Below are 140,200 nucleotides of genomic sequence, written 5' to 3'. Positions count from 1 at the left end.
CTCTCCAACACTGACTGGAGAAGATATGCGGTGCTTTTATGGGGAATCATTCATCTCGCAAACCCTCGATGCCTCCAGCTCTATTTTTCCTAGATTTCTACTGGTATTTATCAATAAAACACTCCATCCTGGTGACGTACACGGGAACAAAATCACTCGGACACTTACAGGCTGTCAGGTGTTTCTGTTTCAAACAGCCGTTACTGACCTCGACTTGAACTACTGTATAGTTTAGCACAACTGCATGTTGCTCCACTTCCCTCGTCTTTTTGTTGCATGCAAAGGTTTCCTCTGGCAATGGGCAAATCAAGGAAGGCACAATATTGACACTTGAAAATAGCACCTGGCCCGCTGCCGTTGAGATTGCAGTGAGACGCGGAGAAAATGTGAAGTGGTGCTCTTCGCAATAGAACATCTTTGATGGGACGTGTCGCGTCTCGGCCAATCAGCGTTCAGATGTCGACATCGTTTGGGGGTTCAGGTTAGCTTGAATGTCAGCCCGCTACATCTGCTGCTGTCACGCTGCACGGTGCAGCGATACTAACAAAGTACACGTACGTTAAACACGATGTGATTTAGCATATTTTTAGTATCGATACTTCATTAAGAGAGCGATCAGAGCTCACGCGCTGCTCCGTGTCGAGCTGTCTGCGCACACTGCACTGCGCAGGGCTCACAGCGAGAGAAGTGGCGCAGCTGTAGAGACTTCGGCTTAAAAAATAAAAAGATGCCAGAACTGAAATGTTTCAGTGTGTAAAGTTCTACTAACTCTACAGCTGCTCATCCTGATGAACTCTATCATCTGGTCAGAGACTAACTGCCTCATAGTGTATAATCAATGCTATGATGGAACCATGTAGTTTCATTAATATCTTGCTGTATTAATACTAATATTACTGCCATGTGTTGAAAAAGTTGGTAAAAAGTGATCCATACAGATGTTTTATTTATTTCTATTATAGAAAAATATACCAGTCTCGTATTTATGGTATTGTGTATCATGATATTTCTGGCAGGTATGGTATAGAAGTTATAATGTTAGTATCGTGACAAACAGGTAGAGACAGAACAGACTCAAGGAAAAGTCCATGAGGACTGTTCAGGCCAAAAAAAAGGAATTTGGTTCATGAATGACTTTAACCATATTATATATAATGACAATGTATATTTGTTATTACTATCATTATAGGGCTTAGTCAGAGCGGAGGACCTTTTATTCTTAAACTGCTCATTATTTAGATTTGTGGTCAGAACAATAAAATGACTAGTTGTGGTTCTAAAAGCTGTGAGGCTCCTGCCTCTCAATGCGTGGCCCCACCAGCTCAGGAGACTCAAACTGACTCCTGCTCTATGGAGGACTCAAAATGACTTAAGTATAAATAAATAAATATAGGAATAAATAAATGCTTAAATAAATATAGGAATTAATAAATATAAGTTATAAATCAACAGGACATCATTAAATAAATATATCTCTACATTTCTGTATTTCTTCATTTATTTATTTCTCTATTTATGTGTCCACACGTATTTCTTCATTTATTCATGTGTGACATTTACGTGTCCGTATATTCAAATGAGCTGGGCGGTCCGAACCTCTGTCTGAAGCATGATTGGTCACAGGAGTGTGATGCACCTGGTGTGTTGTGCTCTACTACTTCTGCCTGGCACATGAAGCTGAAGTTGGCTCGCTCAGCTAACCGTTAGCAGAAGTTAGCCTAGACAGCTTTTTGACTTCAGCCGTTTATCATTTCCAAGTACACTGAGTACAGCCTCGTGTTTTCTTGGAGTCTGGTCTTGGGAGTCTGGTCTTGGGAGTCCGGACTCTCGAGGACACAGGACGGTCTTTCTGGTCTTGTGACGTCACCACATCAACTGTTCTTGCTCATGAATTTACTCCAATTATTCACTGTAAAATACTTTACAGTGGAGTAGAATGTGTTGCGGTGATCACTGTTTGGCGTAGGCTACGAATAAACGGTAATAACTATACAACGTCTCGTAGCTTTCCTGACCCAGGGTCGCTACAATATGAAGCTATGAATCTTAACCCTCAGTCAAATTGAAGTAACGTTATCTTTTAATAAATAATAAACTCTTTGTGCTCTTTAGATCCTCCAAAACCTAATTATATCTCATGTTTAGCCGCTACGGAGACGTCAGAGCCAGCGGAGCATTTCAAAAAGTCCTGCCGAGATCAGGCTGCTCTCGGCGGCCACACAGCGCGCTGAGCGCCCGGCGCCCGGAGTTCAGAGGTCCCGCGAGCAGGACCTGAAATCTCCATCGCATATCCTTATTAGGCTGAATCTCGATAAACCGACCACAGATTTGATGCTTAACTAACTTCTCGGCTGAAAACATGCTTAAACTAGAACGGGCACTCGGTAGAGCGCATACCTTCGCATATCACAAGATTGGGCATTGAATTATGAACATTTTGGCATTAGTTGCATGCCAATTGGACAAAAATATCGTGCTATGGTAAAAAAAAGATTTTGACCTTTCCATGACCTTGACCTTTGACCCGATTGATCCCAAAATCTAATCAAATGGTCCCCGGATAATAACCAATCATCCCACCAAATTCCATGTGATTCAAGAAGATTTGACCTGTTCATGACCTTTGACCCGATCAATCCCAAAATCTAATCAACTGGTCCCCGGATAATAAACAATCATCCCACCAAATTTCATGCGATTCGGTTCAATACTTTTTGAGTTCTGCGAAAGATTTTGACCTGTTCATGACCTTTGACCTTGATCTTTGACCCGATCGATCCCAAAATCTAATCAACTGGTCCCCGGATAATAAACAATCATCCCACCAAATTTCATGCGATTCGGTTAAATACTTCTTGAGTTTTGCGAATAACACGCATACAAATAAATAAATAAACTAGAATGGGCACTTGGTAGAGCGCATACCTTCGCATATCACAAGATTGGGCATTGAATTATGAACATTTTGGCATTAGTTGCATGCCAATTGGACAAAAATGTATCGTGCTATGGTAAAAAAAGAGTTTGACCTTTCCATGACCTTGACCTTTGACCCGATTGATCCCAAAATCTAATCAGATGGTCCCCGGATAATAACCAATCATCCCACCAAATTTCATGCGATTCAAGAACATTTTGACCTGTTCATGACCTTTGACCTTGGACCCGATCGATCCCAAAATCTAATCAACTGGTCCCCGGATAATAAACAATCATCCCACCAAATTTCATGCGATTTGGTTCAATACTTTTTGAGTTCTGCGAAAGATTTAGACCTGTTCATGACCTTTGACCTTTGACCTTTGACCCGATCGATCCCAAAATCTCATCAACTGGTCCCCGGATAATAAACAATCATCCCACCAAATTTCATGCGATTCGGTTCAATACTTTTTGAGTTTTGCGAATAACACGCATACAAATAAATAAATACACGGCGATCAAAACATAACCTTCCGGCATTTTCAATGCGAAGGTAATAAATAAATAAATACACGGCGATCAAAACATAACCTTCCGGCATTTTCAATGCGAAGGTAATTACATTCCGTGACTCAACAACAGTAGTATATAGAATGTACAGACAAGAATGCATAATAAACGCTGTTCGTCTACAGATCCAAGTGCTAGGGATCGATTGCTTCTGTCTTGCTCTCCGACTTGACCAATCATGTTCAACAATGAGGTTCGGACCGCCCAGCTCATTTGAATATACGGACACGCAAATGTCACACATAAATAAATGAAGAAATACGTGTGGACACATAAAGAGAGATAAATAAATGAAGAAATACAGAAATGTAGAAATACAATTATTTAATGATGTCCTGTTGAGTTATAACTTATATTTATTAATTTCTGTATTAATTTCTGTATTTATACATTTATTCTTGTATTTATTTATACATTTATTTAAGCATTTATTTATTTATTCCTGTATTTATTTATTTATGTATACATTTATTTAAGCATTTATTTATTTATTCTTGTATTTATTCATGCATTTATTTATTTATACTTAAGTCATTTTAAGTCCTCCATACAATGGTGCTAAAACACTAGCTCGCGATTAGCATCCGCTAGCTGAACGGCGCTATCCTTAATTAACTGTCTTCTCTTTAACTACTACACACTTAATAACTATCAAAATGTATCACCGCCGAAGCGAGCGAACATAACTTTAATATATATATGGCGCTTGTGAATGTTTCTCACCTGTAAACACCAGGGCTCTCAAGTTTTGAAGACAGGCAAGAGTGACATTTCCATCAGCCCTTAAAATGTCCAGGGTGCCACATATGTATATATGTACTTATGTGTGTGCATATATATGTATGTATGAATTTGTATATATATATATGAATGAATATATAAATATATATCCTTATGTGTGTGTATATATGTATCAGGGCTCGCATTGAGCGTGAGACTCACGCATTTCGGTCTTAACTCACGCACTCCCGCCACACATCGTATTTCTCACGCTGAAAAAAACTCTCGGCTCTTTAATGTTTTAATGCAGGGGTGCTCAATACGTCGATCGCGGTCGCCGCAGAGTTCCAATTTCCGTCCCGGGGGGGGGGGGGGGGGGGGGAATGTCACGCTTGCCTGTCTTCAAAACTTGAGAGCCCTGATGTATGTATGTATATATATATCAATGTATATATAAATATATATACTTATATGTATGTGTGTATATATATGTATGTACATGTATACAGGACTGTCTCAGAAAATTAGAATATTGTGATAAAGTTCTTTATTTTCTGTAATGCAATTAAAAAAACAAAAATGTCATGCATTCTGGATTCATTACAAATCAACTGAAATATTGCAAGCCTTTTATTCTTTTAATATTGCTGATTATGGCTTACAGCTTAAGAAAACTCTAAAATCCTATCTCATAAAATTTTAATATTTCCTCAGACCAAGTAAAAAAAAAGATTTATAACAGCTGAGTGTTTGTCAAGGCTCAGGAAACCCTTGCAGGTGTTTCGAGTTAATTAGACAATTCAAGTGATTTGTTTAATACCCTACTAGTATACTTTTTCATGATATTCTAATATTTAGAGATAGGATATTTGAGTTTTCTTAAGCTGTAAGCCATAATCAGCAATAAATCAGAATAAAAGGCTTGCAATATTTCAGTTGATTTGTAATGAATCCAGAATGCATGACATTTTTGTTTTTTTAATTGCATTACAGAAAATAAAGAACTTCATCACAATATTCTAATTTTCTGAGACAGTCCTGTATATGTAGTTGTGTGTGTGCATATACATGTATGTGGGTATATATATATATACGTGTGTGTGTATTTATGTAAGTACATGTGTGTATATATATAAATATATATATATATACAGGACTGTCTCAGAAAATTAGAATATTGTGATAAAGTTCTTTATTTTCTGTAATGCAATTAAAAAAACAAAAATGTCATGCATTCTGGATTCATTACAAATCAACTGAAATATTGCAAGCCTTTTATTCTTTAATATTGCTGATTATGGCTTACAGCTTAAGAAAACTCAAATATCCTATCTCTAAATATTAGAATATCATGAAAAAGTATACTAGTAGGGTATTAAACAAATCACTTAAATCGTCTAATTAACTCGAAACACCTGGAAACACATTTTCAAATGTTTGATTTTGTTTTGCTGTTATAAATCTTTTTTTTTACTTGGTCTGAGGAAATATTAAAATTTTATGAGATAGGATTTTAGAGTTTTCTTAAGCTGTAAGCCATAATCAGCAATATTAAAAGAATAAAAGGCTTGCAATATTTCAGTTGATTTGTAATGAATCCAGAATGCATGGCATTTTTGTTTTTTTAATTGCATTACAGTAAATAAAGAACTTTATCACAATATTCTAATTTTCTGAGACAGTCCTGTATATACGATCCATAGACCTCAGTTTGGTCTGAAGTGGTTAGGACAAGGACTATTTATGAACTCATGTCAGCTCTTAACTCGTTACTGCCAGATTTTGTATTAATACTATTAGACTGAAATTACCATGTGAGTATCAGTAACATCTTAAATTGAGTAGACCGTGTTAGTTGAAATTCAACTGATAAAATGCAGATTCCACTCAAGTGAAGCTCCTACCTTGTGACAGATTATTTTACCACAGGATGACATTTAACAGGCAATACCTTATTGAAAATGTTCAAACCAACTTTCCTCTTATCCATTAAACTCTTGACCTCATTTGTGAAACAATGAACAGTTAGTAAAATGTAAAAAAAAAGTGGTGTATTTGAGATTTCCCCATTGAATTGCATGGAAACCCTATTATGAAGACTTAAGCATAGAACCGAGAATCATGACTATAAAACATTTTAATTAAGAGCAAAGAAAACATGTGAACCTAATCGTAAGAAACTAATCAAACCATTACAGGGCGTGTCTCATGCCTCTGTACCTCTTACACATTCTGTAATTTGATATTGCCGTGACATTTGTGAAATGTCACCGAGCACCACAGTACATTAAATATTAGACAGATTGTGTTTCACATTTATGATGGATGCCTTGCTCAAGTCTGTGAATTGAATAAATATTAATGTAGTAAAATTAAGGCTAGTCATTGAACCACATTTGGCTAATTAGTCCCATTTCAGTAGAACTGAGAGCTCGAGTTCTGCATTTTATTCACTCAAAAACTGAAACCAAACTTCTGTAGAAATGCACATTAAAACCAAGAGTCTTGGTGGGAAGTCCACTTCACTGACAGTCTTCCTTAGTGACACTTGAGAAAATTAGAAATGCAAATTCGACTTATTAATGTAGAATCTTTATTAATTTTAACATGGAAAAAAACAGACAGGTTTAAAATTCAAAGGGTCCCTGAACATCAGCGGTTTGAAAGACAAATGCATCATCTGTACCGTCCACCTTGACTCCCACAACTTCACCCTAGGGGGAAGCAAAGCACAACGACTTTACATTGGTGCCATTTTACATGGGCTCTCTTGCCATCAGATATGGAACAAGCATAATGCAGTCTTCCATGAATTTCCCCAAATTTAATTAGTTGTAATAATGAATGATGAAAACAAAATATGCTTAATTTGTAAAATCTTAAAAATATAAATGTAGCCAATTTGTCACGATCTGCTACTTACATCACCAAAGTACTTCTCTATTAGGGCATGAGCAGCCTGGTACACCATATCGTTGTCATGGTTCTGCAGCATCTCAATGCGGTCCAGGCCTCCCAGCTCTTCTACCAAAAGGCTCAGTTTCTCCGTCTCGCCAAGCTTCTCTGCTGCCTGAAACGACAGTTACTGAAACCAGCTCTCATCTCCCAATTTCAAGTTCCAAGTCAAACTGAAGCAAGTTTCAAAAAATAAAAATGTTTGAGTCTCCTCACCATGAAAATGTTATTGATTGCTTCCAGTATGACCAGAATTACTTTAGCATCTTTGACCTGCAACAGGTTAATGATCGCCTCCAGAGCGCCACTCTGCACAAGATTGACCACTTGCTCCACAGTGCCCCCACTGGTGAAATTTGTCACTGCCCACACTGCCTCCCTTTGAGTTTTGAAGTCTCCCTGAAAAAAAAGGAAGTAATTGTTCAACTTCACAACATTTTTTTTTTATATAGAGAAAGACATTAAAGCACTCACAATATAATTAAAACAACGTTGTAAGTACCGCTACAGTAACATAAGCAAAACCAGAAGCTCATTTTACTTAGCTCACATTTCTGAGCTGTTCCACCAGAGGGGGGAGCAGGCCACAGGTGATGAGCTGTTGGATTTGTCTACACGGCCCAGCAGCGATGTTGGACAACGCCCACGCCGCCTCCTTTTGCACACTTTGCTTGGGGTTCCTCATCAGTTGAGGCAGGACTTTCAAAACTCCAGCGTCAACTGCTGCCTGGGTCTGCATGTCTGAGCCACTCACTATGTTCCCGATTGAGCGGAGCGCTGGGGTCTGGAGGTCAGACATGTAATAGATTACTATTAGTTAGTGACTGGGCAGTTCTTAAGAGTCTGGCCCATCACCAAGCTGAGGAAAACTTGCAGCACTAAGGCAATAACAATCTGGTAGAGTCACATTCAGATGGAAAAGCAGTGTTTGAAGTTTGTTATATAGCACGTCAAAGGACATAGAGGGTTGAATGAGCAAAGTACCATGACGCTGAGCTCCTCGTGGCCCATTAGCTCCACCAGCCGAGAGACAATGCCAGTTTTGACGACAATATCAATACGGTCATTGTCACCATCCGAGAGGTAGGAGAATGCCCAGCATGCGTCAGACAAGATGTCTTTATCACTGAGATGGAGCAACTGGATCAGAGAAGGTAGCACCTGAAGGAACAGTTACAGCACATTAGTCCTCCTGCTGGTATTGAGGACACCTTTCTGGTCTGGGAATGAATCGTCTGTGCCACTGGATGCAAAGCTGAACTACTTATGTAATGCACCGTCTGCGATTTCACTTACATGCTGGACTGCTGACAAGGGTGGAAACGGGTTCTTATTTCGACATAGGTTGGACAACGTCCATGTCAAGTTACGCAGGTAGCCAATCTGTGATAAAAGCATTATGAACAGGACAAATACAACATTTAGACTTTGATGTGAACGCAAAGTCAAAGTCTGTAGCGAGGTCCTCATCTCAGTTTAAGGCAGCGCAACAGCCAACATCCTGATACAGCAAATAAAAAAAACGTGTGGTTTAGTATGTGCCAGTTTATGAGCTTCTGTTCTCCTGAATCCATTTATAAATGTACAGTGCTTGTCGGCTGAATGTCATTTCATCTTTTCAAAGTTTGGAGTTAATTTAGTGCATGAAGTGTCAAGTTTAAGTACACTTTAGTTTGTCAAGCGGTTAAACTTAAATACTTTTTCCCCTGACCCTTGATGAAGTTGTCGCTCAAGTAAAATGGAAAAAACCATAGCGCAAAGTTTTGACTTACTGGTGTGTCCGGACAGATGCGGGCTAGCAAGGCTGGGATAACATTGCACTCAATCAGGATGTCTCGATAAGCTGCCCCATCACCTGTAATAGGATACATTTTATAATGCTAGTACAGCAAGCCAGTTATGGAAGTAGATTCTTTGCACCAGTTTGATTTTTCTAATTTTATGTTTTTAGCTACAGTGAGAGACAGCCCGCCATCAACATTTCAAAGACAAAGGCCTGCGTTAAAGCATAGCTCAATACAGCAGGAGTTAATGCTCCATGAAGTGAGCAACATTTTTAAGTTGTCATTTTGGAGACAATTTTCCTATAAAAACAACATTTAAATTACAAATCAGCTGCAATAATGAATCATTAAATCCAAACATGATTTAAGCTATTAAGCATTTCACCTGCTATGTTTCCAAGAGCCCAGACAGCCTGTTCACTGATGTGCAACATCGGTGAGGCGAGCAAGGCGATGAACGCTGGAACAGCCCCATGTTCCACCACCTGACACAAATACATTGTTCTGTTGGACCGTCAAGCCATTAAGAATACCTGAAAGCCTTCAAAACTGAAGTCCATCTAATTAGTCAGTGTTAATGTTAAGATGATCAAACTACCCGTTTCACTCCGATTACTTGACACACTAATTAGGCTAGCCATGCTTACGTTTCAGAGGTTCAACACGGTGTTCTCACCTGTTTAGTGTGCCAAGATGTTCCAGATGCAATGTTGGTCAGGGCCCAAGCCGCTTCAAACTGCAGAGTCGGCTCATCATCCATAGCCAGGAAGGACACGAAGCGGGACAGCAGGCCTGCATCTATGATCTCCTTCAGAGGAGGGTTACGCTCCTGAGACAGCAGCTTCCTGAGGGGGAGAGTTGAGGAAATGTACAAGTGACTTTAGTTTCAATGAGTGTACCCTTGAAGTTATTCAAGTAGCCATTTGGTTGTATTGTACAATTCATCAAAAATTCCCTAGTGACATAAAGTAAACATTGTTATTTTAAAGTTCAAAAGTTCATTAGGACATACAATTCAGTCCTCGGCGTTGACTACGATGGAGACATGTTGCCATTGTTGCTTGTATCAATCTTACACCATTACATGATTATCAAAACAATAGTTACAAACTAAGAAATAATTGTGTACTAAAGGAACTAGAGCAATGACATACAAACGCGAATGGCTCACCTGGCTGCCTGACAGCCTCGGGTTCGGGAGTCCATGCAGCCAGAGTTCACGTCTTTGATGATATCCTCAATGGGTAAAAAGACCACCTGAACGACAGACACGGTTAGAGGCTCCGCCGGCGAGAACGAACTTGTAAGCGGTTCCTGAACTCACCATCTCGTTGAAGACGTAACCAGGAGAGAGCGCCTCCTCGTCGGGGAGAGACGACAGCGTTATGTTTCTTCTCTTCAGGAAACTTTCATCCTTGTGAGCTTTGCGAAGCTCCACGCACACAATGATGCGTTTCTCTCGGAGTTTCTGCAAGGTCAAAAATAAGTACACATACATATATATATATATATATTCAAATAAGATTCAACCTCAACCTACTGCTGGATCTTTCCCCTTGTTTTTGAATTTGGAGATCCGCTGGTCATCAACGTTCTTGGTAGGCATGGTGGACTCACGCTCTCTGCTTGATTGAGACGGGTGAGAACGCGGAAAGAAACCTTCCGCATGGAGGTTATGAGGCCTCAGCTGGATCTAATTAGCCGTGCTTGATGACGTACACCTGTGCGCGTTTCAATCAAGCAACCAATCACCTTTCCTCCAGCGTCAATTAGGTTTGGCAAAGGTTCCGCGTGGACTCTTTCCTTTGCGATACATGTGTAAGAAGAAGGATATTTGTATTACTTTCTGTATTAGTTATTACCTGTTTAATGCTGTGCAATTTGAAGGGGTAAATATAATATTTTGTGTACGGTCTTTGTTTTTTACGTTTCTAATGTGTCATATGGCTAAACCTGAACATGTACGATGATGAATTGCTTGTAGATGTTAATAAAGTTGTAAGGAAAAAACTTTGTTTGCACGTTTGATCAGTTTGTGTCATACAGGAGATAAAAGAACAAGATAAACATAACTTCAGTTGCTTTTGGTACTTACATACATGTTTCGCATTGGAGTCATAATAATAACATCCAGTTAGCTTAAATAGAATGTACAGAATTACCAGACATTGTAAAATAAGTCCCAATAAGCCTTGTAATTACAGAGTGTATTGTGTGTGGTACTAATCAGTCATTACCATTCTCAGACAGTAGAGGGTAGCATAAAACCATTTCATCCCGCCTCCGATGCAGTGTGTAAATGTGATTTAAAGGAAATCCAATGTATTGCTAAATCATTATAAACCAATTGTATTTTAACTTCATCTTTGCTGGAAAAATAGTAAAAGAAAGACTTAAATATATCTAATAAGTGAAAGAGGAGAAAGTGAGGCAGAGAAAGAGTGTGACAGTGATGGAGTCTCGCCATTCTCTGTAACAACCAGGAAGGGCTGAACAATAGCAGCTGAAGTGGAGGTTTCCCCCTGACCGAGTTATAATGACTTCCTCTTGATAACACATGTACACACACACACACACACACACACACATGCACACAAGGGTCATATGGCTGTGAGCGCTCAGAATAATTTATAAACACTATTTCTTTCTACAACCTCACCAGCACCTTGAGTGTATAGGTCACAGCTCTCGTCATGGTCGTTTCCTCTTATGCACCTTCAACCTTCTGTCTGACACCCTGCTGTCTCACACACAAGCACATGTCCACATTAGTGACGATACGGAGTGTTCTCGACCTACAAAAGTTCACTTGCACTGTGGAAAAAACCAGAAATGTATATTAATATTAAATCATAGTGTTGCATGTACAAAAGAGAGCCTCTGATAAACTCACACATAATTAATTATTTAAGTGTGCAGATCTGCTTTTTAGTTCAGATGCCACAGGCATTGAGAGACTGATTAATGTTAAATGTTGGTGAACTATTAGCATAACAGCCATATTAAATGGTGATATGATGATGTTAGCAATGCGTCTGTCAGATTGTTAAACACGTTTCATGGAGATCTCCAAATGCATGAAAACAAGTGGGATTGGTTAAAAATAGTTCTTGAATCTCAACTGCTCAAGTCTAGTGCCAAGTGTATTTGGTTCAGGGTTGAGCGTGTGTCAAGTCTGAATTTGGCTGCCAACCCAGGATCATTTAAAGGGCATGAGTTACCTCTCAGGGTGACGATGAAATGATTACAGAAAAAGACAAAAAAGGTTATTCCCCTTGTCCGACAGCACCCCTGACATTTCCTCAACCTCTGCTCTGTTTTCTTTCCCCTGCTTCTCTGTTCGTGATTTCCTTCGGTCAGGCGTGGTGGGAACACAGACAGAATAAACAGAGATGGATGATTTCATTTGTTCTCATGCTCTCTGGCTACATTCATATTATCATTAGCGTAAAGGTCAGAATGTACTTCAGAGGACAACTGTGAGTTTTTGCCATGATGGATTAATAATACATGTGGCATTATTACCTGTTGATGTGAAGTTTTCTGCTGTGTGTGTATGTGTGTGTGAGAGAGAGAGAGAGAGAGAGACCTGTTCTCATTGCCTGTGCGATCATCCTGCTGGCCTTTTGACCTTGAAGTGCTTATGGTTCCTCAGAGACGCCCTGCAGGGTGTGGAGTGTTCCCGCGCTGTTGTCTTTGACTCCTTGTTAGTCTGAACAATGTGAGGAGGATGGAGGAAATTCCACTGTGCAGATTCAATGCCTCGCAAACACCCTCACACATACACAACACACACACACACACACACACACACACACACACACACACACACACACACACACACACACACACACACACACAGGCAAACTGTACACAGAAACATTTTCTATTACATGATCCCCTATTCAAAGACATGCATAGACGCCTCATCAGTAAAAGTGGATTATTATTACCAAACCTACATAGAAAACTACAGCTCCAAGTCATAGCTTGGTGCTTTCTAATATGGGTATCAATGGTTATAATAACGATAAATACATATTTTTCTTTTTCTTTTCTTTTCAGTTGCAACTCAAGCATCAGGGCCACAATCCATTTATCACAAATTATTTATTATATTTACCACAGAATTATGATTTATTAACATTTACAATAGCCGATGAATTACTAACTTATTGATAAAGTGAGAAACTCATTAGCATGTTATTATTGACGTGGTTATTAATGAATCACCACTTCAGATTGTTAGCAACCTGGCGGCCCAGAAGTTGCTCTTATGAATGACTTATAACTGCAATAAGTGATCAACAAAATGTAACCTGAAAAAGACAAAAGTGAGCATATCATTCAGTTGTGAATTGTGTATTTACATCACTGGTGTTTTATCTTTCCATACTCTCTTTCCATCCCTTTGCTCCCTGTGTCCTTTGTTCCTTTTTCTTTTCCTTCCATCTCTTCAATCGCTTCTTTGGACTTTTCTCCCTCTCCTCTCATTCTCCCTGGTTCCCAGATCAACTAGAGGTGTCTATGGAAAATCATTAGTATAGAGTGTTCTGCAGTGCTGCGTCAATACACACACATACACACAAACACACACACACTTGTGCATAATATGCCTCCCTGCATTTCATTGTGAAGGGATGTTTCAACCTCCTTTTCTGTTTAACAGTGTGATACCGAGGACACATCATTGGCAAAGGATTACTGTTGTGTTACTATCATCATGGTAGCAAAATCTCGGACGCGGTAACACACACACACACACACACACACACGCATGCACAAGAGATTGCGAATAATGATGGAAAACATTCATGCGGTGTTGTAAAGACAAAGGTGTGCTTTGTCTGTCCATGTAAGTCAACGGTTCTTAGATATCAAAGCAGAGGAGAGAAAAAGAACCACAACAGGATGTGGGTTGTGGCCGAGAGCGAGAGGGAGAGGGACATTTAAGTGTGTGTTTGTGCACATGAAATCAAAGATGGAGGGAATTTCCATTGAGAAAAGAAAGAATTTCACTCTAATATCATTTTGAATTCTCAGACACACGTGAGCGCTTGCTTGCTTTTCTAATACTACTCATCAGTCTTCAGGCTGTCATGCCTCAGGTATGACTACTGTCATTGGATTATTTCAATCATCTCTCTCTCCCTTTCTCTCTGCCCTTCTCTCTCTCCTTCACATTCTTAGACAAACTGGGGTTCAGCTCCACTCTATTAATATTTCATGCCGCCACTCCAATACCTGCCTATCAATAACTGGGATAAGACACACCTCAGGTACAATCCATCATACTGACAAAGGACCAGGCTGCAACATTGTGTGTGTGTGTGTGTGTGTGTGTGTATGTGTGTGTGTGTGTGTGTTGATAGATCATTTGTTTCTGCTGACAAAGCCCTGGTCGTTGGTTCGTATAAACAGGCTGAGGTTGAGATCGAAATAAGTCATTTATCATTTCCCACAGACACAGGCATTCACAAACACACACACACAGATGTTTATTGGCAGGCAGGGTTAAAGGATCAATAAAAAATTTCTCTGATGATCGGTCCAAAAATTGAAAAGTTTACAGGACGTATAGACCCAGGAAACACAGTTAAATAAAATGAAATTAACTTTTCACTGTTAATATTCTATTCCGTACAAATATGTGTGTGATTTAGTCTATTCCAATGAATTATACACAGTAATGCATCACAATTGTCAGTCCAAGAGTTTATGGTGTTGTATCTGTGGTGTTGGAAACTTTGTTTATGTGTTCTTGCTTGATAAAAGTTCAGACTTGATCTATTTGATGTCATTAAACGATTGTAATATACCAATGTGACTATTATAAAATATTAGCATTGGATATTGCCACTAGTGGATTTAAAATATGCAGGTTTCACTCCAACAAAACTTCAGACAACTAGCTCCAGAAGAGGCTCAAGCAAACATGGAGGAGAAATCTTTAAAGTAAACATAAATGGAAATTTGAACATCCACAATTTCATGACAACTGGAACAACTATATGTAATTATAATAAGGTTATCCCAAAAAATAAACATTGTGGAGATGCAATACAAGTGATAGTTAAGACTGTTTGTGAACGCAGTACAAAGCAATGAAAGGTGTCACTGTATTGTCCTTAAGCAAGCCCAGTCAAACTATCATCAGCATGTACATGCGAGGCTTCCTTTAATCCACCTGAGCGACTGTGCTATTTTAGCACATTGGTGACATGCAGTAAAAAGTGAGGGCAGTAGAGAGTTTGTGTAGAAAGCACACCAGTGATCCAGTGCAAACAAAATACTGGGACAGGTTTCAAACCATATACCCACCTACCGTATGCAAGCGTTTTTAGACACTCATCCCACATGTTTACCCTTATTTGTTCCTTTATCTACATACTCACATACGTAAATGCACAAATACACAAAAACAGATCGCAAAAGATGAAAATTCTCTATTTTATCTCCGTATGTATGCTGATTTTCTCAGAGACGTGTAGCCTGGAAGAGACTGAGTGGCATTATCTGTGGATCGGCCAACTCCCTGAAACAAGAAAGGGAATCAAAGCAGGAGAGATGGGGAGGGGCGGAGGGGGGCGAGGAGATGCATGGTGGAGAACTTCAAAGGTGAACACAGAGTTCATACAGATATGAGGCTCAGACAACAGGGCAGAGCCCTCACAGACTTAAACAAGAACTGAGAACATACACATAACATACTCTTGGTGGGGGGCAAAGCTGCCAATACTGTCCACAATAACATCCTTCATTCTCGGTGTGTGTCTGTGAGTGAAGAAGCCAGCTGGCAGGCAGACACGAGGAGGAGGAGCTGGGGGCTTTAGGGTTCCAGTGCGGACTTTAGAGGGTTGGGTGGGTGTTGTTGTGGGGATGTGAGCCAGGTATCAGGTGTATCTGGCCCCTCGCATGGGCATCCTATTCACCTGCTGCCCGGGCCTGGACAAAGGCTGGAGCTCTGGGGCTCCGCTGGGCCACAGACAGACCAGGTAACACTAGAAGGTCTTAATGGCTCCAAGGTGAAGGGAAGATGGTTAGAAGAAGATTACGTGGGAAAATGTTGGGTTAAAAATTGAGCTTTTTTGATGATCTGAGGCTCCACCATCAACAGCCACCTTTCCCACATGTAGCCAGGGTTTAAATGCAACGCTCCACAGAAACTACATGGCATTGTTGAACCAGACTGTTCTGTATTCATTTATTTAACAAACAAGGTGGAAATCAGAGTGAATGAATCAGCAATGCTAAACAAAACACAAGTATAGTGTTGAAATGTCCAACAAAGTCCTTTTTGAAAGAGTAAACATAAAAGTGCACCAATTTCATCCGTGTGTGTGCTCATCATGAAAGATTGTGTATTAGTGATTGTGTAACTGATCCCTTTAGTAGGACCAGTGTGTTCCCGTGCAACAACTGTAGTGACATTTATGAAAAAAAGGGGTGTTGATTTCTACATTGTTCTGTACATTTTTTACTGCAGACACATACCTACTGGAGAGGCCTGAATCCAAACAGTAATTACCATACCTGACTGGCATACAGACAGACAGACAGATGTGTGTGTGTGTGTGTGTGTGTACAAATAGTTATTCTTGTTTGCTGTAAAACATAAAGAGTTTTTTAGATTTGTAAAATGTATTTTGGATTCAGGTCATTTGGCTTTATTTGTGAACATTTTTATTTCACCAGCAAATATAAATTCTGACAGACAAAAGCTTTCAAAACACTCCTAGAAACAAAAATACTACTTAATACGACTTAGGGAGGGGGGTGGGGGGTTTGTCTGCATTTTTTTAACAGCTATGCTTTCCAAAAAGGCTTCTGTGGAAGAAGCGGGCTCTTAATGGATCCCTTAGTCTCTCAAAGAACCCTTGAAACCCTTTCTTCAAAAAGGATTCTTCAGAAGCAAATGGTTCCTCTTTGGAGCCCTTATTTATAAAAGTGATAATTTCACTGTTCCCAGTGACACTTCCATTGTTTTTAAATGTTTGTCATGTTGCATAATACTTTAGCCAGATAGTCCGAACACAGTTCACATTGTTGGACACTTAAGTTAAATTATATTAGTTCCCATGTGGCATGTTTTAACATTCAATAATAGACTTAATGACTTGTTGTGATAGGGGTGTTTTGGAAGGGTTACTTTAATAGAATAGTCTTCCACATTAATTGGGACATTATTTAGATGTCAGACCTTTGTGATTTAATTCTCTGTCTGAGCAGGACTTTAAGGTTAACATTATTTTAGTTTTTAAAGTGCGTGTGCACTTGTGTGTGTGTGTGTGTGAGAGAGAGAGAGATGCACTGTGGGTAGGATGGAAAAGGTAGAGACATCAAAGAGCAATGGAAGAGAGAAACAGCTGGTCAGTGTGTGTGTGTGTGTGTGTGTGTATGTGTACTGCATGTGTGAACACACCTTCAAAGAGGACCCTAGATGTGCCAGCCCACCTGACTTCAAGCATCGGTATAGGGACACATACACACTTATGCATACACTCTTGCAAACTCACAAACACACACACACACACACTCTGGAATAAACATACACTGACACAAAGTGCACACAGGGACTGAACGCTACTTTCTCACATACAAACCTTACCTGTCACTGTGTCGGTGCATGTACCTTCATGTGTGTGCGTGTGTGTGTGTAACGTGTGGTTCTTGTCAACGATTAAAGCACACTAAAGTCCCACACATAAATCAACAGTTCTGTGGATGTTCAGGGGTGTGCACGTCCTGACAAGTCCAGACTCAACGCTCCACAGCTGGGCAGGATCGGCCTGCCTTCAGCCTCTCTGGAGGAGAGAACCAGACTGGAGCAAGATGGTGAAAAGAGGAGCGAACCGATGAGGCCGATGCTGTGCACAGGTTCTGCATTGTAGCTAGAAGAGCTGCACTTTATATGTCAGTTTTAACACATTTCCAACATTTAAGTCCCAGTTTCATTCATTCAATTCAGAAAGGCTTTATCTGCTGGGCAAGGATGTGCAAGCCAACTAATAAAATAAATATTAAATATCGTGTGCAAGGATTTCACTCTTTAAAAACGCAAGTCTTTCAGTCTCAGGTGTTGGGAGTTTCACGCAACTCTCAAGTCCTTGTTGCCGTGACTTGAGTCTAAGAGGTCAAGTCCATTTTATTCATGCCGCTTAAAATCACATTTCTTTTCATCTTAGCTCAAATCTTTGAAGAATTGTGTTTGTAAGACTTTGTTCACGACGCATTTAATACACTGAATAAATATGAGCTTAGCACCTTTGTACTATAATTATTTGTCATCGGTCGTGCACCAGGTTTCTTCCCAATAACACTGTTGGCTTAAGTGGGACTCGCTTTTCCGCGGCTGCCGGGCGGTCAGAGACTTCGGCCTCATAAATCGTAGTTGTATTTTTTGAAGCATGGGATCTACGGTGTCATTTACAGCTTTGTATTGTGATACGACAAGTGACAGAATTACTGAAAGGGGCTCTTGATGAGCGAACACACTGCTTTCTTTCACTTCCAAGGTTCGTCGTCAAAGAGCAAAACATTTGATACACTGCTTCTCTGGAGAGAAAGAGAGCGAGTGTGTGAGTGCATGTGCTTACCTGCGCTCATGAGTGTGTGTATCTAAGAACAACCTGAGGTGATGAGGTTGTTTATCTCCTGGCAGGTCAAAGCCGCTTGGAAGTGGTGAGGAGTACACACACGCACAAACGCACTCACACACACACACACACACACACACACACACACACACACACACACACACACACACACACACACACACACACACACACACACACACACACACACAGGAAAGGAAACTCCCCGGCTTAGAAAGCCAGTGATCACTCATATCCTGATCTTCTGATAACAAGATGTGTATGGTTGTGTGTGCGTGTGTGTGTATGTGTGTGTGTGTGTATGTGCATTTGCCGCTTTCTTACAGTGCTCTTAAGTCTCTTTTGCCATAGTTACAGTCTGTATTGATTCATGAGGTAGCCTAAAGTATACGTACGTATAAGATAAGCATTCTATTTCTCTGCTGACATTTATTCTGCAGTCAAGGGTAGACTACCACCACTCAGTCTCTTTTGGTACACACACACATACACACACACGGACGGATGCATTTCCAAATATTGTTCGTCACCTCCATATGTCGTAATAACTCAGGTATGGCTACTGTCATCACGGCACCCCTATCTCTCTCTCTGTCTCTCTCTCTCTCTCCCTCTATTTCTTTGTTGAGGTCTCACCATTTAAATATAAATCATCTGTGACACAACCACAAAATAAGACATGATCTGATACCTTCTACGTGTGAGCGTGTTTGTGTCTGTGTTGCATAGCAGCTGTGAATGGTAAGAACAAGCCCACTGAGGGATATCATCGTAGTATCATGATATCATATAGTTCACATCATGCGTCCATGATTTCATTGCACACACTTGTATTAGGGCTTAACTGACGTGTAAGTTATTTTACTTACGTGAAGGTGAATAAATTACTCATTAGATCCTGATGCATCTTGTCTCATGAAATATAGTCTGAATACTCTCAGAAGTAAAGGTGCGGACGATAACCATTTATCTATTGATAACCCATTTCTATTTTCAAACATATCCAACCCAGGGCGTTCGACCAAGATCCACTTTATGTTCCAAGGACTTCCAAAATGATGATAAGAGAGTTTTAATCTTTGATGATGTTCGTGGAAATGCTCTCTACTTCCTCCATTATACAAATCTCAAATGTCTTGAGATGATCCCTTTAACTATTGTACTCGAGGACCTTCACCAAGTCAATTGTTTGACCTCTATCTTTTAGCCATGACATTTTTGCATCAGCATATGATATAATGTAATCTCTTAGAGGCTTAATACAGAAATATTCAGACATCCAGACCAGCTGAGCCTTGTCTGTGTGTGTGTGTGTGTGTGTAAGGATTAGTCCTTCGTGTTACCGACAGCTCCGTCTTTCATAAAAGAGCAACAGATAAAAGCATCGAAGACGGCTGTGTTGTTATGAAGCCATGTTTTGTTCTGAATAAATGGCAACTCTTCAGCCTGACTGTTGTCTTCACCTCTCCTTGCTGAGAACACAGTGCCACACACATAGACACAATCTTGCACGCACACAATCATACACTTCTTGCTTTGAGAAAAGGGTGTAATAAAACTTCCCTGTCAGTCTTTCATGTGTGAGGCTTAAGAGCTGTCACACTAACAGGAGGAAACCACCATGCTTTGATAGGCCGTCCATATGGAACGGAAATCTGCACACAGCATGCATGGACGTGTGTGTGTGTGTGTGTGTGTGTGTGTGTGTGTGTGTGTGTGGTGAGGCTAAACAGCACCGACTGATTGTATGAACTCTGAAGGACACGATGTGTCATTGTATTAAATTACATAGTTGCTCTTAAAAATGTACATCTGGTATAAACACTGTGTTACTTAACACTAATTTCATTGAGCGGGTTCCTGTTTTGTTGTGCTCTACGGACACGTAAGAATTCAGGTGACCTGAAAGCAAATGTACAGGTCACTTACAATCAATTCCACTGATACCAATAAGAAATGTACAAATGCACCAGCAAAAGGATGCAGGCTGAGGTAAACATGGGCCTCATTTATCAAAGCATGCGTAGAACAAGCTCTAAATATGTGTTATTTATCATTTGCAGAGGATTATAAAAAAAAATCATTTTTATTTATTAAAATGATATTCCATTTCTGCCGATATGTATGTACACATACTGGACCTTTAATACTGAGTTACTTGTTAACAAAAGTAGCAACAACAACAAAAAGCATTTAAAAAACTGCATTAAATGAATCAAAATGAAAAATATAATACAAGTAGTTGGAGGTTGTCCACCTGTAATTTAGGAATTGGTTTGCTTAGAATTCTATCTGTTAAATACAGAGTTTGATGATGTGCCTGGATGAATCATGTTTTATAGAAATAAGTCAATGCACGGTTTAAGCACAACACTGACTGTGCACACTAAAATGAGGCCGTAGGTTTCAAATATTTTTGTAAATAGGGTTAGGCAACTAAATAGAATCCCAGAAGAAACTCGGGAAACTTTATGGCAAATGCAAACTTTGATTGTAAATAAGGTTTGTCATGTTGTTCAGACTCATTTTCTGAGTGATGCATCGTTCCATAGAAACCTTCATTCTGTCACTGCATTTAATTCATATATAGCTGACTTCGATTTATTTAACCAACACTTTTGGTTTGCTTGTTTCATTTAGTTATTTACCTTTGAATTGAATAAATTAATCAAATTAAAACTCTCACCATAAAGGGATTTATGAATATAACTCATATCAGATCATATAAAACACATCACGAGCATCAGAAAGAGAGAGAGAGGGATGGTGAAAGCGAGCAAATGGAACAAATGGAAGACGAAATGGTTAAGAGGAGGCGCAGCTCGGACACACAGTGGAAGGACTGAGCCACTGGATGCAAACCTACTTCGGATTGATTACAAATAGGAGATAATCAATTCAACTCCAATTGTATTCACATCAAGCAGAGAGGAAAGGCATTTCAGAGCAGCAGAGGCATTCTTCTCCCCGCTACCATTGACATGTGACACACATTTGTCATGTCAAGACCTTGTGGAGAATTCCTACCGATTTTGTTGTTGTCGTTTCTCATCTGCTGCCCCCGCCCCCATGATCGACACACAAGCGCTGTTCCATTGATCCGCTAATCTAGTGGGGTGGGGAAGTGCAAGACTCTCATTTAGTTCAAATCATTACCCCTCCCACAAGATAGATAGAGATGGGATTTAGAGATAAGGGAGAAAACAGTGAGTTGGGAAAAGAGGAGAGGGCAGATGAGGTGACAGGAAAATATGAGAAAAAGAGAGAAGGGGAGAGGGGGAGGAGGGATGAAGAGCCCGTTATGCTATGTTGGAATAGCATAACGGGCAGTCCTAAATTTAGCTTTTGCCAATCATGCTGCACAGAGCATCACTTTGTGTCTCTAACTAAATACTGATGTCCTCTCTGTCCCTTTCTCTCATTCAGCTCACATCACACACAAACACACACACACACACACACACACACACACACTCATGCACACACTGCAAAGAGATGTGTTCAAGAGGGAAGTCTTTGCAGCGGTCGATAGCACTTGGCGAGTGATCTATCGACGAAGCGGGAGCGTGAGTGAGATGAGTTCAATATAGTTCAATTTAGCTCCACTTGCTTTAATTACTTCCACCCTGTGTGTGTGTGTGTGTGTGTGTGTACCCCTAGAGGCTGAGTGGTGGTAGACTATCTGTGACGGCTGATAATAAAAATACAGCTTTAAGCCATTATTGAATTCAGGCTCTGCTGAGTATTTAGGAGCGTCCTGGGGTTTGTGACCCCTTAAGGTGTGAATTTATTTAAAGAATATGGTAATTTGTTATCGTACATGTCCATTTCATGCCGTTTGTGCGAGCTTTCTTTTTTGTCCGCTACATTTCCTCCAGTGATCAAGAACATGGAGTAGGTTCAGGCTGGCCTGCCTAAAGACATTCAAGCTTTCGCGATGTTGATGAGTCCTTGAGGAAACATGAAATGATGGGTTGGCCATGTTGTGAAGGTGTTGTGCCGATACATTGGGCAAAGGCAGGGTTCACCCTGGACAGGTCACCAGTTTATCACATATAGAGACACCATTCACACTCACATTCACATCTCCAATTGCCTTTGTGGGAGGAAGCCGGAGAACCTGGTGGGAACCCACGCTGCCATGGGGAGAACAAGCAAACTCCACAGAAGGACTGCCCGAGATCGGGAATCGAACCCCGGACCCTTTTTCTGTAAGCTGACAATGCTAGCGACTACACCGCCATGAAGCCTTGTTTATCGTTCCAGTTGGGTGTTAAACTGTTGCGGCCAAGCTTTGTGTCTCAGAGACAAAGGCAGAAGTAATGTGAAGTTTTTACACTGCCCCAAAACCTTTTGACAGAACGTCGCTGAAGCAGTTGGCAGGGCGGGTCAACCATCTCTGAAAAAGTTCCAAATTGCATCTCACAGCCCCTCTTTCAGATAAGCAACCATGCAGATAATATATATATATATATATACACGTAACTCCCTATAAAATCATCGACAAGTATGTTGTCTACATTTTTGTTTCCGTAGAGTTAAATGAATAATGTATATTGTGGTATTTATGGAACTCTCGAGGCCGGAGGAGTCAGGCTAGCGATTCAGCTCTAGTCCAACCACCATACTTAGCATAAAGAGTGGTATTGATCTTCCGATCTATTTGTCTGAGAGAAAGTGTGGTTCATACACAAAGTTTAAAAAGGCAAATGCATTTAATTTGTATACATTTAATTTGTTATAATCTGTGTTGCTATCATTGTTTCAAAGGTCATAACTTATTTACTATAGAAACAAATCAAGGTATGCTCTAAGTAGGAGTGTTGATCACATTAAATACATGTATAGCATATATTACACCATATATATATATATTTATATATTATAATAATAATTTAGACTTCTATAGCGCTTTTCTAGGTACACAAAGACGCTTAAATAATAATATATATATGTATATTCTTCCCGATTATATCTCTCTGTATCTTTGAAACTCTTGTAGATTTTACCTCTCCCTGATCTCCCTTTCCTTCCCTGTCCCCCGCCTCATCTGTCATGTTTACCTTCGCATTGAAAATGCGGAAGGTTATGTTTTTATCGCCGTGTATTTATTTATTTGTATGCGTGTTATTCGCATAACACAAAAAGTATTAAACCGAATCGCATGAAATATGGTGGGATGATTGGTTATTATCCGGGGACCATTTGATTAGATTTTGGGATCAATTGGGTCAAAGGTCAAGGTCATGAAAAGGTCAACATCTTCTTTTTACCATAGTACGGTCAATTTTTATCCAATTGGCATGCAACTAATGCCAACATGTTCATAATTCAATGCCCAATCTTGTGAAATGCGAAGGTATGCGCTCTACCGAGTGCCCATTCTAGTTATGGATGTTTCTGCTCCTATTAAGAATTTAAGAGTGAATTTGTCCTTGAATCCATAGCATTTAGTGAACATGTCCGCTGTGAAGCAGCACAGATTATTTTCCGCTGCAAGGGTGGTGAACCACAGGGGAATATGGGTCTGCTGTCATATCTCTAAGCCCTCTTCTTGGCTCCCATCCGTTCCCAGTACCTCTCTCTCTCTCTCTCTCACTCTCTCTCTCTCTCTGCACTTCCTCATTCTCAAGTTGCCATTTCACTTCCAGTGATCTTGTATAAATTTCAGGAAGTTTGAAAATAAAAATCATCAAAACAGTTCAATGCAGAAATGTTGCCAATAGACATCAAATTATCTTTTATATTATATATTTTATATTAGCATGTTGTGACAATCCACCAAAAATAATGAATATGGTGGACACTTTACCTGCTAAACAAGAGCATGTGGACATTGTGACCGTGAGCATAACATGTTGATGATAGCACATATTTAATTCACTGCAGTGCCAAGTGGAGCCTCAGAAAGCTGCAATGGGTGTCTGTAGATGTGTAGTATTGTTTTGATATGAACAGGTCGAATCAATTATAATTAATTAAAGTATAATATTAAATATTGTATCCAAAAAATGTTGTTGCCTTACTTGACATCTTTTCTTTCCTCACTCATTTGACATTCAGGAATGAGAAGCCAGAGATTTCACACAGGACAACTAAATAGAGGAAATTAACTTAAAGCCGCTCTCCACCTAGACTATGGGATGTGCTGCTCCGCCAGCTTAAGCGATTATTCTGCTTGAGTTCAACAGAATATGCATTTCCTGAACCTTTTTTGGTTGTTATTTTTAAACAAATTGAACACCTGCAGGTTCAATTGAGTTTTCTGTCGCACCCAGAAGCATAATTCAGTCAGCTAAATTAATTAAAGTTATTATTTTCATGTAAAACCCTTGCACCAGCAATTATGGCCTGTTTACATGACTTAAAAGGGAATTAATCTTTTTTGTGCCGGCAATGTTTTGTGACCGTAGGGCCAATGAACATCTTAATTGCAACACACATGGTAAATTGACTTTATTTGATCTAGAAAACACACTTAGTTGTTTTTTGAAAGAAAAATACAAAATTATCCAAAGAACTAGCTTTCGTTCTCTGCGCAATTTTATTCCATGTTGTTTGTAATTTGTGGTTAGAGGATATGAGCTGAAGACAGTGGTTAGATGGGTACTTGACATGGAATCCGCACGGTGCCTTCTGCTCGACAACATGCTGTACGTTGGCTTCTGAACTGTCAATGATAACAGGGTTGGAAATATGTGCACCGGTGTGAATCTTTCATCTGCAATATGTCAGGTAACACTCTTTCATTGAAACAGAACGAGAGAAAATAGCAAGTGGGTTTGGAGTTGCACTCGGTTTACTTTATCCCGTGATGTGTCTTTTGGGATCATTTAACACTATGTTTTGGTCAACTTCTTAACACCTTTAGGGCTGTATTTTTGTATTATTCTAAATGCGTTCCCTTTCCTTTAAACAATCTATTCAGAGGAATAGTCTGCAACATTTTTCTCAAGCGCAGCTAAAACAGAACTTCTATCCGGCTTTCGTGAATATCTTAAACCTGCATCGGCTAATTTCTTTGGCCACTTGGGGGCAGTGGAACAGGTTGAAAACACAACATTAACTCAGTACCACCTCATTATAAATAAAGGATGATCTTATTTTATCTTATCTTAATATGCAGCATATGTTGATGAACAGTTGCTTGTTAACACACCCAGCAGACATGGAGCAACATTAAAAAAAATGTTGTCGTCATCTTAGTGTCTCTTATTTTTTAGTTTTTGCTCTCTTTTGCTATTTACCAACACCTGAGGGAATAATCTGTTTTTTAAACTACATTCAAAAGGTTTACCAAGTAGTTTTTAAATTTGTCTGCATGCCATTGAGGGCTGAGCTGGTAGCAGACAGTGGATTTTTACTTTGTTTGTGCTAAAAGAAGCTGCAGCTAAGGTTGATGAGAGGGCTGCGAGTGAGCAACCCATTCTCATTCCAACCCGTCACAGACTGGCGCTTTGTTCGACCCCTCGGCGTCAAGTGAACACGCGGTTAAAATTGGGAATTCAAACAAAACACTTGTGTACGTTTAGGCAACAAACTGAGCGAAGTTCAGGAAAAACATAATGGTTCCACTACAAATGTAACCAATATGTGAACTATTAAAACATAAGTATACAGGAAACATAGTGCTCTATGGTACATCCCCACATCAGGATATTTCACGCCACACATTAGCGGTTTAGAAATAATCTGTCAACATATTTTCAGCAGAAAAATGTGGAAGTACAATCGTACAATGCGGCATAACATGTGTGTGTGAACGAGGTGGATGGTTTGGCTTAAAGCATGTGACTTAAGAAGAGACGGTGGTTCATGTGGTGCCAACACTTCACCGTGGTTTAAAAAAAAAGTGATGCTTCCCTTCAAGTTCAAGTGCACTCATGACCCTTGAGCTTTCTTAAAACAAAACACACACGGATTATCTTCAAAGGCACTGGGTGCGTACTGTGGAGATGTTTTGATCAACACATTTGAACTCTGTGTATCGATATTGTCATTTGCAATTTTGACATCTTGGAAGTTGGAGTTTTGTGTGTTCGAATAACGTCTCGCTGCATAATGCACATTTGATTTTCAGATGAAGCTACTGGTGGAGGTTTAAGAGGTTATGTCATAAGTTGGACGAGTTCATAGCTGTCGAATACGTCTAAGAATTTGGAAAGGACACATAGTTTGGTTTTCTTCTTCTTTTTGTCTGAATTCACCACAGCTGAGTCATTCACACAGCACCATTAATCTCACGCACAGAGTGGCGATGACAGACTGTGCGTGCATGTCTTAAGTGTGTGTGCATGTGTGTGTGTGTGTGTGTTGACAACTGCAGGAAGAACACCTGTGTGGACGTAGATGGGTACCAGCAGAGATCACTAACTTCTACACCTGCCTGTTGAGAAAAACACACACACAATTTATGGCACATACAAGGGACAGTGGCTAAAAATTGTTGAAATAGATCAATCAAATTAATGAATTTAAAATGGCATTCACTGTTGCTTGTAGACAGTAACCGTTTCGGCTTTGAACACGAGATAATGTTCTTGCTTCTTGGGAGATAAACACTAGAAGACATTCATACTTTTTATGGATCTTTTATTGGACCTCAAATAAACAGGAAATATGCAACGAAGAGCTAAAATGATTAAAAGAGAAGACAATTTGTTTCCTTCTTCTTTTGCTCTGGTTATCTCTGCATGGACTCTTAGCTGCGGGATCCAGAAGTGGAGATCTAACCAGTCGATGGAAAACCCCAAAGAGGACAGACAGAGAGTGATGAGAGGGGGTGGATGGTAGAGATACAGCTACACACTCACACTCACACACACACACACACACACACACATACACATACGAGCCTTCACACATCAGTCAGACAGCCCTCTAGTCAGGAGAACCCCTGGCTCACCTTCACACAGATTCACAGATCACACACACACACACAGTCGCGCGCGCACACACGCACACACAGAAGTTGTACTGACATGAATCTACGCAGTCACTTTGACTCACATAAACATGCCTCCCCCTCCCTGCAAACACACACATACACGCACTTCAAAGGAAGATTGTAACCTGACAGGCTGGTAACACCAAGAACCCACATGCAGCTTTTTTTTCTTCTAATTCTTCCTCTCAGAAACCCACCTGTTTCTTACAAACTTTCAAGTCATACCTCGCTCCCTCTCTTGCCTGGTTTTAAGATGTGTGAGTGTGTGTGTGTGTGTGTGACATACACTCAGTCAGTGTATGCATGCTGGTACTCAAGGGCTGTCTGTCTGATGTTCTCTCCGGCTCATCCTACACTGTATGCCCTTATCACAGGATTACACACATGCTGACCCATGTCTTAACTAGACACAATGTAGCCATGCTCCTGCCTGCACAACTGGGCATCTGTGAACCGCAGCACCCTGTCATCTTATCTGAAGCATGTTGCCAAGCCGATGAGCCCATATGCTGGCAATGTCTCCTTGATGTGAAATGCAGCTGGAGACATGAAACAATTTCAGACAAATCTGACAGAGCTGGTGTTTCCCCAGTGTCAGGCAAACCATAGGCCAGATGTTGACGGGTACATGATGACAGGTAACACAGAGATCTGCTTCAGTACTCTGCGAGGTCAGTCTTTCTTTTTAGCTCCGGTCCCCAGTACGCAGGGGTTCTTTGGGTGTCACAGTAGGGGGTACAAGCTTTGTACTTCACTCACATAACCCCATGAAGCCTGGTAGAGCACTTATCCTGTGTAAAGTAGAACAAAGGTAACTTCACATTTCGCGGGGGTAAATTCCTACATCACACGTGGTCCCCAGGTAATTCTAGTGCTTTTGGTGCGCCAAGGTAATTCAAAAGATTGACAAGTTACTGAGCTTTGGTACCTAAATTCTGCTTACTCCGGTTTCACTCCGCTTCACCTTGATCTGATTACACTTGAATTATTAGAATACCTACAAACGAACACAGAGATCGACAAAACAAGCCCCATTTCGTATTTCTGCAACTTTTGATCATACCACAATATTATCATCAGCAGATAGGGAGTTCACAGTTGCCACAGAATTATATTTTCCATGTAGTCACAGTTGCAACGGCTGTCAAGCTTTCAGTTCTGGCACCGCACATAAAGAGTTTAGAATGACACTTGAGACAGGTATCCCTCTGAATTCATTTTTAAACGATGGGTTGTTAATTTCCCACATTAGGAGTGGCAGCATGGTTTATGTACTACACAGGGCTTGATGGCCCATACACTGAGTATCTGACATAGCTTTGTTTGGATGCTAAATTTACAAAAGTAAAGTTTCACTTTCAGCATTGCAAAAGAAACGGCTTTGAGAATGAGAACAACTGCATGTTTGGCAGACTAAGTAGTAGTATTTGAGTCGGGGCGACTGAACTGGGGCTCCTGAGTGATAACCTAGCTAAACTAGAACAGAGCCACAAACATGGCAGATACCAGGTCCCAGGCAGCGATTAAATAATACACAGTTCCAACTCCCAATCCTGAACGGGGCTTTTATAATGCAACTTGTAAACCCCAAAAAATCATGTACTTAACTAATATTCTTCTTCTTTGGTTTTGGAAGTAACTCAACATATCGCTATTGCTCTTACAACAGCACCATGCATACTGAAATCCAAAGCTGAACAGATAGTTACGTTTGCTAAACTGTGATTGGAAAATCCCTGTAAGGGGGAAAAGGTTTAGTTAATTATGGATAGTTCTCCCCATTTTATCTGTGGTAACCTCAACCTGAGTAAGAATTTGAGCAAATCCGAGTGTGCAATCTAGACATGACTGGATTATTATGAAATTCTCATCAAATGATCAAAAGCTGCTAACTGGACCTTGAGGTAAGATTGTTTAAAACTGCTGTTTCTACTTCACACAGAACCTTCAGCGAGCTGCAAAACAATTCTCCCTGTGTTTCTCATAGTGGGGTTTCTTTGTCGGCCATAATCATCTCCTAACTCTAGCGCCCCTCTTTCTGTCTCCGTAGATGTCTTTCTCTAGAGTGGCATCTGATAAATTCAGTCTCAGGTCTCATAAGAAGAAGGGATGACTAACCCAGGACAGGCACGTGAGGAGAGAGATTAAGGGATGGTGAAGGGGAGGATGAAAGAGTGGAGTGCACTCGGTCTGCCAGTCACTTGTCTAATTGCAGTGTCTGTCATGCTGTTTCTTTACATTGATGACTTCATGTTATTTTTCTCCACCTTTCCCATTACAGCCGTCATATCTCTTTCAGTTGAGGCATACCTTTAACTATTTGTCACCTCTCCCTCAATCTTTATTTTCCAAAGTCTATCTTTCTCTTCCCTGTGTTTGAGTGAGACGTTCTTACAGTGCGTCAGTTAAAATACAAATCTAAAGATGCCCACAAGAACATTTTTTAAATACTCAAATGAATTAAATCTTCTTAAAAGAATTATGTAAGACCAGGATTTTATTGGTAACACAATGTTTGTCTCTCACTAAAATTATTTAAAGGACATTCAAAGTTTCAGATCATGGAAGCATTTGTAGGTTAAGTTTGAGTTGTTTAGTTTTTTTCATTCAATATAGTGGTTTGTAAACAAACTTCACTAAGGGTGGGATCCCAGTAGCAAAATGATGGTATTTTAGGTATTGGATCTATTCTAGGGGGAGAAAATGAAACGCTTGCTAGCCCTCTATCCGTATACACTACCGTTCAAAAGTTTGGGGTCACTGAGAAATGTCTTTATTTTTCAAAGAAAAGCACTGTTTTTTCAATAAAGATAACATGAATCAAAAATACACACTATACATTGTTAATGTGGTAAATGACTATTCTAGGTGGAAACGTCTGGTTTCTAATGAAATATCTCCATAGGTGTATAGAGGCCCATTTCCATCAACTATCACTCCAGTGTTCTAATGGTACATTGTGTTTGCTAATCGCCTTAGAAGACTAATATCTGATTAGAAAACCCTTGTGCAATTATGTTAGCACAGCTGAAAACAGTTATGCTGGTGATATAAGCTATACAACTGGCCTTCCTTTGAGCTTGAAGTTTGAAGAACAAAATTAATACTTCAAATATTAATCATTATTTCTAACCTTGTCAATGTCTTGACTATATTTTCTATTCAATTTTCAATTCATTTGATAAATAAAAGTGAGTTTTCATGGAAGACACGAAATTGTATGGATGACCCCAAACTTTTGAACGGTAGTGTATATATATTGATTATTATTACAGGAGCCCCGAGTTATAATGCCGTCGCGGCTCTGCAGGAGCAGGAGGAGCCTTGTCAAGTCTGAGAAAGTTACCCAAATCACTTGAATACTTGAGTTTGGGTTGAGAGACTACAGATATTAAACACAAGCTGGGGTTGCGGAGTTTTCCAGACAAGGAGGGGCTACAATAAGAGTGGCATATGGACATTTTTAGGATACAATGTCTTTGACGCTTGACTAGTAAGAATATCTCCACCTCTACTGCATGGAGTTGGACCATTTTCTTCATTTTTAAATTATTTTGGACAACGGTTGAAAGGTTATGGACTTGTTGGTCCAACAACAGCTCCAGATAAGCAGACAGGCAGATGTAATAATCATCCCAGATATCCACATTATAAATGAACATATTGCAATAGTGTCCTGTTTGGACTGTAAAGAGATTGCTTCATAACTGTCCCATATGACTTACAGTATTTCTACACTGTGAAAACAATGTCTGAAAACTGAATATACCTCTTCAATACTACTGTGAGAATTGAAAAAAGCAGTATACACTGTGAAGACACAACAAAGAAGAAACATATCATGGATAGTTCTGGATATCTTTTTTTATTTGATCTCATACCTGTAAAAATATATTCTCAAAAATAAATAAATATATGAAATAAATATATGTATGTCCTAGGAAACACAAACTTATATATAAGAATATAATCCGTCAACAGGTTTGTAAAGGTGTCCGGTGCTCGTTTGACAGTGGAAGAACAACCGAAATCCTTCACTGGGCTCTTGAATGCACCTCTAGAGTTCCAACAGAACACGCAGTATTCCGCCACAGGACACCACCGAAGAAGTCCTTATAAAACTCCATTAGATCCACTTTTTTGTTTGCTTGTTCCTCACACGCTTTGTAGAAAAGTCATATGTTCTGAAAAGCATCTCTCTTTGGAGCAGTTTTAAAGGAGAATCCTTCCGAGCCGTCCCCCAGCTCTCAGATTCGTTTCCCACAACAGACGTGGCTGATTTCCAGTGCATGAAACTACCTTTTAGTGTAAACCAGCCAGTGGATTAAGCATTTTTTTATAAATCATTTACTTAGCAGCTACAGTGGTGTTTTTAATAAAAATTAACTGAAAACAGTGGAATTGACAAAAACTTATCAGCCACAGCAATGTACTAGCAGCCACTTGTTAATCTCACTTATTAATTCCCACACTTTTGTCCTCTTGAACATGCATTTTTGGACTTGCAGGGAAACTTAAACAAATCCAGTCATCTGTTTTTCCTCTGCATAGCCAATAAAGGGGCGATATTAAGGGCCCGGATGTCTGTGTCTGTCAAGGGACCTTCACATCTTCCACAGAAGATCCCTGGCGCTGTTAAATCAAACTCCCCGGCTAGTGTGGTTCATAGAGGGTCTCTTTCCTTCCTCCATGCCATTGATAGGGAGTGTTGATTTGGCACACTTTTTATGATCCCCAAATCAACAGCATCTTCCATCTTCCTCAAGAAGGGGTTTAGGAGTAGGTGCACTTGGGTTGCTTTTCAGCTCAGACTGGCTCTGACAGTCATGGTAACGCCCCATCAGTCTCAGCTCTGGCCCAGTATGTCCCTGTATAGCTCCGGGACTCTATCCGGGTCGACGGGCCTTGGTAGGAAGTGTGTGAACCTCTGATGTCGCCTCGACCTCGTTCCATCCCGAGACGTCCCATCTTTGTTCAACGCCACAAAGTAAAATGCACCCTTTTCTCCATGCCGGTAGATGTTGGATGAGTAGGTGTTGTACCAGTTTTCTTCAAATTGCTCCTTAAAAACAGATTCTGCAGACAGCTTCTCCTACAGGAAGAAAGACAAGAGGAAAATCTGAGTATAGTGAAGCAAAATATGTCACCTGTTTGCAACGGATTACAAATCAGGTATGTTGAGAATTGCTACAGTGCAGTCAAATGGTGCTGAGTGTGTAATCAATAGCGTACTCACCGATCCATACAGTTCTCCTTTGCTGTTCATGGCGAGGTAGAGGCTACTGTCCACCCCTTTGATGCTAACCATTCCCACAGCTAGACTGATGAACTCCAAAATACCTGCACACACACAATACTTGACATTACATTAACTTGTCAGAACATTATTACAATAAGCATAACATGAGGTTTGTTCCACCTGAGGCTTGTGCAATACCATGTATGTGTGAGATAATTATAGTGAGAGGCATGAGCCAAATTTAACATATCTGAGGCTTGGATTCATCTGTGCTAAATACAAAAAAAAGTACAGTAAATAGCTCTATTTATAGACACACATGCTGACTCTGACAAGCAAGGCTGGGTGTCTGGAATGGCCTCTGAAGTTCAACCAAGTTTAATGGAATAAATCAAGTGTCAGAAGCGCTACAGTCTGCTGCACTAAAAGAAATCTCTCAGAGGTATACTTTCGATTTGTAAGCAGAAGACGTGTATCTTGATGACTAAAGATGAACTGTTAAAAGCAAAGAATCATTTGCAATCTAATCTCAAGGAGGAAACGTGGTAAAAAATGTTCTGCAAACATTAAATATTTAAAGCAATGTCCCATCTGGAAAGCTTATCTTGCATTCCACTTTTATGTTCAGGGTTATGGCAGCATGCAGCTGTATCACAGTGTGCTATTTGATTATAATAACCTGTATGGCTTTTTTATATAGCTCTCCCACTGTGTGTGCGCGCGTGTGTGTGTGTGTGTGTGTGTTTTTTTTCCAGTGTCACTACCTGTCAGTCTGCTGCATCTTACAAAAGAATAGCAGAAATTCTACAATAGACGACACTAAAATAATAATGAATCATAGGTTTATTTGTGAAAGGCTGCGTACCGAATCTGCTGTGGTCCTTCCTCGTGCCCTGCACGGTGCCGTCGGGACGGATCTCCAGGTGGAAGCCGGTCCTGCAGTAGAGCTGCCGCCGCCTCAGAATCCCCTTCAGATGGCTGAGGTCCGCCAGGCTGCGGGACAGCCGTTCTGCTGACACCAGGTCCTCCTGCTGCTGCGCATGTCCCCCAATCATCAGTCCGGTCACCGAGTTGTAGTCCATCGCTCCGGCTGGCGTGAGAACGAAATGAGAGCCAACCGCAGCCCGTGCGGCGCCTGCGGGGCCAAAGCTTTCCACAAATGCGTTGACGAAGCTCCCAAGCTCCGCCGCTGCCCCCATCACAGATGAGACAGACGAACCGGTTCACAGCACGAGAGATTTCCAAGTCGAGATCCAAGTGATGAGCAGAGAGGAGAGCCTCAGTACGAACCAGCGAGCGAGCGAACGAGGGACAGCCGGTGATGAGAAGAAAAAGAAAAGTTGGACGTGCTGGCAGAGAAAATAACCAATAAGTGCGCGTTTTGGCGCAGTCAGCAGAACCGTTAATTAGTCATCTAATTGAGATTTAAGTCCCGCGCTATATCTTGATGCAGATATATCCCCGGTTGCAGCAGCCAGTGTCCCCTCTTCTCCCCTCTTCTGCTATTTATCCCTCTCCCCCTCCTCTGTCCGCTCCCTCTCTTTCCTCCTCACCTTGGGATACTCCCCTTTGCTCTGGAGCACTTCAGGGTTTCCTCTCTCTCTCTCTCTCTCTCTCTCTCTCTCTCTCTCTCTCTCTCTCTCTCTCCACTCTCTCTCTCCACTCTTCAGCCCTTTATTCCTGCATATACCCTGTGCTCTCTCCTCCAGTGGCAGCATGTTGCGCAGTGAGACCAGCACGCTGCACTTAACATTTATCACGCAGTTCTCCCTTGAGAAATTCACCCCGAGTTGCCTTTTTATGCAAATGTACCCCGATCGCCTCCCTTTAGGGCTCATGTGTTCCCGTGCCCCATCAAGGCTCTGCTCATCGTTCTCCTGTCTCACCTTCAATGTTCAGTTTCAGTGCAGAGAGCGCAGGGACTTGGAGATGAAATAAAAAACTACCTACACTCAAAGAAACGACTCATTTGTATTAAATACATCTAAAATAAAATAACGATATACATTAAATTAAATTAATTTGTGTTTGTCCAACTCAAAATATAAACTAAGTAACTAAAACTCCACACAGAAGGAACGCCCGGACTGGGAATTGAACCCACACTCAAAGAAACGACTCATTTGTATTAAATACATCTAAAATAAAATAACGATATTCATTAAATTAAATTAATTTGTGTTTGTCCAACTCAAAATATAAACTAAGTAACTAAAACTCCACACAGAAGGAACGCCCGGACTGGGAATTGAACCCACAGACCTTTGGCTTTGAGGCGACGGTGCTAGCCACTACACCACCATACAGCCCTGAAAGTGTCTTCACCTTGTAAACAACTGATTTTCAGCTGGCGCATGCGCAAAGGTTAGTCCTCAATGAAACACATTTATTTTGAGTTGATATGCACACCATCTAACCTAAATAAATCTAATAAATGAAAGAATTCATACATTTTGTGTTCCACCCATTAAATATAAATATCTATTTTTGTAATTGATTTATTTAAATGTATCAAACAATATTTAAAGCTGTCACCTCGAAGAAGGGCTTGAATCGTTTTTTTGAGTGTAAACAAATTAGCATCGGAGGATGCCCCCCCCCCCACACACACACACACACACTCGCTTCAAGCTTGCAGCAGCACAACGACTTCACTGACGCTCATTTAGACGCTCAATGCCAAATTGCTCATGGGCCCTTCAGCAGTGGCTAGTTAGAGAGTGCGCCTTTCAGCAACAACGTGTGTGTGAAATGGACAGAGGAAGAGAGTGCATGTGTATGTGTGCGTGTGTGTTTGTGTGTGTGTGTGTGTGTGTGTGTGTGTGTGTGTGTGTGTGTGTGCCAAACAGCATGAAAGTGGTATTCCCATTACCCTAAACGCTTTACAGCCCCACGCCTCCTTAACGAAATGACTCAGGTGCAGCTATAGAGAGAGGAAAGCCCCCATTTGCGTAATGTTCGCACTCGGCTGTTGATTTATTGCCCCCCTCGTTTTATGTAAGTCAGCCGCACGTTAACAGCGCCCGCACAGACACAAACATACACACGCACCCACACGCACCTGTGCAAACGACATCACTTGACTGTCAATCCCTTCATTGATCTTTCCACATGGGCTTTGAACAGCGCAGGAGCCCACATATCCTTAATTGTGGTCTTAAAAGACGAATCAAAGACACACGGGGCTTCAAAGTGTAGGGATCTTGTAAGGGGATCACGCAATAACAACCAGAAGAGGGGAATATACTCTGTTTGAACTGCATGTGAGCTTAGATAATGCCCGACACTTGACATTTGAAGGGCTTCAGAAGCTGTTAATTATTTATGTAAATTAACGTAGGCCTATATTTTGTAATGCACATCTTTATATTGATCATAACGTTGAACATATTTCATTAGCCATATAAAAACTGGCATAATGCCGGTCACCTGGAACTCATTGCAGACAAAACATTACAGGTTTGCGGGAAACTAACATTGCCCAAAATAATGAACTGTTGGCACTTTAAATCAAACGAATGTCAAAATTGAAGATACATTGATATCAAATGAGGGATTTGGCTCGGGGTCAAACCGCAGTATATACTGTTTGAGTTGGACTATAGCAGTGGTGCATTTATGGGCCCATGTTCCAGCCCATTGATTTTGGCAGCGCTCGTGTACACTAAACACACGCGCGCACACAGCTGCCCCCTCCGTGGGGAATTGCGTTGATAAATGAGTTGAAGGTGCAGAGGTGTTTTGTGTGCGCGCCATACGCCGGTCATTTTGTATACTGTGTCGATTTCCACTGACAGGGATTGCGACACCTTGTTTTTTTTCTTTTACTGTTGTAGCCTACTCATCTCTCTCACTATATATATATATATATATATATATATATATATATATAATGTCGTATATATGTGGTTGTGTGCGTGACAGATTGATAAACTGAGTGGGCATCTATGTGTGACGTGCTTTTTGTCCTCCCACTTTCCCTTTCCCCCCTCGCTTCATAATTATTTATGATCAGTAGAAAAAGGGAACTTTTTTTCAAAGGGGACAAAATCGATCGGAATTGCTGCAGGCTGATCAGCTCCTGATGCATTTGGATATCGACCTGCATAGCCACGATGAAGGTGTCAGATATAATGCCAAATTTCCACTATACTTACAAGGTGCATGCAGTTCAGGGTATACGGTTTTCTTTGAAACATATGTTATGTTGGTTTGCAGTTCTGTTGGTTGGTGACAGAGTGAAGCCAACCATGTAGCCCATAGCAGCCTTAAAAGGAAGAGGAGGAGGCCCCCAGGGTTATCCCCCCACACCCACGCACACTTACACACAAATAAATTACAACCTAATCGAATGCCTGGATAATGGAATAACTGAATATAGCCTTGAGGTTATTAATGCAAGTGGTCCAAACATGGGGAAACTCCAGGGGTCCTTGAGAGACAAATTCAGAAATCCCCAGAATGTAGACTCTTTATTTAATCTATATGCCACTTAGAAAATGCATGAGCATGAGATCTCACCACTTTTATGTCCCCAGATAGGCCTGGGGTTCAAAAATAAACCACAACAAAGCCTTTCCCCCTTGAGTATGCAAACAAATGAGGGCATGCATGAGCTAATGTGTTTCTGCTTCGAGCTCTGTTGTATACTTGAGATTGACAGATTTGATGCAACAGTCAATATTTAATACAATTTTACAGGTCAGTTGTAATTTTGCATTAATTATTAAACATTTCTACCAGTCAACCAATTAGGGAGCCTATTAGTCACCACATAGGGTAATCCTGCTTGGATTTTGACCAAAGGAACACATTCAGGGCTTAATATTCAACACTTTAAAGGGTGTATTTGTATAAGAGGTTTTGATAGTCATTGTTTGATCTCTTTTTAACTTTTGGCTAAACTGTGCTCATATCTAGGTGAGAGCGATCTGCATGCTTCATGTGTGAGCAGGTGACAGGATCAAGTGTTTGACTTCTTTCCTTTATTCTCTCGGCATCAAAGTCATAAGAAAATCCCCATCAGGTTAACATTAGTCTTACATGTAAAGACTTAAATGAAGAGTTCATCTTTGATATTCGTTTGATATCTGCTCTTCATTGGCTTCTTTGATGCTGAATTTCCCGCTGGAAATCGAATATCAACATAACCCTCAATAAAAAGTGAAGACTGACACATGTTAATATCGTTGGTCACTTTATAGTTTCCTCAGTGTAAACCAAGATGTCTTTCAAGTTCATTCTAAAACACTTGCTGTGAGGTATTTCAGCTGAAAGACTACAATGTGCTCCTCTGCCTGCTTTTGAATGTGATTTGAATAAGTTTATATTGCGTATTAGCCTTGCCTGTGGTGTAAAGTGCATTTACACAAATGTTGAGTTGGTTCTTGAGTATTACTAAGGTATTATACTTGTAGGCTACTTTTAATCCATTAAATTGTTCTGTCAGCCATACTGGTTATTCTGCTATATTTTCAGAACACCTGAACATTCAATGCATGAGTTTTATAGGCCACTTATAAAATAGTAAAAGTCGATTCCTATTTTTTAATAAAGCAAATGTTTGATTACTATTACTCACACCACTGCAGTGGATAATAGCATGGTCCAATATAATCTCCAGTCGACGAATTACACTTCTTCACTGTTCATCTTCGTCTAATTATAGTTTATAATTGACCACGCAGCAAATTAACTTTCACTCTCAGTCTCACTCATCACATCCCCTCCACTCTGTGTGTGATTCTGCACAGCAAATCTACGGTGCCCGCACATCTCGCGATGAAAGGGAGACAACGCGATACTTTTTGTTGTTGTTGCTGCCTGCAAAGTTATAGTCCTCCAGCAGCACAGCGGCAGCAACAACAGCAGCAATGGCCGCTTTCCGCAGAGTGGCAGCGCTGGCCGGTAAGATAAACATCTGGTCGGCGGCGAGACACGAGCTCGTCGGTGGTCAGGCGGCCAGAGGAGGAAGGACACGAAGGGGTCTGGCGGTCGGGATGTGTCTAGCGACGGGAGGCGCCGTGGCGCTTTACTTCTACAACGACATGACGAGCTGCAGAGGCAGGAAGGGGATGGGGAGCCGCAGCATCAACGGACTGCTCCCAGCCATCCCGACCGTGGAAGCCAAGGAGAAGGTAGGACGTTGCGCCGAGACCTGTGAGGCTGACGAAGAGGCTCTGGGTTAGCAGGATGTGTGTGTTGTCCCCGGTGTTGACATGGAGGCGTCGGTGTGCAGAACTGTGGAGAAAAAACAACAAACCACTGAGACAAAAACGAAAGAGCGCTTCGTGTTTTCACCACTCGAACTAGACCCACGTCGGTCCAGTTAGTCCGGTCTCTTTGTGTTTTGGAGCCACGGTGTGCGGCTGCCAGCTTATATGTTTCCTCTCGGTTGATATCCTGTGTCATTCATTCCCAACACGCCCAGTGGAAACAGTTTACTCACTGTTTGGCTACAGGACGATGTGCGCGCGCAGATGCAGGAATGGCGCTCTCCGTTAGAGCTGGTGCTGAAGTGACAGAAGGTTGAACGTTTTCCTGTGAGCCAGGCAGAGCAGAGGTGTTAATGGAATAACACTTGCAAATAAGGTACACTATATCCCTGCAGGTACTAGTTCCTTGTTCTAATTAATGTAGTAGTTTCAGCTTCATGTTAAATGCTTCACAAGTTACTTGAACAGACAGCGATGAAGAAAATCCACCAGTTTCCAGTGGTGGACAAAAAGTACTTTGATCCTTTAAGTATCAAAACCACAGACTGAAAAGACACCATTAGAACCCTATTTACTATTTCTAGCAGCAAAACAAATCCAAAGTAAAAAAACAAATATTAAAATGACAAGTTATGCTGAAGGGAGCACTTCAGAAGTTGATATTATTATAAGTGTGATAATAATTATACATTAACTAATGACATTAACATGAAAACATGTTTCTAATAAATATGAGACTCTATGACATTAAATAGTGAAAGTGCAGTCAATATATAGTGATAAAATATAACACATATAACATATAGAATAAAATGCCATACATCTAGGGTGGACAGGTTGTGAGAAAGGTAAGATACATCTTCGGCCTGTATTTTGGAACACTTCTTATCTTCTATTTTTTGGCTTAGAAAACACTTTTTGTCATTAGTTGTTTCAATTTAAAGTTTATATAATTGTGACATATTACAATAATTATAGTTAAAGTGGTGCATCATATTTAACTGGTAGGGAATCCTCTAGTAGATTGTAACTAAAACAACACAATAATAATTGTATTCAGAGCAGATTAACATCAATAATCAAGTATAAATGTCAAAAAGACATTAATTTAAGAGTGACACCAGATGCTGAAATACCACTGAAATAAACAGACACCAGTAGTTTATCAGAGGGTAGTAAATCAATCCTACGTATGGTAAATTAAATCAATAATGTAATGTATAGGTTATACGGTTAGTTCTTCTGGACCGCCACGGGTAACATAGTTGCCTGTAAGGAAACTGGGATGGAGGAGGGGTAGCTAGTTTAGAAGCAGGAGAAACTATAAGAAGACAGGCAGGATACCCGACTGTAGAATATGGTGTCTTGCTAGCCACCCAACGTGGGAACCGAATAGCTCCATTGGGAAAAGGGAAACACAGCCTTCTGTTACTCAGTAAGTAAAGGTTTTCTGAAGGATAAGGTTTGAAGAAATTGTGAGAACTCACTTGCAGAGAAGGAGAACAAAGCTGCAGGGAAACACAAGTTCTTACAAGCTTGAAAACAAGGCTGAGATTCTGAAAGGAAACAAGAAAACCATCTGCCAGAAAACAAGAGTGGGTCAGTTGAGTCTCCAGAGACCTGTAATTTGGGGACTTATTAGCAAAATATGCTTCCTCTGGGGAACAGAAGCCTGAGATGGACAAGACCAAACGTAGCTTATGTTTGACAAGTCCTAAAAAAGATTCATGCCTGGATTCTGAATCTTTGGCAGACTTGTGGCTAGTTGTGTGATTGGCTGTCTGGACTCTAGAGAATCGTATGAGGAAAATGGCTCCACCCAGGGAAGAAAATATCATCTGTCACCTGCAGGATAACTGTTGGCTGTGGCAGGTAAAAGTTCAGGCCAGGTTTTTCCTTATATTAAGAAATATAATTTTTTCAAATCATTTTCTAAATGTACATGACAACTAGTGATTGAGACCATAAAGTCATGTTTACTCAGGTAATAAATCGAGTGAGAAGTATTGTTCATTTTCTTCTCTCTATCTTCAATTTTTACAAAAAACATCCAGTAATTCATTTTTTGTGTGTGTGCATAGTGTTTATTAATTTACCTAGGTTGTTTTTTGTAATTTTCTCATGTGTTTGTCATACTGTATTGCATCTGTGCTGTTTGTGTCACTTGTGTGGACTGTGCTACTGCCTCTTGTTCAGGTCATCATTGTAAATGAGAATTGGTCCTCAATTGATCGTACCTGGTTAAATAAAGGTCATATTTAGATTTCTCTACAATCAGCTTCTTCTTTTTTTGCAACCAAAGAACTCGCTTGGCTTCACTTTTCAGACCCGGATGCTGCTGCCTGGTATAGATGGTCCTGTTGGCAATCTCAACATATAGAAAAACCACGTGGCTTGGATAAGATTAGTCTCGGAGGCACAGAGTGAAGCAGGAAGCAGGAGTTGAAGAAACAGCAACACACTTTTGGCATTGAGCATTGATCTACATTTGCCACTTAAGAGGCACGATCAGACTGTATCACAAAAGAGAGAACTGATACTTGCTATTTGTGATTGTATAATACCTAACGATTAGAAAACATAGCTGACCGAAGGATTTCTGATAAGTCAGACTCAAAAAGGTACCTTAGCTGGCTCGATTTGACTTTCATATGACTGACATTAAATCAAGAAACAAGGAGAAAACACAGGAGGGTTTGAATATAGCTCTGAGAAAACTGAGAACATTTATTAAAAGTTGTGGCTGTGAATGGAGAACACTGAGTTGCCTGAGGGGGAATCACCAAGACTAGGTGACACACTCAAAGAAATGACTCATTGGATGAACTCAATTAAATTGTTGGCAGGTTTTCCATCCAATAATTATATGCAACTCCAACTCAAATTTAGCACATCAGTGCAATAAAATGTATTTAAGTTAGTCCAACTCATTTGTATCAAATACGTCTAAAATAAAATAACGATATTCATTAAATTAATTTGTGTTTGTCCAACTCAAAATATAAATTGGAAATTAAATATTGTATTCCATACCGCTTATCCTCATTAGGGTCACGGGGCGCTGGAGCCGACCCCAGCTGACATTGGGCGAAGGCAGGGTCACCTGGACAGGCCGCTAGTCCATCCAGGGCACACATAGAGACAGACAACTATTCACTCTCACATTCACACCTATGGGCAATTTAGGCATCAATTAACCTGACTGCATGTCTTTGGACTGTGGGAGGATTAGAACCCGGAGACTTTAGAACCCGGAGGGAACCCACGCTGCCACGGGGAGAACACGCACGGCCCTCTTGCTGTGAGGCGACAGTGCTAGCCACTACACCAGCCCTGAAAGCATGTTCACCTCATGCAACGCATGCACAAAGGGTAGTCCCCAATTAAACACATTTATTTTGAGTTGATATGCACACCATCTAACCTAAATAAATCTAATAAATGAAAGTATTCCTACATTTTGTGTTACACACATTAAATATAAATATCTATTTTTGTAATTGATTTATTTAAATGTATCAAACAATATTTAAATGTGTCCCCTCTAAGAAGGCCTTGCATCGTTTTTTTGAGTGCAGGAACATATTTAGGTGTGGCTACATGACATTATAAATACACAAGAACACAGTGTACTTGACTGTCATTTCAAATTACTGCCACTTAATAATTTTTTTAATTACCCACCCCATTATTAGTATTTTTGCATTACTTTTAACATCATGTTGTGCAGCATGGCATATGAATCTTGCTGCCTTTCTAAAACATTCTCAACTTCATTCATTAGTGAGAGCCAAGGCCATGGGCGCCCGTGCTCATGCACTTGATTACAGTGCATTCCTATGAAGCCGAGCGCTCATCTATGCATGCCTCCAAAAGCCCCCTCGGAGACGGGAGCGGCAAAGCTTTATGAATGAATCCGTGCGCTCATTAGCATGTTAGATGAGCTGAGCAGGAACCTGGGTGTGCTGGGCCCTGCGGCCAAACAGGTTTAATTTTGGAAACCTCTCTGCTAATTACACAGCTTCATGCAGCACAATCTGTTGGCGTAGCGGCTCTCCTACGCGGCAGCTAATCAAGTTGAAGCCCTGGCTCTTGAGAGAGAGAGAGAGAGAGAGAGAGAGATGCTAATTAAGTAGTAGTGACAACGTATTTGTGTGTGTTTGTTTGTGTGTGTGTGTGTGTGTGTGTGTATGGGTGGGTGTGTGTGAGACTTTCTTGCGCCAGAGGTGCTGACTGTTTATCATCTCAGAGAGCAAAATGGAGAGAGTCGATGCCAAGAATAGATGGATCTCCTCATTACGGAGGTTCAAAAGCAGTGAGGAGGCACACACAGTTTATATTCTGTGTGACTTTTCTCTTCACAGATGGGAAGTCGCATTAAAACTACAATTATTGGGGCACATTTGCACCCCTCACTCTGTGGATTATTTAAATATGCTGGTAAATAGTAAAAATATGGTATATTTCCAGTAATGTTGTGCACTTTTTCTCTTTTGATAAAAAAATATATAATAAAAATAATAAAACTGATAAAAAAAGAGGGCAACATAGTCATATTTTGTGATGCCTGTTGTTTTTGTGTCTGCAGGAACGTCCGTTTGACTTTGATGAGGGAGACGTGTACATGTCGTCCCATGAGCATCGCTTCCGCATTTTCAGCTCGGTGGAGTATGACGGGCAGCTCTACATGACTCCACAGAACTTCATCGAGTCGGTCACCATGAGCGAACCCAGAAGTATGTTTGATGTTCCTATATTGTGTAGAGCCTTTACGAGCTACTGTACCAAAGTATGTTCAAACGTCAGTCAGAAAACATTTCAAGAATGTTACTTTGAGAGAAATTACATTCTCTGATTTCATCCAAGTCATTTCCCTTTGATGTAATAACACAGTTATTTTTATGACCGTGGTCCCATTTTCACCTGCACCTTCATGTGGCTTGTTTCAAGACTTTGATGAATTACATTTACATGCTTAAAATGTTCCATTACCTAAAAGTACAGACTTAAATCACCATCTTAAAATCATCAGTTTTACTGAGTATTTCCATTGGTTGAATCCAAATATAAAAATGTTGTTATATTTTATAATTTGTAGCTTTATTTATTTGTAAATTGATAAACTACATTGTGCTTGTTTTTAGTTTGTAGATAGCCATCTCTGATCCACAAGTTATGTCCTGATGTGGATGTCCCAATATGGATCTCAGTGTCCTATCTATTTTTGTTTTATTGAATCCAAGTTTTAAAACACTTTACTGAGTTTTAAACACGTCTTTTCTGTTTCTGTCAGCCTGCTGCCAGTCGTAACAGATTAGTCCCGGCCAGTCAGCCTCAAAGCAGATGGCTTTACAGCTATTGTTTAGTCTGTGGTTAATGTTAGTCAGACGCGGGCGCACACACACACACACACACACACACGCACATGCACGCACGGATACAGACACAGACACAGACACACTCGACTTCTCCACATTCCAGTTGCTCATATTCACCTGTATCTTAACCAGTAGATATCTAAACCAGACACTTAACTTGTTTTTTACTTTGTGACAACTGGTTTCGAAATGCCCCTACAAGTTGAGTATACCACAAACACCGAAACAGCAATTCCGTTCCTCAGCTAGTAGCGTGCAGACTGTGCACCTGTATGTGTGTGTTTACATCAGCCCTTGCTCACTGACATACGATACAGCCTCACATACCCTCTCAGCAGCCGACATCCTCTAATGCCCCCTTTGAAGTTGAATTAGATGAACTTTGTTGTATAAAACAGAACAAAAGTAGTATGTGCTTTTACGGGGACATTCCACAAACTACAAAGACAAGCACGGGGCACTTTAGACGGTACAAATGGGCCTGTGATGATGACAGTGTATATACAGTGAGTGTGTCTGTGTGTGTGTTTTGTGACTGTACTCGGCACATTAAGACCCATTTCTAGATCATACAGATGCTATCTGATCAAGCCCACCCAAACTCTCTTCTCCTCTTTCCCTTCTTCTTCTCTCCTCTTTTGTCTGGTTCCCTTGCAGACAAGAGGCCCTGGAGGTCCCTGGCCAAACAGGTGGGAGACACACTCTTGATACTTCTTTCTTCTGCTGTTTCAGGCAGCTGTTGCATGTTAAATCTGTTGCAGACCCTGCAAAGTTTTAATCTCAATTTTGCTAGAATTGTGTTTTTTATGTAAATGTGGAAGGTTATCCATGTACAGTGGCATTCATGCATCATTTTGAGTTGTATTGTCACTATATGTCAAGAAAAAGATTTGAGTGGCCTCCACACTGAAATTCACTTCACCCTTGTGTTGCCTTAGGGTCATTTTGACCCGAATCAATATTACACCCTCCCCCGCCTTTGGGTCATTTTGACCCGATTCAATGTTTCACCCTCCTGTTACCTTTATATTTACTAACATATTTTACCCTTTGGGTTCAATTTGACGCCAGCAATTAAAACCTCCAGAAAATTATTAGAATTAATATTGTTTTCCAAGTTTAAGTGTGAGGCACTTTATGTTTGTTTGTTGACTACCGAAAGAACACCGACATTAAACATTGAATGGGGTCAAATTAATCCTAAGGCGGGGGGAGGGTGTAATATTGATTCGGGTCAAATTGACCCTAAGGCAACACAAGGGTTAAGACAGTATGTCTAATAGAGAGCCGTTCAGGTGTTCACAGTGTGATGTACAGTGTCTCCAGAGCTCGCAGATCTCTTTCTGAACACTATTCGTAAGAATTTTGAAATTACAACCACTGAACCACTCATTTGGCACAAATCAGGTGCTTTTATTTTATAATAACACAAATTTGTCACTAGTGCTGACTGTAGTCAAATGTATGAATAAGGTGATGCCATTGGCTGTAGAAATACAGGAACAAATTAACTCTATTTATCAGTGTTGAATCTTAATACAATCTTAAAGGTACCCTGTGGAGTTTTCTTGTTAACAGTTATGTTTCCATTCAGTGATTTTTCTTTTTACCAAAGGAATCCTGTTTATCACACGACGAGTTGCTCCAAACGTGTTCCATGCATTTCCTTTATCAGAAAATATTGTTCCATATTTTAAATCCTGCAGGCTTTTACATCCATGTTTACAATCAACATGCAATATTCTTATTCCCCACCTTCTCCCGGCGTTACCTCCACCATTAGTTTATCAGCCGGAAGTGTTTTCATGCATGCGGTAAACATTTGCATTACTGCTCTCTGGAGTGCGACAGAGGTTACCAATTTACAAGCAATGGAAGTGCACAGCTCATGTTGTGTTAAAAAAATAAGTAATAAAATGGCACTCCACATATAACTTCATATATTTGCAATACACTTTTCACTTGATTGAAAGAAAATATCTTGTCATCTACGAATGTCAAGACGAATAGTTGTGAATCCTTTCCCTCTTTTCCATGGCATGATACCTTCACTCTCTGTTTCTGTGTTTGTGCGTCTCATGAACGGGGTGGTCTGTGGTTGTATGATGTACGTCAGGCTACTCACTTTTAGATTGTGTGTTTTTGTGCCAGGAGCTGGAGAAGAATTTGACAGAAACTCCCCCAGTGTGGAGAGGATCCTCCAAACTGTTTCGCAACCTGAGAGAACGAGGTCGGAGAGAACACACATGCAACCACGCCAAGCGAGCGCAAAGGCACCTTGAGTACATTTACACCCCCCCCCCCCACACACACACACACCTAAATAACACTGATGTGAGTCTTATAAGAGTAGTCGGATACTAACAGTGTCAGTGGATTTTTAATATTACAGTTTTATCATATTTAATATACTTATTTCACTATAACTTAGGGAAAGTTAAAAGTTTCTTTTGACATGAGGAGTAAAAGAGGACCAGTTCTATACATTGTACATAATTCTTGCAGTTTTTAAATGCACGGATACCAGGTTTTACCTACCGATGTGTGACTAAATAGTGCTTGTGAGCTTGTGAGCTTGTGTGTGTGTGTCACTGTAGGTGCCTCTAATCCGGGGTTGGAGCCATGCTGTCCTTTCTTACAGCCAAACAACCTGCTGAAAAAACTAAAAATAAACCTCCTCTCCTCTCCTCCTGGTTGCATATTGGAAAATAGCAAATAATACAGAACCAAAGACAGAGAGATCAGGAGAGAAGCTCCACATAATTAATGTGTTTGCATCAGCGGGTAACAGAGGATCCACGCAGTCTGTGAGTGAATCCCCCCGGAAACAATATTACACTGGGAGATGCTAAATATAACATTCACTCTCTTCCTCTAGCATGATAATGTGTTACGCCTTCCAACAGTCTTTAACATCTACACTTCAGGGTGCATTGCCCTTGTGCTAATGCTTTAAAACACAGGGACCAATAACTGATAGGACATGTAATAAAGAGATGGAGAGAAGAGTAGAAAAAAGGACGAGGAAGAAAAAGAGACAAGAGAAGCGAGGGAGTGAAAATTAGACATGTAAAAGTGAAGGTTGGAGACAGAGAGAAATTGAGGAAGTCGTACAAAGTAGAGAGATGAATAAAAGAGCCGGAAAAGAGAAAAAGTCTGTAAACCTATCTCACATTGCAAGAGGAAGACAGTTATATACAGTGCATGTCTATTCAAATTGCTAGTGGCAGATTGCCAAGACCACACACACACACACACACACACACACACACACACACACACACACACACACACACACACACGTCAGCATTCAACGATTACTTTCTATACATATTTTTTTGTATTACCACTAAACAACTTCTTTGTACATTCACACATTTATTTTATTCAACTTACGTACAATGCCATCCCTCGTATAGACTTTGTATAAGTGTGTGTTTGTATGGTATATTTGTGTGAGTGTGTGTGTGTACGTGTGATGTCAGGACATGCTCTCCTCTTCATGCCATGATGAGCGAGGACAGTTGAAATCCTTGGGATGGCTGTGGTTTTCTGAGAATGACAGCGCTATGTGTCAGACAGAGGAATGCTATTGTTTGTGTGTGCGTGCTGGAGAATATGTCAGTGTCGGTTGGCCTCTTCGATTTAGAAACAGTCCAATGTATTCAAGGATGTGGTGAGTTCCCGGTTAGGTGATTATTAATGTACAGTGGCATGCTGGGTATTTACATGACACATTACAGCTCAGAGTAAATGTAACCCACTGTTATCAACTGTCATTCATTTCAGTACTTGTATGAACATACTTTACTCAGTATAATGAGTTTATCTGTGGTTAAAGCATATGTTATAACTACAACCATCCCAATTTATCTTCTTAAGGCCTTTTATCTTAGTCAGTAACAGTGATTGATATTGTCCGTGAGGGCCATTGAGATATTATATTGGATATTGACTTATATTACACAAATATACCTGACTTTTCTATCATCTTATCAAGTTGTAGCTCATGTGTTCACAAAATGCAAGTCCGAAATGTATTTGCCTTTCAGCTCTTCTTTGGTCTCAAATATCTGTCAGCGGTTTTTTAAAAACTTGCCCTCTTCACTAGCGATTGTTTCAATGTTGTGGCATTTCATATTCGGCAGGCAGTTCATTGTGAACTTTGGGAAGTCTGCTGTATGTGCGTTATGGTTTACACTTGATGTAAATTGATCTTTAAGCATTTTTAAGCCCTCAGACCAGTTGAAACACATAGCAAAGATAACCTCAGGTACCTGCGGAGTGGCAGTGACTAATTTTATTTCAGTGATCGTAAATCAATGCTCCTGTTCTACCATAACATTTTAAAATGTACAACTCATAAACACTCGCACATAAAAAGATACATATGCAAATAGCATACATAGTAGTACCAAGCCATATTTACTTATATTTAGATTGATCATTGACCTTGAATGATAATTACTATACCTGTTATCCCATTTTTTAGTTCAGCAGCATGTCACCAAAAGTATGTGAGAATAAACACGCCGAATGCTTTTGAGAAACCTGAGTAGTTTCCGAGTGTATCTCTTGCTCTCAGGCTACACAGGGAAAAGAGAATTCAGTTCCAAACCAGCTGCTCTACACAAAGCAGCCGAGCATCAGGAAAACACAAGGCTCACACTGGTGGTTTAACTGGTGTCATGTTCACCTACATGCATACACAAACACACACACACACACACACACATACATACATGGGAAAGCAGTCTCCCGTAACACTCAAGTGAGTCACCCTGAACTATCTGAACGATCAGACAGAAAGCGAAAAAAGAGGGAGAGAGAGAGAGAGAGATGAGATGAGATGGAGCTACAAAGATTCCTAAATGGGCCTGAGGCAAGAAAGGATCACCTCCTAACACATTTTTCACTTGCTTATCCAAACACAGACACATACACATGCACACACCCAACCTGTGTGTTACTTTGGACACTCGGGGTGTGGAAAAAGAAATGGTGTGTGGCCAAATGGCAGCTGAGCTCCAGAAGACACATTTTAAGATGCTATCTTCATAAAAGGGAAGATAATGTGCGTTAGTGTGTGTGTGTGTGTGTGTGTCAGGAGGTCTATGTTCTTTGAATATCTGTAAACATTGTGTGTGTGTGTGTGTTAACTCCCTCATTACTAGGCATCATCTCATACACAGAGTACCTGTTCCTGCTCTGCATCTTGACAAGTGAGTCAATTTAGTCTCTCTACGCACCCTCCTTCAATTCATCTCATCTCCTACTTCCTTGTTGTATCTTTCCTCCCACGTTATTGTCGCAGTATGCTTTGGGAACTTAGCTTTTTTTTTTTGGTATGGTATATGATATGAACTACACTGAAGCCCACCCAGGACTTAATGAGAGGCCATTATGACAGACATCCCGTGGATTTCCCCTTCCCCTTGGGGTAGGCAAGACATTGAGAGAGAGAGAAGAGGTAACAGATCAATATAACCTTTCCAAACTTGAATAGACAGGCATATTTAAAAATATATAAATAAAAGTGCTACACTCAGTACACCTACATACATTTTCTGCACTAAATACTGATACTCTATTGCATTGCATAAGATATGGCTCCATTACACACAATAGTTCTAGTTCAACCAGGGATTTGTGTTATTGCTGTTTGAATTCATCAATGTTAATTTGACATTTTATAGGGAAGATAACAACAAATATTGGTTTATTTTCTCACAAGTAATTATAATAACTGTTATTGATTCAAACCAGTCATGTGTGCTTTGTACCTGCTTTAGTATCAAGAACGAAATCAAATCAAAATACATGGTATCTTAGACTTTCTTGCTTAGGTTGAAGGACCAGCAAGTAGAAATCAGTACATCAGCAAAAATGCATTGTTGTATTTAGAGTATAAATACATTAATTGATCCAACCTTTATTTTGCTAGCTATACCTGATCTATAAAAAAAAACAGGTTGGGTGGTATATAAAAATGCAAGCGTAGCTCATTGTCCATATAGATTCAACCACCCGCCTCATCTCCCTGCTGTCTAGCCTATATGCCATTCTTCCCATGCCATTTCTGGGTTTAGAATTGCATTACACACACATGCACACACTCACCCTCTGTGCTCTCCTCTCTTTTTCTCCAGAACCCCATGCTGGCTTCAAGATTGCTTTCAATATGTTTGATGCAGACGGCAACCAGATGGTGGACAAGAGGGAGTTCTTGGTGGTGAGTCTCTGACAGAGAGAAAATCCATCCCATCACTGAATTGATTTGTTATTATTAACATCACGTTTCGCTCCCATGGCAAAAAGACAAGCTTAGGATATTAAAAATATCGAGAATAAGTGTGAAGTGAATGTCAGTGCAACAGGGATTTGTGTTTGAATGTACCTTCGATCCCACCTGACTTCATCTGAAGCTGCCTTCTGTTACATGTAAAGCATTTAAAAGCTGATTTTCAGTTCCCTTTGTCTGAGATACTGTATACATTTTTTTGAGTCGCCTAACTGTAATAGCATTTCTTTAGATTAAAATATATGAGGGCTACATGTGTCTTACTTTCCGCTGTGGGATGGGACCAACAGATTTTCTAATAAAAACACTGCTGCAGGCAGGAAGTGATCAGAACCCCTGTGGGGACCGGTGGGAGTGGGATGGTATATAAGCAGGAGTGGGAGGTCATGGTTGATGATCCTGACAGAGTGGGCAGGTGCCGGACCGGAAAACATATTTGCCAGATTGAGGGTTTGGCAAAGCTAAGACTTTGAATTTAGTCAAATAAAGGGTATATTAATTTAAATAAACCTCAAATGAACAACGTCAGGCACTTTTGCAATCACACCTCTTTCCTGGAGATATGCATTTATAAATCATACTGCAGTGTTTGGTTTAGTGCTGTAGGTAACAACTGTCATTATTTATTCAAATTAATAATACAATTAAATGAAAATAGACTTTTACAACTGCAAACGATATGCTTTCCTGGGCCAGTACATTGAAAGCGAAATACAAAAAAAACACCACTTTCTCTCCAAATTAAGAACATCTAGTAATACTTACAGCTGCAGTTTTCAGCTAGATGTGATTCAGCATTGAGCTACATTCTTACCAACACTCTCTTAATCATGTTGTCTTAAGACCAATGCTTGAGTGACATCTTAGACACATGCTGCAGAGGTGGACTACTTTGTGAACTCACTAAATGTTTGTGCACATTTGAGCTTCATACAGGACTTTGAATCTGTCTTTGAATCGTCAAGAAGACCCTCATTCTCTCTGACATTACAGCTTCAGGAGATCTTCCGGAAGAAGAATGAGAAGAGAGGGAGGAAAGGAGATGTTGAGAAGTCGGCACAGTTGGTAAGAACGTTGTAAACTCAGGAGGACAGTGTATCTGGACTTCAGTAATGCTGCTATCATCAGTGGGGTGAACTTGAAACAAAAAGATCCAACATGTCCTGGAGGTTATAACAACAATAAAAAGTAAACTTCTCTTTAAAGTTACTTCCCTTTTAAAATGTCATTTCAATACATCCAACAGCACTGAAGATGCAACATGAACGCTATGTCAAACTTTCCATTTGGATGTATTGAAAATGACACTGACCCCATCATCCCAAGTTAATTGTCATCTGTATTTATACAGGTATTACAGTTAGCTACACCCTTCATGTTTGAATGCATGCTGCCTGAAATAAATAGTGTTTGACAACGTGGTATCTCTTCTGTTTTTATTGTCTATATGTTTGATTGGATACAAAAATAATCATAAAAGTGAACAAAATAATAGTTTCACTTTTGGGACTTAAATCTTGGATCAACACAGGTCACGTTGCTTTACTACACTGAATTATGCTTTTTATGTTTATATCTGCCGGCGTATTGGTTAACTGTGAAGTATGTTTAAAAGCCTGCTGGAATAAATCCCGAAAGAAGAATTGGTGAATAATATCTTTTTACATACTGCCATATGACTCAGTTAATATCAAGACATGTCAGTGCCAAAGATTTGTTTGTGGTAATTTACAAACAGCGATGCCATCACAGGTGGCTGATTGGTCACAATCTTGGTTAAACAAATGTCAGGGAGTTTAGTTTTGTGTTATCTGTTAATATAAATTATGAATATGGGTATATATATATATATAATTGTTTTACTTTGTATTTTTAAAAGCCATTATGGGCTGTGTTTTTTGGAATTCTCAGTTATTAATTAGCCATTTAAGAATAGTGTGTCTTCTAGATCTGCCGTGGTTAAGCTTTGAGCTCACAAGAAGTCATACCAATAACATTTATCAAGTACATTTCAAATAAAGGGAAGATAAATCTGCAAGAAGAAGAATGAGACACTTTCCCTCACACACATACAGTTTCACAAGCCACCTGAGGGAAGTGCAGGGCACAGTGTTGTAAAGCAAAGTGAGTGTTGTTGTAAAACGTGATCACAGATGTGTTGAAATGGACTTGTCCCTCTGCAGAGTGTATCCACGGCCTCTCTGCATGTACTAACATGTCTTTTACCTTCTCTCTTCCTCCCTCCTCCTCTGTGACTGCATGCTCTGTCCTCCTCTTCCACGTGTGTCTCTCTCTCTGTGTGTTAGAGTATGCAGCTCTATGGATATCAGGTTGCCCCCATGAACAGCGTATGTATCCAAAACCGCAAACCCGTTGTCTTCTTTCTGCTCATCTTTAGATGGTTAAACAATTTGATGGACGGAGGAACAGAGGAATAGAGAGCTAGCTGTTTCAGTCAGAATACATGCTAAATGGTTTCCTTTCTAAAAAAGAAAGCAGTTTAGTTGACAATTTTGTAAGTTTATAATAAAACCACAATGGGAACTTAAGCACAATGGTGAAAAAAGGCTGAGAATTTATACTAGACAGATATTTTATGAACAATATTGTAGAATATTTAGAACCGTCTCTAATCTCTGGAGTCGATTGACCTGTCATCATTGTTGTTGTTTTTTCAAAAGTCGTATGGTATATAAATTGATACAGCGATGTATGGGGGAATTATTAGACGTTCATGTCACTGACAGATTCCCCAAATTAATCACTCAATCCAACATCAGTTTCAATAGCTGCTGGGTATCTGGATAATCATCTATTATGATTTAGCGTTTTTGGAAATATTTTCCTCATTGCGATGTAAATGTCAATTATATTAGGATACTTAGGGTTCTGTTTAATGCCTCTGTCAGCTACTATTGTGTCCTGACCTGGGCTTTGAAAAAGCCTTAACCCTGACCCAGTCCACATGATCCTTTGTCGTGCGTAAAACATACACTGAAGACTCTTTTAGAGGATGCATAGATAGAAAGAATAAGCGGAATAGAAAGAGAGACTTCCTTGAAGACAGGTTGTCCATCTGTCAGGTCAGCTGGGTGATTGATCGATGGAGGACGGCAGAGGGTGGGATGAATGGAGAGAAGGATGGCAGCAGAGGAGTAATAGATTTAAGGGGTCAGGAGAGATGAACTCATACTAAAAGAGAGTGATGTGATTTAGAATGACTTGAGGCACTCTAAAGCTCTAAACACAATCAAACATTCTCCATTTGTTTGGCAGTGTGTGTGTGTGTTCCTGTTGGGGTTTTTGTTAATGCACAGAGAGAGAGCAGAATATTTGTATTTAGCGGGAGGTCTTGTCTACAGACAGAATGTTCCTCGTATTGTCCGTGCACATTCTCGCATACATAAAGAAAGCAAACTGGTAACATTTGTATGGCATCCAGAGTCTTAACATTTGTATTCAAGGTGTGCCATATTTGGCGCCATCTAGCGGCGAGGTGGCAGATTACAACCAACTGAAACTTCTCCCATGTGCCAAACAAAGGAGAATGGCCCTATTTTGAGCGTGTTTGGATTGGCTATTCTCGGCTACTGTAGAAACATGGCAATCAAGCTGGAAACCAAGATCAATTCAATGATAATAGTGGAATTTGGACACTGAAATACGCAAATGTATTATATTTCTATGTAGTAGGTTTCCCGACCTAAGTGGTCATGCATATTTACTAATGTAGAGGGAATACTATGCAGCAAAAAACTTCAGGGTGATGTTTACTGTGCAATGTCTGCAGGCTCCCATCCAACAGTCTCTATAAGGACTATGAGCGTTCTTTCTTTCTCTATATATCACACACACACACACACACACACTCCTCATCCTGTCAGTGTTGTGATGGATAGCTTCATTGTCACTGTGATGTTAGGAGCGGTGCAGGGTCCTTTTAAAATGGCTGCTGCTGCGTCTCCCTGGAGAGACAGGCGAGGTGGGTGGTCAGGAGCCCAGCAGCGTGGGTGTCTTTCATAAAGGCCGGACACTTTCTGAACAGAAGCAGCGTGACAGCGATATGTTCAGCCGGTTCACTTTCATTAATATATATAATATATTATGTTATATCGGAAAACTTAGTTGGCTTATGTTTTTTTGATTCAACACAAAGGCAAAGTAACGAATAGTAGTTTAAGTCATTTAGATTTAATGGTCTAACAGCAGACCGCTCCTAAATAACTGAGGGTGTTAGTCTAAATCTGACCCTTCATTCAAGCTTCATTTGACACTAATGTTTTAAATAGTTGGATCAAACATTATAAATAGATTTTAGTACAGTAAATTGAAACGATGGCAGAACATTAATTCTAAACATTTAGATTGTCTTTCTTCCTCCCCTGTTGTACTAGCCATTTTATAATACACATTTAATCAATGTAGCGTTACGAAATAATTGACAGTGCCTGTAGTTTGTTATTTTGTTCAAACCATAAAACCACAATATGCACTTCAATAAATCCAGATACCAGATCAGATATATCTTGATCATGTATTACTACGTACTATTTAATAATGCTGAATGTGACTGAATATGCGGTATTTGTACTATATATGTAATGTAGTGATTTAAAAAAATCTTCAGGAAGTCACCTTCACAAATCTGTTTTTGTATTTTGAGATTTGATGAGGTGAATATTGGAAGCTGAAGTTTACTTCCTGAAGTGGTGGAGTTGGAGGTGAACTGACCTTGGTCCTGCTTGACCGCTCCTACAGGTGCTAAAAAAAGACAGTCAGGAGTTTGTGGCGCGGAGTTACTGGGACGTTCTGCGGCGAAGCGCCAGTCAAGTCCTCTTTTCTGACCTGGCGGAGGTACACAGATCCATCTGTCCTCTGTCCCTACATCCCTCTTTTCTTCCTCCTTTACTCTTCCTCTTCAGTTTCCTGTAGTAAATGTTACTCCTCCAACAAGCCCTGTAGAACCAGAATAATGTAGACACATCAAGCCTGGCCAGAATAAGACCAGAAAGGTTTCAAAATAAAATCGTTGAAGTCCCTGACCTTTGACTTTTGCAGTAATCATACTACTTTACTGAAATTAATGTGGACAAAAAAATATATATATATTTTTAAATTGTTGTCATGGCTCAAAGAAAATAAGAAACCAAAACTAACACTAACACTTTACTTCTGGTTTGGCTTGATACTATCTATTATATGTTCATAGCCTGGCCCTTTTCATCTTTCTTTCTTCTTTTCTTTCCCAAACATTAATTTGTATAAATATATATAAGAATATATATATTTGTATGATCATCTGCCATCGCACCGTTTTACAAACCTGAGTAGTATCTAGAAACTACTGTCGTTCCTCCATCCTCTTTCTCCATGTGGGATCATTTCTGTTTGGATGAGCTCTGAAAGCACTGAACACAAAACATTCATCTACTTTATCTATTATAAAACTGAAAGAAAATTATGGTCAAAAACAATTATTCTTGAGATAACATAGAGTCTTCCCCATTTCATTGTGTCACTCGGTTACTCCTGATCAACTAATACTTATAATTTGTTTATTTTTCTTTTAGTTGATTCTTATTTCTAAATAATTAAATCCACTTTATTGGTGTGACGGTATTGATCCAATACTTGTAAATGACACATACTGTAATGTGCGTATTCTGATAACCTGTTCTGTTTCTCACCTGCCTTCTCTCATTTAGTTTCTTTGTTATGCTTTTGTATGTGTATCCGTGTCTTGTTAGCTGTGCGCTGTTGTGGCTAGTGTCAAAGCATTCTCACTTTACACCTCAACATGTTTAATGCACCTGGTGTAATAATGGCATAGCTGCTTGCCAAGCACATATATACAGCCCCTGATCATTATAGCACCACACAGTTAACTTTAATAGGAGTCATTTTGAGTATAGTAGTTGTGTATTTGGACAGAATTAATAGAAAAACAGGACTAAGAGTCGACAGCGATGCGCGGATCTCTGTAGGATCGACTCTTACATTTTTCCATGTTCATGTACAACGTAAATTGTTTCTCCGATATGACCAATACAAAGTCAAGCTGCTCGTAATGATTACTAGCTAATAGCGCTAGCAAGCTACGTGACTAATGACAGGCTATGTGCTGAAGTGGCAGCGGAAGCTGAGGTGGAGATAATGACAGTGGAGCATAATGGGACTGACCTTGTATTTACACCGAGCAGCCTTTCATCTTCTGGAACGTCAGATGGACAGAACAGACAAAATCAGACAGAGGGGCGAGGATGGGAGGAAGAAACTAATCGGAAGACAAACAGTGACATCACAAGTTTGAGAGATTACAACAGATAATAAACATTAATCAAAACGTGAGAAAGAAAGGGATACATTAGGAAGGAAGAAGACATTATAATTGTGAAAAAATAATTTCAAACAAAGATCAGATAAGTTTGAAAACCTGAGGGGGGAGAAAAAAAAAGGAAGAGATACAATCAGAGAGACAACAAACAGGTGAGAGAGGCTCAAAGAAGATGACACAGGTCAGCGGAGAGAACAAATGTTGAGGAACAAAGTGGTTTGGGGGGGAGAAGAAGTTTGGGAAACGCATTTAGGGGAAAAGAAAGAAGCAGGTTGTATTTAAAGAAAAATGTGTTTACTCAACAGATTAGTCACCATTATACCTCTTTGCTTTTGTCTGGAGAAGGAGGGGCTGACTGACAGGCTGAGAGGGAGGGAGGGAGGGAGGGAGGGAAAGAGCGAATCACCTCTATTTTTGTCAGGTATGAGGAGAAAGGAAATAAGAGCAGGATAAGAGGGAAAGAAGTGATGGGCGGAGGAAAGAAAGAGAAAGAAACAAGGTGTGAAATAAAAATAAAAAAGGCTTCGCAGGGAGAAAGAGGAACATATTGCGGTTTTTTCACCTTGCAAAGTCTGACTGACTGAACTAAAGTCCGACAATGAGCTCTTCCTCCAAGGTATATTACTCACAGATAAGGAGGCTGTTTAGTGTTTACATCAGTAATTACTGTTTTTACCTTCAGCTTTATGATCAAAGCCTGTTGAAGCTCACACTCACACAGATGGGCAAAGAGACACATGCATACACCAGGTGTTGGCTCGTGCCTTGTGGGCGGGGTAACCATTACGTCTTCATGGGGACGATGAGCTCACACCAGTGCTGCCAAACTTCCAGGAATGATACGCTTGTTATGATCCGTTCGTCATTACGTCTTATTCCAGGTTAGGCTGACGTTCGTTTTTACCAAAGTTTTTAAAAAACAATTCTAAAATATGGCAAACATTTCACAAATTCTTTTCAGTGAGAGAGAAATTTCGCCTGGGAAGCTTTTAGGGATGAACCCAGAGATTTGCCACTCGACTCTGCAGTTTCCCACCGCTCTATAAGTGCTTTAACTCCATTCAGCTCATTGTTTTGGTTTAAAGGTCCACAGCGTTACCGTTTTGATCTCATCAGCCTTGCTTACAGCAGCTGCGGGCAGCTGTTTCCAGTGAAAAAGCTCAGATGAAGCGACTGTGCTCTACCTGCCAGGGACCAAACAGCAGGCACAGCGACTCGCTGGTGAACATAGTGGAGCATTTACCAGCTAAAGTGACGCACGTTTCCCTCACAAATTTCTGGGAACAAAACGGGGCTCAAGGGAGAGTGAATATTGGCGTTTAGACACACTAACTCCAGTTCTCCATGACAACTTTATGATAATATGTCAATGTGGTGTTACTGGCTTGTTCTGCTGCAATCAAATGGCAGAAAGATTTAATAATCGTTTAATGCAGCTTTGCAGCAATAAGGGGAACAAAACAGTTGCATGTAGCATGTAGATGACGACCTCTGGTTCGCTCAATTTAACTGAAATCAAACACTACTGATAAAATGCACGACTACGTGAACCCATGTAATCTTAAATCACCTGAACAACTGGAGTTACCCTTCATTAAACCTCTTGTGGATAACTAAGTCACTGCAACAGCGATTAGACAATAATAGATTCATTAGCAATGCCTTTATCACATGTATCCGTTCACAAAAGACGGACAAGTGATGAGCAGAAGTTTGTCTTTTATCACTGAAAACAAACTGTTTTATGATTATGGAAAGAAAAGAGAGGGGGGGTGTATGTTGAGAGGAGGGAAGTGAGGCAGGGAACACCACCTGGATGCTGTCTCGATGTATGAACAGCTCATGTGTCATAGAGACATCAGCAATGTGTCAGATGAAAGATAAAAGAGTACGATAAAATATTTTTGTCCTGTTTGTCCGTAATCAGAGGCCTAATGAAAAGATCCTCAAATAAGTGAGACACCGGAAACAAGACACTGAAATGATACGTCTGTAACTGTTTCAGTTGGTCTGTGTTCATTTAAAGGAAGTCATCCTCAATCAAAGACCAGACTGCAATGCAAATCAGATCGTCACAGTGTTTGTCCTAAAACAGGGTGGTTTCCCAGAAGACATTTTTATCCAGGGAGTTAGCATTCTGTATCAAATAGAATTGGATTTTCCACAAGGCTTTTTGTTTTTTAAGTTGGTTACTGTATTAATATAATAATATAATATTCTGTTGAGAATTACTGGTGCCATTTGGTGGCCAAAAGTACCCAAAACTGAGACCCATACTGTGATCTGGCTAACTGCTCTGACTGTTTACATAATTTTGCCAGTGAGGTTATCAGTTTACTAATTATCTATCCCAGCAGTTCATCACCTGGAAAAATATGATCAACAAGTTAAGAAAGAAGAAGAAAAACATTTCTCTTCCCATTAGATTGTTTTTATATCATTGTTAGGACACATCCCTCATAAGGAATAGAAATATGTAACCTCTGATGAGCGATCTCAAGTTGTGTGAATATCATTCTTAAGGGTCCCAAGACAAAAAAGAGGAAGAACTGATCTGTTAAATACTTTACATTTTAGAGGTTTTGGCAGCTTAACACAGCCAGTGTCACCATAATAAAAGTAAAACATTCTCCTGATTTCTTCTAAGCTTATTTTTGGAACGTAACTTTAACACTAAACCATATGTTTTCTCTTCATCATTATCCCTGCACGTCAGCTAATTTCTGAAAGAATGAACACACATTTTTTCTGTCACAACCAACAACATCTGTGAAAGATGTGAATATGTGCAGTTTGCTTTTTGTAAAACTGTCATCTTGTTTGACATTTTCCTCTTGTCCCACTTCGGATTTTAGGATTTTACACTTAAGGTAGAACCACGAATGGCATCGTGGCAGTGATGATGATAATTATGTTGATGATGGAAATGGCATAAATGCTCTTCCTCTTTACATGAGGCATGAGCTTCCAGCCAATCTTATGTCTGCATAGGATGCGTAGACTGTGTTGTATCTGTAAGTTCGGCAGCTGAGTGTTATGTGTTTGTCTGTCTTCCACATGTGTTCTTTGCCTCTTCTCTGTTTCTCTCTGTCGACTACACTCCCCCTGCTTGGTTGAACATTTGCACGATCCTTTTTTTTCCTAGTGTCTCTGTATCTTTTTTTGCTTCCTGAGCACTTCTTGTGTCTTCACCAGACCAGTAGTGGTCTGTGTTTCATGCTGCTATGGCAGTCTAGGCAGCATGAGCAAAATAACTGGATACCTCTCATTTTGTTTCCACACTTTGCTTTAAAAAAAACAAATGATAAAGACTATCAGGAATCTTCGAATTAAAATGGACATAAACATTGATTTTTCCCATTTGAACGACTATTTTCTATACTTTATTGTACTTTGACAGTGACACTTGTCCACCATGTTTAAGGAGCTGAACCCGCCTGTTGTTCATCAAAGTGATACCCATCCCATTTCAGAGGTTAAGCCTAAACATTGTTGCTGCCTAGACTGGTATGTTTGATGTTGTGATAGCCGCTGACTGTTTGTCTGAGCTGATCTGTTTGACTGACATTGTGTTGTTGCTCCTCTGACGCACGTTCTGCAGCAGAAACCTGCTTCCTGCTAGCCTGGGACCGCAATTGCCATGTTGGATTGATGATGGACTCGTCCCGCCCACTGCTTCTCCTTAGATCACACTTGGTGTTTATGGATTAGTCACTTATTGATCCTCTCTCTTTTGCTATTCCTTCTCATGATAATTTATAGCGAGCGGATGAGAGTATCACGATTGACACAACCCTGTTGGTCCATTTCTTTGGGAAGAAAGGGAAGGCAGAGCTGACGTTTGATGACTTCTACAGGTACATAACAATATTCAGTGGACAGCATGAAATACATGCCGATGCTGTCATCAATGTTAATAAAATCACAACATAGTAAGTTACCTTTTGATAAAGTGTTGAGTAAAATGTATTTCTTCTCCTTTCCCTTGATGTTTTTTCAGGTTTATGGATAACCTTCAAACCGAGGTGTTAGAAATTGAGTTTCTGACCTTCTCTAAAGGGATGACCACGATTAGTGAAGTAGACTTTGCCAAAATCCTGCTTCGCTTCACCAATGTGGAAAACATCAGCGCCTACCTGGAGAATGTCCGCCATTGTATACCTGATGAGAAGGTACGGTACTAATGATGTTCTTTAATGGGAGACAAAGGCAGACAAATTAATAGATCTTAACTTGAGTTCCTGTTGACTATTCGTGTGTGGATGTTTCTGCATAATTTGAAATCATTCCTGTTTGGATAACGTTAGGTACATTAACACTGTAATGTTTGCTTTCGTTTTTTCAAATGTTTATGATCACAATGGAAACCATCCATCGCACCTTAAGTGCATTTTGGGAATCAATGGTCCCCTTAAGGATGTCAAAGTGATAATTAGTTTCCAGTCAAAATACTAATTTGTCTTTCCTAATCATTTACCTTAATTTCTTCTCCCTGCTTTATGGGTGCTCCCGCCCTCCAGCCATCTAGAGCCTCCGTAATTTCCCACCATTATCTACGCCTGAAGCTGTTGTGGCTCTCCACACTTTGGCGCTTCACTGCCTCACGCGACCCACACACACACACACACACACACACACACACACACACACACACACACACACACACACACACACACACACACACACACACACACACACACACACACACACACACACACACACACACACACACACACACACACTTGACTGCACTTCCAGCGACATGTGAATGTCTTATCTACCTATGTATATATTTATTTACACATTGGCATGTCGTCCTTATGCAACCAAATTCTATTTTTGTCCCTTCCTTCTTTCCTTGTCATGCTGTGGAAGAAGCAGGAGGTTGGTCTCGGCTTCATACAATCAACCTGCAGTTACAATCTGTCACTCTAATCTGCTCTTTAGTTATTTCTTTTTTTACACAACTAACTCATTATTACCTTCGCATTGAAAATGCCGGAAGGTTATGTTTTGATCGCCGTGTATTTATTTATTTATTTATTTATTTATTTGTATGCGTGTTATTCGCAAAACTCAAAAAGTATTGAACCGAATCGCATGAAATTTGGTGGGATGATTGTTTATTATCCGGGGACCAGTTGATTAGATTTTGGGATCGATCGGGTCAAAGGTCAAAGGTCATGAACAGGTCAAAATCTTTCGCAGAACTCAAAAAGTATTGAACCGAATCGCATGAAATTTGGTGGGATGATTGTTTATTATCCGGGGACCAGTTGATTAGATTTTGGGATCGATCGGGTCAAAGGTCAAAGGTCATGAACAGGTCAAAATCTTTCGCAGAACTCACAAAGTATTGAACCGAATCGCATGAAATTTGGTGGGATGATTGTTTATTATCCGGGGACCAGTTGATTACATTTTGGGATCGATCGGGTCAAAGGTCAAAGGTCATGAACAGGTCAAAATCTTTCGCAGAACTGAAAAAGTATTGAACCGAATCGCATGAAATTTGGTAGGATGATTGTTTATTATCCGGGGACCAATTGACTAGATTTTGGGATCGATCGGGTCAAAGGTCAAGGTCAAAGGTCATGAACAGGTCAACATGTTCTTGAATCGCATGAAATTTGGTGGGATGATTGGTTATTATCCGGGGACCATTTGATTAGATTTTGGGATCAATCGGGTCAAAGGTCAAGGTCAAGGTCATGGAAAGGTCAAACTCTTTTTTTTACCATAACACGATACATTTCTGTCCAATTGGCATGCAACTAATGCCAAAATGTTCATAATTCAATGCCCAATCTTGTGATATGCGAAGGTATGCGCTCTACCGAGTGCCCATTCTAGTTTGTATCTGTTTCAATCTGCATATTTTTATGTCAACCTGCAAAGACTGCATTTCCTTATTTTTCAATTCATGTATTGTTTAAAAAAAATAAATATGTATAACGTTAGTAATCAAACTGCATTTCCTTATTTTTCAATTCATGTATTGTTTAAAAAAAAAATTTATGTATAACGTTAGTAATCAAACTGTTATCAGTTGGATCTTAATTCATAGCAGAGAGCATGGGCTGGTTACGGCTACTTGTTGAATGACTTCAGCACTATTAATGTATGCAATTGGGTTATTAAACACTGCAAGAAGGTTTGAGACTGTCCATATCATGCACACACAATTCTGTCCGTCATTAATGACCTTTTACGTCATTAATAGGAATTTTTCATGGAATCTCTGATTGATTGATAGTGTGAGTTATGTTGTGGTCAGCTGATATTTTTTGTTTATTATGGTACGCTATTTTTTCAGACAACAGAGTGGATGTGCCTTGAATGCTGTATGCACGTCTGTTAACGTCCATTTGGATGGCCGTCTGAGCTCAAACACTCATTACATTCATTTTTAAGCTTCCCTTTCTCCAGCGTTAGCAACGTTATCAATACTTCTCCTTAAAGTCATTTTGTGGGCGGTTGCCATGTGTGTTTTATTTCAGGGAATCACCTTTGACGAGTTCAGATCATTCTTCCAGTTTCTCAACAACCTCGAGGACTTTGCCATTGCCATGCACATGTACAATTTTGCCTCCCGCTCCATTGGACAAGGTAGGAAGACACAGGGGCTACAGGAAGCTACAGGATAGTGTGTGTGAGCTGCAGGGTCTCACACACACAGCTGGTGTGTTTTTTACCTTTGCATTGAAAATGCGGAAGGTAATGTTTTGATCGCCGTGTATTTATTTATTTATTTATGTATTTATTTATTTGTATGCGTGTTATTCGCATAAGTAAAAAAGTATTAAACCGAATCGCATGAAATTTGGTGGGATGATTGGTTATTATCCGGGGACCATTTGATTAGATTTTGGGATCGATCGGGTCAAAGGTCAAGGTCATGAAAAATGTCAAAATCTTCTTGAATCGCATGAAATTTGGTGGGATGATTGGTTATTATCCGGGGACCATTTGATTAGATTTTGGGATCGATCCGGTCAAAGGTCATGGTCATGGTCATGAAAAGGTCAACATCTTCTTTTTACCATAGCGCGGTCAATTTATATCCAATTGGCATGCAAATAATGCCAAAATGTTCATAATTCAATGCCCAATCTTGTGATATGTGAAGGTATGCGCTCTACCGAGTGCCCATTCTAGTTCCTCTTGAGCTTGGTCCAAAATCAAGTGGGTGAAATGATCAAAACGTTTTTTTTTATTACTCTCTCTCCTACCAGATGAGTTTGCAAGAGCGGTGTATGTGGCCACTGGATTGAAGCTGACGCGGCACCTTGTGCACACCATCTTCAAGATCTTTGACGTGGATCACGACGACCAGCTCTCCTACAAGGAGTTCATCGGCATCATGAAGGACCGGCTGCACAGGGGAGCAAGGGTAAGGAACTGTGTGTGAAAGAAGCAGAAGGATTGTTGCCAGTTGACAAAATGCAATCTGACTTAAAACCCTAAATGTACAGCTGTGGCTCAGGAGAGGAAGCATGAGTAGAATATCAACAAGATACTGAAACCCAAATTGCTCCTGAAGAATGTGGCTAAGCATTAGATGACATCGTTTTGAGCAGGTGGCACATTGCGTACAAATTGGGTAAATATTGTGGGTTTGAGGGGTCGGAAGACTAGAAAGGCACCATTTATACTATTCACCATCTGTGATCCAAATAATAGAACGTATGACTTGAGACCAAGAGGAGACAGAATCACAGGAGGAGGTCAACGTCTGCTGCAGAGGTCATACATACTAAAGGTGCATTCACACCAAAAGCGAAACTATTTTTTCGCGCGACTGAATCCCATGAAAAGTCAACGTACAGACGCTTGTGGCTGCGATAGACGCGATATTTTCCCGGGCGGCGCGTTTGGGGCGACGCGATGTGGGCGACGCGTTTTCAGCGGCACAATTTTCGCCCCGAGTTGAAATATTTCAACTTTGAGGCGGTCATCTCGCAACTCGGGCCAATCAGCTCTTGAGTTCCGCTCTCGTAGCGCTGGAAGCGGAAGTCTTTCAGACGTAACAGTAACTTCATCGGTGAAAGTGACCGAGCTGTGTGAGCCTACGGGTGATGTCATGAACCCAAACACGAGGGCGTTAGTGTGTGAGACGTCCACAACAAATATAAAGCAGAACTAGTGGTTAATTATTCTGGTGGATGAAGGAGATGATAACGGTCTTTACGGAGACGGGACACGGAGATAAGCCCCGCCCCTCACGGAGCGTCTCGACGCTTATGGCGAGAACACGGGGAATGGTCGAGCGAGTAAACTCACGGGTTTTGGGCGACGCGAAAAATAGTTTTGCTTTTGGTGTGAACGCACCTTTACAGTAAGCAGTCAAAATGCCAAAACATGGAGCACTACCTAGACATTCTAAATCTCCTGTTTTTAAGGTAATGTTTGAAAAATTCCTTGTGTTTTTATTCTGATAAAGATGATCCAATAATACCACCTCTCAATGGTGGTTACATTCACGGTTAAGAATTCTTTAGTGAAGCATGAACAAAAAACATATTTGGTCATGCGTGCAAAAGGTCACAATACTGCAAGGAAGGTACTTAGTCGGGTTCGAACAACAGGTGTTCCAGTTGAAGAATAATCTCTGTAACAGTTTAACCGCCGGCTGTTGCAAAGGGTTGTTTCCATTCATAGTAAGGATTACAATACACATAGTGATTTAAAAACAGCAATGGCCCTTTTGCCATTGCAAAAAATACCAAGCAATTACAGGAAATGGATAATGTGGCCAAAATGGAGTCACAACTCATGTGCACTGGCGTCTGCAAAGACTTCACTGAACAGAATAATAAACTGATAAAAGACCTGAAGTTAATTTAAATTAAAAAAGGATGCTTTGACATCTAAATATTGACATGGTTCTGGACATTTTTCAGAAGAATCTGGAAACAACATAAATTAATTAAGTGTTACAAAAAACCTTTAAATCATCTTGAGAGACTTCATCGTTTTGTTTCCAAGGATGGATACTGCCCTCTAGTGGTGTACTGTGATACAATACTAGAGCATCGTTTACAGCAGAAATGAGACACAGTGAACGTTGCCTAATATTACATTACATTACATTACATTACATGTCATTTAGCAGACGCTTTTATCCAAAGCGACTTACAATAAGTGCATTTCAACCTAGAGTACAAACTAAGAACAACAATATGCCACAAACACCACTAACATTGCACAACAGTGAGCCTGTAAGTTGTTATATGTATGACCTCATTGGTTCCTTCTTGGCCTCACAGTCTCGGCTTATTAACAGCGATCTCTCTTTCTCCCCCTCTCTCTTTGCTTTGCTTTCATCCTCAACCTCCTCTCTTTCGCACACACTCCTCTGTTCGGCCATGGTTCCAACCTCTACAACACACCATCTCTTTTCTCCATAACCTCTTCTCCCTGGGTTTTCCCTTCTTCCTCCTTGCGTCTTTTTCTCTGCCATGGTCTCTAACCACTGACCTCTCAGGGCTATAAATCTGTGGAACGCGCCACCTCTTTTAAATCCTGTCTGAAGAAGGAGCTGGCAAGCAGATAAGTAGCCCATACAACAAAAAGTCGGACACTGTTTTCATCATTTTACATTTAGAACTGGGTTATATGTCATTAAATAACATGTTAATCACCTATTGGCATGTGACAACAGCATCAGCTAAAATGATACTGCTCACCTTTTCTTCTTTTACTTGTCCTGCTTCAATGCGTTAACACTAACATAATGGGTATATTTGAGTTGGGTCAGGTGATAATATACACCTCCTAAAAAATACATGTTTAGATTTGTTCGTCACACTTTCCAGTCCCGATAACAACGTTCCCGTAAACTGGCAACTTGTTAAGGTAACGACACAGTGTGCAAGTAGGTGTTCAGAGTTGCAACAGTTCCTCAATGTCTTCATTTTGGAGAATCCTGAATGTGAGGAAAGCTCAAAATAACTAAAGTATTTATGAACTTATTTAATAATTCCCCCTCCCTTTAGCACTTTCATCCAACAAACAGGACGAGATAGAGGAAACACTTCTGAGTTCCTATTTGCTTGACTGGAATATTTTGAGCTCCAGTATTACAGTTTGACTTCTGCCTCTCTTTGCTCGGTGTTCACCAGGTGAAGGCCCGACACCACACCTCCTTCTCGGGCTGTGTTCGCTCGGGGGCCTGTCGACAAGTGCACCAGCTCTGGAGGAGGTACAAGGAGAAGCTGAAGTGGAGGAGAGAGAGAAAGAAGGCAGAACGAATATGAAGGAAGGAGTCTGATGATGGAATAAATCAACCTGATCTCTATATAAATCAGTGTTGGCGACATTGTTTTTTGAAGGACAGATTTCCATTGGTCATCGAAAGCAGAACATAACTATATACAAGCATGCCCGCACACAGCCGACTGTATGATAACAAGCAACATTCCTCCTTGATTTCATTTTCATCAATGCCAAGTATGATTTACAGTGTATAACAACAATACAGCGATAGATTAGACTTAACTCCCAGAGCATGCCACCCCCACAACAGTCAGTAGAACTGCAACTAACTATTATTTCTATTTTGGTTAAGTTTGTCATTTATTAATTAAGCTATAAAAAGCTTAAATGAACCTAATTCTACCTTTTCTACCTTATTCTGAACATCCTATACGTGGAAGGTATCAATTTTATAACAATAGTATTGAGATATAACTAAGCGAGTTACAGAATCTTTTAAGTTCTATAAACCAAATGATATTTTGACTTTTAAATAAATAATTATTATAATAATAACTATCAAATATGCCTTTTTATGTAAGAATATTTAGCTGTACTGCTGCACTTCCAACTGTAACAATTGAACGAGCACATTTAAAATAACAAGATATTTTTGGAAATGACAACGTTATTCTTATGTAACGCAATAACTCTGTAATTAAAAATAGAATATTAACATACAGTAGAAATCTGATATTGTAAAATCATATAAAGAGTCTTTTTATTCATGCAATTTTTTTTGTTCACATCTAGCCAGTATAGTTGTTGCTTTTTAATGTAAGAGTGTGTATAAACACCATTGCTACAGGTGCGATGATCATAATACTACTACAGTATTGGGGGTGTTTTTGACCTGTATGTATAAGAATAGAACGTGAAGGACAAGGGGAAATATTTGTTTTGTAATATTGTAATTTCAATATTTTATATAATATGAATATGCATATTTTCTTTTAACAGCAACATAATTATAAAAAATTTACATTGATTGTTTTAATAATATATGTGATTTATAGTCCCGTCTACATCCGGGATATGGTCACACAGTACACCCCGGCACGTTCGCTCTGCTCGGCAACAGCCAATCGTCTTGTGCCTCCTGCACCTCGAGCTCATCACTCTACATCCAGACTGTTTGCTGTCCTGGCTCCTCAGTGGTGGAACGAGCTCCCCACTGACATCATGACAGCAGAAAGTCTCTACATCTTCCGCCAGAGACTGAAAACACATCTTTTCCGACTATATCTGGATTAAAACACAGATTTGCATTTCAGTGGCACTGGGATGGCACTTATTGTGGTGCTTTTGTGGTTTGACTGAGTTGAGGAAGTGTTGCTTCCTGTGTTCTTGTTGTTCTTGGTTTGTACTCTAGGTTGAATGCACTTATTGTAAGTCGCTTTGGATAAAAGCGTCTGCTAAATGACATGTAATGTAATGTAATAGTCCAATCTTTAATGTTGTAATATATTATAAATCATTGAATATTATTTTTGAATGCCTTGTGAAATCTGGAATATTTTAAATATGTTGAAATGAAGGAAGGAGAGGGAAATGGAAAGTTATGTTTTTTGCAGTAATGTATGTATTTGTCGTGTCAGTGGAGCTGGTATTTCTTAATTTTTCAGTAGCAGGTTATATATTTGGAGGAGGAACGACTAGTTTCTAGATACTACCCAGGTTTGTAAAACGGTGCGATGGCAGATGATCATCCAAATATGTATATGTATATATATATATATATTATATCACACAATTAAAAATAAAATAATTATATTTAAAGGATAATGAAAAAAGCAGCGTTGTTATATTTTGTTTCACTGTAAAAAATAATTTACAGTGAATAATTGGAGTAAACTCATGAGCAAGAACAGCTGCTGTGGTGACGTAATCAAGAAAGCTGCTGTTCCAATCGCAGAAAGACCGTCCTCCGGTTCTCCCGTCCTCCCGTCCTTCGGAGTCTGGACTCCCAAGACCAAACTCCCAAGACCAGACTCCAAAAGAACACAAGTCTGTACTCAGCGTACTTTGTATTGAGAAACGGCTCACGCCTCCGGAAACCATGAAGCGAGTTGGATCTGGGATTAAGCTGTAAACGGAACGAATATCTTTGCCAGGTTTCTGCCAGGACCAATAAAAACGACCCACCATTCAGCGTCTCGTGTAAAATCAAATTTAACTAACGCTACTTTTCATACTTTCCGCATCTGCTGTCCTATTTATTTATGACTTTCATAGTACAAATACCCAAACACTAGTAGAGATTATCGTACAGTTCTTAATTATCTCAACAAATAAAGAACATGTTTGTATGTGTGACTCAATTCGCAATGCATTGTGGGTTATACAATATTAGACTTTAACATTAAATCGTAAACTTGTGTGAAAGATCCGATTAACATTCTGTTACCAAAGTCGTGTTACTGTCATACTTGTTTACTATACATTAGACTATTTTAGTTTGTAATATTTTGTAACAACAATAACCATGAGTGAGATTGACGGTCCTGTGAGTGACTTCCTGGTTTCAACCTCTACACCGTTAAGACTATACTTTCAGGGATCATTTCTATAGTTTTTGACTTGAGAAATGTGTTTCTAAACTGTTTGGTCTCGCTAACCACGATGATGAGATGCGATATTTCCCACTGAGCGCAAAGCGGGCAGAGAGTAGTGATTCACTTCACACGCTCCCTGCCATTGATGACCGTTCTTTACTTCCTAGTGGAGTGAAGAGGTGGGGAATATGAACAGAGTGGCTACCGGAAACATGTTAAAAATCATACATTGCTCGATAATACATGCGAACTGGTTATACAGATTTTATTTTTAGAAGTATCCTAAATACACGAAATAACTGCTTTGATTGATAATATAAAGTTCGTCTTTGTTATACAATCAATTTCGTTGTATGGCCACAGTCAGTATAGCAGCAAACAATAAAGATAGACAATATAAAAGATACAAATACACACGGCTAAACAATGTACAAGATTACAAAAACACGAAGAATAAAAAACAGTACCAAAGTCAAATTAGATCAAATGTGTTTGTTTTTGATGCTGCAATTCTGTCTGACTTCTTCCTGTTAATGGGTATCTGTTTTTTTGTGTTTCCATTATTTGGAACCTCTATTAAATGCAATTTATTGTAACTTCTATCTTCTCACTTCATCATTGACATTTATGTATTTTATTAAAACACAGTCTCTGGTCTGTTAACTCGTATCACAACTGGGTTGTCAGAGATCTGCAGTGATTGGCTAAGCAACACATCTCATTTACATAAAATCGCATGGCTTGACACGAAAAAAGATGGGGAGGAGCTTGTTGGTGGAAGCGAGGAACCCTCAGTGAGAATGATTGTCCTGTAAACCAGGTTCAGTTTTCACCCAAAGAAAAGTTAAGACTATACTTTCAGGGATCATTTCTATAGTTTTTGACTTGAGAAATGTGTTTCTAAACTGTTTGGTCTCGCTAACCACGATGATGAGATGCGATATTTCCCACTGAGCGCAAAGCGGGCAGAGAGTAGTGATTCACTTCACACGCTCCCTGCCATTGATGACCGTTCTTTACTTCCTTGTGGAGTAAAGAGGTGGGGAATATGAACAGAGTGGCTACCAGAAACATGTTAAAAGTTATACATTGCTCGATAAAGCATAATTACTGTTTAAACAGTTTTTAATTTTAGAGGTATCCTAAATACACGAAATAACTGCTTTGATTGATAATATAAAGTTTCTACTGTCATCTTTGTTATACAATCAATTTGTTGTATGGACACAGCCAGTATAGCAGCAAACAATAAAGATAAACAGTATAAAAGATACAAATACACACGGATAAACAATGTACAAGATTAAAAAAACGAAGAATAAAAAACTGTACCAAAGTCAAATTAGATAAAATGTCTTTGTTTTTGATGCTGAAATTCTGTCTAACTTCTTCCTGTTAATGGGTATCTGTTTTTTTGTGTTTCCATTATTTGGAACCTCTATTAAATGCAATTCATTGTAACTTCTATCTTCTCACTTTATCATTGACATTTATGTATTTTATTAAAACACAGTCTCTGGTCTGTTAACTCGTATCACAACTGGGTTGTCAGAGATCTGCAGTGATTGGCTAAGCAACACATCTCATTTACATAAAATCGCATGGCTTGACACGAAAAAAGATGGGGAGGAGCTTGTTGGTGGAAGCGAGGAACCCTCAGTGAGAATGATTGTCCTGTAAACCAGGTTCAGTTTTCACCCAAAGAAAAGTTAAGACTATACTTTCAGGGATCATTTCTATAGTTTTTGACTTGAGAAATGTGTTTCTAAACTGTTTGGTCTCGCTAACCACGATGATGAGATGCGATATTTCCCACTGAGCGCAAAGCGGGCAGAGAGTAGTGATTCACTTCACACGCTCCCTGCCATTGATGACCGTTCTTTACTTCCTAGTGGAGTAAAGAGGTGGGGAATATGAACAGAGTGGCTACCGGAAACATGTTAAAAGTTATACATTGCTCGATAAAGCAAAATTACTGTTTGAAGATATTTTTATTTTAGAGGTATCCTTAATACACGAAATAACTGCTTTGATTGATAATATAAAGTTTCTACTGTCATCTTTGTGATACAATCAATTTGTTGTATGGACACAGCCAGTATAGCAGCAAACAATAAAGATAGACAGTATAAAAGATACAAATACACACGGATAAACAATGTACAAGATAAAAAAAAACAGCAAGAATAAAAAACGGTACCAAAGTCAAATTAGATAAAATGTCGTTGTTTTTGATGCTGAAATTCTGTCTGACTTCTTCCTGTTAATGGGTATCTGTTTTTTTGTGTTTCCATTATTTGGAACCTCTATTAAATGCAATTTATTGTAACTTCTATCTTCTTACTTCATCATTGACATTTATGTATTTTATTAAAACACAGTCTCTGGTCTGTTAACTCGTATCACAACTGGGTTGTCAGAGATCTGCAGTGATTGGCTAAGCAACACATCTCATTTACATAAAATCGCATGGCTTGACACGAAAAAAGATGGGGAGGAGCTTGTTGGTGGAAGCGAGGAACCCTCAGTGAGAATGATTGTCCTGTAAACCACGTTCAGTTTTCACCCAATGAAAAGTTAAGACTATACTTTCAGGGATCATTTCTATAGTTTTTGACTTGAGAAATGTGTTTCTAAACTGTTTGGTCTCGCTAACCACGATGATGAGATGCGATATTTCCCACTGAGCGCAAAGCGGGCAGGGAGTAGTGATTCACTTCACACGCGCCCTGCCATTGATGACCGTTCTTTACTTCCTAGTGGAGTAAAGAGGTGGGGAATATGAACAGAGTGGCTACCGGAAACATGTTAAAAGTTATACATTGCTCGATAAAGCAAAATTGCTAGTGATGGTGAGATGAAGCCTCATGAGGCATCGAACCACTTCAGCCAATTGGTTCGAGAAAGGGTTCATTTCTCCAAGCTTCATGTGCTCACGAAACCACCTACTGGCCAAGTGCATAATAACAGGCAGCTGTATCTGAACCACATAATGTGATGCATTGAATGTGTGTGTGTCTGTTATGGCCGTTGGGAATGACTATGAATTACAAAAATGTATGACCAAATAATTTCTGTACATAAATTATCACATATGTGTATAATAAAATATGTTTTGAATGTATTCTGTGTGTGTAAATGTTCCCAAAATGGTAGTATCATATGATATGGCAGGTTGTGTAATAATGTTATTATGTCACTTGGCATGGGCTTAAGTAGGCAGAGGACAGTGAAAGTGTGTGTGTGGAACTAGGAAGAGGGGACTGAATATGCGTGTGTAACTTGGACAGTGATGTACAGGACAGGGGACATTTTATTCATTTTTATTCAGAAATAACAGTTTCTCAACAGTTCCATCTTATCACCTATCCTTCTCTCCTCACTCTCCTAACTCTCCAAACTATCTCTCTCTAAACTCTCCAAACTCTCAACCAACTACCCACATGTTGAATGGAGCCTGAGGGGTTTATATTGCTGTCAACCTCCCGGTAATATCTGAACCACTTCCCGAAGCAGTCACGTGGTACAGCCGGGCAGCGAGGCTTGGGACGTCATCATGTTTGGCTCCTCCCCTAAATGAAGCAAGCCTCGATACGCGCTTCGAGGAAACGCCCCCTCCATTACTCGACACACGCTTCGAAGCGTCGCCACATCTCATAACAACACTAAAAATTACTGTTTAAACATATTTTTATTTTAGAGGTATCCTAAATACACGAAATAACTGCTTTGATAGATAATATAAAGTTTTTACTGTCATCTTTGTTATACAATCAATTTGTTGTATGGACACAGCAGTATAGCAGCAAACAATAAAGAGAGACACTATAAAAGATACAAATACACACGGATAAACAATGTACAAGATTTAAAAAAACACAAAGAATAAAAAAACAGTACCAAAGTCAAATTAGATAAAATGTGTTTGTTTTTTATGCTGCAATTCTGTCTGACTTCTTCCTGTTAATGGGTATCTGTTTTTTTGTGTTTCCATTATTTGAAACCTCTATTAAATGCAATTTATTGTAACTTCTATCTTCTCACTTCATCATTGACATTTATGTATTTTATTAAAACACAGTCTCTGGTCTGTTAACTCGTATCACAACTGGGTTGTCAGAGATCTGCAGTGATTGGCTAAGCAACACATCTCATTTACATAAACACCCATGGCTTGACACGAAAAAAGATGAGGAGGAGCTTGTTGGTGGAAGCGAGGAACCCTCAGTGAGAATGATTGTCCTGTAAACCAGGTTCAGTTTTCACCCAATGAAAAGTTAAGACTATACTTTCAGGGATCATTTCTATAGTTTTTGACTTGAGAAATGTGTTTCTAAACTGTTTGGTCTCGCTAACCACGATGATGAGATGCGATATTTCCCACTGAGCGCAAAGCGGGCAGAGAGTAGTGATTCACTTCACACGCTCCCTGCCATTGATGACCGTTCTTTACTTCCTAGTGGAGTAAAGAGGTGGGGGATATGAACAGAGTGGCTATTGGAAACATGTTGAAAATCATACATTACCTTAGAAAATATGCCCACTTTTAAAAGAAGCTATTTTTTAAAGATTTATTGTCACGACACAAAATAAATGCTTTGATTAATAAGATAGAGATTGTTTTGTCATGGTTGTTAAACAACGACATTTTGTATAATGGCCCCACAGCCAGCCAGTATAGCAGCAACAAAAGAGACATAATGAAAAATATCAAAATACACAAGAATAAAAATCTACCAAAGTAAAATATGATAAAATGTGCTTGTTTTTGTTTTGGTAGTGCATGCTTGTCTGGCTTATTCCTGTTAATGTGTATCTGTGGTTTTGTGTGTTTCCATTATTTGGAACCTCCATTAAATGCAATTTATTGTAACTAAAGTGGTGGGGAATATGAACAGAGTGGTTACCAAAACATGTGAATATTAATGCTAGTGAGATTAAGCATTCTGAAGTATTGCCGCTTTTCATCCCAATGACTCATGGGTGAAGCTACTGCGCCGTCAAGTGGACAATAAGAGTATAACAGGCAGTTATTATAACCACTCTATGATTTGGGTGTGTGTGAATCTTTGAATTGAATAAATGAACGAATGATGCCAATACATAAATTATTAACTTATTAATATAGGGTCTCACATTATAATACAATGGTGGAAATAAATAGGGGACATGGGACAACATTTTATTAATTTGTATTTAAAAATAGCAACATTTCCAGAGGTCATAAACACGCTGGAGCATATGGCAGGAGCTGTTATCCACCTCTTGGATTAGCTTTACTGCTGGCCGACCCAATTGCTCCTGCATCTGTGTCAGCCTCTTCTATAAAATGTGCCAATACAAAGTGATTAAATCAAGTGTCTGCAGCAACTCAAACAAAACAGCGTAATTTAGAATATTGCAATGTAATAAAAGAATTCACATTTGCAGTGGTGCTCCTCTTAAATTAAGTCGACCGAGTGGTTATCAGAACAAGTTAATATTATGTTTTTTGTTAATTGACAGTTGCATTATATCTTAACATATCAGAATCAGGTTTTATTGGCCAAGTAAGTTTGCACAAACAAGGAATTTGACTTGGTAAAGTGACTCTCAGTGTGCTTACACAAAATAAACATTACAACAAAATACAATACAAAACAAACAGTGCAACAGTGCAACGGTCTAAGAAGTTTAATTAAGTTTAAGAAAGTATATACAAGGCGGAATGGCTATGTACAGTAGCTGTGAAACAGTAGTGCAAGAAGAAGTGGAGAGTGCGAAATTGAGATAAATATATAAATATACCATGCTTCAGTGGGTTAGCTGTTCAGTAGTGAAGACAGTGAGGGAAGAAACTATTTTGTGTGTCTGGAGGGTTTTTGGTGAACAGTGATCATAAATCTACCAGAGGAGGAAGTTTGAATAGTTAGTATGTTTCCCATGACCCAGATTGACTGTTCCCCTGAAGTGAAGTTACGACTGTCCAATCAGGGATCATTTTTATAGTGTTTGACTTGAGAAATGTGTTTCTAAACTGTTTGGTCTCGCTAACCAATGATGATGAGATGCGATATTTCCACTGAGAGCAAAGTGGGCAGAGAGTAGTGATTTAGTTCACATGCTTTCTGCCATTGATGACCGCTCTTACTTCCTTGTGGAGTGAAGAGGGATATGGACAGAGTGGTTATCAGAACAAGTTAATATTATGTTTTTTGCTAATTGACAGTTGCAATATATCTTAACATATTGAGATAAATTATATAAACTAGCAAATTATTTTGAGCGATTATTGTTAATGGGCCATTCACACAGCCTGCATTTGTCCTGTTAATGAGTTTCTTTGGCTTTGTGTTTCCAATATGTTGAACTTTGTTAAATGTAGTTTATAACTTTTATCTTCTCACTTTACCATTGACTTTCATTCATTTTGTATCAATACTGCTTTTCTCTTTATCCTGATTGCTCTTTGTATCACAACTGTAATGTCAGAGTTCTGCAGTGATTTGGTGCGGAAAACTGCGATTTAAATGAACCCTCAGTGATAGTATGTTTCCCATGAATCAGATTGAGTGTTCACCTGCAGTGAAGTTAAGACTATACTTTCAAGGATCATTTCTATAGTTTTTGACTTGAGAAATGTGTTTCTAAACTGTTTGGTCTCGCTAACCACGATGATGAGATGCGATATTTCCCACTGAGAGCAAAGTGGGCAGAGAGTAGTGATTTAGTTCACATGCTTTCTGCCATTGATGACCGCTCTTACTTCCTTGTGGAGTGAAGAGGTGGGGAATATGGACAGAGTGGTTATCAGAACAAGTTAATATTATGTTTTTTGCTAATTGACAGTTGCAATATATCTTAACATATTGAGATAAATTATATAAACTAGCAAATTATTTTGAGCGATTATTGTTAATGGGCCATTCACACAGCCTGCATTTGTCCTGTTAATGAGTTTCTTTGGCTTTGTGTTTCCAATATGTTGAACTTTGTTAAATGTAGTTTATAACTTTTATCTTCTCACTTTACCATTGACTTTCATTCATTTTGTATCAATACTGCTTTTCTCTTTATCCTGATTGCTCTTTGTATCACAACTGTAATGTCAGAGTTCTGCAGTGATTTGGTATGGAAAACTGCGATTTAAATGAACCCTCAGTGATAGTATGTTTACCATGACTCAGATTGAGTGTTCACCTGCAGTGAAGTTAAGACTATACTTTCAGGATCATTTCTATAGTTTTGACTTGAGAAATGTGTTTCTAAACTGTTTGGTCTCGCTAACCACGATGATGAGATGCGATATTTCCCACTGAGAGCAAAGTGGGCAGAGAGTAGTGATTTAGTTCACATGCTTTCTGCCATTGATGACCGCTCTTTACTTCCTTGTGGAGTGAAGAGGTGGGGAATATGGACAGAGTGGTTATCAGAACAAGTTAATATTATGTTTTTTGCTAATTGACAGTTGCAATATATCTTAACATATTGAGATAAATTATATAAACTAGCAAATTATTTTGAGCGATTATTGTTAATGGGCCATTCACACAGCCTGCATTTGTCCTGTTAATGAGTTTCTTTGGCTTTGTGTTTCCAATATGTTGAACTTTGTTAAATGTAGTTTATAACTTTTATCTTCTCACTTTACCATTGACTTTCATTCATTTTGTATCAATACTGCTTTTCTCTTTATCCTGATTGCTCTTTGTATCACAACTGTAATGTCAGAGTTCTGCAGTGATTTGGTGCGGAAAACTGCGATTTAAATGAACCCTCAGTGATAGTATGTTTCCCATGAATCAGATTGAGTGTTCACCTGCAGTGAAGTTAAGACTATACTTTCAGGGATCATTTCTATAGTTTTTGACTTGAGAAATGTGTTTCTAAACTGTTTGGTCTCGCTAACCACGATGATGAGATGCGATATTTCCCACTGAGAGCAAAGTGGGCAGAGAGTAGTGATTTAGTTCACATGCTTTCTGCCATTGATGACCGCTCTTTAGTCCTTGTGGAGTGAAGAGGTGGGGAATATGGACAGAGTGGTTATCAGAACAAGTTAATATTATGTTTTTTGCTAATTGACAGTTGCAATATATCTTAACATATTGAGATAAATTATATAAACTAGCAAATTATTTTGAGCGATTATTGTTAATGGGCCATTCACACAGCCTGCATTTGTCCTGTTAATGAGTTTCTTTGGCTTTGTGTTTCCAATATGTTGAACTTTGTTAAATGTAGTTTATAACTTTTATCTTCTCACCCTCAGTGATAGTATGTTTCCCATGAATCAGATTGAGTGTTCACCTGCAGTGAAGTTAAGACTATACTTTCAGGGATCATTTCTATAGTTTTGACTTGAGAAATGTGTTTCTAAACTGTTTGGTCTCGCTAACCACGATGATGAGCGATGTTTCCCACTGAGAGCAAAGTGGCCAGAGACTAGTGATTTAGTTCAGATGCTTTCTGTCATTGATGAGCGGTCTTTACTTGCTTGTGGAGTGAAGAGGTGGAATATGGACAGAGGTTATCAGAACAAGTTAATATTATGTTTTTGCTAATTGACAGTTGCAATATATCTTAACATATTGAGATAAATTATATAAACTAGCAAATTATTTTGAGATTATTGTTAATGGGCCATTCACACCTGCATTTTGTGTCCTTAATGAGAGTTTTTTTTTTTGTGTTTTCCAATATGTTTGAACTTTGTTATGTAGTTATAACTTTTTTCTTCTCTCTTTACCATATTGACTTCATCATTTTTTTATCAATACTGCTTTTCTTTTTATCTGATGCTCTTTGTATCACAACTGTAATGTCAGAGTTCTGCAGTGATTTGGTGCGAAAACTATTTAAATGAACCCTCAGTGATAGTATGTTTCCCATGAATCAGATTGAGTGTTCACCTGCAGTGAAGTTAAGACTATACTTTCAGGGATCATTTCTATAGTTTTGACTTGAGAAATGTGTTTCTAAACTGTTTGGTCTCGCTACACGATGATGAGATGCGATATTTCCACTGAGAGCAAAGTGGGCAGAGAGTAGTGATTTAGTTCACATGCTTTCTGCCATTGATGACCGCTTACTTCCTTGTGGAGTGAAGAGGTGGGGAATATGGACAGAGTGGTTATCAGAACAAGTTAATATTATGTTTTTTGCTAATTGACAGTTGCAATATATCTTAACATATTGAGATAAATTATATAAACTGCTTTTATTTATCCTGATTATTGTATCACAACTGTAATGTCACAGCCATTTGTCCTGTTAATGAGTTTCTTTGATAGTGTGTTTCCAATTATTTTATCTTATCTTTTCACTGACTTGACTTTCATTCATTTTGTATCAATACTGCTTTTCTCTTTATCTTTTGTATCACAACTGTATTTGTCCTGTTAATGAGTTGTGAACCTCAATGATAGTATGTTTCCCATGAATCAGATTGAGTGTTCACCTGCAGTGAAGTTAAGACTATACTTTCAGGGATCATTTCTATAGTTTTGACTTGAGAAATGTGTTTCTAAACTGTTTGGTCTCGCTAACCACGATGATGAGATGCGATATTTCCACTGAGAGCAAAGTGGGCAGAGAGTAGTGATTTAGTTCACATGCTTTCTGCCATTGATGACCGCTTTACTTCCTTGTGGAGTAAAGAGGTGGGGAATATGGACAGAGTGGTTATCAGAACAAGTTAATATTATGTTTTTGCTAATTGACAGTTGCAATATATCTTAACATATTGAGATAAATTATATAAACTAGCAAATTATTTTGAGCGATTATTGTTAATGGGCCATTCACACAGCCTGCATTTGTCCTGTTAATGAGTTTCTTTGGCTTTGTGTTTCCAATATGTTGAACTTTGTTAAATGTAGTTTATAACTTTTATCTTCTCACTTTACCATTGACTTTCATTCATTTTGTATCAATACTGCTTTTCTCTTTATCCTGATTGCTCTTTGTATCACAACTGTAATGTCAGAGTTCTGCAGTGATTTGGTGCGGAAAATCGATTTAAATGAACCCTCAGTGATAGTATGTTTCCCATGAATCAGATTGAGTGTTCACCTGCAGTGAAGTTAAGACTATACTTTCAGGGATCATTTCTATAGTTTTTGACTTGAGAAATGTGTTTCTAAACTGTTTGGTCTCGCTAACCACGATGATGAGATGCGATATTTCCCACTGAGAGCAAAGTGGGCAGAGAGTAGTGATTTAGTTCACATGCTTTCTGCCATTGATGACCGCTCTTTACTTCCTTGTGGAGTGAAGAGGTGGGGAATATGGACAGAGTGGTTATCAGAACAAGTTAATATTATGTTTTTTGCTAATTGACAGTTGCAATATATCTTAACATATTGAGATAAATTATATAAACTAGCAAATTATTTTGAGCGATTATTGTTAATGGGCCATTCACACAGCCTGCATTTGTCCTGTTAATGAGTTTCTTTGGCTTTGTGTTTCCAATATGTTGAACTTTGTTAAATGTAGTTTATAACTTTTATCTTCTCACTTTACCATTGACTTTCATTCATTTTGTATCAATACTGCTTTTCTCTTTATCCTGATTGCTCTTTGTATCACAACTGTAATGTCAGAGTTCTGCAGTGATTTGGTGCGGAAAACTGCGATTTAAATGAACCCTCAGTGATAGTATGTTTCCCATGAATCAGATTGAGTGTTCACCTGCAGTGAAGTTAAGACTATACTTTCAGGGATCATTTCTATAGTTTTTGACTTGAGAAATGTGTTTCTAAACTGTTTGGTCTCGCTAACCACGATGATGAGATGCGATATTTCCCACTGAGAGCAAAGTGGGCAGAGAGTAGTGATTTAGTTCACATGCTTTCTGCCATTGATGACCGCTCTTTACTTCCTTGTGGAGTGAAGAGGTGGGGAATATGGACAGAGTGGTTATCAGAACAAGTTAATATTATGTTTTTTGCTAATTGACAGTTGCAATATATCTTAACATATTGAGATAAATTATATAAACTAGCAAATTATTTTGAGCGATTATTGTTAATGGGCCATTCACACAGCCTGCATTTGTCCTGTTAATGAGTTTCTTTGGCTTTGTGTTTCCAATATGTTGAACTTTGTTAAATGTAGTTTATAACTTTTATCTTCTCACTTTACCATTGACTTTCATTCATTTTGTATCAATACTGCTTTTCTCTTTATCCTGATTGCTCTTTGTATCACAACTGTAATGTCAGAGTTCTGCAGTGATTTGGTGCGGAAAACTGCGATTTAAATGAACCCTCAGTGATAGTATGTTTTCCATGAATCAGATTGAGTGTTCACCTGCAGTGAAGTTAAGACTATACTTTCAGGGATCATTTCTATAGTTTTTGACTTGAGAAATGTGTTTCTAAACTGTTTGGTCTCGCTAACCACGATGATGAGATGCGATATTTCCACTGAGAGCAAAGTGGGCAGAGAGTAGTGATTTAGTTCACATGCTTTCTGCCATTGATGACCGCTCTTTACTTCCTTGTGGAGTGAAGAGGTGGGGAATATGGACAGAGTGGTTATCAGAACAAGTTAATATTATGTTTTTGCTAATTGACAGTTGCAATATATCTTAACATATTGAGATAAATTATATAAACTAGCAAATTATTTTGAGCGATTATTGTTAATGGGCCATTCACACAGCCTGCATTTGTCCTGTTAATGAGTTTCTTTGGCTTTGTGTTTCCAATATGTTGAACTTTGTTAAATGTAGTTTATAACTTTTATCTTCTCACTTTACCATTGACTTTCATTCATTTTGTATCAATACTGCTTTTCTCTTTATCCTGATTGCTCTTTGTATCACAACTGTAATGTCAGAGTTCTGCAGTGATTTGGTGCGGAAAACTGCGATTTAAATGAACCCTCAGTGATAGTATGTTTCCCATGAATCAGATTGAGTGTTCACCTGCAGTGAAGTTAAGACTATACTTTCAGGGATCATTTCTATAGTTTTTGACTTGAGAAATGTGTTTCTAAACTGTTTGGTCTCGCTAACCACGATGATGAGATGCGATATTTCCCACTGAGAGCAAAGTGGGCAGAGAGTAGTGATTTAGTTCACATGCTTTCTGCCATTGATGACCGCTCTTTACTTCCTTGTGGAGTGAAGAGGTGGGGAATATGGACAGAGTGGTTATCAGAACAAGTTAATATTATGTTTTTTGCTAATTGACAGTTGCAATATATCTTAACATATTGAGATAAATTATATAAACTAGCAAATTATTTTGAGCGATTATTGTTAATGGGCCATTCACACAGCCTGCATTTGTCCTGTTAATGAGTTTCTTTGGCTTTGTGTTTCCAATATGTTGAACTTTGTTAAATGTAGTTTATAACTTTTATCTTCTCACTTTACCATTGACTTTCATTCATTTTGTATCAATACTGCTTTTCTCTTTATCCTGATTGCTCTTTGTATCACAACTGTAATGTCAGAGTTCTGCAGTGATTTGGTGCGGAAAACTGCGATTTAAATGAACCCTCAGTGATAGTATGTTTCCCATGAATCAGATTGAGTGTTCACCTGCAGTGAAGTTAAGACTATACTTTCAGGGATCATTTCTATAGTTTTTGACTTGAGAAATGTGTTTCTAAACTGTTTGGTCTCGCTAACCACGATGATGAGATGCGATATTTCCCACTGAGAGCAAAGTGGGCAGAGAGTAGTGATTTAGTTCACATGCTTTCTGCCATTGATGACCGCTCTTTACTTCCTTGTGGAGTGAAGAGGTGGGGAATATGGACAGAGTGGTTATCAGAACAAGTTAATATTATGTTTTTTGCTAATTGACAGTTGCAATATATCTTAACATATTGAGATAAATTATATAAACTAGCAAATTATTTTGAGCGATTATTGTTAATGGGCCATTCACACAGCCTGCATTTGTCCTGTTAATGAGTTTCTTTGGCTTTGTGTTTCCAATATGTTGAACTTTGTTAAATGTAGTTTATAACTTTTATCTTCTCACTTTACCATTGACTTTCATTCATTTTGTATCAATACTGCTTTTCTCTTTATCCTGATTGCTCTTTGTATCACAACTGTAATGTCAGAGTTCTGCAGTGATTTGGTGCGGAAAACTGCGATTTAAATGAACCCTCAGTGATAGTATGTTTCCCATGAATCAGATTGAGTGTTCACCTGCAGTGAAGTTAAGACTATACTTTCAGGGATCATTTCTATAGTTTTGACTTGAGAAATGTGTTTCTAAACTGTTTGGTCTCGCTAACCACGATGATGAGATGCGATATTTCCACTGAGAGCAAAGTGGGCAGAGAGTAGTGATTTAGTTCACATGCTTTCTGCCATTGATGACCGCTCTTTACTTCCTTGTGGAGTGAAGAGGTGGGGAATATGGACAGAGTGGTTATCAGAACAAGTTAATATTATGTTTTTGCTAATTGACAGTTGCAATATATCTTAACATATTGAGATAAATTATATAAACTAGCAAATTATTTTGAGCGATTATTGTTAATGGGCCATTCACACAGCCTGCATTTGTCCTGTTAATGAGTTTCTTTGGCTTTGTGTTTCCAATATGTTGAACTTTGTTAAATGTAGTTTATAACTTTTATCTTCTCACTTTACCATTGACTTTCATTCATTTTGTATCAATACTGCTTTTCTCTTTATCCTGATTGCTCTTTGTATCACAACTGTAATGTCAGAGTTCTGCAGTGATTTGGTGCGGAAAACTGCGATTTAAATGAACCCTCAGTGATAGTATGTTTCCATGAATCAGATTGAGTGTTCACCTGCAGTGAAGTTAAGACTATACTTTCAGGGATCATTTCTATAGTTTTTGACTTGAGAAATGTGTTTCTAAACTGTTTGGTCTCGCTAACCACGATGATGAGATGCGATATTTCCCACTGAGAGCAAAGTGGGCAGAGAGTAGTGATTTAGTTCACATGCTTTCTGCCATTGATGACCGCTCTTTACTTCCTTGTGGAGTGAAGAGGTGGGGAATATGGACAGAGTGGTTATCAGAACAAGTTAATATTATGTTTTTTGCTAATTGACAGTTGCAATATATCTTAACATATTGAGATAAATTATATAAACTAGCAAATTATTTTGAGCGATTATTGTTAATGGGCCATTCACACAGCCTGCATTTGTCCTGTTAATGAGTTTCTTTGGCTTTGTGTTTCCAATATGTTGAACTTTGTTAAATGTAGTTTATAACTTTTATCTTCTCACTTTACCATTGACTTTCATTCATTTTGTATCAATACTGCTTTTCTCTTTATCCTGATTGCTCTTTGTATCACAACTGTAATGTCAGAGTTCTGCAGTGATTTGGTGCGGAAAACTGCGATTTAAATGAACCCTCAGTGATAGTATGTTTCCCATGAATCAGATTGAGTGTTCACCTGCAGTGAAGTTAAGACTATACTTTCAGGGATCATTTCTATAGTTTTTGACTTGAGAAATGTGTTTCTAAACTGTTTGGTCTCGCTAACCACGATGATGAGATGCGATATTTCCCACTGAGAGCAAAGTGGGCAGAGAGTAGTGATTTAGTTCACATGCTTTCTGCCATTGATGACCGCTCTTTACTTCCTTGTGAAGTGGTGGGGAATATGGACAGAGTGGTTATCAGAACAAGTTAATATTATGTTTTTTGCTAATTGACAGTTGCAATATATCTTAACATATTGAGATAAATTATATAAACTAGCAAATTATTTTGAGCGATTATTGTTAATGGGCCATTCACACAGCCTGCATTTGTCCTGTTAATGAGTTTCTTTGGCTTTGTGTTTCCAATATGTTGAACTTTGTTAAATGTAGTTTATAACTTTTATCTTCTCACTTTACCATTGACTTTCATTCATTTTGTATCAATACTGCTTTTCTCTTTATCCTGATTGCTCTTTGTATCACAACTGTAATGTCAGAGTTCTGCAGTGATTTGGTGCGGAAAACTGCGATTTAAATGAACCCTCAGTGATAGTATGTTTCCCATGAATCAGATTGAGTGTTCACCTGCAGTGAAGTTAAGACTATACTTTCAGGGATCATTTCTATAGTTTTGACTTGAGAAATGTGTTTCTAAACTGTTTGGTCTCGCTAACCACGATGATGAGATGCGATATTTCCCACTGAGAGCAAAGTGGGCAGAGAGTAGTGATTTAGTTCACATGCTTTCTGCCATTGATGACCGCTCTTTACTTCCTTGTGGAGTGAAGAGGTGGGGAATATGGACAGAGTGGTTATCAGAACAAGTTAATATTATGTTTTTTGCTAATTGACAGTTGCAATATATCTTAACATATTGAGATAAATTATATAAACTAGCAAATTATTTTGAGCGATTATTGTTAATGGGCCATTCACACAGCCTGCATTTGTCCTGTTAATGAGTTTCTTTGGCTTTGTGTTTCCAATATGTTGAACTTTGTTAAATGTAGTTTATAACTTTTATCTTCTCACTTTACCATTGACTTTCATTCATTTTGTATCAATACTGCTTTTCTCTTTATCCTGATTGCTCTTTGTATCACAACTGTAATGTCAGAGTTCTGCAGTGATTTGGTGCGGAAAACTGCGATTTAAATGAACCCTCAGTGATAGTATGTTTCCCATGAATCAGATTGAGTGTTCACCTGCAGTGAAGTTAAGACTATACTTTCAGGGATCATTTCTATAGTTTTTGACTTGAGAAATGTGTTTCTAAACTGTTTGGTCTCGCTAACCACGATGATGAGATGCGATATTTCCCACTGAGAGCAAAGTGGGCAGAGAGTAGTGATTTAGTTCACATGCTTTCTGCCATTGATGACCGCTCTTTACTTCCTTGTGGAGTGAAGAGGTGGGGAATATGGACAGAGTGGTTATCAGAACAAGTTAATATTATGTTTTTTGCTAATTGACAGTTGCAATATATCTTAACATATTGAGATAAATTATATAAACTAGCAAATTATTTTGAGCGATTATTGTTAATGGGCCATTCACACAGCCTGCATTTGTCCTGTTAATGAGTTTCTTTGGCTTTGTGTTTCCAATATGTTGAACTTTGTTAAATGTAGTTTATAACTTTTATCTTCTCACTTTACCATTGACTTTCATTCATTTTGTATCAATACTGCTTTTCTCTTTATCCTGATTGCTCTTTGTATCACAACTGTAATGTCAGAGTTCTGCAGTGATTTGGTGCGGAAAACTGCGATTTAAATGAACCCTCAGTGATAGTATGTTTCCATGAATCAGATTGAGTGTTCACCTGCAGTGAAGTTAAGACTATACTTTCAGGGATCATTTCTATAGTTTTGACTTGAGAAATGTGTTTCTAAACTGTTTGGTCTCGCTAACCACGATGATGAGATGCGATATTTCCCACTGAGAGCAAAGTGGGCAGAGAGTAGTGATTTAGTTCACATGCTTTCTGCCATTGATGACCGTTCTTTACTTCCTTGTGGAGTGAAGAGGTGGGGAATATGGACAGAGTGGTTATCAGAACAAGTTAATATTATGTTTTTTGCTAATTGACAGTTGCAATATATCTTAACATATTGAGATAAATTATATAAACTAGCAAATTATTTTGAGCGATTATTGTTAATGGGCCATTCACACAGCCTGCATTTGTCCTGTTAATGAGTTTCTTTGGCTTTGTGTTTCCAATATGTTGAACTTTGTTAAATGTAGTTTATAACTTTTATCTTCTCACTTTACCATTGACTTTCATTCATTTTGTATCAATACTGCTTTTCTCTTTATCCTGATTGCTCTTTGTATCACAACTGTAATGTCAGAGTTCTGCAGTGATTTGGTGCGGAAAACTGCGATTTAAATGAACCCTCAGTGATAGTATGTTTCCCATGAATCAGATTGAGTGTTCACCTGCAGTGAAGTTAAGACTATACTTTCAGGGATCATTTCTATAGTTTTTGACTTGAGAAATGTGTTTCTAAACTGTTTGGTCTCGCTAACCACGATGATGAGATGCGATATTTCCCACTGAGAGCAAAGTGGGCAGAGAGTAGTGATTTAGTTCACATGCTTTCTGCCATTGATGACCGCTCTTTACTTCCTTGTGGAGTGAAGAGGTGGGGAATATGGACAGAGTGGTTATCAGAACAAGTTAATATTATGTTTTTTGCTAATTGACAGTTGCAATATATCTTAACATATTGAGATAAATTATATAAACTAGCAAATTATTTTGAGCGATTATTGTTAATGGGCCATTCACACAGCCTGCATTTGTCCTGTTAATGAGTTTCTTTGGCTTTGTGTTTCCAATATGTTGAACTTTGTTAAATGTAGTTTATAACTTTTATCTTCTCACTTTACCATTGACTTTCATTCATTTTGTATCAATACTGCTTTTCTCTTTATCCTGATTGCTCTTTGTATCACAACTGTAATGTCAGAGTTCTGCAGTGATTTGGTGCGGAAAACTGCGATTTAAATGAACCCTCAGTGATAGTATGTTTCCCATGAATCAGATTGAGTGTTCACCTGCAGTGAAGTTAAGACTATACTTTCAGGGATCATTTCTATAGTTTTTGACTTGAGAAATGTGTTTCTAAACTGTTTGGTCTCGCTAACCACGATGATGAGATGCGATATTTCCCACTGAGAGCAAAGTGGGCAGAGAGTAGTGATTTAGTTCACATGCTTTCTGCCATTGATGACCGTTCTTTACTTCCTTGTGGAGTAAAGAGGTGGGGAATATGGACAGAGTGGTTATCAGAACAAGTTAATATTATGTTTTTTGCTAATTGACAGTTGCAATATATCTTAACATATTGAGATAAATTATATAAACTAGCAAATTATTTTGAGCGATTATTGTTAATGGGCCATTCACACAGCCTGCATTTGTCCTGTTAATGAGTTTCTTTGGCTTTGTGTTTCCAATATGTTGAACTTTGTTAAATGTAGTTTATAACTTTTATCTTCTCACTTTACCATTGACTTTCATTCATTTTGTATCAATACTGCTTTTCTCTTTATCCTGATTGCTCTTTGTATCACAACTGTAATGTCAGAGTTCTGCAGTGATTTGGTGCGGAAAACTGCGATTTAAATGAACCCTCAGTGATAGTATGTTTCCCATGAATCAGATTGAGTGTTCACCTGCAGTGAAGTTAAGACTATACTTTCAGGGATCATTTCTATAGTTTTGACTTGAGAAATGTGTTTCTAAACTGTTTGGTCTCGCTAACCACGATGATGAGATGCGATATTTCCCACTGAGAGCAAAGTGGGCAGAGAGTAGTGATTTAGTTCACATGCTTTCTGCCATTGATGACCGCTCTTTACTTCCTTGTGGAGTGAAGAGGTGGGGAATATGGACAGAGTGGTTATCAGAACAAGTTAATATTATGTTTTTTGCTAATTGACAGTTGCAATATATCTTAACATATTGAGATAAATTATATAAACTAGCAAATTATTTTGAGCGATTATTGTTAATGGGCCATTCACACAGCCTGCATTTGTCCTGTTAATGAGTTTCTTTGGCTTTGTGTTTCCAATATGTTGAACTTTGTTAAATGTAGTTTATAACTTTTATCTTCTCACTTTACCATTGACTTTCATTCATTTTGTATCAATACTGCTTTTCTCTTTATCCTGATTGCTCTTTGTATCACAACTGTAATGTCAGAGTTCTGCAGTGATTTGGTGCGGAAAACTGCGATTTAAATGAACCCTCAGTGATAGTATGTTTCCCATGAATCAGATTGAGTGTTCACCTGCAGTGAAGTTAAGACTATACTTTCAGGGATCATTTCTATAGTTTTTGACTTGAGAAATGTGTTTCTAAACTGTTTGGTCTCGCTAACCACGATGATGAGATGCGATATTTCCCACTGAGAGCAAAGTGGGCAGAGAGTAGTGATTTAGTTCACATGCTTTCTGCCATTGATGACCGCTCTTTACTTCCTTGTGGAGTGAAGAGGTGGGGAATATGGACAGAGTGGTTATCAGAACAAGTTAATATTATGTTTTTTGCTAATTGACAGTTGCAATATATCTTAACATATTGAGATAAATTATATAAACTAGCAAATTATTTTGAGCGATTATTGTTAATGGGCCATTCACACAGCCTGCATTTGTCCTGTTAATGAGTTTCTTTGGCTTTGTGTTTCCAATATGTTGAACTTTGTTAAATGTAGTTTATAACTTTTATCTTCTCACTTTACCATTGACTTTCATTCATTTTGTATCAATACTGCTTTTCTCTTTATCCTGATTGCTCTTTGTATCACAACTGTAATGTCAGAGTTCTGCAGTGATTTGGTGCGGAAAACTGCGATTTAAATGAACCCTCAGTGATAGTATGTTTCCCATGAATCAGATTGAGTGTTCACCTGCAGTGAAGTTAAGACTATACTTTCAGGGATCATTTCTATAGTTTTTGACTTGAGAAATGTGTTTCTAAACTGTTTGGTCTCGCTAACCACGATGATGAGATGCGATATTTCCCACTGAGAGCAAAGTGGGCAGAGAGTAGTGATTTAGTTCACATGCTTTCTGCCATTGATGACCGCTCTTTACTTCCTTGTGGAGTGAAGAGGTGGGGAATATGGACAGAGTGGTTATCAGAACAAGTTAATATTATGTTTTTTGCTAATTGACAGTTGCAATATATCTTAACATATTGAGATAAATTATATAAACTAGCAAATTATTTTGAGCGATTATTGTTAATGGGCCATTCACACAGCCTGCATTTGTCCTGTTAATGAGTTTCTTTGGCTTTGTGTTTCCAATATGTTGAACTTTGTTAAATGTAGTTTATAACTTTTATCTTCTCACTTTACCATTGACTTTCATTCATTTTGTATCAATACTGCTTTTCTCTTTATCCTGATTGCTCTTTGTATCACAACTGTAATGTCAGAGTTCTGCAGTGATTTGGTGCGGAAAACTGCGATTTAAATGAACCCTCAGTGATAGTATGTTTCCCATGAATCAGATTGAGTGTTCACCTGCAGTGAAGTTAAGACTATACTTTCAGGGATCATTTCTATAGTTTTTGACTTGAGAAATGTGTTTCTAAACTGTTTGGTCTCGCTAACCACGATGATGAGATGCGATATTTCCACTGAGAGCAAAGTGGGCAGAGAGTAGTGATTTAGTTCACATGCTTTCTGCCATTGATGACCGTTCTTTACTTCCTTGTGGAGTAAAGAGGTGGGGAATATGGACAGAGTGGTTATCAGAACAAGTTAATATTATGTTTTTTGCTAATTGACAGTTGCAATATATCTTAACATATTGAGATAAATTATATAAACTAGCAAATTATTTTGAGCGATTATTGTTAATGGGCCATTCACACAGCCTGCATTTGTCCTGTTAATGAGTTTCTTTGGCTTTGTGTTTCCAATATGTTGAACTTTGTTAAATGTAGTTTATAACTTTTATCTTCTCACTTTACCATTGACTTTCATTCATTTTGTATCAATACTGCTTTTCTCTTTATCCTGATTGCTCTTTGTATCACAACTGTAATGTCAGAGTTCTGCAGTGATTTGGTGCGGAAAACTGCGATTTAAATGAACCCTCAGTGATAGTATGTTTCCATGAATCAGATTGAGTGATCACCTGCAGTGAAGTTAAGACTATACTTTCAGGGATCATTTCTATAGTTTTGACTTGAGAAATGTGTTTCTAAACTGTTTGGTCTCGCTAACCACGATGATGAGATGCGATATTTCCCACTGAGAGCAAAGTGGGCAGAGAGTAGTGATTTAGTTCACATGCTTTCTGCCATTGATGACCGCTCTTTACTTCCTTGTGGAGTGAAGAGGTGGGGAATATGGACAGAGTGGTTATCAGAACAAGTTAATATTATGTTTTTTGCTAATTGACAGTTGCAATATATCTTAACATATTGAGATAAATTATATAAACTAGCAAATTATTTTGAGCGATTATTGTTAATGGGCCATTCACACAGCCTGCATTTGTCCTGTTAATGAGTTTCTTTGGCTTTGTGTTTCCAATATGTTGAACTTTGTTAAATGTAGTTTATAACTTTTATCTTCTCACTTTACCATTGACTTTCATTCATTTTGTATCAATACTGCTTTTCTCTTTATCCTGATTGCTCTTTGTATCACAACTGTAATGTCAGAGTTCTGCAGTGATTTGGTGCGGAAAACTGCGATTTAAATGAACCCTCAGTGATAGTATGTTTCAATGAATCAGATTGAGTGTTCACCTGCAGTGAAGTTAAGACTATACTTTCAGGGATCATGTCTATAGTTTTAGACTTGAGAAATGTGTTTCTAAACTGTTTGGTCTCGCTAACCACGATGATGAGATGCGATATTTCCACTGAGAGCAAAGTGGGCAGAGAGTAGTGATTTAGTTCACATGCTTTCTGCCATTGATGACCGCTTTACTTCCTTGTGGAGTAAAGAGGTGGGGAATATGGACAGAGTGGTTATCAGAACAAGTTAATATTATGTTTTTGCTAATTGACAGTTGCAATATATCTTAACATATTGAGATAAATTATATAAACTAGCAAATTATTTTGAGCGATTATTGTTAATGGGCCATTCACACAGCCTGCATTTGTCCTGTTAATGAGTTTCTTTGGCTTTGTGTTTCCAATATGTTGAACTTTGTTAAATGTAGTTTATAACTTTTATCTTCTCACTTTACCATTGACTTTCATTCATTTTGTATCAATACTGCTTTTCTCTTTATCCTGATTGCTCTTTGTATCACAACTGTAATGTCAGAGTTCTGCAGTGATTTGGTGCGGAAAACTGCGATTTAAATGAACCCTCAGTGATAGTATGTTTCCCATGAATCAGATTGAGTGTTCACCTGCAGTGAAGTTAAGACTATACTTTCAGGGATCATTTCTATAGTTTTTGACTTGAGAAATGTGTTTCTAAACTGTTTGGTCTCGCTAACCACGATGATGAGATGCGATATTTCCCACTGAGAGCAAAGTGGGCAGAGAGTAGTGATTTAGTTCACATGCTTTCTGCCATTGATGACCGCTCTTTACTTCCTTGTGGAGTGAAGAGGTGGGGAATATGGACAGAGTGGTTATCAGAACAAGTTAATATTATGTTTTTTGCTAATTGACAGTTGCAATATATCTTAACATATTGAGATAAATTATATAAACTAGCAAATTATTTTGAGCGATTATTGTTAATGGGCCATTCACACAGCCTGCATTTGTCCTGTTAATGAGTTTCTTTGGCTTTGTGTTTCCAATATGTTGAACTTTGTTAAATGTAGTTTATAACTTTTATCTTCTCACTTTACCATTGACTTTCATTCATTTTGTATCAATACTGCTTTTCTCTTTATCCTGATTGCTCTTTGTATCACAACTGTAATGTCAGAGTTCTGCAGTGATTTGGTGCGGAAAACTGCGATTTAAATGAACCCTCAGTGATAGTATGTTTCCCATGAATCAGATTGAGTGTTCACCTGCAGTGAAGTTAAGACTATACTTTCAGGGATCATTTCTATAGTTTTGACTTGAGAAATGTGTTTCTAAACTGTTTGGTCTCGCTAACCACGATGATGAGATGCGATATTTCCCACTGAGAGCAAAGTGGGCAGAGAGTAGTGATTTAGTTCACATGCTTTCTGCCATTGATGACCGCTCTTTACTTCCTTGTGGAGTGAAGAGGTGGGGAATATGGACAGAGTGGTTATCAGAACAAGTTAATATTATGTTTTTTGCTAATTGACAGTTGCAATATATCTTAACATATTGAGATAAATTATATAAACTAGCAAATTATTTTGAGCGATTATTGTTAATGGGCCATTCACACAGCCTGCATTTGTCCTGTTAATCAGAACAAGTTAATATTATTTTTGTTTTGTTGCTAAACTGTGATTTAAATCAACACATATGGATGTATGACAAAGCTAATCTCAAACTGATGACAACAGCTAACAGTGACCTGTCATAGCAGAACATGCACAGGTGTTACTGATAACATTAATGATGGATCTGTTCTGTTCAAGTGTCCCAGTAAACTCAGACACTGTGAAACTGAGCCAGCATGAGTAATATTCGGACCCTTACATGGAATTCAGCCATAATTATTTTTATTATCTACTCCAGTAACACTTTTTCTACAATGACGTGTACAAATGAATGCCCCCCTACGTATCCATGTTACACTCACACAGGTGTTTCCACTTGAAGACTGTAATCAGATCTCTTCTCAAGACTGTGTGCATGTTCAAGCTTTCCTTGACATCTATTGATTCAAGTTTCTTCCACTTTACTCGAGTGTGAAACAGTGGCAAAAGTCTAAATGCAGCATGTTCAGCCATCATTTGATGTCAAGATGAGGTGCTCTGTCGATCCATATCTTTTCACAACATATGTGGCTCCCTTGCAGTCTGCTGTTGTGTCCTCATGTGTTGTGGGGTTTAAGTACTATGAAAAGCGCGATAGAAATTGTATGTATTATTATTATTATTAAGATCTCCAAGTCCCCTGTCTCTATCAACTGGATAATACAAATCTCAAAGTAATGTATGTTTGTGTTGTTCATTATTCTCAGTGCCATTCATTTTCTAAACTAAATATAAAATATATTGAACCACATAATTATTCAGAATTGCCGAAAATATTATCTTTATGTAATTTTTAAAAAACATTTGTTGAATTACAAACAGGGTAGTAGTATTCAAATTCTCTTAATACACATGTGTCAAACTCATGGCCCGCGGGCCAAATGTGGCCCGCCACGTCATTTTATGTGGCCCGCGACGGCATGAAATAAATATGATGCCTTTTATTAAAGGGTACATGTAGTGCAAAACAACAACGTGCTACATCCATTCGGTGCATCAAATAAATCATATTTACCCCGCCGCTATTGTCAACAAGTCACGCATAGCCCGAGGATTTACATTTCTTTGTCAACATTCCGAGTCTGTGAACGCTTCAGGGCGCAGCCATTTTGCTAGTTATTTACTCATGTCAAAGCTAACTATGACGTTGAGTCGTTGAAAGGAATTCAGCCAATCCGGCTGCTTCTTGGGATAGATCGGTGGCCTCAAGAATTACACAATCTATCTCAGGGGTGCTCAATACGTCGATCGCAGCGACCTGCCAGTCGATCGCGGCGTAGTATTGGTAGATCGCATGACATCAAACAAATTGGTCCTCCCCCCTGTCACTTTCTCTATAGCGCCACATTACAGCAGCATGTCATTTCTGCCTCTACGTGTCGCGTTGACAGTCCTCTCTGCCCGCTGTGCGGCTGGATGAGCTCCCGACACCGGTTTGCGCGCATCGGGACGGACGGAGCAAAGAAAAAGTCACTAGCACCCGAACATGTCGGCCGAACATTGCATCAATGAAAGACATCTCCAGCGCTGGCTTATGCGCAATGTAGCTATCAAGCTCACTCTTTTGTGAAGCAGATGAGGTCTAATGACACTATATCATCGGACATAAGTTCGTGCTTTTACAACAAATGCACTCTATGTCTGTTTTCTGTGGCACACATTTCCCAACTGCACCAAACGTCCGCCGACTTGCGTGCACGGTCCGCACGGTGAAGCATCTGGACCGCGGTCCTTCGGCATCAACTTCATCAGAATCATCGCTATCATCGCTGTCACAATTCACTAAATGGGGATAGTCTGCTTTTAAAGGTTCAAACAAGTATCCAGTTGCTGAATCAGACAATCTTTCATCGTCCATATTATCAATCTCTCAGCATTTGTTTGCGGCGCCGACGTTGTTTATATTGGTATCTGGACACATCCGCTGTGGCTGGCTGTCGATCTATCAACGATCTGACGTCACACCACCCGCGACATATTCAAGCTCCAGTGCAATGTCGCATGTCGGAGTTGAGGACTTTGAACAGCCTAAACTACGTATTGTTATTGAATACTGGACCGTCAGTGCATGAATAACCTTTAGAAACACATTATCTTTTGATCTGGCTACATATTCGTTTTCACTACAGGTACCCTTTAAAAAAGGGAGGAAAAAAAATATTGTGCTTTTATTTTGAAGGTCTTTTTGCAAGAACTGTGGTCTGTTCCTCCTGCCGTTCAATAAGGAGGAGGAGAGCGAACGATGCGTTGCGAACTGCGGTCTGTTCACTCTCCTTCCTGCTGCGTTCAGCCAGAGGAGAGGCGAACCCTTGCGTTGCTTTCCTACATGTACTCGCGTGAGTTCACTCGCCGGACTATTTTCCCGTTTTCTTCACTCGCGCCAGAAGCGCCGGAGAGGGGGCGTGGCTTATCGTGGCATATAACAGCTCGTTACCACCATCCACCAAGGAAGAAATACACACTCTTTGTTCTGTTGAGGAAGTCCCACACACGTCGGACCATCAAGCCCTCGAGTCTGGGTTAATAATATATAAATTACATATTATCTGTAGCCGCACGCAGCTTCTCGTCTGGATGACGGCCGCTTCCAGACGATCGATATCCTCCGGAGGTTCTGGTATGACGTCAGTGACGTCACGCGGAGCATTTCAACAGTCTCACCTACTTTTACCGCCCGAGTTTAAAAAATCAGCCGAATGCGAATAGGTTTTTTTTCGCTGTCATTCACGCGCGCGGCCGGCGGCCATCCAGACGCGCGTGCGCGCGTGACCACATTGACTTTGTGTTAACAAACACCCCCCAGTTCCCTATTATGAATTCCTCCATCAGGTCATGTCAGTGGTCACTAAGGTTGAGTGAGTGCTGCTTCATGTTGTTCAGTATTTATAATATAGTCAGAAGAAAAGTTAATGTTGAACATGTGAATCTTTTTTAATTACCCTTGTTTAATTTATTTATAGTTTGTGTATAAAAGCTGCTCCTCAAGACTCTGACTTGTAGAGCAGCTTTATGTGTCATAGGTTCAGTGAGACATGAATTACATCTTTTGAGGCTTTTTAAAACCAGACTTTTTTATTTCATGTTTTGCATGAAAGCACTGTTTAGACATGTTTTAAAGTCTGAAGTTATTGAGTAGTAATGTATGTTGTATTACCTTGTGTCCTTAAGATTCACTTCTTGGTTCATAATTGACTGTAAAAGGGAATATTACGAAATAGTTGTGTTGTGCATACTGTGATATTCTGAACTCTCAGGTTCAAACTGCAACATCTTTTCATTAAATACATTTGAGAAGTTAAAAATGTCCCTCGATTTAGGTCGCAGCTTGTCATTCAGGGGTGATAGTGCGTCCCAAAGCCAGACCAGTAGAGAACCACAGCCCCAGACCAGTGGAGAACCACTGCCCAGACCAGTGGAGAACCGCTACCCAGACCAGTGGAGAACCACCTGTCTCAACTGTGACAAAGCTTTTAACAAAGTTAATGTAATAATGTTTGTTTGATCTTTGATAAAGTAATGTAGGTTAAAATAAGTATAATGAAATTAAATAGATTTATTTTATAATCTTAAATACATTTGCATATATAGTTATACATTCATATAAGTACACCTAAATAAACAAGAAACAAATGCAAAGACAGTTATTTAACAATATGTTCTGGAGTAGTTAGAATTATACCGTGTTAGTGACAACCGGCCCTTTGAGGGCAGCTATGAGGCGGATGTGGCCCTCGGTGAAAATGAGTTTGACACCCCTGTCCTAATACATCCATGAGAAGAACAAAACATAACATAAAAATACAGGCATAATGGAAATATATGTATAATATAAAAAAATTAAACTGCCAAAGGTTTGCCTAACATAAATGTACCAAAACATGTGCAATGAATACAATATATGGTCTATTGAGATATAGAAAGGTAGAGTTAATATGGAAATGAATGATCAAAACAGTTTTGATCGATCACGTACAATGTTTTACTTTAAGGATTGTTTTATTTTGAAAACAGGAAGTCACGCTTTGCGTACACTGCCATGTGACGTAATACGTAAATAAGTTGCTTATGCCTCTGCTGCCTACTCGGAAGGTTGTTTTGTTGTCTTCCTTCAGCCATAATTATCTCTCGCTACAGTAATATTTATGACAATGCTACAATTACAAACAAACTCTTGAAGATAAAACGGAAGTGGCCTCTTAGTGGGACACATTAGGACATGCAAGCTGACTTTGTCACGTTAGGTTAACTAGAAAGTGAGCCCCGTGTGGACAACAAACCCAGTCGTCAGTCAGCCAGCTAACGGGTTAGCAGCGCAATACTCCGAACCGTGTGCGGTTCATGCTCACTTTCTCTTCCATTTCGTCCACGTCTGTCGTCGACCTTTACCTCCTGTCACCAAGTTCAGTCTGTGGTTTCGCCAGGAGAGGATGAACTGGCTTTTCCCCCTGTCCAAAGGCTCCGGACCTCTCGCTCCTCTGAACAGCCTCCAGCAACAAAGACAGCGGCAGATCGAGTCCCTCAAAGCCGCTCATCCGAGGTAAAGTGAACCGACACCGGTCGCCTCAAACGGCACCCCGGGGCTGCTGGTTAGCTTGTTAAGCACAACGCTGTTTTTTCAAACCCACAATAGGCTCACGACACATGTCTCTTGGTCACTTTAATAACGTAAATCAGTCAAATGTGTCGGCGAGGTGACCACGCACAGCTAATGTTTACTTAGCATAGCTAGCCTCTCAGCTGAGTCAGAGGGGCACACTACCGGTTATAGCCTCGTGCTTCGTGCACGTTCTCCCCTGCGTTTTTGTAAATACGTCAACATCATACACGTGATTGTATATCAACCCACGACCACTGCGTGGACGTGCCCGCGTGTCGTCGTTGGCTAATCGCTCCTCCATAGCTGTGGCGCCCGTGTTAGCTGGCTCGCTACTGACAGCCAGCCAGTGACAGTTAGGAAGTCTATTTGTGGGGATGATGACACACGAGGTGTCGCCGGCTGGCCCTGTCCTGTGGCCATTCTAGTGTTTACCACGACAACCTGTGACTCAGTCGGTTCCAGGAGAAATTTGCTAATTCGACGTACCGATTAAAGTCTTAAACTAGCTCTTGTTTACTAACGAGCTCTGTCAACTCGCTGAAGCGGTTACTGCCAACATAACAGACTGTGCTATTAGTTTATATCTTCTCAGCCAGATACATTTATTCATGGTAATCTCTGCCCTGGTGTAAAGTATTTGTGTGACACAGTAATGGGATTACAGATGTGAAGCTCATGGGAGTGAAAAGACTAATGTGCTGTGTTGAAAGCTGCTCGTGACGTAGCAGTGCTAAAGGAGTAAATGGATGAGAAGAGGATTCCTACATTGTATAGGACTACCAGGGATTATTGAACTATAACTGTCTTTTGTAGGGGTAACTCATTTGTTGTTTGATATGTTATATAAAATATAAATTGTTTTGAAAACTAAGATTAATATCAGTAACAATATCAGAATAAGTCAATGCAATTGACAAACTCTTTGAATTGGTGAATGCAGTAAACAGTCAATCAAACACTTATGAGATACAGTAATACAAAAACGATTGAACCATTAAGAATGTGTTGGGGGCTTAAAAATTGTATTGCCTTTTTTAATAATATTATTTTCCCCCAACAAACATAAAGGCATGCATTAATCCATAAGAACACATTCATTTAAATATGTTTTATTAAGGCCTCACACATTTCTATGTCAGTGTGGAGTTGAAGAAGAGGAGGTAAATCATTGTGACACAGTGATAATGCAGCAAGACAAATACGTATCAGCTTTACAATATATTTGCCGATACACTTTTTAATCATGTTTTGCTAAGAAGTAGAGGTAATTGTTGTTTATGGGCGTTAACGGCCTTGTTTTGTTGAGAATAAGAGGTATTGTGTGATGATAGACATGATCAGGCCTCTCTTTATGAATCAATCTCTTTCCCAACCAGCAGAATGTTTATATACATTAATAGAAGACATACAATACATTTTCCTAATGTGCTGATCATGACTAGATGAAAGAGTTCTGATTACATGTTTCTGTTTCCCAAACAGCCTCGCAGAGATCCAGAAGGATGTGGAATACAGAATACCATTTACAGTCAACAACTCCACCATTAGTGTTAACATGTGAGTACTTATCTTTGCCCACTGTCAGAGTGACTGACCTCGCTTGGAAAACTAAGCAGCCATATGGCAAACTTCTCATCATTTTTTATAGTTATATATTAACTTTCAAAATATAGTTTACATTACAAACAAGTTGTTTTTCAAAAGCATCACAAAAATGATTGAACCACTAAGAATGTGTTGGGGGCTTAAAAGTTGTATTCCCTTTTTTAATAATATTATTTTCCCCCAACAAACATAAAGGCATGCATTAATCCATAAGAACGCATTTATTCGACTTTACAATCATCCATCCAGTGGCTCTAATGGTACGTACACACCAAAAGCGACGCGAACGAATCCCATGAAAAGTCAACAAACAGACGCGTGTGTGTCTGACGCTTTTGGTGTGAACGCACCTTGAAGGTGCGTTCACACCAAAAGCGCCGCGATTTTTTCGCGCGACCGAATCCCATGCAAAGTCAACGTACAGACGCGTGTGGCTGCCATAGACGCGATATTTTCCCGGGCGCCACATTTGGGGCGTTTGGGGCGACGCGTTTACGGCGGCGCAATTTTCGCCCCGAGTTGAAATATTTCAACTTTGAGGCGGTCATCTCGCAACTCGGGCCAATCGGCTCTTGAGTTCCGCTCTCGTAGCGCTGGAAGCGGAAGTCTTTCAGGCGTAACAGTGACTTCATGGGTGAAAGTGACCGAGCTGAGTGAGCCTACGGGTGATGTCATGAACCCAAACACGAGGGCGTTAGTGTGTGGGACGTCCACAACAAGTATAAAGCAGAACTAGTGGTTAGTTATTCTGGTGGATGAAGGAGATGATAACGGTCTTTACTGAGACGAGACACGGAGATAAGCCCCGCCCCTCGCGGAGCGTCTCGACCCTTATGGCGGGAACACGGTGAATGGTCGAGCGAGTAAACTCACGCGTTTTGGGCGACGCGAAAAATCGCTTCGCTTTTGGTGTGAACGCACCTTAATGCTGCCACTTTTAACCCTCCTGTTGCCTTAAAGTAACATTATGTAACAATTGTACCTTAAAATAACAGCTTGAAAAAAATGGTGCCGCTACAATGACTTTTAATATTGCGATTTGCGGCTCCGCCATTGCCATCGGGGGTCTGTGGGGAAATAACTCCGCTATGTAGGATTCTGGAGCCGCCCGCTCCGGGGCGGATGTACTTCGACCTGCTTTCTGGCAGTGATTACGCAATGTCATATAGTGCCACTCCACGCTCGCAGCTACAGTATAAGGGTAGCTTTTTTATGTAGCTTTTTGGTGTTGTCAACAATATTGTATTCGATCACATCCCTCTACATTCAAACATTTAGAAAACAACGTATATAGGCTGAAAACGCGATCGGTATTTCATCCAAACTAAATGTTGTCATTCTTTTGGTTATGTTGTAACAATTCGTCTGTACGTTGACTTTTCATGGGATTTGGTCGCACGAAAAAATAGTTTCGCTTTTGGTGTGAACGCACCTTTAGGGTCAATTTGACCCCATTCAATGTTTAACCCTCCTGTTACCTTTATATTTACTGACATATTTTACCCTTGGGGTCAATTTGACCCCAGCAATTAAAACCTCCAGAAAATTATTAGAATTAATATTGTTTCCCAAGTTTAAGTGTGAGGTACTTTATGTTTGTTTGTTGACTACCTAAATAGCCCTTTAAATATATAAAAAAGTTGATATTTCTTATATGTTTGACACAGTGAAAAACAGCCTGGGGTCAAATTGACCCGTAAGAACACCGACATTAAACATTGAATGGGGTCAAATTGACCCTAAGGTAACAGGAGGGTTAAGAACATTGGGGCTATAGTTTATAGAGACATATTGACATGACACTACCATAATACTGTATTACAATATTGATCACATACAACTTATGTATCATGTTACTGTGATTCCTGAAAGCTGGATCTCTTCTCTTTTCTCTAGACTGCTGCCTCCTCAGTTCCCCCAGGAGAAGCCGGTGGTTAGTGTCTACCCCCCTGTTGGTCATCATTTAGTCGACAGCAATAATGGCACCATGATCATTTGCCCCCTCATCACGAATGTAAGTAGTTATCTAGGCTTTCTTGATTTGGGTTGATGACATCACCCGTAGGCTCACTCAGCTCGGTCACTTTCACCGATGAAGTTACTGTTACGCCTGAAAGACTTCCGCTTCCAGCTACGAGAGCGGAACTCAAGAGCTGATTGGCCCGAGTTGCGAGATGACCGCCTCAAAGTTGAAATATTTCAACTCTGGGCGAAAATTGCGCCGTTGAAAACGTGCCGCTGTAAATGCCACACGCGTCTGTACGTTGACTTTTCATGGGATTCGGTTGCTCGAAAAAATTGTTTCGCTTTTGGTGTGAACGCACCTTCAGACAGATGGCAGTCTGATACTGAGTCAATTAGATGGCTTGGGTATCTGATAGCATTATTTCAATAAATAACAATTCAGTACATTTATGTGAAATTAAACATTCAGCGGCCCTAAAAAAGCCCAAATGGAAAGACATTTTTTTTCAAAACGGCAGCCAAATCCGACTCCTTGGATCAAATAGTCGTCTATTCGGGGGTTATACCTTTTGCATAATGCATTATGTAAATAGAAACAGAGCACACGGCCAGTATCCCTGTGGCACCCGCATCCTCAGAACATTCTACACCAGTACCATCGAGAGTGTTCTGACAGGTTGCATCACCGTCTGGTACGGGAACTGCACCGCCCTGGAGCGTAGGGCACTACAGAGGGTGGTGCGGTCGGCACAGTACATCGTTGGAGGTGAGCTCCCCTCCATCCTGGACATATACACCAAGCGGTGCGTGGCCAGGGCCAAACGGATGATGAAAGACAATAACCACCCCGGCCACAAACTGTTCACCCTTCTACCGTCAGGCAGGCGATACCGCAGTATCAAGTGTCGCACAAACAGACTGAGGGACAGCTTCTTCAGTCAGGCCATCAGGCTGCTGAACAAGGACTGAGACCCTCATTAACACTACACACCAGAACATATTCTGTGAATATCTATGGCCATGGTGTATATTTTATTACATTGTTTATATATATATATATTGTATATATATATTGTATGTATATACATATATATATATATATAGTCTCAAAAAAAGTGTATATTTTATTACATTGTTTTATATATATATATTGCCATGATGTATATTCTATTACATTGTTTTATATATATATTGTTAATACTTTCTTCTTTTTTTTTGTGTGGATATTGTATAGTTTATTCTCATTCTTATTCTTTTTTTAGTCTGCTACTGCTGTCGGGTGTTTTGCACATAAGAATTTCACGAACCGATTATACTTGTATAAAAGGGGATGTGACAATAAAAACTTGAAACTTGAAACTTGATGGTGGGATGAAAAGAAGAGCATTACTCATAGCTGTATCCACAATATTTAATTCTGACTAAAACGAAACAAGTGACTCAAGGTAAGGTAGATTCCACAGCCAAACAGTAGATATTTTCCAGATTCAGGCACATGTGAGTTCTGAAGAAAATCCATGTGCTCGCGACAAAGAGCCTGTCCCCTCTTGTTTTTTTCCATTTTCCTGGTTTTCCCTCATTTTAACTTTTTTTGCTAGTTCATGCTTAAGTGACATCATGTTATTCTCACTTTCCTTAAAAACTCTTTTCTTGTTGTGTATGTTGCAGTTTGGAATGCACTCAGATCTGGGTAAGGTCATTCAGAGTCTGCTGGACGAGTTCTGGAAGAGTCCTCCTGCCTTGATGTCCACTGGCCCTGCTGGCTTCCCATAGTGAGCTTCTCTTTACATGCATGGACACTTGTGTTGTCTCTCACTACTTTCTCATAATGCTTCATTACAACAGATAGTCCAGGTGCAATATTTTTGCCATGCTTTTTTATTATTGGGTCAATGCAGTAAGAAAGTAGCCCTAAAGGGAAGCTGATCATTGCAGTATAGATCTGGCACTGTTTCACTTCCAAAGAAACTTTTTGAAACATTCTGTCCAGTGATTACCTCGTGTCCCAAGTTCCTCACAATGAAGCTGGTAAATCAAATTATCATGGTAAATAAAACTAATAAAGTGAGCTTGTAAAAAATACATTTCCCTGCTATGTTGTCCTGTAAAAATAAATGTGTAACGCTTACGTCAAATAATCCGATTTCTTTCCCGTTCACCCAGCAATATGTACAAGCCGTCAGGCAGGATGCCTTACCCCACTCAGGCTTATCACTATGGTCCTCGCCATGTGGGCCCCAGTCACACGGCACCTCCTGGTCCGGGCCCAGCTCCAGCTCTCATGCCTCATCCAGGGGTTGATGGTGCCCACGGGCCCCCTCGAGCTCCAGCCCCATATGGCCTGATTTCTGACCTGCCACTGCCTGTTCCTACCGGAGACTACCAGGTAATAACGAATATTGTACACATTTGGATTGATTACATCCAGAATGAATGCATAGAGTACACTGTTATGAGCTGTGCATTTTCATAAAGTTAACTAAATATGTTCATAAAGCAAGCGCAGCATAAATCCCTTGAAGAATGGGACTTACTGATACCACGACTGTGCATTTCAGGCCGGACTGAATGGACACATGTACAAGATGCCCGAGATACCTGAGTCTTTTTCTGAACTCTGCGACTTGAAGTAATGTATTCCCGAATATTGTCAATTTAAACATCTTTTATATTTTCTCAGACATTGTGTCAGCATGTTATCGTGTCAGTGGAAACATTCTGTTGTACCCAATTGTGTCTTTGTGCTCTAACTTACTGCTGTACATCTACCTATCTTTACCACTTCCTAGTCTGACCCAGGTGTCGGACATGTCTGAAAACGAGGATATGTTACTGGAGTTCTTTGTGAGTTTGCCGCAACTGAAACAGGTCACCAGTGATAAAGAGGAGCTGGTCACCAATATAGTGGACATGGCTAGTAAGTTCCTCTTCTGCAGCTCGACAAAAGCTCTAGACGGCCAATCATGAAAGAGAAGTGTACGTTGAGATGAGTTTTATAAAGGTGTGTGCGTCTCTGTTTGTCATTTACAGAGAGAAACCTTCAGATGGAGCCCCAGCTCGAAGGAAAACAACAAGAAATGCTCTATAAGGTCAGATATTACATCCAGCCTCCTCTTGTGCTCTTTTTCAAACCGACCCACACTACAAACGCACACATGCGATTGTCTAGCAGCTTGTGAAGCCTGTTTTTGTCCGTTGACAGTACGAACAGCTGACTCGGATGAAGCTGGCCTTTGAAACAAGAATGCAGAGACAGCATGATCTCAGTGAGGTAAGAGGCCAGTGCTACTCAACTCGTAACTCACGATGAAAATTAATCGATTTACAATGAGGTTTTTCATTTATTTTTACATTTAATGTAAATAAGGTGCCAGAGCGCATTCAAAATAGACTATTGAAGCATGTTCATAAAAGAAACACATACGTCCTCTTCTATTAGGTGGGATTATGCTCTTCCTCTCGGTCAACCAAAAGACCCCATTGTTTTATCTTGACACCACTGAAAATGTTTTTTCTTTTTGTTTCTTACTTTTTTTCATCCCCACTAGAGTTGCAGTCTTAATACTCTACAAGCTCGGTTAAAGGTTGCAGCCCACCAGGCTGAAGAGGAGTCCGAGGAGACGGCTGAAAACTTCCTGGAGGGGCGCGCAGACATCGATGGATTCCTGTCCAGCTTCATGGAGAAGAGAACGGTGAGAGGTGGTGTCGTTTTGTAAGAAAGAATCATGATATATTGTCATTTTTTTAGTCCGATTGTGATCCGAACTTCGAGTTGCATTTTTAGAGCGACTGTGGGTCAGTGGTCCATCTTTCAATCAGGGGGTTGGCAGTTCAATCCCCGCCCTAGTCGATGTGTCCTTGAGCAAGACATGCAACCCTGAATTGCTCCCTGTAGCTGTGTCTACGGTGTATGAATGTAACAGGATTGTAAGTCACTGTGGATTTATTCCTTTTTTAAATATATTTTTTAAATGTTATTGTTTATTTTGGTTCATAGTGTTTATTCATTTACATATGTTGTCTTTAGCCATGTTGTCATGTGTTTGTCATACTGTATTGTATCTGTGCTGTTTGTGTCACTTGTGTGGACTGTGATACTGCCTCTTGTTCAGCTCATCATTGTAAATGAGAATTGGTTTTCAATTGATTTTACCTGGTTAAATAAAGGTCATATAAAGCGTCAGCAAAATGATATGTAGTGTAATGTAAGATGAAAGATGCTGAGACTGTTTGTGTTTTAATCCACAGCTTTGCCACAGCAGAAGGGCCAAAGAGGAAAAATTGCAACAGTACATCAACACATATGGACCGTTTCCTACCAGCCACTAAAACACAAGGTACTGCCATTTTTCTCTTTGCAGAGGGAAACTGGTGGTTCTCAGCTGACTGTTTCCCGACAGGCAGCCCTCGTGGTTGCATTAAAAAAAAATTATCAGTGCAAAAAAACGTTGTTGTCATCTCTTCATTCTCCTTCTTACGTTTGGTCCTTAGGTATGGTGTTTTCTCAGCCAACTTAAAGGATAAAGACATTTGATCGGACAAAAAGCACACTAAGTCAACAATGGGCACTTAGGAGAAATAAGAAGATGGTGATGGCAACGGTGGGCTAAAAAAAGAAGCCCACTGTGCTCAGATCTGAGCTAAAAGTATTGTTGAATAAGTTGCATTGTGTGAGAGCAAGACGGAGAATCTGTTGAGTCCCCACAAGTGGCCAAAAATGGGACAGGGAGTGACACGTGCCTAGCTTTTCCAACCATTTTACTAAGAATTGATCATCCCGTGGAAATATTTCTATTGCACATACTGTTTGTTCAGTTTTGATGTTCCTGATTTTATGTCACAAGGCTCAATGAGGACAATACTTGCACCTGATCAGAGTTGTTGCTAATGTGAAGTCTTCTGGAAGAAAGTACCAATTGTTTTATTTATTGTTTTTTTCATGCGTTGAGCAAGTAAATGTCACTAAAAAGTAATTGTTCAAATGCTAATGTCGGCGTCTATACTTCCGTCTCTGAGATCATTGTCAAGACCTTGCTTTCTCTTTCCAGAAAGGTTCTGGAGGACAGACAGAAGAAAATCGTTTGCTTTGCAAATAAAGTTAACATGGATTGATTGTTCTAGAATGAACCTCAGCAGTGGTTTGTAATTAAACAACTCAAATTAAAATTCTCTGACTACAAGAAGATGCAAGGATGGGGCAGTGTTGTCAGGAGTGCATAGAATTTAGACTCTGCATACGACAGTGGTTGAGTTTATGAAGTAACAACGTTAACACAACCTCGATATCATGTGTTTGCACGAACATATATAATTTGATTCAATTAGGCAGTACTCTAATTCTTATACTTTTTTTTTTACACCGCAATCGTTTTATCCACTGTACCTGAGAATTAGAGTCAGCATAATCCAAATTTCAAAACTGGTTACTTGTATTTTTTTCTTTTTTTTCTTTTTCTGGATCAAATTTGTATGGGAAGAATAAAATGTTTCTTGGAGGGTTGACCATTTTAATAAGCGGGTTATTGAAATTGTGATTATTGGGATATCCGAAAACCATATAAACGGTTTGCCTTTCACATGAATCGAGATATTGGTGCACATGTCAACATGCATATGATGATGAACACCATTATGATAACCCATGTAGGCTGGAAATTGTTGAGTTACTCCGAACAGAAGAGCCTCAGAAGATTTGGGATAATGTTGAGAAATATTAGGGTTACATGCTGCAGTAAAACATGACATTGGATACTGTATTTAAATACTGTTAATAATAGGCTATATTGTAATCAAAGACTCGGACACCTTGTATTATATGTTCTTATTTAATGTGTAATAAAGCATTTAGAATAAATATTGTTTGCTGTTTGACAATCACTATTAGCACTCTAACCTTTCTGGTTATCGTTCAACTATTGAGGAATCAAAAATCGAGATCAGATTCTTCATCTAAATCTTCTTGAAATATTACACTGTACTTCCAGACCAGTGGACAAAATAACAGGAACAACTGATCTTTAGATAAAATATCAATTAAATTCAGGAGAAATCTCATTTAATCTGTGAGAAAAGTTAAACAATGTGTTACTGTAAATGGTGGCTCAAACTCAACATCTGGAGGGGGTGAATGGTACATCTTTACATCAAGAGTATTTTTTTCTATTTGAATGAAAACATAATTGACGGACAAACATTTGGAAAAATAAAAGGAAAAAATCCTGATTTTACACTTGATGACATGTTCTCCAAATGTATTGAAACATTCAGAAATTGAAATTAAATGGCAACAAGGTCCAAACTAGACTTTTCAACACATAAATAAAATGTATTTAAAATAAAAGGTAAACATACCTAAGCAATAAATAGTAAAAAACTAAATTGCGAAGGACAGATGAACGGAGGTGCTGCTCTCTAAGTGGACCTTGTTGAATTTTAGACGAATACCCCTGCTCGACAGTGTTATTTTATGGAAAATAAAGCCAAAAGAATAGCAGCTACCAAGCCCAAACTCAACTGCTGAACTGAACTTTGCTATAACAACCTAGTGTTAATCTTTCCAAATGGATTTGCTGCTGTGTGTCGCAAGTCACATTATTTCTGCAAGCCAAAAATACACTATTTGTCCTGATTACTATATTATGTACAGCTGTGACTGGGAAGTCATACTTCTGCCAGAGACGACTAATATATCACAATGCCAACACTCCTTATTGACATCCGTCCTTTTTTGCATTCATTTATAATAATAAAAATAATAATTTAGACTTCTATAGCGCTTTTCTAGGTACACAAAGACGCTTTTTACGAATGGAAAATATAATTTTATAGTATAAATTATAGTATTTTATTCTGCATTTTCTTTTCCCAAAGTAGCTTTGAAGTCATGGAATTAGGAAATTGTCAAGGTGTTGAGTTTATACTGCTGTGAAAATACGCTGACAGCCACAATCTGTTCAGTGTTTGGCGAGAGACTTTTTTTGTCTTGGGTTTTTATTTGTTGTGGCACAATGGTGCACAGCAGGCGGCGGTAATTTACCGCACATGTCAACTACCGGAAGTAGACACCGAAGAAAAAGAAGAAGAAGAAGAAGAACTACCCGGAAGCATTGGTTACAAGTGGATTGTTGGTAAGTTTGTGCACGACTTATTTTGACTCTAGAAACTCGTTTCTTCCAGATATTCAAACTTGAAATCACTGGGAAAGTTAACCCGCAAATGTCTGTGGTCCGTGAACCGGCAACATATCCACTTCGGTGCAGTTTAGCGACAGCTAGCTAACGGTTAGCGGCTAGCTAACGTCACTGCGGTTGTTATAGCCCTAATGGAGCATTAACGTCAGCTAACGCGAGCTAAATTACAAAAATATGATCTCGAAACGAAGTGACACTCCATCGCACTGACGTAAAGTAGCTTAAGTTGGTTGGTCCATGGTCTTCATCGTTAGAAACATGTGCAATTACTTTTCTGTTTGGTTGTTGTTACAGTTCTAAGATAATCTAGAGGAGCCCTCCGTTAAAATCCCCAGCTCACATTGGAACATAGTTTTAATCGAGACTGACCTCTTACATTTCTTTTGCTCAATACTTTTGTCTAAAACTGGTGATGCCTTGATGGGCGTCTGTTGTTTTTACTGAATAATGGCGATTTTTTGTTTTTTGTTTCCTTTAACATTATTCAAACTGTTGTAAGTATAACAATGCACACATCTGTTTGTCTGCAGCAGTCACGAAACATGTCGAGACAGATGGGAGATGGCCACCGACGGTTCCTACAGTCCATGATGGCCAATGGCATCGTTGATGAACAAGGCGCGAGGACGCTCCATCAGTATTGTTGTGAAACGCACAACAGTGAGTAACTAGAACGGGCACTCGGTAGAGCGCATACCTTCGCATATCACAAGATTGGGCATTGAATTATGAACATGTTGGCATTAGTTGCATGCCAATTGGATATAAATTGACCGTGCTATGGTAAAAATAAGATTTTGACCTTTTCATGATGTTGACCTTTGACCCGATCGATCCCAAAATCTAATCAAATGGTCCCCGGATAATAACTAATCATCCCACCAAATTTCATGCGATTCGGTTTAATACTTTTTGTGTTATGCGAGGAACACGCATACAAATAAATAAATACACGGCGATCAAAACATAACCTTCCGCATTTGCAATGCGAAGGTAATTATATATATAGATTGTGATGTAATTGAGTAAAGTACATATTACAAGTCAAAGTCCTTTGTCTACTTTACATGTTCACCTTTAAAGTTCAATTAATTGTTCCCACCAAATATTGAATAAGGTCAGACATTGAAAGCTCCATAATAACAAATTAATTTGCTGCTCCCTGCCCATTTCCTCCATTGTATAGTGTTTGTTTATATTTGTTTAATGGTGTGTTATGTTATTTGTATTGTATGCACCTTTGCTGTACTTGGAAGAAGCCAAAGACCAATTTTCAGAAATAATTTAAGGAGTTAGTTGAATTGCAAATATAATACTTCTTGATATTCACAACATTTCTTCTTCTTTTTTGCAGCACAGCACGTCCCTGACAAACTGGATGATTTCATTGATGCCATCAACTCAAAGCTGCAGCCTATGTTCATGCAGATTAGAAAAGGGATGTCTGAGGACAATGGCAACCAGTTCTACGCCTTGGTAAGTGGGTTTAAGTCTTCTACTCAGACTGCATTGTCAGGCCTGTTTTCTTAATGCTGGGGATGTGAAGCCCAACTATGTCACGAATTAAATTGCTTTGTCTGCATGTTCTGCAAAGTCAAACACGCACAAACATTTAATTTAATCAAGTGCAACTATTGACCGTCTTCCAGATGGTTATACAGTATTTTACCAATTAAAATGTTTACATCTAAAAACAAGTGACAAAGTCTGTTGTTTTTAAGCTCATCCTTTTTATACCAGCAGCTGCTGTAATTTGGCTGTGGGATTGATTAGTTATAAATAGGGCTGCAACAACGAATCGATGAAATCGATTATTAAAATAGTTGTCGCGCGATTGTTATGGCACTCAATAAGTCGCGGAGTATTAAAAAAGTTGAGTTGAGTGGCGCAGGAGAAAAAAGAGCGGAGGGAGAGGACAGACAGAACGCTGCGTTGTGGAAGTCATTCACGTAGTCGGAGACATTCACGGAACTGTGTGCGCCTACGGGTGATGTTATGAACCCAAACACCAGGGCGCTAGATGTTACGACGTGTGTGGCATTTCCATAAGAAATATAATGTAGAAAAAGTGGTTACTTATTCCGTGGCGGATGGCGGAAAATATTTTTCCACGGAGAAAGGCAACAAAGATAAGCCACGCCCCCTCACCGACACGTATGACGCGTTTAACCCACAAATAGTCGGCTGAGTAAACTCAGGCGAGTAAAGCGCCGTCAGTTCTGTTTGTGACGGGTTCATCCACATGCTGACCGGTGGATCTCCAGGACCTTTCCATGACTTTAAACCGAATTTCCATGATTAAACATTTTGTGAAAACTCTATACGTGAAGTGAGAAGATGTAGTATTTAAATTACTTATTTTGCAATTGCTTTTCTAGGCCTGGAAGTAGCCATTTAAAGATTCCATGACTTTTCCAGGTTTTCCATGACCGTACAAACCCTCTTTTGAATAAAGGGTTGAAATTTTTTTATTTTTTTTATGTTTATCCGATTAATCGAAAAAATAATCGTTAGTTGCAGCCCTAGTTGTAAATATATGTTATGACCACAACAACTTTCAGCAGACTCTCAACTATCACTGCTAGACATTATCAATCCAAATGTAATGTATTCAGGGTCATATTTAATCACCAAACTCTTTGGAGCTTTTACTGGCGCAGGTTTTTTAACATCACTTTTTTTTATAAACGGATCCATTTTATGTCACTGCATCCAAGGCACTGTTGTCTTGCTTTTTCGCCTCTACCTGATGATGTTTGTCTCTATCTGATGTGTGTTGATTGTAAGGTGATATTCAGATGCAACTGAATTGAAAATTATGCTTTGTTCATTTATTTGTATTTGTTGTGAATATTTGTACATTGAAATGTCAATGTTTGTTAATTTCCAATTACATATAATATTTGTATTTTACCAATAGTAAACAGCAGCCCACTGGATGGTGCGCTGCTGCTCACTGTTGGTTCCTGTTCCAGTGGTCATTAATAGCTCTCTTAAACCACTAGGAGGCGTTGTTCATCCCTGTTTTACTTGAACACTCTCCAGGTGAACATGGCTGAGACTGACATCACCAGAATGTCGTCAGATTATGCCGATAATGAGCTGGAGCTGTTTAGGAAAACGGTGAGTTAAATTGACAGAAGGAAATACTCGTATCAACGTTTTTGTAATTGAAAAATCAGATGACAGTTTTGCTCTTGTCTTGCCCAGTTCTGCTATTTACACTGCAACTGACACAATAGATGTAATGCAAACCAGTATAACAGTCTTAAGGTGCGTTCACACCAAAAGCGAAACAATTTTTTCGCGCGACCGAATCCCATGAAAAGTCAACGTACAGACGCGTGTGGCTGCGATAGACGCAATATTTTCCCGGGCGGCGCGTTTGGGGCGACGCGATGTGGGCGACGCGTTGACAGCGGCGCAATTTTCTCCCCGAGTTGAAATATTTCAACTTTGAGGCGGTCATCTCGCAACTCGGGCCAATCAGCTCTTGAGTTCCGCTCTCGTAGCTGGAAGCGGAAGTCTTTCAGACGTAACAGTAACTTCATGGGTGAAAGTGACCGAGCTGAGTGAGCCTACGGGTGATGTCATGAACCCAAACACGAGGGCGTTAGTGTGTGGGACGTCCACAACAAGTATAAAGCAGAACAAGTGGTTAGTTATTCTGGTGGATGAAGGAGATGATAACGGTCTTTACGGAGATAAGCCCCGCCCCTCCCGGAGCGTCTCGACGCTTATGGCGAGAACACGGTGAATGGTCGAGCGAGTAAACTCACGCGTTTTGGGCGACGCGAAAAATCGCTTCGCTTTTCGTGTGAACGCACCTTTTATAATAAGATCTTACCTTTGTAGGAGTATGTCTCATAAAACTAAATGGGTACATTTTAAAAGAAAAATCTTCCACCACCCAAAATAAAACTTCACTAAAATAAGGAAGAGTAGCTGGCAGACAAAGCTTTGTGAGAGTTTGAATCTTTAGTCCAAAGGGGTCCGAACACCCAAATCAATTGGACTGTTCCTTTTATCCAGTTTCAATTGTCTGAATTTAGAATAGGGGGGAAATGAACAGATGTTTGGGCCTTGCCTTCTTCAATGTGTGAAGTGTGTTATGACTAACGTTGCTGCTCTGATTCAGATGGACCTGATTGTGGGCTCTGATAACGGCACAGCCTCTTCCACTGACATTCTGAACAGCGCCGACACCATGACCACCAGAAAACTGAAGAAGAGCGAGACGGAGCACCTCTTGAACCGACTTGTGCATGACCAATGGCTCAGCGAGGTAAAGCACAGTGATTCCCACAGGATGTCAGAATGCAATTTAGGATAAGTTCTCTCTGCTCCATTTTCTACAAACTGAAATTTATTTCTGTGTTGACAAAAAGCTATGTTTTTAACATCGATTAAGCACTTTAATAGCTTTTTTTTGTGTGCTTTGACAGACTTGTTCGTCTACATTTGTAATGTGGATTTCTTTTTTTAATCAATTAAAATCCCATCCACTACCAATTTTAGTCTACTAACCAGATGAAATCATCTCTTTGCTGTAGTATTTAAACTCTTCTTGCTCTTTGTTTGTTTATTCTGTGTGTAATTGATTTCTGTTCATTAATGTAGAAACGGGGTGAATACACTTTGTCCACCAGATGTATCATAGAGATGGATCCATACATTCGTGCAATGTATCAGGAGCAAGTCAAAGTGTGCCACATCTGTCACAATATCGCCTTACAGGTACATGTTCCCTCTGCTTCTGTGATTTATTATGAACTCTATACTCTGGGATAAATACCTGAATGAAATATTAGGTTTAGTTCTGTAATTTAGAAACTTGCAATACTACGTATAGTGCTTCAGTACTAGTAATTTCATTAAATCAGTGCCTGAAGAAAAACATTCATAATGTTTTTAAAGTAAATTATGTTTGCCAGCAATTTAATAATTGAAGCCAGTGGCATAACATGTATCTTTTTTTTCTCAATGGGCCGATAAGTCTAAAATCAAATGTTTTAATTAAATAAATAAGTGCCATTAGATAATTGTACTAACTTATGCTCTCTGGAAATAAGAATTAGAGGAATCAAAGTAATAATGGTTACAATTTAAAGAAGGAAATCACGTAGGAAGTCACAGACTTGCTCTTGAGTATCAACATAAAAATGAATGATCAATAGTTCACTTAATATTGTAATGTGTTTCTGCAGTACAGTGTCATATGTCATGGTTATCTGTCTTAGGGTCATTTCCTATAAGTTTCACTTTTCTAAAATCTCCTGTTTAATTGCATTGATGTTGGTCTCTTTGGTCACTTTTGCATTGAGTCAGTAAATGTGAGACAAACCTGATCTTAACTAAATGAGTGCACAGTAGTAATCTGATATATTTTCTTTTCCAGTGCCAACTTTGTGAGAATCCTACTTGTGGAGTAAAAATACACAACCCATGTGTTGCCAGATACTTCAAAGGAAGATCAGAGCCGCGGTGTCCAGCTTGTGATGACTTTTGGCCACATGAAATCCCTGGTATTTATTGATTAATAACACACATATTAGATCTACCATAATTACATGGATGCTTCCTATACTGTCCTTTTCTTTTCTTCTACCATTTAGCACCACGTAGTATAATAGACTTGCTTAAGACATAACAATACATAGAATAAAAATTAATATATTTATAAATGGCAAGTGACGAGAAAATAAAGTCTGCTTTCTGCTTATGTTTCATATCTTTTTCGTTCTGTCGATTACAGAAGTCCGACGACTCCAGTCGTCCGAGTCCAGAAGATGAGGACTTCAGCATCCAAAGTTTTTTTTAGTTCAAACCTTTTGTTAAAGTTGTTTTGTTTGTACCATAACTTTGTAATAAACCAAACTGTAAATATACATTTCTATGTAATTATTTTAAAAAAAGAAAGTGTTCCATTAAAATGTCTTCATTATGTTTAATTAACACCATCATCATAAACAAAACATTTCAAAGCAATTTCTTATTGTGCTATTTTCTTACACAGTAGGTCTAAATCTGAATGTTTGTTTTTGTCCTTTATTCTTTCCCTGCAGAGTAATTCTCCTTCCATATTGGTGCTTTCTATAAGACACAGCTCATTTATTCGAAATAGAATAAAGCTTCTTGAGATGTAATGTTAAAACATGTATTGTTTTTAAATCTCAACAGAACATGCAACTTTTATCATTCAAAATAACTTTTTCTGACCTGATTGTAAATATAATATTAACCAGGCTTTATTACCACAAGAACATTGACAGTTTTACTAAATCAGGAGAGAGGGATACATATCAGGCTATTGAACGTTTGCTCATAAAGTGGTTATGGTTTGGACATTAGTTTAATATTGCTGCTAAATCCTGACATGTATGTTTCACGCATTACTGAAATAATGTGTTCAAGTGGAATTTCTGAGGCAATCATATATACAGTTTCACCCAACTTAACTGTTTCGTCAATACTCGAGTATCCAGGAAAGGATTATGTCGCTAAACTGCAACAACAAAAAAGTCCTCGTGCACTACCACGCTAGAGAAGTTCCCTGTTAGGAGCCCATCAGGTTGTCTGTTCAGCTTCTAATTAATGCTGAACAACATGCTGTCATAGGTAAGTAGTCAGGGGATATATCTCTTAAAAAACATTAATTCACTTCAAATTATATTTGCCTCAGAGGAGTTCTGCTCAAGTATCTTCAGGGTAACAATTGACTTGATAGCTTTTCTAAACCACGGATAGAAAATAGCATAAATGAGTGGGTTCAAACAAGAGTTAAAAAACAACAACCAGGACACAACGGCCCAAGATGAAGCATCGTTTGAGATGTCCTGTCCTGCAAGAGAGGGGTAATAGTACGGACAGAAAGTCATCAAAAACACCATTATGACAATACCCAGAGTCCTGGCTGCTTTTCTCTCCGATTTCTTTGCAGTGACTAACTGCACCGACCCCCATAATATGAGACTGCATGGCGCGCGCCTGAGACACAGCCACCGTAAACACTCATGTACAGAATGAGGATGACCGAGCAGGGGCCAATAAACGTGAACACAAGGTCCACCGTGCCAGAGACATAGTCAATCACCACCATGCACTCCCCGTAGCAGGAGTTATGTACGTCTGGCTGCCTGAGATGGTCCTTCAAGATGAGCCCGTTGTAGAGAATCGAGCCGGCCCAGCACAGACACACAGACAGCTCAATCACGCCGCGAGTGATTTTGGTGGGGTAATGCAGAGGATAACAAATGGCGACAAAGCGATCGATTGATATGAGCACCATGTTCCCAACAGAGGCTGAGGTGAGACTGAAACCGATAATGTAAGAGAGGGCACACATGAGGTCGCCCAGCAACCAGCAGGTTTTTATGAATCGCACCGTTTCCACCGGCATCACCAGCAGCCCGACGAGGAGGTCTGAGATGGCCAAGGAGAGCAGGAGCAGATTGGTGGGCGTGTGGAGCTGCCTGAAGTGGGAGATTGAGATGATAACCAGCAGGTTCAGAGCCACAGTGAGCACAGAGATGGAGGAGAGCAGCGTGTAGAGGAGGACCGTCTGAGAGTGAGGACGCATTAGACCCCTGCAGGAGGAGTTCGGGAGGTTAGGGTAGCACAGCTCTGCTTCCTTCAGGCCATCCATCCTGCAGTGCTTAGAGGAGGCGACAACCTAAACCTGCTGAGCTCAAGCAGCTCTCTGAACAGACAAGACATAGTGCAGCTCACTTATCTCTAACGCCACTCTACCCTTCCTCATCTCCCCAGTTATCACCGTCATATGCTATTTTGTCATCTGCTATTCCTCCCATCCGCCCTTTTTTTTTTATCCCACGTGACATCCAGCAGCACATGTTTCATGCAACTGATGGAAAGCTTTTCTCTTTACTATAAGACTTTGTTAAAGTTGTGTTAAAGTCACACAAAGCCCCGGCAATAGCAGTAGCTTTGTTTTCAAAAGTCAAATTCCAAAGGAAACTCAAGCCCCTAGCTCTGGTTGTTGTACTAGGAGGGTCCTGAACTGCCTCTGGGCTCTTTTGTTCTGCCGGAGACTTCAACTCTCACATGAGATGATTGTTGGTATTTAGTGATGAGAGTTATCTGTTTATCTGTTAAGGTTTGGCCTTTGGTTTGGATTGACGGTTTGGGGGATTTATTTACCATGTGCACCTTAAAAAGTGAATTGTCTATAACATTATAATAAACATAAGCAAATATATTGATGTTGTACAACAAATTAAAGAAGACAACAGGGTGCTAAGCGATTAAACATCTCTCTTGTTCTGCCTGTTTTGTGATATACATGCCTAAAAGGTGCCTAATATTTCTAGGCTGAACTAATATCGGCATTATAATTATTATAACTATGAGGATTTTTTTAGTTGCCTATTTTGTGGTGCCCCCTCAGGACTTGGTGCCCTACGCACAGCGCGTAGTGCGCGTTATGGGAGCGGCGGCGCTGGTCATGGATCTCATCGGGCCATTTCACCGGAGTGCACACGGTTATCACTTTGTGTTCGTCCTTGTGGATTACGGAACACGATATCCGGAAGCAGTGCCGTTGCGCACATTTTTACAAAGAGGGTTGCGCAGGGGCTGTTTCAGGTCATCTCCCGAGTCGGAATCCCGAAAGAGATTCTGACTGACCAGGGCACCAGTTCATGTCAAGAACACTGAGAGAACTTTACGGGTTACTGGGCATCAAATCTATTCGGACCGACGGTCTGGTGGATCGTCTGAATAAGACTTTGAAGTCCATGATCCGTAAATGTATTAATGAAGATGAACGTAATTGGGATAAATGCCTTGATTCTCTGTTCTTTGCAGTGCGGGAGGTCCCCAAGGCCTCTACAGGATTTTTTTCACTTTTAACTGTTGTTCGTCAGTACACCGCGGGGGTGCTCGACTTTAGTAAAGAAAATTGGGACGAGGGGCCAAGCACCCGTAAAGGTGAGATCCAATACGTCCTGGACCTGCGAGCAAAGCTCCACACACACTGGCTGTCACGTGAGAATTTGATCCAGGCCCAGGAGCTTCAAAAACGTCTATAAAGCAGAGAAGACAGGCTGAGACAATTCACACCCGGAGAAAAAGGTACTTTGTGATTACACGGCGAGTGGGGGATGTTGACTATGAGGTGGTTTGTTCCGATAGGGGCGGAGCTACACAGATTTACCACCTCAACCTCTTAAAAGCATGGAGGGAGGCAAAGTCTTTTTCTCTGGTATCCGTGGTATCTGAGAGAGAGGAGCTGGGGCCTGAGGTCCAAAAATGGCCTCGCTCCTTTGTGAAGACCAACACTCTGGGACCCAGAGAACAGACATTGCCCAGTTGCAACACCAGTTTGCTGACGTGTTCTCTCTCCTGCCTGCCAGGTCGCACAAACCTCATCATGCACCAGATTGAGACTCCTCCGGGCGTGACGGTGCAGACACCACCCAACAGGTTACCTGAACACAAAATAAAAGTTGTTCTGAGGGAATTAATGGTGATGCTGGAGTTGGGGGTAATAGAAGATCCCACAGTGCCTGGTGTAGCTCCATTGTTCTTGTTGTCAAGAAGGATAGGTTGTAACGTAATTCAGAATTGAACCGCCTGGAAGAGCTTATACAATAATACGAGTCTGCTATAGTTCTCTCCTTTAGGGAGACGTTTATTCACTGATCAAAAGCAAAGTACAAACCCCAGATGAGCTCTCCTCAACATGCAAGTTGAAGCCCGAAAACCACACCTCTCCTTTAGCACATCAAGATTCCATCTTTTATACCCAGATCTCGTCACAGGTGCATATCCCATCTTTCGTACCCCCGGGTGGGGGCTGTCTGTTGGCCGTGCGTCCCTCTTGGTATGTGTAAATACTGATAACAAGTGTGAATGTTGAATACTGTCAGGCGTGTAGCTATCCTTGAGCTGCAGACACAATATCTCTCTCTCCTCACAGGCAAAGTGCCGTCTCTTCCGATGTTTTGCCGGAACCTAGACATTACGGTCCCTTCAATAAATCAGATTAATATTAACAAGGTCCATACAGTTCTGCATGGAGTATCGCAGGGTGAATGATGTGTCATGTTTCAAATGTACCCAATGCCTCGGTTCAGCGATCTCCTGGATCTACTGGGCACTGCGCATTTTTTTAAGACACTGGATTTAACCAAGAGCTACTGACAGATTCTTCTGTCGCCAGAGTCCAAGGAAAAGAGGTGCTTCTACACTCTGTTTGGTTTATACCAATTCACCACACTTCCCTTTGTGTTGTTAGGGGCCCCAGCCACTTTTCAACGCCTCGTGGATCGTGTGCTCATCCACAGCACCACCTGGGCGGAGCATGTGCAGCGGGTGTGTGCGGTGCTGGAGCCCCTGAGGCAGGCGGGGCTCACCGCCAACCCAGGGAAGTGTGCAGTTGGACCGAGGGAGGCACGGTATCTGGGGTACCACTTGGGCGGCGAGCAGGTGCGCCCAAAGATAGACAAAACCGCCGCTATCGCAGCCTGCCCACGGTCCAAGAATAAAAAAGAGGTGAGGCCGTTTCTGGGGCTGTTACAGGCACTTCATCTTCATCTTTGCAGAGCTGACCAGCCCCTTGACTTACCTGAACAGGAAAGGTGCCTCAGAACCGGTCCAGTGGACAGAGCAGTGCCAGTTGGTGTTTGAGGAGGTAAAACAAGCTCTCTGTGGGGAACTGCTCCTTCGTACACCTAATTTCTCTCTTTCTTTTACTCTGCAGACTGACGCATCGCACAGAAGGCTGGGCACCGTTTTGTCCCAGCAGGTAGAGGGGGTTGACCGCCCTGTGCTGTACATCAGCTGGAAGTTGGCGGAGAGGGAGGGCAGGTACAGCACGGTGGAAAAGGAGTGCCTCGCCATCCGGTGGGCGGTCGACTCCCTGCGCTACTACCTCCTGGGACGCTCATTCACCCTCTGTTCGGACCACGCCCAGCTACAATGGCTCCACCGCATGAATAACCGGCCTGACAATTCAACAAAGAGAATGCTAGGTGAGACAGTGTTCTATCGAACTGAACATGACAACCAACTGTCTACATCAATAGAAGACCTCCTCTTCTTAAAGATAATGGACACAAACGTCTACACAGACAACACTAACAGTTGGGTCACCCCACTGCCATTTAAAGAACGACACCAGATCCTGCTTAACAACAGAGTGCAGGTAGTCAACCGGTTTGCATCCCGACAACGAACCTTGAAAAGGAAACCTACGATGCAGGAGCATGTGGCATTCATGGAGAAAATATTTGCTAATGGCGACTGGAGTTGGCCGGGACGGCGACTGAACACGGGGAACTAGAACCGATCTGTCAGAACCAGACGCACCAGAGGAGGACAGGCAGAGAGTAAGCGATGGGCCATCATGTTTAGCTGTATGAGTTCAAGGGATGTACAGGAAAGAGGAACGTAGGACTACAGGTGGGGCGCAGGGGAAATGCAGAAAGACCTTTATTGATAACTTCACATATTACACACGGTCAAAGTACAAAGACATAAAACTAAGTCATGAATAAATAAATGTTGAAATGCTTGTACCTTTGTGTAAATGTTTACGTTACGGCATTAACAAGTTGCGCATGCGCGACAGCCGAGATTCTTGGCGACTTGCCAGGTCTTAACAGGTTGCCTTCGGGTTTTTTTTTTTGATTTTTTTCATTTCCCTCTGCCCTGCCTCCTTCGGGTCCCTTTCCAATTTGAATGTTCTCAATGTTAATTTTAGTCAAACAACAACAAAACAACAAAAAACACACAAACTCACTTGGAAAACAATATTAATTTAATTTTTTAAATTTTAATAGATTTTAATGGGGTCATGTTGACCTCAAGGTAAAATAAATAAATATAAAAATATAAAGGTAGGAGGTGAAGAATTGATTCGGTCATATTGACCGAGGCGAGACAGGTGTGACAACATTGGTCAAATTGACCCGAAGGCAACACAAGGGTTAAGGTGCGTTCACACCAAAAGCAAAACAATTTTTTCGCGCGACTGAATCCCATGAAAAGTCAACGTATAGACGCGTGTGGCTGCGATAGACGCGATATTTTCCCGGGCGGCGCGTTTGTGGCGACGCGATGTGGCCGACGCGTTTACAATTTTCGCCCAGAGTTGAAATATTTCAACTTTGAGGCGATCATCTCGCAACTCGGGCCAATAAAAAAAAATAGTTTCGCTTTTGGCGGTGCGGTCACACCAAAAGCGAAACTATTTTTCGCGACGCCCAAAACGCGTGAGTTTACTCGCTCGACCATTCTCCGTGTCTCGTCTCCGTAAAGACCGTTATCATTTCCTTCATCCACCAGAATAACTAACCACTAGTTCTGCTTTATATTTGTTGTTTATTTATTAAATTGAATGTTATGTTGTGGACATCCCACACACTAACGCCCTCGTGTTTGGGTTCATGACATCACCCGTAGGCTCACTCAGCTCGGTCACTTTCACCGATGAAGTTACTGTTACGTCTGAAAGACTTCCGCTTCCAGCGCTACGAGAGCGGAACTCAAGAGCTGATTGGCCCGAGTTGCGAGATGACCGCCTCAAAGTTGAAATATTTCAAATTCGAAAATCCTCCTGCCGCTTTCAACGCATATGTGATGTTAAGTTAAATGTGTTCACCGTTGGCGAGCAGCCCTACCAAGCCACGTCCGCTTAGGGGTCTTTAACGATTTTTTAATAATCAAGCTTTTTAACGAATTGTTTCAGCCCTAGTACAACTATTTATTTGTAATTCAGTTTTTTACAGGTGGTTCTCAAATATAATTTTATATTATTATTATTATAAGATATGCCTTTTATAATATGCGATAATGCATTATGACATGCCACAGTAGGTAAAACACAGGGGTTAATAAAATGAATGAAAGCTGAATCCCATCTGGCTTCAGTTTAATGTGCACGCTGACTGACTGCCACTGTGTCATGGAGCCATCAACATTGTTCATTGGTAACACTTTGTTTTCACAAACAAGAACATTTGTGTTTCTGCCCCAGCTGAAGTTCTCACGTGTGAAAAGGGGAAGTGGTTGCATCATGTGTTGATGTTAAAATGTGTTTATTAACACCTTTGAATGAAATTCTCCTGTGGGTGTTATCAGACATTATTATAAAGTATGAACACATCCCTCTGGTATACCGCTATTTGTTTTGTTATGTTCAGACCAATTTATCCTCTGAGGCACTAGGAGATTGAGGAGTTTGTGCGTTTATATTATCTATCCAAAACTTAAATCATTCTGCACAATACTTTCACAGAGTAATTTGGTTTAACCAATTATTTTGTTAAATAGTGTCAGATTTACTAGTTTTACTCCACAATATGAGATAAAGCATTATATATATATATTATTTTTTCCCCCCACAATGCAATTATAGTTGATAGTTATAAATAAAAACATAAATAACGCAGGCTACCTCACTGGCTGCACACAACCAAGAGGGAATGGGTCCACTTAGAAATACCAATCTTACACCCACTTACACTTCTTTACAAACAACTACCGCACATGTCTTTTGGAGAAGGTCGCAACCAAATGCGTCCCAGCACAACATAGGACGCAACAATAGATCCCATCAGATAAAAATAAAAACAGAACCACTATTCAAGAAAACGAGTTGTACAAATAATAATATGCAACCAAGCTTATTATAAATGACATAAATACTATTTATGGCAGTGAAAAGGTGGATTCTCAAAACTATAATCATTGTAAGTTTGTGTCATGCTCAACTATATTAGAAAAGGTTGCCCTGCTCTAGTGCCCACAGGACCATGCAGCTGCAGGGTCATGGGCCATGTTTCTTGGTACTTCTCTTGGTGGTGGAGCAGTGCCGTCTCCCTTCCACTCGTTGCAACTGGCGTCTGGGTAAGAGGTTCTTTTCCCAACACTTCCCCTACCAAAATCTGCTCTTCTTCAGCTTTGCTCCAGTCACTCCTGCATCCCTTATCAGCAGTGGGATTGACAGCCTCAAGAATCCACGACACTCAACCTCTACCTCTACTGCATCCACCCAGCCTCCCTGTAGTCAGCAAACAGCACTTCAGTACTTCTTCATTCGTTCAAAGGCGGCCTCAATCCCTTCCTTCGATGGTCCGGTGAACTCAATGAGGTGTATGCCGTTTGGCGTCGTGGACCACGCTACTACATCAGCACGGAGAGATATAGTGATAATCTGAACTGGAGCTGTTTGTCTAGATTGACTTGTATTTCACTCCTGGTGGCAGTAGAGCCTTGGTATTTATCTTCGCCTGGTGCTTCTTCCCCCTCCACATGCCCTGACCAAGTGGAAGTGGTGTTCCACTGGTGGTGAACATCCACTGCTTTCCTGTCTGTGCCCCTCGGCCAGCTTTTTCAGCACCTGGTCACGGGGCCACCTGTAGAAATCACCAATTTGTTGCCTGTTGATCTGTTGGAGGCGTTGCAGAGCAAGCAGCAGTCCTTGGTCCTGGACCACTGGTGGGGGTTAAAGGACAGGAAAGCATGTCTTAAGACTTAGGGGTTGACCTGGTCAGGGATCTGAGTCTTGCCTTTGGAATCTTCCACACGTCTGACCAATTGATTTTCCTCTTGACAACCTTGTCCCAGGTTGTCCAGTCTCCTTGTCGGACATAGACCTTGTAGCACTCTTCCTCCATCTTCGTCACCTCTCACACCACCATCTCCTTTCTCGCTTTCCGTTTGGCCTTGGACCAGAAACGTGGCACTTATCCCCACCCTAGTCTTGCCCTTCCTGCCTGGACCCCGCCAACGAGTGCTAGAATCCTTTGATATAAGTATTATCTGTTTGCTGCAAAGACATAATTAATTAAACATTACCATATATAGTGCGTAGCAAAGCCTTCAACAAACGCATGAAACACATAAAAAAAGAATGTCTCAGCAACAATACCTGATACCTAAATCCTCAACAAATTTATTGACGTCTTGATTGCAATTTATTTGTGGAGAATCCTTTACAGAATTCAACATGATTAATGAAATGTTGAATGTTCACATCAACACACTATAATTTGTTCAGAGTCAAATGTACAATTATTGAATGAAGAAGACAGTCCCCTGTCACATCATTCTCATCACTGATGTGGTGTTGCCATCTGGTGGTGAGGAATAGCTCTACCATCAGATCTAGAATTGCGTCACACTGTGAACGTGTTCATTGGTTGAACTGAGAGCTGTTGAAGTTATTCTTCTTCATCATCTTGTTCATCTTCTTTTTCTTTTTCTTCTTCTGATCGTCAAACCTGCACCGACAGTTCTTACACGTCAGGAGACAGACACAATCTCTGTTATGGGCTCAGCTTCTACTTGAGTGGTCATGTGGCTGGTCAGGCACTAGATGGCCCTGTTGGTAAAGCAACGTTGAAGATATAGTGCAGTTATACATATATATATATATATATTAAAATCTGAAGTTTTACAATCATCTCACACTCAAAGTGTCACTTTTATGTTCGAATACTTTATGTCACGTTTTGATTAACCTCCCCATCCAAGTTTTATTTCTCCCAGACTAACCAAAGGGAGGTACTCGGCGTGTCCTGTAAAGGTTACAGTTTAAAGAATAAAGTCAGTGACTATACTGCTCACATGTTGTGCTTTGAAATGTGCAGCAGACAGAAGGTGAAGAGCTAATCAATCGGAACTGATCGTTTTATTCAGTGAAAATATGTTGTCATTTTGAAGTGGGAAAAAAGTATTTAAATACAAGACTTAAAGAAACATCAAATTAATGCAATCAAATTCTTTGATCAAAGAATAATTACTCTGTTTATATTGTTTTAATCAGTAAAATAAAAGACAGTCATTGTAATAAAGGTTTAGTAACTCTGTAATAGACTACACAAGCCCCAATTCTCATACTTTAAATAGTTGTACTATTTTTATGACCACACATCTCCATACATGTTCCTGATGTTCTTACTGGGATTTTGAGTTTTGAGTGTGACAAAATATGCCCAAAATTAATGATGACAATAGCCACCTTGTTTTTCTTTTAATAGTGGTGTGAGCATACTGTCTGAACAAGGAGTGAGAAATAAACGGAATCACAGGTTGTATTTAGGGAGCATGTTACATTATGCAGTGAGAGGAGGGCAATGCTGTTGAATACATGAGTTTTCTGTTGAGACGGGAAGGTGGTGGGTGCTCCGCTGAGCCAGAGAAGAGATGGTTGCAGGTCGGATGGCAGAGGAGAGCCGAGCGGCCAGTACAGAGCCGGTCCTGCTGCAGATCTCCTTGAGCTACAGAGACCTCGGGTTGGAGGCTTTGTACCTCAGGTTCCTGTATAATAGTCTCTAGAGATTCAGTTTCAGTTTATTAGTTCAGATGAGCTCTATAAACTATATATATATGTATATATGTAAACATATACATATAAACATACTTATGTAACATACTTTATAGACATGTATGTATATACACGTGTATATATATATACATGTATATATATATATATATATATATATATATATATATTTTTCATTAGTCTCAAAGCTTTTCTTTTACGTGCAGACTAATAAAGTAGGAAAAACAAAACTTCCCCCCAAAACACATTTAAACGTCAGCTAACTAAACTGTGTATGTGTGCTAATTTGAGTTAAAATCCTAAAGTAAAGATGAAATAAAAAATATTGTCACTATTATTGTCAACTGGATTTAATAAAAAATATTGTGGTTATTATTTCACATCATCCAAAGTTAATGGCTGTAAGAAAACATCGGAGACACAAGGCAGCACTGTGCTTACATTGTTGTTGGTGAACACTAACACCATCTGTTCGTCTTTTTCCTTTAACCACATCCTCACCGCTCTGCCTCAAATAAAACAACACAAAAGCTTTAAATCTACAGTGAGTTGAAATGTTGGTACTTAGGGTTCGTTAAATGAAACAACTTGTAGAAATAACTTTCTGTTTCTGTTAGTGATAGTCTCACATCTGAGTTAGAGTATCCATTTCAATGATTTCACCAAGGCAAATAATTATTTTCATGTTCATATTTGAACTTTAAATGTCAAAAAGTAATAATTTGAACCAATTTAGTGTAAAATAATTGTGGTGCTCTTGTGTATCTGCAGGGGCAGAGCTTCTTCTCTTATAAGACGTCCTATGAAAGCTTTAGTTCTGGATTGTGACTTTTTCTTTATTGCTTTATGGAACAAATCTGACAAATGCTAATATTAATATTATTATCATACATAAGGAATATTTTAACAAAACTCAAATAGATACAAACACATATAACCATAGATTTGATTGATTGTAAGGTTGTATGAGTAATATATATTCGAAACACCAAATTGAAATTTGTGAAATTATCAAATCATCTGAATGTCTCAAAGGTTCACAATAAACAAGCTGAAACATTAACACGCCTGGTTTCACTCGGTTTTCCTTCCACGCACCGCAACCAAATTGATTCTCATTTTAATTATGTTGACCCAGACTCCGTCTCTCTTCTTCACTGACAACAAAAACCAGCGCAGGCCGGCAGTCTGCCTCTCACACTGTGAGGATGACACCTCTGTCTCCTTACAGAGGAACTAGTCGAGTATCCACTTTGATGTCACTCCCCCGCAAAGGAAAGGTCAAAATAATAAATGTAGGCCCAATTGATGGGTTGGCAGGGGGCCGCGGGGGTTTCAGTGGTGATTTTTGGACGAGTGCTCCCCTAAAGGCATAATGAATTCATACAGTCAGCCACGGCCAAAGAGGAAAACAGCATGGGTCCTCTTTCCATGAAAGGTTGATCTAAATCTGCAGACGAGCCTGGCTCCTTCTTCCCACTCATTCTCCACACACATCACTCTCCCCTCTCTTCCTCTCCCTCTCTCTCTCTCTCTTTCTCAGCATAGGTTTGTCTCACGCTCACATTCACACACACGTGAATAAATACTCAAAAATATATCTGTGTTCTTTGACACACACCTCTGCATATGTATCACCTCCTTCTCCCCTAATTCACTTTAGAGAGGTGAACCGCATCACCATGGAACAATAACCTCTCTGTAAGATGCTCCTCCAAACTCTTCCTCACAGCAAGAAACCTTTGACTCAAGAGTCAATAACCTACAAATACACAAATGCTTGAATATGTCTTTGAAGATTCCTCAGGTCATCTGGGTCACGGGATATCTGTTGGTAGGTCAAAGGCAACTGAGCTCTGCCGTGTTTGCTGGCCTTTGATCTACAAAGTCAGGTTTTGTAGCTCGGGAACTTTATTTTAAATTAGGAGTACTATTTAAATCCATCACTTAAGTTAAAGAGGCAATATCTCAACCCCTCTTTGACAAGTGAAAGTAAATTCATAATACGAGAAAGTACACAGGTTTTTAGCAGAAAAAAAAATTCAACAATAAAAGTGCTTATTATGCAGAATAAAGAGAGTCCTATCACACTATTTTTATTTAGCATTCATAAAAAGCATGCGATGTTTGGTTTAAAGAATACTGTATTGTAGTTGTTAGTTTATATACATGTTAGTGTGGATTATATTATATAAACAGATAATGAATACAAATATAGTAAACACTGTTATACTATTAAATATGTCTTATATGAGAAGTTCAAATGGTGACAAATACTGGCTGTAAGTGTTTTAATTAATAAACGATATCCCTGTATCTGCTTATTTTCTATAGTGGGTTTTAGACCATTTATTCAATGTTTATAATCACAAATGCTAAACATGTCCCCAACTAAAGCTATTAAATATATATGTAAAGTAATAAAAAGCACAACCTCTATCTCTCTCTCTCCCCCCCCCCCCCCCCCCCGTTCTCTCTCTCTCTCAATCGGACTGTAGTTTAGAAGGAAGTGTCAAAGGCAATACTCAAACAAATACTTCAAAACTGAACTTAAATCCAGACCCTCTGTACATGTAGTTGATGTTACTTTCCACCACCGAGTTCAACAGACACTGCTGTCCTTTTATAACTACAAATGGTGTTGCATTGCCACTGTATTTGTTTTGAGTCATTTATGCGTTCTCAGATTATGCTGCTTGCTATTTGATCTGGTTTTGGTCGTTACATATTTGCGTCAGGGGTCTCGTATTGTATCGATCCTATCAGATCATGTTGTCATGCGCACACGTCAAATTATACAGACCGCACGGCGCTTTTCTTACCGCATTGACCACAAAACACTCGGATAAACCGAGATATGATTATTTCCCACGTGACAAAACGCAATGTCCCTGATCAGCCACACTGTGCTCCGCGGTGGGATGCGCATTCGCACCCAGCAGCCAGCTTCCTCCAGCGCACCGAGCAGCTCCGGATGCTGAATACATGCGCAGTGCTGCCGTGAATCACAGATCACCACGACAACCCGCGGTCACGCCGATCCCCCCCATCCCCCCTCGCTACCACCCCCCTCCCCGTCAGCAGCATCAGTGAGGTCCGATCCAGTCCATCGGCGAACAAGCGAGCACAGAAAACCCACCGTGAGTATTATAATTCTCTTTTTTCTACTTGTATGTTTTCTGAGTGCGCAGCAGTTATTCTGTGATACGTGTTCGAGGGTCGAGAGCTGCGGTGTGCCGCTGCGTGTACACGTCCGCTGCCTACAGGACAGAGCAATGACGTGATGAGGGGATATTTAGTGCCGGTGATTCATGATGGTTCATCTGCTTTCGGTGAATGAATGAACGAGCTTCGCCTTCAATGGGGTGTTTGGGGCCGGATGGACTGCGATGTAATTTGCGCAATCGTCACGTTACATAAACGGCTCTTAAATACGCATATAGCCTATTGATTGTCCTCGGGGCTTATGGACACATTCATTAAGTCCGAAACTGATTCAATGCAAGCTTTATGTAGCTAAATATGACGTATAAAATAATAACTGTATGCGTAAAAGCATATTCTGATCTGCAGCCTAATTAATTCGACAATTAGTCGAGTGTCAGCCTTCTTATATGTCATGTGCTGCTGTTGCATCCCTGCTCTCTGATTCCTGGTTACACAGCCTGTCTATATTCTCTCAGCATGCAGGCTTAATGCAGCAGGTTCAGATATGCGTGGCCAGTGAAGCCTGAGGAACTTGAGAGGCACAGGGCATAAACAGCCCACTCTTACCTATTCATAACACAGCAGGTCTTCACCTTCAGAGAGCTGCTTCCTGCCAGTCCTGTTAAATTGTTAAATAAAAGCTTGTGGCCGATGAATTAAACTATAATTATACCATAATTTTTCTTAATTGTGGGTAAAATGAAGATTTATAAGATGTTATTTGCAGCTCTCTTTTGCTTGCACTCATTTCCTGCCAGAGTGTGGGAACACTGAGTGGTTGACAGCAGCACCCGGCTCATTTGTTAATCACAGATTCAGGATGATTCATCGTACACACTTCCCTCAAACTGTTTGGAGGAAGAAATGGTCTTTAGCACAGATGACCAGTTTAGCCACCCACTCACAAAGGACACCAAGTTGACTATAGGTCTTATTTGTATACTCACTTAAATGTATTTTTTTCTCCGTTGATAAATACTGCTCTATAACCGCTCGGAAATAAAATGAATAAAATCAAAAGAAGAGATTCTTTATCAAGATTTGTCTTCGTCCTTTTCCCAATTCAGAGGTGATCATTTTGCACCATCTTCTCAACTTAATGACAATACACAGTATACTTCAGCCGGTTATGGATGTGTCCAGCAGCCTAAGTTAACGATCCTGTGTCTCCATTATCAAACACACTTTCCCAGTGCATCACGGACGTCTCCTGCAGCATAAACACTGTAGCTCTTTGCCTCCTGGTGAGTCTATCCTCATTGTGAGTCACTGGCGTCATTGGGGCCTGTGGGCTCCTTGGCCGAGGGAAGGTGTGTTACGATCTCAGACACTTAGGAAGTAGGACCCAATTGCACGACCCGGGAGACAGAGATAAAGTATTTGTAAGTACTTTATTTTTCGGTTCTGCAGTGAACAAAATGAAAGCGCTCACGTAGTGAGGGATCAAAAACTTTTCAAGAGCACAACATAACCCGACCTGATCATGGCAAAAGACCAGACGAACTGACAAGGAACACTGGGAGACAGGCGAATTTAAGCACATGGTAACAAGACACAGGTGGGACCAATCAGGGGCCGGGCTGACACTGATGAGCATAGGAGACAGGTGTGATGACAGGTGAAAACAATCAGGAAGCCTGGAATGAGAGAAAGCGAACATAAATGACCTGAACCTCTCTAGCATATCTGTCGGTGCACAACAGTACCCCCCCCTCTAGGGCCAACTCCTGATGGCCCAGGCTGATTGTAAAAGTCGTGGATAAGAGTCTTGTCTACGATAAATGAAGCAGCTATCCAGCTTCTAGCCTCAGGACCGTAACCCTTCCAGTCTACCAGGAATTGCTTGCCCTCCCTATTACGGACCTCCAGTAGCTTACGGACCTTGTAAACGTCACCCCCTTCAAAGAACTGGGGCGGTGGAGGGGGCGGGAACAAGTGTGCTCTCACACACCGGCTTGATTCTACTAACGTGAAACGTTGGGTGCACTCTCAAGGTCCTGGGAGTTGCAAGCGCACGCCGGGTTGATGACTCTGGACACTGGAAACGGACCCACAAATCTCGGAGCCAGTTTCTTTGAGGCGACATGGAGTGGTAAGTCTTTGGTAGAGAGCCAAACCTTTTGGCCTGGACTGTAGGAGGGAGCGACCCTGCGATGAACGTCCGCAACAGCCTTCATCCGAGCTGAACTGGAGAAGAGACTGGCGAGCACCAGCCCAAACTCTGCGACAACGCCTGATCATGGCATGTGCCGATGGAACCATCACCTCTTCCTCGTTGTTAGGGAAAAGTGGAGGCTGGAAACCATTGACACAATGGAATGGAGAGAGACCTGTGGCCGCCGTAGGAAGGGTATTGTGGGCAACCTCGACCCATGTGAGGTGGTCACTCCAGGTGGTCTGGTTCCGGGAGACGAGACAACGTAGCGTAGTCTCTAGTTCTTGGTTCAGACGCTCCGACTGTCCATTTGACTGAGGGTGATATCCTGATGACAGGCTGACGGTGGCACCTATGAGTCGACAAAACTCTTTCCAGAAGGCGGAAATGAATTGTGGACCCCTGTCGGAAACAATGTCATTAGGGAATCCATGGATCCTGAATACGTGATTCATCATGACCTCTGCGGTGACTTTGGCAGAGGGAAGCTTGGTCAATGGGATGAAGTGAGCCATTTTGAAAATCGATCAACCACTGTTAGAACCGTAGTCTTGCCTCTGGATGAGGGAAATCCTGTCACAAAATCCATCGAAATGTGTGACCAGGACGATGGGGAATCGGCAGCGGCTGGAGCAAGCCCATCTTAACTTGAGATGAGGTCTTATTACACGCACACACCGGACAAGCCGCTACATACTCGGCCACATTTTCTTCATGGATGGCCACCAGAAACGTTGTTGAATCCTGAACATTGTTCTTGCTACTCCCGGATGGCACGAAAGCACAGATGAGTGAGCCCAGTGGATGACCTTGGAGTGAAGAGCCTCAGGAACAAACAGCAGATTGTTGGGACACTCGCTAGGCGCTGGATTCATGACATTTGCCTCTTTAACGCCTGACTCCACTTGCCAGGAAAAGGCTCCGATCACCCGGTTAAGTGGAAGGATGGTCTTGGGCTCTACCGCAAGTGGTTCGGGATCGTAAAGACGAGACAAAGCATCGGGGTTTTGATTCTGAGACCCCGGACGAAAAGAGAGTGTGAAGTTGAATCTACTAAAGAAAAGTGTCCACCTGGCCTGACGGGAGTTGAGACGCTTAGCCTTTCTTATATATTCTAGATTCTTGTGATCTGTCCAGACTAAAAACGGTTGCTCTGCACCCTCCAGCCAGTGTCTCCATTCCTCGAGGGCAGCTTTTACAGCTAACAATTCCTTGTTTCCCACGTCATAATTCCGCTCTGCCGTTGTCAACTTCCGCGACAGGTAAGCACATGGATGCATCTTGTTGTCTTCTGCAGAACGTTGAGACAGTACTCCTCCAATTCCCTCATTGGAAGCATCCACCTCGACCATAAACTGGCGCTGGGGATCTGGAATGGTGAGTATGGGAGCTGATGACAATCTCTCTGTGAGAAGTTGGCAAGCGAGATCCGCCTGGGGTCCACTTGAAGGAACCTTAGGAGAAGTCAGAACATGCAGAGGAGCAGCAACAGAACTGAAATTCCTAATAAACTTCCTATAGAAGTTAGCAAATCCTAGGAACTGCTGAACCTTTTTCCTGGAGTCTGGTGTGGGCCACTGGGATACTGCACTGACTTTCGCAGGATCCATTTGGATATGATTAGGTGAGACTATGTATCCTAAGAAAGACACCTCTTCTGTGTGGAACTCGCACTTCTCTGCCTTGACATATAGCTGATTATCCAGTAGTTTCTGCAAAACTTGGCGGACATGGTTAACATGAGATTTAGCGTCTGGGGAGAAAATCAGTATGTCATCCAGATACACAAACACTGAAATATTCAAGAATTCCCAAAACCTCATTCACAAAAGCTTGAAAAACAGCGGTGCATTGCACAGTCCAAAAGGCATTACCAAGTACTCATAGTGACCATTCTGAGTGTTGAATCCAGTCTTCCACTCATCCCTTGTTTTATTCTAACCAAGTGATATGCATTTCTTAAATCCAACTTGGTGAATATCTTGGCCGTTGAAGCAGTTCAAAAGCAGATGACATGAGTGGCAGAGGATAGCGGTTCTTCACCGTAATGTCATTTAGTGGACTGTAGTCTATGCAAGGTCTCAGAGACCCGTCTTTCTTTCCCACAAAGAATCCGCTCCGGCTGGAGACGATGAAGGACGGATAATCCCTGATTTGAGTGAAGAGGAGATGTATTCATCCATTGCTGTTCTCTCAGGTCTCGAAATCGAGTAAAGTCTCCCCTTGGGAATGGGGCTCGGTAAGAGATCAATGGGACAGTCAAAATCTCGGTGAGGAGGTAGCGACAAGGCTTTAGACTTGTTAAACGCTTCTTTTAAATCATGGTAACAGGAAGGTACCTTGTGTAGATCAGGATAGTCAGGGTGATCTATAATGATCCTACTAGAGTCTGTTGGTGCATTAACAGGTTGCGAAAGTTTACACCTGCCTTTACAATCCTCTCCCCATTCCTTAAGCTTTCCTGACGGCCAGTCTAAGTGAGGACTGTGGATCTTCAACCAAGGAAAGCCGAAAATAATCTTGTGCTGAGTCGACTCAAAATATGAAATTGCATGCTCTCGGTATGGTCCTTATTTATAGTAATCTGTATGGGCTCAGTGCAATGGGTAACTGTGAACAACAAGCGGCCGTCTAAGGCACTGGCACTAACAGGATGAGATAGCGGGACAGTTTTTATTTTTAGCTGTTTGACTAGGCCCCAGTCTATAAGGCTTCGTCAGCCCCTGAGTCTATTAACACACCCTGGTCAATGGTCTGATTGTTAATACAAATGTCTACCTGAGTAACAGGTCGAGGAGGGAAGTCTGCGGAAACTTGCTCACCAGCGCCTCCTTTTTGACTGGTGAGCACGATCTTTTCCGGGCATGAGCCCTCTTTGACAAGTGAAAGTAAATTCATAATACGAGAAAGTACACAGGTTTTTAGCAGAAAAAAAAATTCAACAATAAAAGTGCTTATTATGCAGAATAAAGAGAGTCCTATCACACTATTTTTATTTAGCATTCATAAAAAGCATGCGATGTTTGGTTTAAAGAATACTGTATTGTAGTTGTTAGTTTATATACATGTTAGTGTGGATTATATTATATAAACAGATAATGAATACAAATATAGTAAACACTGTTATACTATTAAATATGTCTTATATGAGAAGTTCAAATGGTGACAAATACTGGCTGTAAGTGTTTTAATTAATAAACGATATCCCTGTATCTGCTTATTTTCTATAGTGGGTTTTAGACCATTTATTCAATGTTTATAATCACAAATGCTAAACATGTCCCCAACTAAAGCTATTAAATATATATGTTAAGTAATAAAAAGCACAACCTCTATCTCTCTCTCCCGTTCTCTCTCTCTCTCAATCGGACTGTAGTTTAGAAGGAAGTGTCAAAGGCAATACTCAAACAAATACTTCAAAACTGAACTTAAATCCAGACCCTCTGTACATGTAGTTGATGTTACTTTCCACCACCGAGTTCAACAGACACTGCTGTCCTTTTATAACTACAAATGGTGTTGCATTGCCACTGTATTTGTTTTGAGTCATTTATGCGTTCTCAGATTATGCTGCTTGCTATTTGATCTGGTTTTGGTCGTTACATATTTGCGTCAGGGGTCTCGTATTGTATCGATCCTATCAGATCATGTTGTCATGCGCACACGTCAAATTATACAGACCGCACGGCGCTTTTCTTACCGCATTGACCACAAAACACTCGGATAAACCGAGATATGATTATTTCCCACGTGACAAAACGCAATGTCCCTGATCAGCCACACTGTGCTCCGCGGTGGGATGCGCATTCGCACCGAGCAGCCAGCTTCCTCCAGCGCACCGAGCAGCTCCGGATGCTGAATACATGCGCAGTGCTGCCGTGAATCACAGATCACCACGACAACCCGCGGTCACGCCGATCCCCCCCATCCCCCCTCGCTACCACCCCCCTCCCCGTCAGCAGCATCAGTGAGGTCCGATCCAGTCCATCGGCGAACAAGCGAGCACAGAAAACCCACCGTGAGTATTATAATTCTCTTTTTTCTACTTGTATGTTTTCTGAGTGCGCAGCAGTTATTCTGTGATACGTGTTCGAGGGTCGAGAGCTGCCGTGTGCCGCTGCGTGTACACGTCCGCTGCCTACAGGACAGAGCAATGACGTGATGAGGGGATATTTAGTGCCGGTGATTCATGATGGTTCATCTGCTTTCGGTGAATGAATGAACGAGCTTCGCCTTCAATGGGGTGTTTGCGGCCGGATGGACTGCGATGTAATTTGCGCAATCGTCACGTTACATAAACGGCTCTTAAATACGCATATAGCCTATTGATTGTCCTCGGGGCTTATGGACACATTCATTAAGTCCAAAACTGATTCAATGCAAGCTTTATGTAGCTAAATATGACGTATAAAATAATAACTGTCTGCGTAAAAGCATATTCTGATCTGCAGCCTAATTAATTCGACAATTAGTCGAGTGTCAGCCTTCTTATATGTCATGTGCTGCTGTTGCATCCCTGCTCTCTGATTCCTGGTTACACAGCCTGTCTATATTCTCTCAGCATGCAGGCTTAATGCAGCAGGTTCAGATATGCGTGGCCAGTGAAGCCTGAGGAACTTGAGAGGCACAGGGCATAAACAGCCCATACCTATTCATAACACAGCAGGTCTTCACCTTCAGAGAGCTGCTTCCTGCCAGTCCTGTTAAATTGTTAAATAAAAGCTTGTGGCCGATGAATTAAACTATAATTATGCCATAATTTTTCTTAATTGTGGGTAAAATGAAGATTTATAAGATGTTATTTGCAGCTCTCTTTTGCTTGCACTCATTTCCTGCCAGAGTGTGGGAACACTGAGTGGTTGACAGCAGCACCCGGCTCATTTGTTAATCACAGATTCAGGATGATTCATCGCATACACTTCCCTCAAACTGTTTGGAGGAAGAAATGGTCTTTAGCACAGATGACCAGTTTAGCCACCCACTCACAAAGGACACCAAGTTGACTATAGGTCTTATTTGTATACTCACTTAAATGTATTTTTTTCTCCGTTGATAAATACTGCTCTATAACCGCTCGGAAATAAAATGAATAAAATCAAAAGAAGAGATTCTTTATCAAGATTTGTCTTCGTCCTTTTCCCAATTCAGAGGTGATCATTTTGCACCATCTTCTCAACTTAATGACAATACACAGTATACTTCAGCCGGTTATGGATGTGTCCAGCAGCCTAAGTTAACGATCCTGTGTCTCCATTATCAAACACACTTTCCCAGTGCATCACGGACGTCTCCTGCAGCATAAACACTGTAGCTCTTTGCCTCCTGGTGAGTCTATCCTCATTGTGAGTCACTGGCGTCATTGGGGCCTGTGGGCTCCTTGGCCGAGGGAAGGTGTTGTGTTGCAGTGTGTGAATGAGAAAAATGAATCCCTTCAGAGCAGCAGAGCAGAGAGGCGTTCGGCGGCGCGTTGGATTTACTCGTCGTTTCTAAACATTAAAGATATGAGTTTGGAGGAAGAGATGGAGTTGATGGTTGTGGAACATGTATACTTTGGATTGTTGTATTGCACAAACTCTGAGGATGCAAACACAGAAGTCTGAAGTCACTTAAATATGCCACCACTTTAAACCATATACATGTAATTCCACTCACATAATAAATCGATTATTTAGGGAATACTCAGACATTTTGGGAAATATGCCTACTTGCTTGGTTTCTGAGAGTTAGACAAGAAGATTGATATCATCCTCTTATTTGTAGCTAATGCAAGTTAGCTAGTTAAGTTTGGCGTAGATGAACCAAGAGGCCGTCATTGCATATCAATCTTATTTATTTTTGTATCAGACACACTTTAAATAAATCATATTTAATGTTGTCTGTGGTCTGTATTACTCTTGTCCTTCTTATAAACAATCTATGGTCCTGTCTTGTTTCTCCTCTTCCCACCGTCTCCATCTTTTTTCGTGCCCTGGTAGTGTCCTCGCTTTGAGCAGCGCTGTCATATTTGGTTACATTTGGGCACACAGTTTGAGTCAGTATGACCTGAGCTGGTTGTCCCTGCTCTCCAGATCTGTCCAGGCATTTTCAGGCAGCTCAGCAGCCATGGTGAAGCTAGGCAGCAATCTGTCAGACAAACTGGAGAAGCAGCCGTCTGCGGATGACGGCTTTGATAACATCCCCCTCATCACTCCCCTGGAGGTCAACCAGCTGCAGCAGCCGTTCGCAGACAAGGTAAGTGCGGCCTATTAGGTCGCTCTTTGCGAGTCTGTGGATGTGCCTACCTACATATGCTTGTTTTTTTAATCTAAAACAGATTCGCTGCCGCACACGTCTGGACAAACACCATTAAAACTCACGTGGGCACACTTACCCTACAAGCTCAGGCCCCGACAGGGAGACTTCTGTATCCCCCTTTCGTTACCTGCCGTCCCAGGTTCAAACCTTGGCATCAGCCCACGCAATGCGGGCACCTTTTGAATGCATAATGCAAGAGGAAAGCTCTCACGATCATATTTTGTGTTGAATGAAGCACTCAGTAGCACAGGATGTTCCACAGGCTGTCTAAATGTTCCTGAAACATTAACATAAAAAACACTTTGTAGCTCACAAATCAGTTTTTTTTAAGGCATCGATTAAAACGGTCTGCTTTTGCAAATGATGCTCGTGTATTTTTAGACATGGAAAATTATATTTTGAATGGGTCAAACACTTTGTTTAACACTGGGCACAACATCAGCCATCAACCGTAATGTGAAAAACAAATCCCAGATAATTAGCAGGTCCACAAGAGTCACAATAACATGATTGTTTCTGCTTCAGATCATTGTGAGGACGTCAACACAATATCAGCTGCAGCAGAAGAAGAAGAACAAACTGTACGAGCCCAATATCAGGAAGCTGAAAATCAACTTCTACAGTGATGTTTCAGACAAAGCTAAGGTACAACAAGTCGGATCATGTTCCAGACCAAAAGAACAAAACCAACAATGGATGGATCACACTTACAAATATTAACTGTGAATCCAAAGCGCAATGCACTAAACTACGGGCTCCATCATTTAGAAGAGAGAATATTAAATAAAAATGTGTCGCTATAGAATTTATAATTTCTTTCTCAAAGCAAAACACATCGAAAAATATTGACAGCGCATATGCTTTGGCAGAATTTTTTTTTGAATAATAACACGCAACAATAAACTAAACAATTGCTGTACTAATAATAATTTACCATAATACCATGATCACACACACTGCACTTTATTTTCACTCGATCTCCAATTGTGTATTAATCTGCTAATTAAAATAGGGCCCGACAAATGCACTTCATTTACCTGTTTGAGTAATGTTTGCTACATTCTACAATGCTTCGCTGTTTGACCAAAAATATTGAGCCTTTTTTCAAATTGCATTTAATATTTGTTACTTTATTATATCTGTCTTCAGTCGTAATCAATTGAGGCTGAGTGCCAGGGACAGAGTTGGGAAACCACAAAGTATCAACACACGACTAATGGATTGTTGGTTTTGGTCTTTTCAAAGATAAAAAATAAAAAAAACGAAATATATTGCCAGCCTTATTCTTTTTAAGTATAGAAGGCATGTGTTGCTGAAGTGGTGTACTTGTTTGTGTGTGTGTGTGTGGTGGCTCAGATCACAGGTCTGATCCTCATCACGTTGGCCTTCCTGACCAGCCTGCTCCTCCTGCTAATGTACAAAGCCATGTGGTACGACAAACTTACCTGCCCAGAGGGTTTCATCCTCAAGGTAAGCAGCATAAACACACACACACACACACACACACACACACACACAGATGCACACACGTGGATTTCCATGATTATGGGAGAGAAATACAATCTTCCTGAAGTAACTCATGTATTAGTCTCGTCCTTCCATAGCACAGACTTCTTATTTCATTATCCAGGCCGTAGTAGTCTGTGCGTCATCCACTCAAAGGCCACTTACACAGTCTACGCCGCAGCTGGTGCTTTGTTTCTCGGCACGCGGGAGGATTCTCTGAAAACTGGAGCTGGAAACCCAAACTCATTATCTCCCAACGACACCTTGGAGGCATCGTGTAGCGAGCCACCGTTGCCACGCATGTTAGTTAAAGAGCCTGTCTCACATAAGAAAGGAGAGAGAGAGAGAAGGAGGGAGCCACAGAGCCCGGTTTCTGGTCAGGCAGAGATTGGGATGCCTGTGAATCGGAGGGGTCTTTAATTAGGGCTGAGCGTGACTAAACTGTGATTAAAGGCTTAACAGTGAGGGGGGAAGCAAGGAAGGGAAGGGAAGGGAGGAGGGGGGGGGGAACCTTCCGGCAAGGCTTTTGAAGTTTTTTGCCGGTTACAGTTGCTTTCAGCATTTTTTTCCTGTTAATGCGTTGTTGGAGAAATAAAAAGGGGAGTGAGGATGGAGGGAGGCGAAATGACTGCTGTGCTTTTGAGAGGTTCGACTCCTCACTGAGAGGGAAGGTCAGGTAGTGGATCCTCGGAGAAGAAACTCTCGTGAGGTCAACACAACTCAGTGGGCTCCTTCCATAACATAACATTAACAGGATGGATGCTCAGTTTGTTTGATATAATTCACCCACATTGTCTCGTACACACTCGGCCTCCTCAAAAACAAATACACCTGAGTTTAAAGATGTTGCACATCATGGTTTTAAATTGACCTCGCAACCGTGGTGTCTTAGTACCTTAAACTTTAACTATGTCTGTGCTTTGGGATCGTCAACCCTGCCAGCATCATCGGAAAGAACTTTGATTTTTGAGAAATAATCAAGAACTATGCAGTAAAGAACCTTTATAAGTGTTCACAGATGAACATGAACAATCAATTGCATATTAGTTAATTAACAGTTGTTTCCCAAATTATATAGATAGTCTAATTTTTCATCCTACTCTATATCATTTGATTAGGGGTTTGTCTAAACTGTCCGTTAACTAATTGTTTACGAGCAGTTAGCTCCTCATGTGTTCCTTGGTAACTACTAAAAATGGTGTGTTTCCTTATTGCAAAATCTGAAACAATTGTCATGTAAACATTAACATATTGATGATTCAAATTTTCTTCAACAAGGATTCAAAAACGTAATGTCCGCTTTCAGTCTTCAGAAATGTCCCCATGTAATCATCTAATAAAAGATGTCAACAAGTATGTTAATCATTATTACTGAAGCAAAAATAACCATGAAGTGATGAATTTCAGGAACAAATAGGCTGCCTATGTTGACCTCCTGGTGTGGACCCATGTTGTTAACATCAGAGCTGTTTGCCACCTTGAAACAAACAAAGACGTGTTTGTCCTTCTGCTGTCACAGCAGAAGCATTGCACCCCGGCAGCTCTGGAGATGTACTACACGCAGCAGCAGGAGGACCCGGGTGTCCGCGGCGGGGCCAACAGCGGGCTGTACGCCGCACTCAGCCACCTCAACCAGGTCAAGAGGACCGGGTCTGAGCTGCCGTCGCCATGGCTACCAGTCATCAACGCTCTGAAGGAGGCCGAGGTGGCCCAACGAGGTAGTGAGCAGCAGAAAGGAGTGCTTGAGGGAGAGGAGTGACGGGTCTGACAGGATTGCTGGTGTGAAAGGGAGGAAGTGATGACGGGGGGGGTGGTAGAGGAGAAGCCCTTTTGATTGTATTTGTTCAGGAGTTTATTTTCCTTTCCCCTCGTGTCGTCCATCGAACCGCTTGTTTATACTGGTGCTCCGAAACCATGAAGGTGTCTGTATAACTACTGGAATTGTAAATCAGCTCTGTAAACCTCATGTTTACTCAACTTCAATACACGTATATTTCGTTAATTCTTCTATTACAGTCTAATACACAACTTGTGTGTGTGTGTGTGTTTGTGTCGTAAGATGTTGCGGTTAGAGGCAGGAATGTTATTAAAGTGTTGGAGAATGTGCCTGACTTTTACAGTGTCACTGAGGCGTGAGTAATCGCCGACATCTGCATTCAGTGTGTGTATGTACACTGTAAATGTTCATGTGAGCGCATGTGTATTGCATGCATGTTTGCAGTTGTGTACGCGTGTGCGCATACATCCACACACCGTATGATTTGGTGTATTTATCAGCGAGAGTATGAGGTGTGAGAAGAGAAGCGAAGCGAGAGCTCAGACTGAGAAGTGAGGATAACAAGTTTTTAATGAGATCACGGCGAGTTCCTCCTCATCGCTCCGTCTCGTTATCTCGTTATATCTATTCATTTCATTTCAGAGGGGAACACGTATGAAATTCTCAGCATATGTGCCCACACTTCCAACTTTAAGAGAAAGAACTATAATTGACCATTTTAATGTTTTGTCGGAAAAATGAGATTTAGCATGCGATTATCTGGAAATGGTAAATTGCAGACCTGTTAGTTCGAAAGTGTTTTAAAGAGACTTACACAGTGGCGTTGGAAACCATCAAACTATTAAAAATCTACTGAAAAACTACAACCTCTTTGTCATTATGGGTTTTTGTGTGTAGAATAAGTTGCCAAACAAGTACATTTTCACTATTATAACTTAAAACGACAACGCAATAAAGTTTG

At 40.1% G+C, this 140,200-nt stretch overlaps 8 protein-coding genes and 33 non-coding genes across 51 annotated transcripts in view; 38 read left to right on the top strand and 3 right to left on the bottom strand.

The window, feature by feature from the left end:
- xpa (xeroderma pigmentosum, complementation group A) overlaps positions 1 to 935 on the top strand; it is a 3,278-nt gene extending 2,343 nt beyond the window's left edge. The window contains exon 5 of the mRNA XM_056409215.1: positions 1 to 935. This exon is cut by the window's left edge and continues 174 nt beyond it. The gene's annotated coding sequence lies outside the window, so the exon portion shown is untranslated.
- A 5,847-nt stretch (positions 936 to 6,782) lies between these two features.
- Positions 6,783 to 10,557, bottom strand: kpna7 (karyopherin alpha 7 (importin alpha 8)). The gene is made up of 12 exons (XM_056409505.1): positions 10,492 to 10,557; positions 10,276 to 10,419; positions 10,123 to 10,208; positions 9,628 to 9,796; positions 9,337 to 9,436; positions 8,940 to 9,022; positions 8,464 to 8,550; positions 8,152 to 8,328; positions 7,718 to 7,951; positions 7,384 to 7,566; positions 7,136 to 7,282; positions 6,783 to 6,926 (listed from the first exon to the last, which is right to left on the bottom strand). The coding sequence occupies exons 1-12, from the start codon at positions 10,555 to 10,557 to the stop codon at positions 6,840 to 6,842; spliced, it is 1,563 nt and encodes a 520-aa protein (XP_056265480.1). The 3' UTR covers positions 6,783 to 6,839.
- A 20,799-nt stretch (positions 10,558 to 31,356) lies between these two features.
- On the bottom strand, positions 31,357 to 33,990 carry LOC130190369 (fibroblast growth factor 20-like). The gene is made up of 3 exons (XM_056409752.1): positions 33,617 to 33,990; positions 32,749 to 32,852; positions 31,357 to 32,604 (listed from the first exon to the last, which is right to left on the bottom strand). Exons 1-3 carry the CDS (start codon positions 33,948 to 33,950, stop codon positions 32,359 to 32,361), a joined length of 684 nt encoding a protein of 227 aa, XP_056265727.1. The 5' UTR covers positions 33,951 to 33,990; the 3' UTR covers positions 31,357 to 32,358.
- Positions 33,991 to 37,937: 3,947 nt separating this feature from the next.
- Positions 37,938 to 68,723, top strand: micu3a (mitochondrial calcium uptake family, member 3a). 10 transcript variants are annotated; one of them, XM_056409729.1, is made up of 15 exons: positions 37,938 to 38,888; positions 43,555 to 43,702; positions 45,002 to 45,033; positions 46,496 to 46,574; positions 49,519 to 49,566; positions 50,494 to 50,576; positions 51,639 to 51,710; positions 52,952 to 52,993; positions 55,404 to 55,499; positions 60,742 to 60,836; positions 60,980 to 61,151; positions 63,480 to 63,588; positions 64,215 to 64,372; positions 66,467 to 66,531; positions 67,101 to 67,191. In XM_056409729.1, exons 1-15 carry the CDS (start codon positions 38,625 to 38,627, stop codon positions 67,105 to 67,107), a joined length of 1,470 nt encoding a protein of 489 aa, XP_056265704.1. In that variant the 5' UTR covers positions 37,938 to 38,624; the 3' UTR covers positions 67,108 to 67,191. The 10 variants fall into 10 exon arrangements, with proteins under 10 accessions (XP_056265704.1, XP_056265703.1, XP_056265705.1 ...); XM_056409728.1 differs by lacking the exon at positions 66,467 to 66,531 and having other exon boundaries at positions 67,104 to 68,723; XM_056409730.1 differs by lacking the exon at positions 67,101 to 67,191 and having other exon boundaries at positions 66,467 to 66,535.
- A 1,054-nt stretch (positions 68,724 to 69,777) lies between these two features.
- LOC130190852 (small nucleolar RNA U3) lies at positions 69,778 to 69,993 on the top strand. Its single transcript, XR_008831073.1, has one exon. It is a non-coding gene; the product is annotated as a small nucleolar RNA U3 (small nucleolar RNA).
- Positions 69,994 to 70,637: 644 nt separating this feature from the next.
- LOC130190828 (small nucleolar RNA U3) lies at positions 70,638 to 70,853 on the top strand. Its single transcript, XR_008831051.1, has one exon. It is a non-coding gene; the product is annotated as a small nucleolar RNA U3 (small nucleolar RNA).
- Positions 70,854 to 71,502: 649 nt separating this feature from the next.
- LOC130190840 (small nucleolar RNA U3) lies at positions 71,503 to 71,718 on the top strand. The gene has a single exon (XR_008831062.1). It is a non-coding gene; the product is annotated as a small nucleolar RNA U3 (small nucleolar RNA).
- A 652-nt stretch (positions 71,719 to 72,370) lies between these two features.
- LOC130190818 (small nucleolar RNA U3) lies at positions 72,371 to 72,586 on the top strand. Its single transcript, XR_008831041.1, has one exon. It is a non-coding gene; the product is annotated as a small nucleolar RNA U3 (small nucleolar RNA).
- A 1,484-nt stretch (positions 72,587 to 74,070) lies between these two features.
- On the top strand, positions 74,071 to 74,286 carry LOC130190860 (small nucleolar RNA U3). Its single transcript, XR_008831081.1, has one exon. It is a non-coding gene; the product is annotated as a small nucleolar RNA U3 (small nucleolar RNA).
- Positions 74,287 to 75,743: 1,457 nt separating this feature from the next.
- LOC130190849 (small nucleolar RNA U3) lies at positions 75,744 to 75,958 on the top strand. Its single transcript, XR_008831070.1, has one exon. It is a non-coding gene; the product is annotated as a small nucleolar RNA U3 (small nucleolar RNA).
- A 405-nt stretch (positions 75,959 to 76,363) lies between these two features.
- Positions 76,364 to 76,578, top strand: LOC130190820 (small nucleolar RNA U3). Its single transcript, XR_008831043.1, has one exon. It is a non-coding gene; the product is annotated as a small nucleolar RNA U3 (small nucleolar RNA).
- A 405-nt stretch (positions 76,579 to 76,983) lies between these two features.
- LOC130190833 (small nucleolar RNA U3) lies at positions 76,984 to 77,197 on the top strand. Its single transcript, XR_008831055.1, has one exon. It is a non-coding gene; the product is annotated as a small nucleolar RNA U3 (small nucleolar RNA).
- A 405-nt stretch (positions 77,198 to 77,602) lies between these two features.
- On the top strand, positions 77,603 to 77,817 carry LOC130190834 (small nucleolar RNA U3). Its single transcript, XR_008831056.1, has one exon. It is a non-coding gene; the product is annotated as a small nucleolar RNA U3 (small nucleolar RNA).
- A 276-nt stretch (positions 77,818 to 78,093) lies between these two features.
- On the top strand, positions 78,094 to 78,301 carry LOC130190850 (small nucleolar RNA U3). The gene has a single exon (XR_008831071.1). It is a non-coding gene; the product is annotated as a small nucleolar RNA U3 (small nucleolar RNA).
- A 394-nt stretch (positions 78,302 to 78,695) lies between these two features.
- On the top strand, positions 78,696 to 78,904 carry LOC130190848 (small nucleolar RNA U3). Its single transcript, XR_008831069.1, has one exon. It is a non-coding gene; the product is annotated as a small nucleolar RNA U3 (small nucleolar RNA).
- A 339-nt stretch (positions 78,905 to 79,243) lies between these two features.
- LOC130190844 (small nucleolar RNA U3) lies at positions 79,244 to 79,455 on the top strand. The gene has a single exon (XR_008831066.1). It is a non-coding gene; the product is annotated as a small nucleolar RNA U3 (small nucleolar RNA).
- Positions 79,456 to 79,857: 402 nt separating this feature from the next.
- Positions 79,858 to 80,073, top strand: LOC130190832 (small nucleolar RNA U3). The gene has a single exon (XR_008831054.1). It is a non-coding gene; the product is annotated as a small nucleolar RNA U3 (small nucleolar RNA).
- A 405-nt stretch (positions 80,074 to 80,478) lies between these two features.
- On the top strand, positions 80,479 to 80,694 carry LOC130190831 (small nucleolar RNA U3). Its single transcript, XR_008831053.1, has one exon. It is a non-coding gene; the product is annotated as a small nucleolar RNA U3 (small nucleolar RNA).
- A 405-nt stretch (positions 80,695 to 81,099) lies between these two features.
- LOC130190843 (small nucleolar RNA U3) lies at positions 81,100 to 81,314 on the top strand. Its single transcript, XR_008831065.1, has one exon. It is a non-coding gene; the product is annotated as a small nucleolar RNA U3 (small nucleolar RNA).
- A 404-nt stretch (positions 81,315 to 81,718) lies between these two features.
- LOC130190830 (small nucleolar RNA U3) lies at positions 81,719 to 81,934 on the top strand. The gene has a single exon (XR_008831052.1). It is a non-coding gene; the product is annotated as a small nucleolar RNA U3 (small nucleolar RNA).
- Positions 81,935 to 82,339: 405 nt separating this feature from the next.
- On the top strand, positions 82,340 to 82,555 carry LOC130190827 (small nucleolar RNA U3). Its single transcript, XR_008831050.1, has one exon. It is a non-coding gene; the product is annotated as a small nucleolar RNA U3 (small nucleolar RNA).
- Positions 82,556 to 82,960: 405 nt separating this feature from the next.
- LOC130190846 (small nucleolar RNA U3) lies at positions 82,961 to 83,174 on the top strand. Its single transcript, XR_008831067.1, has one exon. It is a non-coding gene; the product is annotated as a small nucleolar RNA U3 (small nucleolar RNA).
- A 403-nt stretch (positions 83,175 to 83,577) lies between these two features.
- Positions 83,578 to 83,793, top strand: LOC130190826 (small nucleolar RNA U3). Its single transcript, XR_008831049.1, has one exon. It is a non-coding gene; the product is annotated as a small nucleolar RNA U3 (small nucleolar RNA).
- Positions 83,794 to 84,198: 405 nt separating this feature from the next.
- Positions 84,199 to 84,409, top strand: LOC130190841 (small nucleolar RNA U3). The gene has a single exon (XR_008831063.1). It is a non-coding gene; the product is annotated as a small nucleolar RNA U3 (small nucleolar RNA).
- A 405-nt stretch (positions 84,410 to 84,814) lies between these two features.
- LOC130190838 (small nucleolar RNA U3) lies at positions 84,815 to 85,029 on the top strand. The gene has a single exon (XR_008831060.1). It is a non-coding gene; the product is annotated as a small nucleolar RNA U3 (small nucleolar RNA).
- Positions 85,030 to 85,434: 405 nt separating this feature from the next.
- LOC130190825 (small nucleolar RNA U3) lies at positions 85,435 to 85,650 on the top strand. Its single transcript, XR_008831048.1, has one exon. It is a non-coding gene; the product is annotated as a small nucleolar RNA U3 (small nucleolar RNA).
- A 404-nt stretch (positions 85,651 to 86,054) lies between these two features.
- LOC130190839 (small nucleolar RNA U3) lies at positions 86,055 to 86,269 on the top strand. Its single transcript, XR_008831061.1, has one exon. It is a non-coding gene; the product is annotated as a small nucleolar RNA U3 (small nucleolar RNA).
- Positions 86,270 to 86,674: 405 nt separating this feature from the next.
- Positions 86,675 to 86,890, top strand: LOC130190824 (small nucleolar RNA U3). The gene has a single exon (XR_008831047.1). It is a non-coding gene; the product is annotated as a small nucleolar RNA U3 (small nucleolar RNA).
- A 405-nt stretch (positions 86,891 to 87,295) lies between these two features.
- LOC130190819 (small nucleolar RNA U3) lies at positions 87,296 to 87,511 on the top strand. The gene has a single exon (XR_008831042.1). It is a non-coding gene; the product is annotated as a small nucleolar RNA U3 (small nucleolar RNA).
- A 405-nt stretch (positions 87,512 to 87,916) lies between these two features.
- LOC130190837 (small nucleolar RNA U3) lies at positions 87,917 to 88,131 on the top strand. Its single transcript, XR_008831059.1, has one exon. It is a non-coding gene; the product is annotated as a small nucleolar RNA U3 (small nucleolar RNA).
- A 405-nt stretch (positions 88,132 to 88,536) lies between these two features.
- LOC130190823 (small nucleolar RNA U3) lies at positions 88,537 to 88,752 on the top strand. Its single transcript, XR_008831046.1, has one exon. It is a non-coding gene; the product is annotated as a small nucleolar RNA U3 (small nucleolar RNA).
- A 405-nt stretch (positions 88,753 to 89,157) lies between these two features.
- Positions 89,158 to 89,373, top strand: LOC130190822 (small nucleolar RNA U3). Its single transcript, XR_008831045.1, has one exon. It is a non-coding gene; the product is annotated as a small nucleolar RNA U3 (small nucleolar RNA).
- A 405-nt stretch (positions 89,374 to 89,778) lies between these two features.
- Positions 89,779 to 89,993, top strand: LOC130190842 (small nucleolar RNA U3). The gene has a single exon (XR_008831064.1). It is a non-coding gene; the product is annotated as a small nucleolar RNA U3 (small nucleolar RNA).
- Positions 89,994 to 90,397: 404 nt separating this feature from the next.
- On the top strand, positions 90,398 to 90,612 carry LOC130190836 (small nucleolar RNA U3). The gene has a single exon (XR_008831058.1). It is a non-coding gene; the product is annotated as a small nucleolar RNA U3 (small nucleolar RNA).
- Positions 90,613 to 91,016: 404 nt separating this feature from the next.
- LOC130190847 (small nucleolar RNA U3) lies at positions 91,017 to 91,229 on the top strand. The gene has a single exon (XR_008831068.1). It is a non-coding gene; the product is annotated as a small nucleolar RNA U3 (small nucleolar RNA).
- A 404-nt stretch (positions 91,230 to 91,633) lies between these two features.
- Positions 91,634 to 91,849, top strand: LOC130190821 (small nucleolar RNA U3). The gene has a single exon (XR_008831044.1). It is a non-coding gene; the product is annotated as a small nucleolar RNA U3 (small nucleolar RNA).
- A 405-nt stretch (positions 91,850 to 92,254) lies between these two features.
- LOC130190835 (small nucleolar RNA U3) lies at positions 92,255 to 92,469 on the top strand. Its single transcript, XR_008831057.1, has one exon. It is a non-coding gene; the product is annotated as a small nucleolar RNA U3 (small nucleolar RNA).
- Positions 92,470 to 96,708: 4,239 nt separating this feature from the next.
- Positions 96,709 to 106,657, top strand: vps37a (VPS37A subunit of ESCRT-I). Of its 2 annotated transcripts, none has more exons than XM_056410051.1 (12): positions 96,709 to 97,168; positions 98,711 to 98,785; positions 100,730 to 100,847; positions 102,467 to 102,570; positions 102,962 to 103,184; positions 103,357 to 103,427; positions 103,588 to 103,715; positions 103,829 to 103,887; positions 104,001 to 104,069; positions 104,347 to 104,490; positions 105,047 to 105,135; positions 105,847 to 106,657. In XM_056410051.1, exons 1-11 carry the CDS (start codon positions 97,059 to 97,061, stop codon positions 105,125 to 105,127), a joined length of 1,182 nt encoding a protein of 393 aa, XP_056266026.1. In that variant the 5' UTR covers positions 96,709 to 97,058; the 3' UTR covers positions 105,128 to 105,135; positions 105,847 to 106,657. The 2 variants fall into 2 exon arrangements, with proteins under 2 accessions (XP_056266026.1, XP_056266025.1); XM_056410050.1 differs by having other exon boundaries at positions 105,290 to 106,657.
- A 1,245-nt stretch (positions 106,658 to 107,902) lies between these two features.
- nsmce1 (NSE1 homolog, SMC5-SMC6 complex component) lies at positions 107,903 to 113,876 on the top strand. Its single transcript, XM_056409269.1, has 8 exons — positions 107,903 to 107,925; positions 108,519 to 108,648; positions 109,343 to 109,464; positions 111,034 to 111,111; positions 112,127 to 112,273; positions 112,609 to 112,725; positions 113,387 to 113,513; positions 113,744 to 113,876. Exons 2-8 carry the CDS (start codon positions 108,531 to 108,533, stop codon positions 113,779 to 113,781), a joined length of 747 nt encoding a protein of 248 aa, XP_056265244.1. The 5' UTR covers positions 107,903 to 107,925; positions 108,519 to 108,530; the 3' UTR covers positions 113,782 to 113,876.
- Positions 113,877 to 114,650: 774 nt separating this feature from the next.
- On the bottom strand, positions 114,651 to 115,633 carry LOC130190374 (trace amine-associated receptor 13c-like). Its single transcript, XM_056409756.1, is given in 3 exon segments — positions 114,651 to 114,935; positions 114,937 to 115,000; positions 115,002 to 115,633. Coding segments are annotated over 3 exon segments (981 nt in total).
- A 17,962-nt stretch (positions 115,634 to 133,595) lies between these two features.
- Positions 133,596 to 140,200, top strand: part of caly (calcyon neuron-specific vesicular protein) — a 7,062-nt gene continuing 457 nt past the window's right edge. Inside the window, exons 1-5 of the mRNA XM_056409561.1 lie at positions 133,596 to 133,680; positions 135,731 to 135,893; positions 136,482 to 136,601; positions 137,313 to 137,426; positions 138,982 to 140,200. The exon at positions 138,982 to 140,200 is cut by the window's right edge and continues 457 nt beyond it. Coding sequence (XP_056265536.1) covers positions 135,765 to 135,893; positions 136,482 to 136,601; positions 137,313 to 137,426; positions 138,982 to 139,221 — 603 coding nt within the window. The 5' untranslated portion in view covers positions 133,596 to 133,680; positions 135,731 to 135,764 and the 3' untranslated portion in view covers positions 139,222 to 140,200. The remainder of the gene's footprint in view (positions 133,681 to 135,730; positions 135,894 to 136,481; positions 136,602 to 137,312; positions 137,427 to 138,981) is intronic.

The sequence above is a fragment of the Pseudoliparis swirei genome, chromosome 24, assembly GCF_029220125.1.
Source record: "Pseudoliparis swirei isolate HS2019 ecotype Mariana Trench chromosome 24, NWPU_hadal_v1, whole genome shotgun sequence".
Classification (NCBI taxonomy): Eukaryota; Metazoa; Chordata; class Actinopteri; order Perciformes; family Liparidae; genus Pseudoliparis; species Pseudoliparis swirei.
Note: the sequence above shows the minus strand (reverse complement) of the source record. Positions and strands in the feature narration are given on the sequence as shown.

Coding starts and splice junctions, on each gene's coding strand:
- kpna7 (XM_056409505.1), bottom strand. CDS start 10,557: ATGCCTACCAAGAACGTTGATGACCAGCGGATCTCCAAATTCAAAAAC. Junction 7,952..8,151: donor ACGAGGAGCTCAGCGTCATG/GTACTTTGCTCA, acceptor TCTGACCTCCAG/ACCCCAGCGCTCCGCTCAAT. Junction 7,567..7,717: donor TGGTGGAACAGCTCAGAAAT/GTGAGCTAAGTA, acceptor CTTTTTTTTCAG/GGAGACTTCAAAACTCAAAG.
- LOC130190369 (XM_056409752.1), bottom strand. CDS start 33,950: ATGGGGGCAGCGGCGGAGCTTGGGAGCTTCGTCAACGCATTTGTGGAA. Junction 32,853..33,616: donor GAAGGACCACAGCAGATTCG/GTACGCAGCCTT, acceptor GTGTGTGTGCAG/GTATTTTGGAGTTCATCAGT. Junction 32,605..32,748: donor AAGGAGAACTGTATGGATCG/GTGAGTACGCTA, acceptor TTCTTCCTGTAG/GAGAAGCTGTCTGCAGAATC.
- micu3a (XM_056409728.1), top strand. CDS start 38,625: ATGGCCGCTTTCCGCAGAGTGGCAGCGCTGGCCGGTAAGATAAACATC. Junction 60,837..60,979: donor ACGTTTGATGACTTCTACAG/GTACATAACAAT, acceptor ATGTTTTTTCAG/GTTTATGGATAACCTTCAAA. Junction 63,589..64,214: donor CTCCCGCTCCATTGGACAAG/GTAGGAAGACAC, acceptor CTCTCCTACCAG/ATGAGTTTGCAAGAGCGGTG.
- vps37a (XM_056410051.1), top strand. CDS start 97,059: ATGAACTGGCTTTTCCCCCTGTCCAAAGGCTCCGGACCTCTCGCTCCT. Junction 103,888..104,000: donor AACAAGAAATGCTCTATAAG/GTCAGATATTAC, acceptor GTCCGTTGACAG/TACGAACAGCTGACTCGGAT. Junction 104,070..104,346: donor GACAGCATGATCTCAGTGAG/GTAAGAGGCCAG, acceptor CATCCCCACTAG/AGTTGCAGTCTTAATACTCT.
- nsmce1 (XM_056409269.1), top strand. CDS start 108,531: ATGTCGAGACAGATGGGAGATGGCCACCGACGGTTCCTACAGTCCATG. Junction 109,465..111,033: donor GCAACCAGTTCTACGCCTTG/GTAAGTGGGTTT, acceptor AACACTCTCCAG/GTGAACATGGCTGAGACTGA. Junction 112,726..113,386: donor GTCACAATATCGCCTTACAG/GTACATGTTCCC, acceptor TTTCTTTTCCAG/TGCCAACTTTGTGAGAATCC.